Genomic DNA, 144,179 nt, shown 5'->3' with positions numbered 1-144,179 from the left:
GGGTTTGGAGATTATATGTGGGATGGATCCCCAGGTGGGGCAGTCTCTGGATGGTCACGCCTTACATCTCTGCTCTGGCCTTTGTCTGTAACTCCTTCCATGGGTATTTTAGTTTTGGTTTAACTTTCTAATGTAGACATGATCAGAAGAGTAAGTAGAGTTGAACAAGATCAGGAAGTTGAAGATGAAAAAAAAATCTCTTTAGAATAAGCAAAAAGGGGTGCCCCGCAGGCCACTGGGAACCTCTAGTGGGCGTAGCTTGGGACCTATCCAGGGTGTGCGGGCTGGGCCGCAGATGTCGTGTGGCCTGTGCTTTGGACCATGGTGTGAACCTATGCCCCCTATGTCACCTTCCCTGTGGCCTTTGTGGTTGGGGCTGTGAGTTACCACCTGGAATGTTTCATCAGGGGAAAGGCTCCTCAGCCTGTGGAGGAGGAGAGCATCCTGTAGCGCGCCGAGAGGACCGAAAGCTGGATGAGATGCTAGGCAAGGACCACATTCAGGTGGTGAGCCTTAAGGACAAGCTAGAACTTGCCCCTAAAACAGTCCTGAACAGAAACCGTCCAGAGAAGAACTAATGGAGGGCCCAGGTCCCTGTGGTGCACAGGGATATGCCATATTCTGCTGCCATGTCGACCCAGCTTCAGAACACACATCTGATTTCCTTTGCTGCTCACTCTGGCCCCCTGAGCACCCACAGCCACTCGCGTACTAGCTGGTTCTTTATGGCTGCAGAGCGGCAGCAGTAGGGGCCAGCAATTAGGAAGACTGCGTCTGCTCAGTGGGCTCTCTCCGTGCCTGGACAGGCTTCTCATCTTACCTGGGAGCCTCGCTAGGAGGAGCCCTGGGGAATGAACCCTGGTCTCAGGCTCCCCGGGGAGGGGCTTCATCTCAACTGGAAATGGTTGGGGTTTATAATTGCCATTAGGAGGGGCACCTCCAGCTCTCGTTCTCATTTTTGCACTGGAAAAAATTCAGAACTGTCTCTGGCTCCCTTGATGAGGTTTTTTTTTGTTTTTTGTTTTATTTTCCTGTGCGCATTCTTCCCTTTATTGGCTCAGGCGTGGGATTCTCAGAGGTAGGAAAGCATGTTTCTCTTGTGGGGAGCTCAGGCCGTTTACCTTGGGGCCAGCGGGGCATAAGCCTGGAAATAATCACTGTCTTCCACCCTTTCTCACTGCAGTGAGGATTCAGTTAAAGTGGCACCTGGCACATTTAAAAAAAAAAAAAAGAATAAGCAGAAAGGGGCTGGAGATAGGGCTCAGTGGTTAAGAGCACTGACTGTTCTTCCAGAAGTCCTGAGTTCAAATCCCAGCAACCACATGGTGGCTCACAACCATCTGTAATGAGATCTAATGCCCTCTTATGGTGTGTCTGAAGACAGCTACACTGTACTTACATAAAATAAATAAATCTTAAAAAAAAAAAAAAGATTAAGCAGAAAGAATTCAGAAAGGAAGGCCAGTATAAAGATGGCAGTCGAGTTTCACTGGCCAAGCAATCATGGGCATTTGTGATAAAGAGGTCTATAGTCAGATCCAGTGTGGTTCAAGGAGGCCCCGTTTGTCTTCAAGAGGTTTACACATCACCATGTCATTTAGGAGAAGCTATTCAAGGTTGGAGAGAAAGCTCATCAGTTAAAAACATTTGCTGCCCTCCCAGAGTGCCTGGGCTCAGCACTGACCACAACTATCGGTAACTCCAGGTACACAGTAATCTGATACCTTTTTCCTGCCATCTGCAAGCACATGCGTGGTACATAGACATACATGCAGGCAATACACTCATACACCTAAAATAAAATAACCCTAAAAAGACGCTTTCAAAAGAAATGAACATATAAATCTACTTGCCTAATTAAACTAGTAAATACTATAAAATTGGGTCATGGCAAAGCACCATTCTTTTCTCTCCTGTATGTCATTGCTGCTGTTGTTCTTGTTTGGGTTTTGGTTTGTTTTGGTTTGCAAGACAGGGTTTCTCTGTGGAGCCCTAACTGTCTTGGAATTCACTCTGTAGACCAGGCTAGCCTTGAACTCACAGAGATTCTCCTGTCTCTTCCTCCCAGGCAAAGCACAGTTTTTTTTTTTTGGGGGGGGGGTGAGACAGGGTTTCTCTGTGCAATCCTGGCTGCCCTGGAACTCACTCTGTAGACCAGGCTGGCCTCGAACTCAGAAATTCACCTGCCTCTGCCTCCCAAGTGCTGGGATTAAAGGTGTGTGCCACCACTGTCCCACTCAAAGCACATTTCATATGAGCTCCCAAGTCTTTAAAAAGTTCATTCTGGCAAGTATTATTTTGGATCTCATTTGTTCTACCAATAAATAGTAAAGGTCTTGACTTTCAACATTTAACTGAAAAAAGACACTGACAATCACCTTTGAAACACATGATAGCGCTCTCTCGCTCTCTCTCTCTCTCTCTCTCTCTCTCTCTCTCTCTCTCTCTCTCCCTCCCTCCCTCCCTCCCTCCCTCCCTCCCTCCCTCCCTCCCTCCCTGTCAAATGCCTAGAATGAAACCCAGTCCTGCTGCGTGCTTGGCAAGTCTCTATAACTAGCTAAATCCAGAATGCCCTGGGACTTATTTCTCACCATTTACCAAGGTCACCTTTTCTTACCCAGGTCACTTCTCTCTAGTCCTTTTTTGTTTGTTTATTTTTTTTGTTTTGTTTTGTTTTGTTTTCCCTGACCTCTCCCAACCCCATCCCTCTCTATCAAGCACCCAGGACTTTTGTTGTGGGCATTTTGCATAGAGTTCTAGCTTTTGAAATGTAAAAACCGTCCCTTTTCTAGAAAAAAAAAGTTTTCATTCCTGAAAGATCTGACTTGATTAATTGGACTCAGGAAAGTGGCATCTGGAACACGTGGTCTTGAACACATGTCCCTTCTATTATACTCAACACCATTGAGGGAGGAACAAACCCACTGTATACATTTAATATTTTATTATTTATTTATTTACTTGTTGGTACAAAGGAGAGAACTCAGCCCTGATGTGCACTCAGAAAGCTCTGTACCACGTCCCCAGCTCATAAGCAACTTCATAGAGGCTGGAGAGATGGCTTGGAGATTAAGAGCACTGGCTGCTCCTCCAGAGAACACAGGTTCCATTCCCAGCAACCACATGTTGGCTCACAACCATCTCTAACTCTAAGCCCCAAGGATCTAACACTCTTTTCTGGCATCAACAGGTACCAGAAGTGCGTGTGGTGCACAAACATACTGGCAAGCAAAGCATCCATACATGTAAAATTAATTAAATTAATTAATTAGTTCATTAATTAAAAATTTAAAAAACTTTCCCAATTAACGCCCCCTGTACTCTGTATGTTTGTGGAGGGCAGAGTGTACTGTGTACATGACATATGGGCACATATGTGTGTACATTCATATGTGTGACTGCAAGTCACATGCATGCCACAGAGCTTATGACGAAGTCAGAGGACGACTTTCAGAAATCAGTTCTCTCCTCCCACAAAGTCCAGAATTGAACTGGTACTCAGGCTTGCACAGCAAGCTGAGCCATCTCACTAGTGAAATGCTAAAGAAAGTTAAAGTTCTATTTATCTCTGTCAAGATTTAGTTTATTTATAACTCTCACTTTTTTCAGAAAATAGAAATGAATGTTCTAGTGGGCTAAGTAAGGCAACTGGTTATCATGGACACAAATGGCTGAACAAGGAGAAACAAATGAACAAAAAATAAGTTGGCAAGATGGCACAGTAGGCCTGGGTGCTGGCTGCCAACCCTGACAGCCTAAGCCCAGAATCTAAACAGTGAAAGGAGAAAGCCAGATGCTGCTAGGTGTCCTGTGATTTTGGAAGGCAGATGCCATTATGTGTACACATGCACATACACACATAAATGCCGAGTAGATAGATTATAGATTGATAGGCAGATACATAGATACATAGGTAGATGATAGATATATACATAGAGTGATCAATAGGTAGATACATACATAGATACATAGATGGATACATACATACATACATATGCCAGGCAGTGGTGGCACATGCCTTTAATCCCAGTACTCGGGAGGCGGAGGCAGGTGAATTTCTGAGTTCGAGGCCAGCCTGGTCCACAGAGTGAGTTCCAGGACAGCCAGGGCTACACAGAGAAACCCTGTCTCGAAAAACCAAAACAAAACAAAACAAACCAAAACAAAACAAAATACATACATACATACATACATACATATATACATACATACATACAAATATAGATGACAGATACATGCATACATAGATACATATGTACATATACAGATAGATAAATTGATAGATAGATAGATAGATAGATAGATAGATAGATAGATAGATAGATGATAGGAAGATCAATACAGAGATACAGAAATAAATATATAAATGACAGATAATATAAAAAATTTATAAGTTGACTTTTCATTTCAAAGTTACTTTCCTTCCAAAAAGCCCAACAAGTATACTAATAAAAAATAATAGCTTCATTTTAATGGACTATTATATTACTAGATTATTAATAGTAATAATAGACTAATAGCATCAGTCTGTTCTACATTTGATAGTTGTTCTTCAGTTTGTCTGCTTGTCTGTTTTAGTTTTCTGTTTGTTTTTAAGTAAGAGTCGCTTTACTGCATACCAGCCGAAGCTGATTTCCTTGGGAAAAGTGGCTGCTGTCTCTCTAAATCCTGATCCCTCCGGTCAGATGAACACTGTGGCTTCAGCCTGATGGCAGGGCACTTTAGCATGAATGACACCAGTTTGGTTTCCAGGATCTTAGTCTTCTGTCATTTTTATTTAGCAAATCCCTTTTGTAGATTTATTGTGATGTAAGCTGACCTTTCCCAAGGTGAACAGCGACTGACATGAGATTCTGATGCAGAAGACACTGAAAGAAACCTCCCTTTCGCCAGAACCTGCTCTCTTGGGATCTTCTGTCAGCATATTTCAAAAATACAGAGCTAGAAGGCCACATGGGATGAGTAGTGACATTAAGGTGTCTTCCTAATTATGCCACACCTCACCAAGAGATAAAGTCTGTTCTTACTTCCCTTAAATCTAGACTGACTGTGGCAGAGACTTTGTAGAATGGGACAAAAAGTGACTCATAACTAAGGTCGGACCTTCAGCAGTCTCTGAATACTTCCCGCCACCCCTTTGTCCAAATGCTCTTCCTGAGAAATGCACTGCCGGGTAAGAAGTACACTCAGAAGCTTCAGAGGAAGCCATGTCTGCCGGGTGTGGCAGAGAATTTCTGGGAGAATTTCTTGCCCTCTATATTTAGGAACACAGAGGTGTCACATGTGAGGGAAGAGTTCTTGAAACTTCTGTCCTACGAATGTCAATGAGTGAATGGCACCAGCCAGGGCCAAGGCAAGCAGAAGCAGTCAGCTGAATTGTGCCTGACTATGGTGCACAGAGCCATGAGCAAGCTGAGTGGTTGTTCGAAAGCACCGGGTTTTGAGGTGATTTGTCATGCAGCAGTAGCTAACCAGAAAGCCCTCGCTTTCTCCTCTATTGCCCATGTGGTCTCTCTGCTATGGGATCTGATTTCTTGACTAGCTGTTCCTTCTCATCTTGCGTTTACAAGGAAATTCTCCCAGAAACTCTCTGCCAAAATTCTGGAAGGAAAAGACTAACTGGACTAATTCGTGTTGTCTGATCTGAACATTTTGTGACTGAACCCTCTTCACTGAACTAAACAAATGTCCAGTTATAATTGTCTGTTAAAAGACGCTTTCTGTACATACAAAACTTCATATCAGGTGCTGTACTTTAGCATGTCCAACAGAAGACTCCAGGGAGATCTAGCTGGATCTGTGTCTTAATGTTAAAAGGCACAAGAAGGCCCATGGTCTGAAGATACATGTTAGAGTCCAGGTCCTAGAAACGAGAACTAGGTCGAAAGATCAAAAGACAGTGGAAGGGAATGTTTCTCAATCTTGTCTAGAGCAAATCTGACTCTTGTCCGAGTGCTCGTTTTTTAGGGATGGAGAGCAGCTAGGTGCATAGGACAGGCCATGATCCAGCTGCTTTGGAGGCTGATGAGACAACCGCAAGTTTGGGGCCAGCATGCCCCCTTGATCTTAACTTAGTCAGATCCTGTTTCAAAAAGAGTCGTTTTCCATTGCTTTATTCAATCCAAGGATGTATGTAGTTCACTGGTAGAGTGTTTTCCTAGCACAGATGAAAGAAACCCTTGGTTCAATTCCTTGTATTAAAAACGGAATAAAAAATTTAAATGAAGATAGCAATTTAGGGCTAGGTTGTGGCTTTTTGGTAAAGTTATACCTAGCATACAGAAGATCCAAGGTTTGAGTCTCAGCACCACAGAGAATAGAAAGGAAAAAAGGAAGAAAGGGAGGGAGAGAGGGAGGGAGGGAAGAGGGGAAGAAGGAAGGGAGGGAGGGAAGAAAAGGAAAGGAAAAAGGGGATGTCAGACATAGTGCTTCATGCCTGTAATTCATACTGCAAGATATTGGAGGCAGGATAATCATAAGTTCAAGATCAACCTCAGCTACATCCTCAGTGACTTGGATGTCAGTGGGGCTGCAGGAGATGCAGTGTTTGTTTGGCAGGTTGGTTTGGTTGGTTGGTTGGTTGGTTGGTTGGTTGGTTGGTTAATTAGTTGGTTGGTTAGTTGGTTGGTTGGTTGGTTGGTTCAGGCAGAGTATCATATGTAACCCTGGCTGGCTAGAAATCTTCTATGTAGGCCAGGCTGGCCTCTAACTCAGTGATCCACCTGCCTCTGCCTCCTGAATACTAGGATTAAAGGAGTGCACCACCAAGACCAACAAGACCCTGTCTTTAAAAAGGAAGAAGGAGATGGAAAAGGTGTAGGTGAGGACAGGAAGCAGGAGGAGGCAAGCGGACAAGTAAGAAAGATAGAGATGCAGACGGAATGAAGAAGCTGGGCACACTGGCTCATGCCTGTCTGCAATTCCCACTCTAGGGGCCAGGGCAGGAAGCAAGGAGTGTGAAGCTGGCCTAGGGTCCACAGCACAGCTCGAGCATCTCAAGCAGCCAATCTCTCCTCTCTCCTCTCTCCTCTCTCCTGTTATCTCTCTCTCCTGTTATCTCTCTCTCTCTCTCTCTCTCTCTCTCTCTCTCTCTCTCTCTCTCCCATATATATAAAGAACCTGTCTCAAACTCAAAAGTAATAAAAAATGCACATAAATGTTACAAATATATAATAATAGGATCTCACAGACCAGGTGACACTGTGGTTAACAGCAAGGTTGATGGGCAAAGCCCCATGCTTGGTACAGCACTGTGAGAATCCAAGCATGGCTACTATTGAATTCTAATTCATGGAAAACTGAGTTTCCCTTCCTGGGATGTGTGTGTGTGTGCGTGTGTGTGCGCGCGCGCACTTGCTTTTTGTTTTGTTTTGTTTCATATTGGTATTTTTTTCTTCCTGATTTTATTTTTCCATTTACTTTGTTTTGACCTTCACGTTTTTGTTGTTTTCCTTTTCGAGGGAAGAGAGAAGATGACTTTGAGGGTGTGGGAAGGTGTAGTGGATTGTTGAGGTGATAGGGCTATAGAAGAGAAAAGGATATAATTCAAATATATTGTATGGACATTTTTAATAAAAATTTTAAAAACAGAAAAAGTCTCTCTAATGTCAATGGTCTTCAAAATCTAAATAATGTCTGGCAAGAGAAAACACCCATCAATTCACTCAGGACTTTGTTTGATATAGGGCCTCAGAATCTAGTCCAGGCTGACCTTGAATTTAAGAAACTTCTGCCTCAGCTTTTTGGTAGTGGTATTACAGGTGTGCTCCACCCATCCTGCCTATTCCCTCACATTTTCCAAGGACAACCTTTCTACTATTAATTGTAAAGAAAGGCTTACTTAACCTGATTATATAATCAGGCAGCTGAATGCTGTTTGAATGTCCTGAATGTCCTGTCCTCTCTAGTAACTGGCATTTGTATGTACTTCTCTGAACTATAATCAGCAGTCTATCATGGCCCTCATAACAATCCAAACAGGGCTGGGCGTGACGGTGCACACCCGAGGTTCCAACACTCTGGAGCCAGAGGCTAGAAAGTAGAGGAAGAGAGAAGGGACAGGGCGGGACCTCCATCCAAGCTGTTTTGTAGCCCTCCTGCTGACCTCTGACCTCGTTCCTTTACCTTCTACATGGCCTCCTGCTGGTTCTTGGCTTTTCTTGTGCACACATATATCTAACATCCTACAGGCACACTTATTCTTTAGCTTGCTTTAATTCCTTCAAACTGCTTGACACTAGGAAGTGATACTTACACCTTGGCCTCACTGCGGACTGGATCTCAGCTATATGTGAGTAGAACTGAAGTGCAGGAAGAGGAAGAGAACAGAGACAGTGTTGGTCAATTTTTGTTGAATAAATGGATAAATGCCTAAAATTATAGAGATTTTTTTCATTAACACTAGATTTTTTTTTTAAAGAGAAGTGGAGGGGGTGGGGAATACCACAGAGTGGTAGTTCTAGCCTTGTGCTTGCTATATACAGCAGGCTAGCCTTAAATCTGAGAAAATCCATGAACATCTGAGTCTCCTGCCTCTCTACCCACACCCCAAGTGCTGATATTACTGACAAACAACATAACCTTGGGTACAGGTGGCAATCAAGTCTCAGAAATAGGAATAAAAAATACTCTGAGGCAATATTTAAGAATCAGAGATGCTTCTATCATGTAAATATATATTTATGTTTTGGCTGGGTTAGGTGGTTTTGGCTTTTTTTTTTTAAGATTTATTTATTTTATTTATATGACTATATTGTAGCTGTCAGGCACACCAGAAGAGGGCATCAGATCCCATTACTGATGGTTGTGAGCCACCATGTGGTTGCTGGGAATTGAACTCAGGACCTCTGGAAGAGCAGTCAGTGCTCTTAACCACTGAACCATCTCTGCAGACCAGGTGGTTTTGGTTTTAATTTAATATTTCTTTCTCTATTTTCTCACTTTACTTGTTCTTTTTGGCTATAGTGGGTTAAATAAGGCCATTTGCATGCATGCATAATGTACTGTGAATGTGTTCCCTGCAGACCCCACTGTCCTCCTTCTCCTTCTTGCCTCTCCCATTAGTCTAACTTGCTCCCCAGGTTTGCCTCTACTTTCTTTTTTTGGTTTGGTTTGGTTTGGTTTGGTTTGGTTTGGTTTGGTTTGGTTTGGTTTGGTTTTGAGACAGGATTTCTCTGTGTAGCCCTGGCTGTCCTAGAGCTCACTCTGTAGACCAGGCTGGCCTTGAACTCAGAAATTCGCCTGCCTCGGCCCTCCGCCCTCCGCCCTCCGCCCTCCGCCCTCCACCCTCTGCCTCTGCCTGCCAAGGGCTGGGATTAAAGGCCTGTGCCACCACTGCCCGGCTTGCTTTTACTTTCATATCCTGAGTCCATATGTGACATTAAGCATCTACAAGATCTAGGATCCATACATGAGACAGAATACGTGGCATGTCTTTGTGAGACTGACTTGATTCACTTGCAATGATCATCTCCCATGTTCCTGGAAATAACATGACTTTCTTCTACTTTATGGCTAAAATACCCATGGTGCATATAAACCACATCGATGGGACCAGAGAGATGGCTCACTGGGTAAAGGCATCTACCGCCAAGACTGACCACCTGAGTTCCATCCCCAGATGAGAGATCCCACAGAGAGAGCTTTCAGAAGATTCTCCCCAGACTCAGCTGGCTTTCTCTGTCTTATGGCTGTAGATCAAGATGTGAGCTCTCAGATGTTCCTGGATTCTAACCTGAAAATATGAATGATAAAATGTTCTGTAGATATCTGTTAAGTCCATTTGTTTCATCACTTCTGTTAGTTTCACTGTGTCCCTGTTTAGTTTCTGTTTCCATGATCTGTCCATTGGTGAAAGTGGTGTGTTGAAGTCTCCTACTATTATTGTGTGAGGTGCAATGTGTGCTTTGAGATTTACTAAAGTTTCTTTAATTAATGTGGCTGCCCTTGTATTTGGAGCATAGATATTCAGAATTGATAGTTCCTCTTGGAGGATTTTACCTTTGATGAGAATGAAGTGCCCCTCCTTGTCTTTTTTGATGACTTTGGGTTGGAAGTCAATCTTATCAGATATTAGGATGGCTACTCCAGCTTGTTTCTTCATACCATTTGCTTGGAAAATTGTTTTCCAGCCTTTCATTCTGAGGTAGTGTCTATCTTTTTCTCTGAGATGAGTTTCCTGTAAGCAGCAAAATGTTGGGTCTTGTTTGTGTAGCCAGTTTGTTAGTCTATGTCTTTTTATTGGGGAGTTGAGACCATTGATATTAAGAGATATTAAGGAAAAGTAATTGTTGGTTCCTGTTATTTTTGTTGTTAAAGTTGGCATTCTGTTGTTGTGGCTGTCTTCTTTTAGGTTTGTTGAGGGATTACCTTCTTGTTTTTTCTAGGGCGAGGTTCCCGTCCTTGTATTGGTTTTTTTTTTCTGTTATTATCCTTTGAAGGGCTGGATTCGTGGAAAGGTAGTGTGTGAATTTGGTTTTGTTGTGGAATACTTTGGTTTCTCCATCTATGGTAATCGAGAGTTTGGCTGGGTATAGTAGCCTTGGCTGGAATTTGTGTTCTCTTAGTGTCTGTATAACATCTGTCCAGGCTCTTTTGGCTTTCATAGTCTCTGGTGAAAAATCTGGAGTAATTCTGATAGGCTTGCATTTATAAGTTACTTTACCTTTTTCCCTTACTGCTTTTAGTATTCTATCTTTATTTAGTGCATTTGTTGTTCTGATTATTATGTGTCGGGAGGAATTTCTTTTCTGGTCCAGTCTATTTGGAGTTCTGTATGCTTCTTGTATGTTCATGGGCATCTCTTTCTTTATGTTTGGGAAGTTTTCTTCTATAATTTTGTTGAAGATATTTGCTGGTCCTTTGAGTTGAAAATCTTCATTCTCATCAACCCCTATTATCCATAGGTTTGGTCTTCTCATTGTGTCCTGGATTTCCTGGATATTTTGAGTTAGGATCTTTTTGCATTTTCCATTTTCTTTGATTGTTGTGCCGATGTTCTCTATGGAATCTTCTGCACTTGATATTCTCTCTTCCATCTCTTGTATTCTGTTGCTGATGCTCAAATCTATGGTTCCAGATTTCTTTCCTAGGGTTTCTATCTCCAGTGTTGCCTCACTTTGAGTTTTCCTTATTGTGTCTACTTCCCTTTTTAGGTCTAGTATGGTTTTGTTCATTTCCATCACCTGTTTGGATGTATTTTCCTCTTTTTCTGTAAGGACTTCTACCTGTTTGATTGTGTTTTCCTGTTTTTCTTTAAGGACTTATAACTCTTTAGCAGTGTTCTCCTGTATTTCTTTAAGTGAGTTATTAAAGTCCTTCTTGATGTCCTCTACCATCATCATGAGATATGCTTTTAAATCTGGGTCTAGGTTTTCGGGTGTGTTAGGGTGCACTGGACTGGGCGAAGTGGGAGTGCTGGGTTCTGATGATGGTGAGTGGTCTTGGTTCCTGTTAGTAAGATTCCTACGTTTACCTTTTGCCATCTGGTAATCTCTGGAGTTAGTTGTTATAGTTGACTCTGTTTAGAGATTGTTCTTCTGGTGATTCTGTTACCGTCTATCAGCAGACCTGGGAGACAGACTCTCTCCTCTGAGTATCAGTGCTCAGAGCACTCTCTGCTGGCAAGCTCTCCTCTTACAGGGAAGGTGCACAGATATCTTGTGTTAGGACCATCAACGTAATCCAGTATATAAACAAACTCAAAGACAAAAACTACATGATCATCTCGTTAGATGCTGAGAAAGCATTTGACAAAATCCAACACCCATTCATGATAAAAGTCTTGGAAAGATCAGGAATTCAAGGCCCATACCTAAACATGATAAAAGCAATCTGCAGCAAACCAGTAGCCAGCATCAAAGTAAATGGTGAGAAGCTTGAAGCAATCCCACTAAAATCAGTGACTAGACAAGGCTGTCCACTCTCTCCCTACCTATTCAACATTGTACTTGAAGTCCTAGCCAGAGCAATTAGACAACAAAAGGAGATCAAGGGGATACAAATTGGAAAGGAAGAAGTCAAAATATCACTTTTTGCAGATGATATGATAGTATATATACGTGACCCTAAAAATTCCACCAGAGAACTCCTAAGCCTGATAAAGAGCTTCAATGAAGTAGCTGGATATAAAATTAACTCAAACAAGTCAATGGCCTTTCTCTACACAAAGGATAAACAGGCTGAGAAAGAAATTAGGGAAACAAAACCCTTCTCAATAGCCACAAATAATATAAAATACCTAGGCGCAACCCTAACTAAGGAAGTGAAAGATCTGTATGACAAGAACTTCATGTCTCTGAAGAAAGAAATTAAAGAAGATATCAGAAGATGGAAAGATTTCCCATGCTCATGGATCGGCAGGATCAATATAGTAAAAATGGCTATCTTGCCAAAAGCAATCTACTGATTCAATGCAATCCCCATCAAAATTCCAACTCAATTCTTCAACTAATTAGAAAGGGCAATTGGCAGATTCATCTGGAATAACAAAAAACCTAGGATAGCAAAAACTCTTCTCAAGGATAAAAGAACCTCTGGTGGAATCACCATGCTGGACCTAAAGCTGTACTACAGAGCAATTGTGATAAAAACTGCATGGTACTGGTATAGCAACAGACAAGTAGACCAATGGAATAGAATTGAAGACCCAGAGATGAACCCACACACCTATGGTCACTTGATCTTTGACAAGGGAGCTAAAACCATCCAGTGGAAAAAAGACAGAATTTTCAACAATTGGTGCTGGCACAACTGGCTGTTATCATGTAGAAGATTGCGAATTGATCCATTACTATCTCCTTGTACTAAGGTCAAATCTAAGTGGATTAAGGAACTCCACATAAAACCAGAGACACTGAAACTTATAGAGGAGAAAGTAGGGAAAAGCCTCGAAGATATGGTGGGTACAGGGGAAAAATTCCTGAATAGAACAGCAATGGCTTGTGCTGTAAGATCGAGAATCGATAAATGGGACCTCATAAAATTGCAAAGCTTCTGCAAGGCAAAAGACACCGTCAATAAGACAAAAAGACCACCAACAGATTGGGAAAGGATCTTTACCTATCCCAAATCGGACAGGGGACTAATATCCAATATATATAAAGAACTCAAGAAGGTAGACTCCATAAAATCAAATAATCCCATTAAAAAATGGGGCTCAGAACTAAACAAATATTTCTCACCCGAGGAATACCGAATGGCAGAGAAGCACTTGAAAAAATGTTCAACATCCTTAATCATCAGGGAAATGCAAATCAAAACAACCCTTAGATTCTACCTCACACCAGTCAGAATGGCTAAGATGAAAAATTCAGGCGACAGCAGATGCTGGCGAGGATGTGGAGAAAGAGGAACGCTCCTCCATTGTTGGTGGGATTGCAAGCTTATACAACCACTCTGGAAATCAATCTGGCAGTTCCTCAGAAAATTGGACATAGTACTACCGGAAGATCCAGCAATACCTCTTCTGGGCATATATCTAGAAGATGCCCCAACCGGTAAGAAGGACACATGCTCCACTATGTTCATAGCAGCCTTATTTATAATAGCCAGAAGCAGGAAAGAACCCAGATGCCCCTCAACAGAGGAATAGATACAGAAAATGTGGTACATTTACACAATGGAGTACTACTCAGCTATTAAAAAGAATGAATTTATGAAATTCCTAGGCAAATGGATGGACCTGGAGGGCATCATCCTGAGTGAGGTAACCCAATCACAAAGGAACTCTCACAATATGTACTCACTGATAAGTAGATATTAGCCCAGAAACTTAAGATACCCAAGATATAAGATACAATTTGCTAAACACATTAAACTCAAAAGAATGAAGACCAAAGTGTGGACACTTTGCCCCTTCTTAGAATAGGAAACAAAACACCCTGGAAGGAGTTACAGAGACAAAATTTGGAAGTGTGACGAAAGGATGGACCCTCTAGTGATTGCCATATCCAGAGATCCATCCCATGAACAGCTTCCAAACGCTGACACCATTGCATACACTAGCAAGATTTTGCTGAAAGGACCCAGATATAGCTGTCTCTTGTGAGACTATGCCAGGGCCTAGCAAACACAGAAGTGGATGCTCACAGTCAGCTATTGAATGGACCACAGGACCCCCCATGGAGGAACTAGAGAAAGCACCCAAGGAACTAAAGGGAACTGCAACCCTATAGGTGGAACAACAATATGAACTAACCAGTACCCCGCAGCTCTTGTCTCTAGCTGCATATGTATCAAAAGATGGCCTAGTCGGCCATCACTGCAAAGAGATGCCCATTGGACTTGCAAACTTTATATGCCCCAGTACAGGGGAACACCAGGGCCAAAAAGGGGGAGTGGGTGGGTAGGGGAGTGGGTGGGTGGGTATGGGGGGCTTTTGGTATAGCATTGGAAATGTAAATGAGCTAAATACCTAATAAAAAATGGGAAAAAAGGCAGTATCCAAGAAGAGAAAGAATCAGCCAGGCGATGGTGGCACAAGCCTTTAATCCCAGCACTTGGGAGACAGAGGCAGGCAGATTTTTGAGTTCGAGGCTAGCGTGGTCTACAAAGTGAGTTCCAGGACAGCCAGGGCTATACAGAGAAACCCTGTCTCGAAAAACCAACTAAACAAACAAACAACCAAACAAACAAAAAACAAAGAAGAAGAAGAAGAGAAAGAATCATTTTAACCAAAAAGGAATTCATGGCTCAGAAGCATTGAAGACTGGAAGGTAAGGAAAATAGATATATTACTTTCTTTTTTTTTTCTTTTTCTTGTTGTAAAGATTTATTTATGTGAGTATGTGAGTACACTGTTGCTGTCTTCAGACACACCAGAAGAGGGCGTCAGATCTCATTACAGATGGTTGTGAGCCACCAGGTGGATGCTGGGAATTGAACTCAGGACCTCTGGAAGAGCAGACAGTGGTGCTCTTAACCGCTGAGCCATTTTTCCAGCCCCTGATACATTTTTTTCTATTGGCAGCTATGGGGTACAAATCATTGTATGCACCCCGAACAAGGATAAGCAAGTCAGGAGAAATGTATTCCATGATTTCTAAGTTATAAATTGAAGTGGGATTTTTTAAAGTAATTCTATAAAGTGTCAAATTTATGTGCTATATGTGTGACTAAACTTAGGAAATTTAGTAATTTTTCCAAACATTGAAAGATATCTAGAAGGTTAACAGAGTACAGATAACATTAAGTTTAAAGCAAAAATGGTTTGAAAACAGTTTCTTGGTTAGAACTGTTCCTGACTTCAGCACATATAGTTGGAGTCCAGGTCCTATGGCCACCATCACTGGGAAGGATGATGAAAGCTTTAGGGAAGAAAGGAATGGTAGTACCATTAAAGTCGCCTACTTCTGCATCAGTCATACCAGAGTGTTTGCCTTCATTACTAGATCTACAGGAATAGAGGAGAGTGTAACAGGGGTACTCATGTGCCTGTCAACACACATTTGGGAAAGCATGAAAGCCAGCCCCCAGGTCTTCTATTTTAGACAACCAATGTTTTTATTACGCATTTTACTCCCTTGCCAATGCTCTGATGAGGACAAATATGTGTGCATTGTTGGAAACTATGGAATGGCTGGTGGTTGTTCTTGGTCTACAGAAGTCATGGTTAATTGGTCAAGCCCTTTTGGTATCTTCTGTCCAAGTATTTCTGTGGACTTCTGCAAATTTGCATCTTCCTCAGCTAAGCAAAGCAGACTCTAAAATTGTCTATTCCTTCAAGTTCCATTTGAGATCTCTAAGTATCAGGTCACAGCTGCCAGCTATGCTCAGGAACTTCCCACCAGGGAATCTGCCCAACAGTTATCATTAGTCAGAAGGTCTTTGATGGCAGATAACAGCTCTTATCTGCATTTCATGCTAAAAGATTGTCTAAATACACCTGAGCTCAGCACTGCTACAATATATACACTCATTGCATGGACACAATGTCCCCTTAAGGGAACACAGGGAGATGGATGCTTTTCTACACCAGTCACCTTCAAAATCTGAAGTCCCAATGGCATCAGCATGTCCTACTTTAAAGCACCCTTCAAATTTCCATAAAGTCAAGTCCCAGGAAGACAGTCCTTTAATGGGCCAGGATCACAATATTATCTGCCCAACCCTGTGCCTAGGTCTGGTCTCTTCCCTTAGTCACTGAATGCCTTGACAACAGAGCTTTTGCAACACAGATTCTTCAGTAAGCCAACCAGCTGATTTGTCACTGTTATCAGTGTTTTCTTTTTAAATGTCCACCTGCCTGGAATGATTCATGACATCCCCCACCCCCAAATTTCCTCATTCTCCTGCTAATTAACCAAATCTTTTTCCTTTGCATCTTTAAAACTCTTGAAGGGAAACTATTTAACTAATTTGCCATGGCTTCTCTGATTGAAGCTCATTTTGCACCAATGAGATGAGAGGAGTGTGAGAGAGGCCCTGTAACCACAATGTTACCATGACGTAGCCACATCATAGAGGCATGCCCCTTTAACTATAATGTTACCATGACTCAGCCACATCATAGAGCCATGCCCCTTTAACTACAATGTTACCATGACGTAGCCACATCATAGAGCCCATGCCATATGCCCTACACACACAAACACACACACACACACACACACACACACACACATACACACACACATCAGTGACTTTCTCCAAGGCAGTGCTCCACCAGGAAGTTACAGGAGTGGAGAGGTGGTCTCCCTTACAGTGGCTTTTATTCATTCTTCTGAGATGGCTGTTCCCTGGGGATTGACATAGTGTGTCTCCATCACTTGTAGTGACCTGTGACAGCTTCATAGAAGACTGTAACAGTATCTATCTATGCCTATCCTTGATCTGAATAAAGACACAGAGACTTATTATATTTACTGTAAGATCTGAGCACTATAGCTGGGCAGATTCTCAGTTACTCTAACTGGATAATACTGGCCTGGCCTACATCCTACCATGTGGCCTGTTACCTTTCCATCTTAGTCTCATGCTGGCACCTGCTTCTACATGTCTGACTGGTGCTCTTTTGGTCCCCACCTGAGACCCTCTCCCTCTCCTCATCCCTACCAGTTCCTTCTCCTCTCTCTGGGCATGGAAGTCATGCCTTCTCCTCTCCTGCCCAGTTATAAGCTATTCAGCTCTTTATTTGACCAGTCAGAAGATGATGGAGGATAATGTTTTACAAAATACTTAGTCTGGAGATACTTCATAATGATGGCAATACCAAAATCTGAGTGACCAGATCTCTGGGTATATACATCAGCATTTGAATACACAGTGTACAAAAACATCTTCCAACAGTGGACAACTCAGACACACTCTCCTCAGTATCCCTCCCCTCACACTGATCACCTTCTTGGTAGATTTTTTAAAATATTTATTTATTTTATGTATATGTGTACACTGTTGCTGCCTTCAGACACACCAGAAGAGGGCACTGGATCCCTCTACAGATGGTTGTGAGCCACCATGTGGCTGCTGGGAATTGAACTCAGAACTTCTGGAAGAGCAGTCAGTGCTTGTAACCTCTGAGCCATCTCTCTAGCCCTTCTTGGTACATTTTAAGTTGCTCTAAATAATGTAATTTCCCCTTTGAAGCTAGTGGACATACCTCCATAATAACTAGGACCAATTCTAAGACCCAAGCGAACATTCTTTTATCTAATTATATTTGTTACAGGCAGCAGTAGGGGCCGTCGGAATGGTTCAGTGGGTAAAGGCATTTGCTGTCAAGACTGATGACCTGTGTTCAAGGCATGGAACCCATATGATAGAAGGAGAGAACCACTCCCAGAAAGCTGCCCTGTGACTTCCACACCCAATGACACAAACACGAGTGTGCAGATGATAGTGCACACATGTGGACACACACAAAGAAACATATGGTTTTGAAATTATTCTGTTTTGGTTTGGTTTGGTTTGGTTTTTCGAGACAGGGTTTCTCTGTAGAGACCTGGCTGTCCTGGAACTCACTTTGTAGACCAGGCTGGCCTCGAACTCAGAAATCCGCCTGCCTCTGACTCTGCCTCTGCCTCTTGCTGGGATTAAAGGCATGTGCCACCACACCCGGCTTTGAAATGATTCTTTTATTTTTAATTTCTTTTATTAGGTATTTTCCTCATTTACATTTCCAATGCTATCCCAAAAGTCCCCCATACTCTCGCCCCAACTCCCCTACCCACCCACTCCCACTTTTTGGCCCTGGCGTTCCCCTGTACTGGGGTATATAAAGTTTGCAAGTCCAATGGGCCTCTCTTTCCAGTCATGGCCGACTAGGCCATCTTTTGATACATATGCAGCTAGAGTCAAGAGCTCCGGGGTACTGGTTAGTTTATAATGTTGTTCCACCTATAGGGTTGCAGATCCCTTTAGTTCCTTGGGTAATTTCTCTAGCTCCTCCATTGGGGGTCCTGTGATCCATCCAATAGCTGACTGTGAGCATCCACTTCTGTGTTTGCTAGGCCCTGGCATAGTCTCACAAGAGACAGCTATATCTGGGTCCTTTCAGCAAAATCTTGCGAGTGTATGCAATGGTGTCAGTGTTTGGAGGCTGATTATGGGATGGATCCCTGGATATGGCAGTCTCTAGATGGTCCATCCTTTTGTCTCAGCTCCAAACTTTGTCACTGTAACTCCTTCCATGGGTGTTCTGTTCCTAATTCTAAGAAGGGGCAAAGTGTCCACACTTTGGTCTTCATTCTTCTTGAGTTTCATGTGTTTTGCAAATTGTATCTTATATCTTGGGTATTCTAAGTTTCTGGGCTAATATCTACTTATCAGTGAGTACATATCATTTGAGTTCTTTTGTGATTGGGTTACCTCACTCAGGATAATGCCCTCCAGGTCCAACCATTTGCCTAGGAATTTCATAAATTCATTCTTTTTAATAGCTGAGTTGTACTCCATTGTGTAAATGTACCACATGATTCTTAACAAAGCTTACAGGAGGCCCACCTGGTAAAGGTGCTTGCTGCCTAGCGACTTGAGTTCTATCCCTGATAGAAGTGTCATGGTAGGAGGTGAGAACTGACTCCATATTTATCCTCTGACCTCTGTGGGTATGCCGTCACATGGGTAGCACATATGTACACACACACACAAATTTAAAAATTGTTTTAAAAGACAGTAGTAACCAAAGGTTTTATATTTAACTTCTTATTCGTTTAGAATTCCTTAAGCATCCAGTAAAACCCACTTCCCCTGTAATTAGAGCTGTCTCTAAATGCCTTGGCCCTTTGGCTTTTTGTAACTGATTACAGTTTCAGTGACTACTCTGTAAAACACGGTGGCTATGTGATCACCCAATCCTCCCACAACCGCTTCGTTCTCTCACTTCCCAGACCACACGTCCATCAGTGAGCCAGGGCTCTTAAAGGAAATTCCACTTAATGGCTGCCAACTCCATTAGGAAAAAGTAACCACTTCCTTCACCTACTCTCATAACCACAACCAGCAGATGCTTTGGAGAGCCTGAAAAGATGTAAAGAACACACACACACACACACACACACACACCTTCTTCCTAGCAAGGATGCTATATCAACGGATGCTAGTCTAATGTCCTCTAATTCAATCCAGGAAGACACCATCAGAACCCACAGGTTGAAAGCTCGGTCTTACAGCTTCTCCCTTCTTTAGAGTTAGTTATAATCTCCAGAGTTGTTTTACCTGTGCTTCTGACCTACTGACCATAAACAAGTGTTTCTACAACCTCGTCCTCAGGTCCGATTACCTTGTGAGAGTGTCACACAGAACTCAGGGAAGCACTGACTCAGATGGGCCCATGTGTTACATAGCAAAGGATGGAGAGAGCCACTGCCTGCATGGTGGCATGAGGGGGGGGGGGGGGCTTGGTGGGCCCTGCCAAGATGTCTCCCTGAACAGTTAAGACATGCAACAGGCCTAATAGAAAAGGGAATTTGTTTGAGACCTGGAGAAGAGGAAGAAAGAAAGAGGCAGGCCTGGCCAGGACAGGTGGGGAGGAGACAGGGAAGGAAGAGAGAAGAGGGAGAGGCAGAGAGGGAGGGAGGGAGGGAGGGAGGGAGGGAGGGAGGGAGGGAGGGAGGGAGAGAGGGAGAGAGGGACTGAGGGAGAGAGAGAGAACTGTCCTTTTATAGTGAGCAGAGGGAAAGAGGGAGGGAGGGAGAGAGAGAGAGAGAGAGAGAGAGAGAGAGAGAGAGAGAGAGAGAGAGAGAGAAAGAAAGCTGAACTGTCCTTTTTATAGTGAGCCAGGCTCAGACCTGGCTGTTGCTAGGTAACTGTTGGGTGGAGCCTAGAGGAAATGCTAACAGAGGCTCCATGACTCCCCTTGGCACATAGCACTTTAGGCACCTGCAGCTCTTCAGCAATCCAGATGCTCACACATGCTATAACAACATCAGGGCCATGGTGTAAAACTACTCCCTTCCTCTGAGACGAAAATGTCTAAAGACAGGAGAGCATATTTGACTGCTGAATGAAGGCAAAGAGAGGCTGGATATTTACGCACTGACTAGTTTGGCCAGCACTGGATTAGTATCTGCCATCTCCATGCTTCAGGCAGAACAGGTCCACCTGTGCCCTGTGGTTCAACGCCCTTCTCTCCACATGTAAGCCGCAATGCCATCCCCTAGCCCAGGGGACCTAGTACTTACTTGGCCCTGTGTGGTGTCTCTGTTCGGCCTCATTTGGTTGTGCTTACTGTTGGCCGTCAGCCATACTGGTCTCATGGCATACCCCTTTTTGCTTTTGGACTTCCCATGTGGCCCTTTCTCCTCTGAGTACAGGGCTCCTTCCCTATATGTTCTGTTGACTGGCCCACTTCTATTTATTTCTCTAAGGATAGGTAATCCTAGTTTTCTCAAGGAACTCTTAGGTTGGCTCGTAACCTAAGTTACACCTTTCTCTTCCATACCCGAACAGCCACTAACGCTCTCCTTTATAGCTTTCCTCATAAACATAGTTAAGTTTGAATGTGAGGATTTACTTTTAGTCCTATGGGAACAAAATGACTGGACAAATTAAGATTTTTTTTTTTTTTTTTTTTTTGTCAAACAAATGGATGTAAATCTTCACCAACCGGGCAAACTGAAGGACTTCATGCTGAAGACAGCTTAGCCCCTCTTACTGCTTTCTGCACACCTGGGTCTAGTTTCCTTTCAACTCTCTCCCTTGCACATCAATACCAATTTCTCCCTTCGTTGGTTGTTCAATAATGTCAACAAAGAGGACATTTTAGTTTTGTGGTAAACCATTCCCATAAGGAAATTTTTAGAGAATACAATTTCTCAATTAATTATTTTTTCTTTGGGTGTTTGAGACAAGACCTCATGATACTCATGATACCTACACTGACCTCACACCATTGGGACTGTAAGACAGAGCTACCACACTTGGCTCCAACTTGGTGATTCTGAAGGATCGATCAAGGGACTCAGTGCAAAGTGCTTATACCCTGCCATACATAAACCTGGATGTCAGGCTGGTTCAGCCAGCTGCAGGCTCTTTGATTGCAAGAGTTTATTTATTCTCTCTGAGTCTTCACTTGTCTTCCCCCTGAAGAAAATAACACAAATCTGATGGGGTCTTGTGACAGTATAAAAATAATGAATGCTTTGTCCCTGGCACAAATCAGGCAAGCAATATTTTTATGATTATTCTTATATCACAAAATTGTTGCTGCTATAGAGAGCTTGGCAGGAATCACAGCCACCCTGCACATCACCTGGACAGCATCTTTGTGAGACTATAAAAAGGAGTGGCTGGGAAGGAGGGTCCGCACGGTGAATGACCTCAGCCTGTTCTGGAAACCATGTGGTCTACACTAACCGGGACCAGGGATTTTCAACTGTTCCCTCCGTGCTTAGAATTAACTTCACAAAATTACCTGAACCTTAAAATCGTCAAGAAAACTTCACATTGAACAGAGAGGTCTGGGGTTTGTTTGCCCTGCTCTCAGAGTTGCCAGCAGAGTGAGTTTTCCATTCCTGTATTGAGGAACAACTGAGGGCCTTGGGGCGGAGAGATGGTACAGGCAGGCATTAAGAGCACTGGCTGTTTTACAGAAACTTGGGTTCAACCCCCACCACCTACGTTGCAGCTCATAACTGTCTACAGCTCTAGTGCAGAGGACCTACACCCTCACACAGACAAACATCCAAGCAAAACACTAATGCATAGTAAAGTATAAAAGTAAATAAATAAATCATTGTAAAAACCCCTGAAAGCCTGGGCTATGCTACACAGGTCCCCTGCACCTTCACCCACAGGCTGCACCTGTAAACTCTACCTTTCTAAGGTTGATAACTTCAATCAATTATCTTTTCTTTCCTTTCAACTCACCCACGTTAATTTGCTCTCTCTCCCACGGGCATTAAACTATGTTCAAGCGTTTCTTATCTTAAAAGTGAAAACCCACTTTCCACCCCCACATCCCTCTTAGCTGCTCTGCCTCCCTCACCCCCTCCGCTGTAAGCCTCTTTAAACAGTTGTCTCCATAGCCTCACTTCCTGCTTGATTTCTGGGATCAAGGCTCTCCTGAAATTCACTTGGCTGGAGATCACAGGACTGTCCACCTGTGTATCTGAGGACAGTTCTTGTCACCAGTAGCCGGTCGCTTGCTGGCCAGGTCTTTTTTTTTTTTTTTTTTTTTTTTTTTGGTTTTTCAAGACAGGGTTTCTCTGTGTAGCCCTGGCTGTCCTGGAACTCACTTTGTAGACCAGGCTGGGCTCGAACTCAGAAATCCGCCTGCGTCTCTGCCTCTCTCTTTGCCTCTCTGCCTCCCTCTCTGCCCCTCTGCCCCTCTGCCCCTCTGCCTCTTGCTGGGATTAAAGGCGCGTGCCACCCACCAGCAGGCCAGGTTTTTTCTCCCTCCAGAAGCTGTTAATCTAGTCCTTAGCCCCGCCCCCTTGGAACCAAGGACCTCCTGCTCCATCCCCAGAGCTCTTTCTCTGCCACCATGTTGGAGCTTCATTTTTCCCTCTCCTTCCTGAAAAGGCTGGTTTCATCAAGCCTTACCCTTGTCCAAGGGAGTCACAGATTCAAACCCTCTGCTCCAAGTCTTCCTTCTGAGGCTCTGGCGATAGACAACCACCCCAAAAATGTGCACACGGCAGCTTCTTGCGTTATTCAGGTGCCTCAGAATAACTTGTTCACTGCTCAGATTTTCTCCCACAAACAGCCAAGTGCCCGTTCCCAAGAGCACCACCCACCCCGTTATCTTTAGCTCTAGGAACAATCACCAAACATACCGTAGGCCAGGTGGAAGCTGTGAGTGGCATCCTTGACCGTGCCCAGTCCCACACTGCTGAAAACCCTTCACCATGGTTTACCTCAACGCTCATAACAAAGTGCTACATCCTGCCCTCTTCACGCCCCCTCCCTCCACTCCGACTACCTGCTTCACATCTCCTATTTCTAGAATACCTCTGGCTTGTCCCTCTTTTCTCCTCCCTCGGGGTCTAATCTCTAACCCCAACCGAATACTTGGTTTTACCTAAGTGATAAGTCACTTTCTCACTGTTGTGACAAAATAACCTGACAATGGCAGTTAAAGAAAGGAAGGTATAGAGCCGGGCAGTGGTGGTACACACCTTTAATCCCAGCAAGAGACAGGCAGAGGCAGAGGCAGGGCAGAGAGGCAGAGAGGCAGGCAGATCTCTGTGATTTTGATGTCAACCTGGTCTACAGAGTGAGTTACAAGAAAGCCAGGGATCCATGGTGAGACTCAAAGAAAAGAATGGAAGAAGTAAGGGAGGGAGGGAGGGGGGGAGATCATTTTGTCTCACAGTCCAAGAGTACTGTCCGGCACAGTGGAGAAGGCCTGACAGTCAGAGAAAGAAGAAAGAGAGAGATGCTACTGTTCATCTTTCTTCTTTGTTTTTATTCAGCCCAGGACCCTAACATGGAATATGACTACCACCCCTATTAACCCAATTTAAAGCTCCTTCCTAGACATATCCAGAGGTTCATCTCCTAGGTGACTCCAGATGTGCCCAGTTGAGAATCAATATTAAGTATCTCAATGGTTTCCACTTCCCACCTTGCTGACACAGCCTCTTTTTTCTTTTGCTACATTCGTTACTCCAGACTAGCTGACCATGAACTTCCAGGCAATTCTCCTGTCTCCAAGAAGAAGTAGAGTTACAGATACGTGCCACTGCCTTGGCTATTCATATGGCTGCTGGTAACAGAACTTAGATGGTCAGGGATGCACAGCCAGACCTTCCATCCACTGAACCTTCTTCCCAGCCCCACTTTTCTGTCTCCTCAGTCTCCACACTGTCTCACTGGAGCTACAGAGGTGTTTCCACATCTGCCAATCTGACTGCTTTCTTGTCCTCTAAAATCCATTGCTATTGTTTTGCCTCCCTTCTTTATTTGCCGGTGTATACACATTTATATGGGGAGGGCACACATATGTGTGCAAATAAGCATGCGTGGGGAGGCCAGAATTCGATGTTGTGAATCTTCCTCAAGCACTCTTCTGCCTTCCTCTTTGAGACAAGGTATTAAACTGAACCCGGAGCTCCCCTCTATGGCTCACCAGCTTGTTAAAGCAATTGCCTACATGTGAGCAAAGGTCAGATCCCCAGAACAATCTAGGCCTCTTCTGGGGATCTGACCTCTGGTCCCCTTGCTCACACGGCAGGCAATTGCTTTAATCACTGAGCTATCAAATCTTGACATATGTCAAATCTCTGACTCAAGGTTTCACTGTATAGCCTTGACTGGTCCAGAGATCACTGTAGAGATTAGGCTAGCTTTAAACTCACAGAGAGCCGGGCGTGGTGGCGCATGCCTTTAATCCCAGCACTCGGGAGGCAGAGGCAGGTGGATTTATGAGTTCGAGGCCAGCCTGGTCTACAAAGTGAGTTCCAGGACAGCCAGGGCTACACAGAAAAACCATGTCTCCATAAACCAAAAAACAAAAACAAAAACAAAAACAAAAACAACAACAACAAAAAACCAAAAAAACTCACAGAGAATTGCATGCTTCTGCCTCTTCAGTATTGGGGTTGAAAGTATGCATTGGCGTAGCTGGCCTCCTTTGTGGGGACAGACAAGGTTTACTCTGTAGCACAGGATGGCCTACACGTCACTATGTAGAACAGACACACCTCAGATTCCGAGATCTGCCTGCATCTGCCTCCTGAGTCCTATGCACCACCACACTAGGTCTATTTTTTTTCTCATATAGTCCAGTCTCATCCCCACCCTACCCTACCTTCACACTTGACCCCTCTATAATTCCTTTGGAATTTGTTTCTTCAAATATCTCCTGCTCTCTTATTAGGGAGTCAGCCCTAGTCTTTCTCTTCATGAAGTGTTGCCCCTCATGTGAGCACTGGCCTCTACAGTTCTGTCCTTAGTCCTGACATCTCAGCCATGGGGCGCTTTCTCCAAGGCTGAAACAGGAGCTGAGCACAGCAGCCCATCTTCCCTCACACCACTTACGCTGTTTTGCATTCACCCCTCTGCACACCCGTTTTCCCACTTTTGCATAAAATCTATGCAGGCAAATGAACCCAGCTTCTTCACCATCGTGCACCGGAGTGAAAGAATCAACGTGTAGAAGAATACCATTGGCTGAATCTGATACTGTGTTATCTGCTGTTTAACCCTAAATGAGCTAGTTAATCTTTCTGACACATCCCTGCTTGCATTAAATACATGTCTCCTTGTGCTAAGTAACACCATTCAGTAAGATAGGGATCAAAACAGTCTTACTTTAAAGCCGACGGCAGAGGTAAGGAGCACAGCTCAATAGTAGAGCTCTTGCCCAGCACACTGAAAAAGAAAAGAAAGTCTTGACGGTACTTGGTTAATAGCAAAGTCACTGTAGAGATTAGGATTAGATTAGCAAAGTCTAGAGCACAGTCCTGAATTGTCACTGACCTACAGAAGACTGAATCTGACTCCTCAAAAAAGTGCGCTTTTATCAGTTCTCTCTTAAAAAACATTGTTCGTGTGTGTGTGTGTGTGTGTGTGTGTACACCCTAGGGCATGCTATGGCACACCTGTGGAAACCAAAGGATTACTTGTGGGAGTTGCTTCTTATCTTTCCCCATTTGGGTCTCATGGATCAAAGTTCTGCTGTCAGGTTTGGCCGCAGGCACCTTTGCCCACAGGGCCATCTTACCAGTCCTCAAGACATAAAATGCAGGTGACCAAGATGGCTGAGCGGACAAAGGAGCTTTCCATCCAAGCCTGTCTAAGCAGAGTGGTCCTACAGATAGGTGGAAGGGCAGGTCCAATGCTACAAAGTTGTCTTTCAACCTCTGCACCCACACTCTCATACATGCATCGTCTGAACACACAATATTTTAATAAACCATGGAGCACTTTATAATGTTGCGTTTAATCCCTGCACATGAGTCATGTTTACCATCTCTGCGATGTTCTAATATTAGTAAATGTGTGGTCAAAGAGAACTCTGTTGTTGGCTTGGGGTTTTATTATTGATTACACTGTATTTATAGTGGGGGTGGTATACATGCTATGGTGTGTGTGTAGACAGACAACATGTAGGTGTCCATTCCCCCCTTCTACTGTATGGTCCTGGGGGCCTGAACTCAAGTGTTCAGTCTAGCAACAGCCAAGCACCTTTATCCAAAGCCATCTTGCTGGCTAGTTTTTAGAGGCAGGGCCTCACTATGTAGGCAAGTTGTCCTCGAACATATCACATTATTCAGGCCAACCTTAAACTTGCAGCAATTCTTCTTGCTCTGTCTCCTACAAACTGGGATTACAGTGTGATACCATTTTCTGAATTTTTCTGAGGCAAGGTATCACAGCCTAGGCTGGCCTGAAACTTCAACTGGAGCTCAGGCTGGTCTCAAACTCACGATGCTCTGGCTTAACCTCCAGGATTCTGGCATTACAGGTATGCATTACCTCATGTGATTTTTAAATACCTTTTTTTTAAAAAAAAAAAGTTGCCTGTACCTTTAAGAATCAACTTCACCACCCACCCGCCAGAAAGAAAACTTCACATTTTTCAAGACTTTCATTCTAGATAGACTTTTCTAGTGCTTACTTTCTGGTAGACAGTGGCTTTCGGGCGTTCCCTGGATGTGAGTGGTTCGGGAGAGTTTACTTTATTCAAACCTACCCTCTGTTACAGCACAGCATCAGAGCCTAGCAGTCGCCTCAGCTGGTGAAGCTCTTACCAAGCAAACCTCATCACCTGAGCTCAGTCACCAGCACACAGATCGAAAGAACTGACTCCCAAACGTTGCTAAGGTCTGACCTCCACACAAATCCTGGCAACCACATTCGAACATATACACATGTGAATATCTATGACACAGAGACAAGAATGAGAACAATGAGTGTTTGTGGAATATAGAGAGAGAATGAATATGAGAGGGGGGACAAATTGTAGTACCAGCCTTGGAGGAAACTACTGACTTCTCATGCACCCATAGGCTCTGAGCTGGCAGTGAGTCAGATCTCATTAGATTTTCTACACACTTGTCTAGAAAATTTGCAAACACTGTAGAGGATATGAAGAAAATCGGATATCAAATAATGCTACTCTGCTTCATTTCGATTTTTATGTCCCCCCAGTTAGGAGTATCTGTAGAAAATGAAATAATTTAACTAAGAGGGGCCTAAACTAGTCTTGCCCAGTTGTTGTTTTGTTTTGGAGACTGGGCCTCCCTGGTACAGTCGGGTTGACCTGAAACTCATTATGTAGCTCAAGATGGCCTCATATTGAAAATCCTCTTACTTTAGCTTCCCAAGTTCCGGGACTAGAGAAAGAAGCCGTCGTACCTGGCTGCTAAATGCCTTTACTTATTACATATGCACTGATAAGCCGTCCCAGTGGTTTTTGAAGTGCTTATATATCTGACTCCCGCAAATCTCCTGAAAGGCCTTGTTAACCTTCACCCCAGAGTTAATCCATGAAACTCAGGACCTCCAAAATTGGAGTCGGGAACCTGCCAACATACAGTTCGTCACAAAGCTCCCTAGGTGGTTCTGATGGTTTTTCCAGTTGGCATCATTTTGAGTGTATCTCCAAGGATCCATGCCTCGCTAACAAGTTCAGCAGAGGGCGCTCTTTCCATCTTCCAATTTCCGTGCTAGGCGGAGTGACTATTAGGTCACTCCGGAAAGTCAGGAGCACGTCAGAAAGGTAATTTTTTTCCTTTTTGGTCATCAATGAAGCTAAATTAAGACCTTACTTTTTATGTGTGTGTATATACTACCCAAGAAGGTTGAGAGTGGGGTGTGGAAGATATGCCTGGGAATTGTAAGCCTCTAAACCCTTGAGTCACCTCTCCATACCATAAAAGGTATTTCAATCACTTTCCCTCTTATGCGAGATGAGTATGTCTTACCCTCTTCCCAAAGACCTAAGACCAAAGTACAGCACTCAAAGATCTATGCTCATTAGAAGAGATGAGAATCCAGACATGATGGCATATGTGAGTTACTCTAGCATGTTCCAGACTGAAGCAAGATCACAAGTTCAAGGCCAGCTTAGGGCACTCCTATCTAAGACTGTCATCAAGCTAAGTAAAATCAAGCAGAAAGAAGACAAGATAAATCAAAAGAAAGGACAACAAGGTTTATGGAGGGAGGGGCTGTGAAGAGCAGCAAGTTAGGAAAGTGGTCCAGGTTTCTACTGCAGAGAAGCTGCAGGGAGAAGCTGGTGGCTCGTGTGCCCGCATGGGCAGTCCTCACCTCAAGGTGTTTTTTACTAGGATGAAAATGGACAAAGACTCTATGAAGATATTTGAACAAAAAGCCAAATTCTGCCAAGTAAGGCAAGAAATATAAGGAAGAAACAACGAAGAAAACAAAGGGGTAATACTCTTGCACACAATGTTGCATTGAGACCTGCTAAAATGGAGGAGGGTAAGATTGACTCACTATTACCAGCAGTACTGAAACCATGATTTACCTGTTTCTAGATGTGGTGGTACATCGCTGTTACCCCAGTACTCAAGAGAAAGAAGCAGAAGGTTAGCAGCAAGTTCACAATTTTAAGACCAGCCTGGTCTATGTGGTGAGTTCAAAGTCCACTCGGGCTTTGTGGTAGCACCCTGTTCAAGAAGGGTGTAGTGGCACACATCTTTGATCCCAAGCATTGGGAGACAGATTCAGGTGGATCTGGATGAATCTGAGATCTACATAGAGAATTCCTGGACAGCCAGACCTACATAGCTACATTTAAAGAGAAAAGAGAAAGAGAGAGAGAGAGAGAGAGAGAGAGAGAGAGAGAGAGAGAGAGAGAGAGAAAGAAAAAGACAGGCATTGTGACCCATGCTTATAATCCCAGCACTTGGAAGGAGGGGCTCAGAAGCTCAAAGCCCGCTAGGACTACATAAAAATTCCAATGCCATTTCCTTACATGAAATCATAAAAATAAAAAAGTTCTGAAAGTTACAGGAGATTGATATTAGCAACACATTTACAATATTTCTGGAGAGTTTTCATGATATTTGTCCCAATAATTATCTTAATGTCTTCATAATACCTCCAGTGATGTTTTAATATGATTGGAATAGGGAAATATCTCACTAGTTTATACAAAAACCAGGACAAACAAGGTCAGATCATAGTAACAAAAGAGACTATCTGGACTCTCATATCATTGTGATCTCTGGTTTTAGAAAACAATACTTTTTTATCATTATTGATAATTCATTCATATTACCAGGCTAAGGGGCTATGTGCAAACATTTTTATCTATTGGTAATATCTTCTCATTAGCATTCTATCAATCTATCTACTTCCCTTTGATAGGAAGAACAGCACCGCAGCTTCCTAGCAAAAGTGCTGTGCCCCCTGACCGTCAAGTGTCTTTTAAGATTGCTGAACCCCTCTATCATGTCGTATATACTTCAGAAAAAAAATGTTCTCAGAGCTATGAAATGACAGGGTAGGATTTAATGTTTCTGTGAAATCTCTGTAATTCTTTCAAAGCTGTAGGTAACATAATTCTTAAAGAAAAAAATTCAGGTCGTTAAAAACAATGTTCTACACTGCAGGCAGGAAGAACAGCGAGAGTGTGCATAGTTTTTGTTGGTCTGTTGTCTTTGTTATTAGCACAATACAAAACAAAGACAAAACAAAACAAAAATCAAGTCAAAACCAAACCAAACCTGCAGTACACTGCAGTGGACAGCAGCAGACAGGAGACAGCCTGTTCTCCATGAAGCTTGGTGGGGGAACAACTGACTGAGACAGCAGATGCTCAGGCCAATCAAGTCAAGTCTTTGACACAAAGTAGCATGGCATTGGGCTCCTGCTACTCACGTTTCCCTCCTCTGTGGGGAAGCGAAGGCTCTGTAGTAGGGTAGCCGCAACTCTTCGTTCTCATTTTAGAGACATAGCCCAGGATCTGATAACAATCGGCTGTTTTTTTCGGATAGTAAATTATCTTTTAAAAGCTAGATTAGCCACACCTGGGGAGGGGCAGATCTCAAAAAATGCACAGTACTCACAAAAGCTGGCTCTGAATTCCTCCTACAGATGGACCCTAATGTCAGTAAACAAGTGATTATGCACACCAGAGCCATCCTTTCCCAGAAGTAGCTAAGAAAGGAGGCTTTCTTTAAATCAACAAAGCAAAAAAAAAAAAAAAAGGAAAAACAAAAATTCATACATTCATAGTTTCACTTCATTTTTCCGATGAAAAGTCACAGTAGCCAATAAGAATAATATTTTTTTTCTTTTAAAGTAACAAATGTCATGGTGGTTAAGGGTGGGTGGGGATACAAAGAAAAGAATTTGGCAAGAAAAAGTTCAGAAAAAGCAACTGCAACCCAAGCATACTTCCAGATAGACAAGAACCACCTGCTACAACAGAGAGGTTTAAAAAGATGAACCAAGGAGATGGTTTTAAAGGCTTTTCTTTTTTAACAATTTTAATATAAAGAAACTTTTCTAGAAAGCAGATCTCTAAGTCTGTAGCCAGCCTAGTCTGTATAGTGAGTCCTAGCCTAGCCAAGATTATATAGTGATGCTGGAGAGACAGGATGGCGGTGGAGGGATTTGAGTATTTGGGGGGCTGAAGAGATGGCCAGGCAGTTATGAAATCTTGCTCAGTTCTTGCAGAGGATCTGAGTTCTTCTCTTAGTGAGCACCCACATTGGGCAGCCCACAACAGCCTGCAGTTCTACTGTTAGGGGATCTGATGCCTCTTCTGGACTCTTCAGGCACCACACATGATGCGTACACATACACTCTGGACCACACACATACCCATTCAAAAAATACATACCACCATTAAATTTCCCATCTATTATTAAGCATAGAAAGATATATAATTATGTATATATTCCTACAGTTAGTCAAGAAACACTCCTGGAAGTAGATGGCTTACTACTGATAAGAGTAATAAGTACCCACACACATACTTGGAGTCTTAGTTAATCCTTGCAACAACACTGTGTTTAACAGTGCTTAAGGGCTGAGAAAAAAAAAAAACTAATTCAGGAAGTTATGTAACATGTCTGAGTTCACACAGAAAGAGATCCAGGCAGATTTTCTGAAGTCTATTCAACTCCAAACCCCACACTTTAAGCAACTCTTATACTATGCACGACATAAATGCATTCAATGGTCCGTGTAGAATTTCACATCCAAGTCAAGAAAAAAATATATAAGAATTCTGTGTTTTAAAATTCAGCAGTAAATTTAACTCCACAGGAAATGCTTATGGGAAGACAATTTTGCTCAGTTAATACAAAATCAGAAATCTGATTTATTTCTTTTCTCCTTCTGCTCTTCTGTTTACAAATAAGTAATTACCATGGGCACAGTTCAGACATAACTCCTTGCCCTTTAAGACATAAGTCCAGTGTGCAACTAGTGCTGTTAGGAGCCAGGTTCTCACTGGGAAATGGAATTGGTGGCAGTCTGTGAAAGGGTGCAGGCAGGGATACTGGGTCCTTTAAGACTAACTGCATGCCATCCCCAGCAGTCAGGCCTAATGACTAAACTAAGGTGAGGTACAGGAACCTGAATAGGAAGGGAGAGTATGGAAGTCCTGTGTTCTCCTCCTGCATTCTGATACATGGGTGTGTGCACTCAACAATCATGCCCCCACACACCTTATTTATTATTTAAGATTTATTTATTTATTTTACCTATAGGAATACACTGTAGCTGTACAGGTAGTTGTGAGCCTTCATGTGGTTGTTGGGAATTGAATTTAGGACCTCTGCTCACTCCGGTTAACCTCGCTCCGGTCGGTGCCCCACTCACTCCAGCCAAATGATTTATTTAGTATTATAAGTACACTGTTGCTGTCTTCAAACACACCAGAAGAGGGCGTCAGATCTCATTATGGGTAGTTGTGAGCCACCATGTGGTTGCTGGGATTTGAACTCAGGACCTTCGGAAGAGCAGTCAGTGCTCTTCTTACCCGATGTGCCATCTCCCCATCCCTACACACCTTATTTATAAAATAATATTTCTTATTTGTGTATGTGTGTGCATGTGTGTATCACAGCAAAATTGTAGTGGCCATATGACAACTTAGTAAATCAGTTCTCTCATTCCATCTCCACGAGGGCTCTGGAAATCAAAGCCCGGTTGCTCTACTCAGTGGCAAGCACCTTTTACATGCCTTCTAACACCTGCTGGCCAGCTTTCCAAAAGCTTCCAGAGTTTAGCCTTGAAGAGAAGTCAAGATGAAGGTCAGCACATGTGGGTCATAGTATCTGCTGCCCTTCGTTCTGGGCCAGGCTGTGGTAGGATGGGAATCCTATTACTTCCTACCCCTGGGTTAGTCCTGAGTGTGCTCTGACTCTCAATGCATCAGACATTAAATGCCGAATAGCCAGGGCAAGACTCCTGAACTATGATGAGAATTTCAGTTTCTAAATGGGGATTTTGTTTAAGACAGGGTCTCGTGTATCCCAGACTGGCCTAGAATCCAGTGTAGCCACGTGAGTATGACCATGGGCAGGTCATCCTTCCGTCCCAAGCTCCTGGATCACAGGCCTGTCACCATGGCTTGAGCTTCTCTGAGCAGAAAAGGCAGACAGAACACAGGACCAAACAACAGGCTTGCCTAGATAATCCTCGGAGGATTCCAAAGCTGGCTTCTAGGGGCACTGTAGACACTGGTGAGGCTTCAGAGGCTGCCCCTGCTAAACTTTAACTCTGACAATGACTCTGGTTTTGAGGAAGTCCTCAACAGGAATAGTATGGCTATTTTAGCTCTGGTCACTAGCTGGCAGTTTTGGATTTCCACAGGAACTCAACAGACTCTTGGCAGTGCTTGGTAAACAAATAGAAACGAGCCTGGAGAGATGGCTCCGAGGTTAAGAAAGAGCACTTGTTCTTGCAGAGGACCTAGTCTTAGTTCCCAGCACCCACACAGCAGCTCAAAATCATCTGTAACTGACTCCCACTCCTTGACCTCCTGGGCACCAGGCCAACACACAGTACACAGATATACACACCAGCAAAACACTCATACAAATAAACTAATTAATTAATAATCATAATTTTTTTAAAAGGCCAGACAAAGCAGGTGAACAAGGCAAGCTGATTTCTATTGAGTCTGTATTGGCTAGTTTTGTGTCAACTTAACACAGGCTGGAGTTATCACAGAGAAAGGAGTTTCAGTTGAGGAAATGCCTCCATGAGATCCAGCTGTAAGGCATTTTCTCAATTAGTGATCAAACAGGGAGGTCCCCTTGTGGGTGGTGCCATCTCTGGGCTGGTAGTCTTGGTTCTATAAGAGAGCAGGTTGAGCAAGCCAGGGGAAGCAAGCCAGTAAAGAACATCCCTCCATGGCCTCTGCATCAGCTCCTGCTTCCTGGCCTGCTTGAGTTTCAGTCCTGACTTCCTTTAGTGATGAACAGCAATGTGGAAGTGTGAGTTGAATAAACCCTTTCCTCCCCAACTTGCTTCTTGGTCATGATGTTTGTGCAGGAATAGAAACCCTGACTAAGACAGAGTCTAAGCCAACTGGTCTACATAGTTTCAGATGAACCAGTGCCACACAGTGAGACCCAGCCTCAAAAAGAAAAAAAAAATAATTTAAAAATAAGGTGCTGTAGAGCCCAGGTAAATATTTTGATTACTGATTTGTGAGATCACACCTTGGTAACTGTTTCTAAATGGAAGAAACATTGTTTCCTTAGAACTTACTTTAGGCAATCTTCTCTGCAACAATGTAACACAGAGTAACAATGTGCCACATAGAGGTCCTGGCCTTTCCTGTGTGAGTACATACATCTATGAGATTTTACAAAGAGGAAGTGTTTACATTTCATGAAATTAAGGGAAAATGTTATGGCTATTTGCTTCTTCTTCTTCCTTCCTTCCTTCCTTCCTTCCTTCCTTCCTTCCTTCCTTCTTCTTCCTCCTCCTCCTCCTTCTTTTCTCTCTCTCTCCTTTCTTTTCCTTCCTTTCTTCTTGAAACAATCTAACTACAATACCCAGCTAAATTCAAACTGTCAGACATCCTACTGCCTCAGACTTCTAAATGCTGTGATTGCAGGTCTGCTCTTTCTTTTCAAAATTTATGTGGTGTGTGTGTGTGTGTGTGTGTGTGTGTGTGTGAGAGAGAGAGAGAGAGAGAGAGAGAGAGAGAGAGAGTTAGAGAGAGAGTTAGTTGGTTCCAGGCCTCATTTCTAAAGAACACCCACCCACACACACACACAAAGAAAGGGTGCATTACAGACAATATAATAGTGTTAAAGTAGACTTAAGGTTGCTGTGAACGCAACCGATCCCACAGAAGAGGTTCCCAGATTACCTATTAAAACGTAACATTCAGTGACTGAAAACTTGAAGACAGGAGGAGGGTGGGTGGATGTGTGAGCACAAATTTCCTAAACTACTGTCTCATGATTCCTATGAATTTGCCTCGATCTCATCTTCAAAAGTTAATAATTACCAAAAGGAACATTTAAAATGTAAGTTTAAAAAACGGAAGTGCCAGCAGAAGAGCTGGTGCGCACAAGCCTTGAACTTCAGGGAAAACTGAGCGCTCTCTGCTTGTTCGGAATTCAGCTTCCCACAAGGCGGTTTCTTCATTACTTTACCGTACGGAGTGGAAATTTGTGCAAAATAGAGGAACTTACGGGGGCGCCTTGAACATTAGAAACTGCTGGCTTAATTCTTTCGAGTGACAAGCAGGGGCTCGGTGACACCGCTCCTCTGGGCTCTGCGAGACAGCACCCCCTGCGCGGCCCACGTGGCCAAAGTAAACAGAAGGTGGGCCTGGGCGGGGAGAGCCCCGGCGCCGCCGGATTGCTGCAGAGTGGAGACTTTAGCGCCCAGGCCCCTCTAGCTCTCCCGGCACGGCCTTTGGGGAAATGGGGAGCGGCTTGGCTGGGCGACAGGGAAGGGGGTGGCAGGGTGTGGGGGCGAGTGGGGAGACGACTGGTGAGGTGCTGGCAGCGGGAGCGCGGGGAGCCAGGGGCCCCTGGAGCGCGCAGGAGGGCGCAGAGTTTCCAAGTGCCTACGCGGCCCCCGCGGGAGACAGAGGCGCGGAGGCCGCCCACGCGTGGGTGTGCGGCCGGCGGCACCCGGGGCTCAGGAAAGGCCGGGGAGGAGCCGAGCAGAGGAGGTCCCCTAGCCCCCCGCGAGGGAGTGAGCGCGCAGCCGGGACTCGCCGCGCCCCCGCGAGGGAGCGAGCGCACGGCCCCGGGTCCCGCCGCGTCCCCGCGAGGGAGCGAACGCACGGCCCCGGGTCCCGCCGCGCCTCCGCGAGGGAGCGAGCACACGGCCCCGGGTCCCGCCGCGTCCCCGCGAGGGAGCGAGCGCACGGCCCCGGGTCCCGCCGCGCCTCCGCGAGGGAGCGAGCGCACGGCCCGCTCCCGCGCTCGCGCCCGCTCCGCTCGCATGCCAGTCACGTCCGCCCCCTCGGCGGCCGCCTGAGAGCCGGCCCCGCCGAGCCTAGAGAACAGACGTCAAACTGCCTTATGAATATTGATGCGGAGGCGAGGCTGCTTTCGTAGAGGAGCAGAAGGAAGCAAGATGGCTGCCCTGTAGGATTTGTTAGAAAGGAGACCCGGCTGCGACGGCGGTGGACTGCGAGGCTGAGGGACCAGAACCAGGTCAGAGCGCTGAGGTCCGCGCCTGTCTCTCTCTCTCTCTCTTTCTTTCCTCGCTCTTGACGGCTGCGGAATGGTCCCTTTCCAATCTCCCTCTCTTTCTCTCGGCCTTGCGGGGACTGTCATGTCACCCACAAATACTAAGAGGGAAGAGGGAAGCCTCACAAATTACAGGAGCTTCTTCAACATGGCTGACAAATATAGTTTTAATTCAGCACCCCCTTCTCCTGCGACCTGCACTTCTGTGGTCCCTTCTTCCTGCTAATGCGTGTCTCCCCTCTGTACCCAGAAAACTTACCTTTGTACCTCCCACCAGCCGCTCTTCTGGCCTTTTAGTCTCAGGAAAGTGAGTGTTTTCTTGGGGCTGCCTTCCTGAAAGAGTTCATCTTTGGGGACCACCACTTTCTCTTTTGATCCTCCTCTCCCCTGTTCTTAGTATAAGTCCAGGGAGCCCCTAGTTCATCCTCAGACACCCCGGAAAGAACACTGACCCGGTGTGTTTGACTCTTTTATCTCCAGTAGTGCTTGTTTGGGTCCTGTTCTGGGTTTGTGTCTCTGGCTTCCAACACGTTTGTCCCCTCGTGGACTACACTAGACAGATGTCACAGTGTGTAGATTCAGGATCCACTACGTGGAGGGCTTTTTTTTTTTTTTCCATTCTTTCTTTTTTTCTCTTGAGTCCTCGCGTTTTGTTATTGGCGCTAAGTGAGAGGGGAAAGAATAGTTTCTCTGCTCCCTGAAACAAGACCAGAACCCACTTTTCTCAAGGTTCACAAGCTCAGAGTGGGCTGTGCCTTCCAGTTTGGGAAATGTGTGTAAGAGAATCTGTGCAAATCTGTGTGTTGGCTTTGTGCTGCCCCCGAATCAGCTCGTTCTGTTCCCCTTAAGTGACAGGCACACACAAAGGCAGGCGCAGGCCGGGGGAGGGGGCGGGCGAAGCGTTTGGAGTTGGAGAAGGCAAGGTCAGGGGCGCCCGAAGAAATGAAACCCAATCCCAGAGAAGATCTCTAACAAGTCCCATCCCAAATTTCCTTCACTCTGGCACTCACTCTTTTATTTGGTCGTTCACAAACACCCCTCCTCACTCTTCACTCAGAGCTTGACTCTCTTCCCTAGACCTGCTTGCTAACTGTTAGAAAGCTTATAGGGTTTCTTCTATGGAGAGTTTTCTACGTTTGGCGAAACCAAGTGAGGCCTGGCCAGACTCTTGAGAAGGTCCTGTTAAAAGACATGATACTTGCTTGTTAATGGCTTAATTGATAGATTTTGTTTGCTTTGAGCAATTTTTGGAATAGAATTAGGTTTGTTTGTTTGTTTGTTTTGTTGTTTTTCCCAAGTTGTTTGCTTAAAATTTAGCAAAATGTTGTGGTGTTTGTCTATCTGGGGAGCAGAATAAATCTGTAGATTTAAAAATCACAAGTCACATACTGTACTTTGCTCTAATTAGGATTATAATGCTAAAATTCATACTCAGAATTCATCAGCAAAGAACCATCATAAGGATAAGATTACATGTACGGGAAGTTGGGATTCACAGAGAAAATATATTGGTTTGGTTTAAGACTGTGGGTATTGTAGCCTAGCTAATGAAATCATTACATTTGCATTTTAATGGAAAGTTGAAATACTGAAGAGGAGTTGCATTCTTCTCCATGTCTGTATGTGTGTTTTATAATGTGTTTTGAGTACAATATAAATTACAACATAATAAATATTATTTTTAAAAATTTTATTAAGCAGAACAGTGTTTGTGAAAGATTGGGGCTTAAACTTAAGATCAGTATGGGTTGATCTGATTACAGGGTAGAGGGAAAGGCATGTCACTGCATAAATCAAGTTTCCAAACCCTTAGGAGTTCACTTTACAAGTCTTTCTGATTTGGTTCTCAGAAATGAGAACTGTGGCTAAGTTTGCTTAAGGCTGGGTACTAGGGACTCATTCACATGACCAGAGGGTAAAACATTACTCATCCCTGAACAGAGCAGTTCATTGGCTCTGACTTGCCCTGAAGTGGTAGAGGAAACAGAGCTTTTTTTCCCCCCTCCCATAAATGTCTATTGTTGGTTGAGAAAACTGTGGTCAACTATTCCAGCAATCTAGAATTAAAAATAAGTAATTTGTTTCACTAGTAGACCAGTGTGTCATGACTTCTTTGTGGGGAACTTTTCAGATTCATGATATGCCCTCAAACTACACAAAAGTGTTTTCCATTCCAATCAATAAGAATGCTTAAGTTGGCTTATTTTTTATGTTATCATAGAGGCCTACTCTTTCTTGCAGTGAAGTTTGATTCTTATTGCTTGGTGCATTTTAGTTTTGTGCTGAAAACAGCTGTAATATTACTTTAAGGGTCTCAGGGAAATTTTGTACATCATTGAACACTCTGAATAAAAAGAAACACTTTCTCATTTCTTAGAGAAATTATTTAAACAAACATGGGATGGGGAGTCTACAGTAGCCTTTCATTTACTATGTGTGTTAAAGTTCCACCTAAGTATTCCAAAAGTTCTTAAGAGTTGTTTTAGTTGATTTTACTTCAGAAAAAAACTATTAAAACAGTAACAAGATTGGTACCTTTAAAAGATACATTGTTTCCTCAGCACTTGGGGAAACAGAGTCAGGCGAATTTCTGAGTCCCAGGCCAGCCTGGTTTAAAAAGTGAGTTCCAGGACAGCCAGGGCTATACAGAGAAACCCTGTCTCGAAAAACCAAAAAAAAAAAAAAAAAAAAAGATACATTGTTTCATCTCATCACATCTTGAACAAATGCAGAAATAAGTTGGACCCAGGCTTTGATTTATTTACACTCTCTTACTTGTCAAGTATTCTTTAAGGCTTTCACTAGATTTACTGTTTAAGTCTGTTCTGGGAACCAGGGTGATGGTGTAGTTTTCATGTGGTGACATATGCCCTGCATACTGGCATCACCAACACTTCTCCTGCAATGTGCACACCTGCTTTGGACTCTTTAGGGTGACTTCCACAGTCCTCATTGGCTGCTGGGTTTGTGTTTCTTTTTGGTTTCATTTGTTGAAGCTAGAAATTCCATATCAATTTCTCTAGCTCCACCCAGACCCTGTTGCAAACCAAGTGCCAATATTTCCTTGTTTGCTGGCCTCATTTGGAAACCTTTCTTAAGAATCACTGATATATCTGAAAGAAACTCTATTTTCCATCATTACCCAAGCAAATTAGTCAATTTAGAAATAAAATTGTCATCACATAAAATGTTCTAGAAATGTCTGAGCTCAAGTCTGTCATCTTAGAACTTGGCAAGCTGAGACAGGAAGATTGCTTTAAAAAAATTAGAGCTAACTTGGGCAATGAGACACCTCAAACAAACAAACAAACAAACAAACAAACAAGGAGATGATGTGAAATGCCAGTATTTTAGGCTACCTGGTATTTTATACTAGATCTGATTTTATGCTGCCATCACTCCTAATTTTTCAATTATTTTAAAAAAGATTTGTTTTCTGCGTATGAGTGTTTGCTTGCATACGTATGTGTACTGCACACACACCTGGTACCTCTGGAATCCAGAAGAGGATGTTGATTCCCCTGGATCTGGGGTCAGGTAGTTGTTAGTGGCACATGGGTACTGCTTGAAGCCCAGATCCTCTGCCAAGAGCAGTGAGAGTGCCTAACTGCTGAGCCATCTCTCCATCCTCAAACTTCATAATCTTACATGGCTTAGTACTTGAAGACTTAATATAATTGTTTCTTGAATGGGATACTATTGATTCATTAAAATTATGCTTTCTCAAAGAAGACGCTGCCATTGAATAGCAATTCCTAGGAGCAGCAACAGACCAAAGCCAGCAGCAGGAAAATGTCTTGTAAGCCAGCTTTACAGTTGGAGCCTTAACTGTGGGAGAGTCCAGTTGCCAAGCAGAGCTGGTGGTTATCTTGGAAACTGTGCTGGAGAACACAGCCACAGTGATTTTTGCCAAACACGCAGTATTTACTTGGGTCTAGTGCTCTGGTTTTTATTACAGTTTACTGCCAAAACTAAGTGACTACTGTGACATTATTGAATGAGGTTGTACAGTGCATCTGTTGGTGTGTGTAGGGTCTGGCAGGGGAGGAGGCGCAGCCAGAGCACGTGTATCACTGTGACCATCAGCAGAGCACGTGTATCACTGTGACCATCAGCAGGAAGACTTGTGTGCACTTGGTTCTTGCTTGTTTCCAAGTGTATTCTGACTATAATAGGGACATTGCAGAAAATTCCGGGCTTAAGATAGATGTATCATCCTTCTCAACAGAATTCATCTTGAGTTGCCATTTCCGATGTAGCAAATTCTCAGTTTTGACTTTCTCCACTTGTTATAAAGAGTATTTAAGGGGTTGGAAAGAAGGCTCAGCAGTTAAGAATACTTTGCTCAATCATAAGGATGGGAGTTTGAATCCTACTACCTATACCGAGTGGCTTACAAACACTTATTAACTACAAGTCCAAGGATTCCAACACCCTACTTCAACCTCTGCAGACAGCTGAATCATAGGCTGGATGTTGGGAGTGTATGGCTTTGATCCCAGCATTCAGAAGGCAGAGGCTGGCAGATCTTTGCAAGTTTGAGACCAGTTAGATGTACATAGTGAATTCCAGGATATCCAGGGTTATGTAGAGAAACCCTGTCTCAAAATAAATAAATAAATAAATAAATAAATAAATATTTAAAAATGGAAAATCTCAGATTAGAAATTTATAGGCAAGGGGCTGAAGAGATGGCTCAGTGGTTAAGAGCACTGACTGCTCTTAACCTGAGTTCAAATCCCAGCAACCACATGGTGGCTCACAACCATCTGTATAGCTACACTGTACTCATAGACATAAAATAAATAAACAAATCTTAAAAAAAGAAATTTATAGGCAAAAAAGTATTTAAACGTTCTATGTTTTAGCAAGCAGAATGGGAGGTTTTAAATATTTTTGAAAAATGCATTCAATAATCTTAGCCTGTAGTTTTAAAGATATGTTTTGTGTGTTTATTTTATTTTTATGTGTATTTGTCTGTTTATATTGCACTATTTTCCTACAGTGCCAGCAGAGGCCAGAAAATGGTATCATCAGATTCCTGGACACTGACTGCCATGTGGGTGCTGGGAACCGAACCCAGGGCTGGTTCGGGAAGAACAGTCAGTGTCTTCACTGCCTGACCGACCATCTCTTCAGCTATGGTTTGAGAAAAGGTCTGGCTGTGGATGCCCTGGTGCTTTCTCTACAACCCAGACTGGCCTCAGACCTGCGGCAGTCCTCCAGACTCCATCTTCTGAGCACTTACCATGCCCATCTAAAGAACTGATGTGAAACCGTATTCTAAATAGTCTGAGAATTAAAACCAAAGGTGACTAAACTGGGCTGAAGTATTTTTGAAGGATCATTTAGAGCATAAAATAAATTTGTTGTTGTTCTAAATAAACTGCAAGCATTTCTTTTAAATTAGATTTCTTTCTGTCTGTTAAGTAGTTACTGATTTCTATATCTTTTTATTCACTAGCAAGATCTAGTAGAAACTTGTTTTTTCTTTTTGTTTTGTTTTTTTTTTGTTTGTTTTTTTTTTTTTTTTTTTTTTTTTTTTTTTTTTTTTTGGTTTTCCGAGGCAGGGTTTCTCTGTATAGCTCTGGCTGTCCTGGAACTCACTTTGTAGACCAGGCTGGCCTCGAACTCAGAAATCTGCCTGCCTCTGCCTCCCGAGTGCTGGGATTAAAGGCGTGCGCCACCACGCCCGGTGCGAAACTTGTTTTTTCTTACTGGAGCATGTGTCATCTGTACTGAAAGCACAATAGGAAAATAATGTGAGCGACCTTGGTGATAGGCACGGTCAGGGCGGTGGGCAGTGATGCTGATTTTCCTTAATGTAAGCTCTACAGGAAAAGCTGATGAATGGCTCCCATTAAAGTCTCCCATCTTCAACGTAGGATTTAGTGGCTTTTAATACATTTATTTACTTATTTTATATAAGTACACTGTAGCTATCTTCATACACACCAGGAGAGGGCATCAGATCATATTATGGATGGCTGTGATCTACCATGCAGATGCTGAGAATTGAACTCAGGACCTCTGGAAGAACAGTCAATATACTCTTAACTGCTGAGCCATCTCTCCAGCCCGGAATTACATATTTTTATTTGAAGCTTTTATTGCCATAGTTGTAGAATCTGTACAGTTATGTGAAGCAATATACACAGGTCCTATGTATATGACCTGTTCTCCTCTAGTGGTGACATTTTGCACAACTTTAGTGTCATACCCAGGAAGCTGGCATTGATTCAACTGATCCAACTACACTTGTGTGTGTGTGTGTGTGTGTGTGTGTGTGTGTGTGTAACTCAGGGTCTCAGACATGCTAAGCAATCATTTTTTCCATTGAGAAGTAGTGATTTGTTTGTGTTTTATTGTTGTTTGTATGGTAGAGCCATGCTCTGTAGCCCAAGCGGGTAGCAAACTCACGCCCACCCTGTCCTAGCTTCTGTAGTGCTGTGACTACAGGCACAAACTGTCACATCCAATGCTGTCTTTTTTGAGACAGCATCTCGCTATGTAGTCCATGAAGCTTCCTACTACCTTAACCTCTCCTGTGCCTTGGTCATGGATGTGTGCTGCAATGCTTGTCTTCATGTCTGTCTCTCTGCCTGTCTGTCTTGACTTTCTCCACTCATCCATTCCTGTGTATACCTAGTTCTGTACCCTTTTACCTCATGATCTTGAGCACAAAGAAGTTGAGCACAATTCTCCATCATGCATGTGATTGTACCATTATATTTTAGCAAAATATATCCAGTTATGTAGCCTTTTTGCAGTTCATTCAGGAGGCGGAACCTAAGAAAGAGTAAAGAGCTGTCATCGCTTTAATGATGCTTAGTGAATAGTAAGGTCTCGAAATGACATCTGTAGATTGAATATTTTAGCAACAAATGACTAGACAATTTCTGGGTCTTATCCAGCTGGAAACAGAAAGGCAGTAGAGGGCCTCGTCAGTTCCTAAAGTTTGAACTGTTTTCTTTGCAAGATAGGATCTCACCATGTACTCATGTAGACCAGGCTGGCCTCAGTCTCATAGAGATCTCAGGTGCCAGGTTAGCAGGCATTTGCTGCTGAGTCCAGCTCCGCAGTTTCTCTTAGTACTTGAGAATCACTTTACTGACAGTAAATTTTAGTCACTACTTTTTAGTCCTCCAGTTTTACTTTTCTGAACTTCCAAAATTTGACACCTCCCCAAAATGTAAAATTGGAACATTGTGATTTGTTGGTTTTGCCTTACTATGTATCCCAGACTGACCTAAAACATGACCCCCCTCTCTCTCCCACTCTCTTTCCTCCTTCTCTTTGAGACAGTGTCTGTCTTTCTTTCTTTCTTTCTTTCTTTCTTTCTTTCTTTCTTAATTTTTATTTATTTTATGTATGTGAGTGCATTGTTGCTGTCTTCAGACACACCAGAAGAGGGCACCAGATTCCACTACAGATGGTTGTGAGTCACCATGTGGTTGCTGGGAATTGAACTCAGGACCTTTGGAAGATCAGTCAGTGCTCTTCTCCACTGAGCTATCTCTCTAGCCCTTGATTTTATTTTTGTTTTTCAAGACAGAGTTTCTCTATGTACTTAGTCTTGGTTGTCCTGGAACTCACTCTATAGACCAGGCTGGCCTTAAACTCAAGAGATCCTCCTGCCTCTGCCTTCTGAGTGGTGGGACTAAAGGCGTGCCTTACCATGCCTGGTTTGTTGTTGATATTTTAAACTTTACTTTTACAAATAATTTCTGTTAAAAATAAAACATATTCAGAAGAAGTGATGGGTTGTTTTTGCTGATGGACTATTCTCTTCAAAGAACCCTGCCTCTGGCCAGGCACAGGTGGAGGCTGTCTTTCATTAAGCTGTGCTGTGCTGCACACAGGATTTTGCTGCAGTGACTGCTCTGAGTTACCAAAGATTGTTCTGTGGGTATTGCAGCCATAGTAATGGTCATTTCCATGGCTTCGTGGACGTTGCTAGAATGCACCTTATCAAAGTACTGACTTTCTTCACAGAGTATTACACTTTAATGGGAGCTATCCACAGAACTCTCCGTTTGATTTTATTTTTGTATTTTGTCTTAGAAAAAAACAAAACAAAACAAAACAAAACAAAACACCGGTGGCCTATGTGAGGATAATGGAAGCCAAGTGATGTGAAATGGTATCTGTGTTACTCTTCTCTTTTTCTTCCCTGTCTGCAATTAGAAGGTCACCCATTAGAACAAGACCTTAATCCTCTAAGGTAGACAGCGGTGCCCAGCCACAGCTGGGTCTGTCCGCACACTGGCCTTCTCCTTCCCATTCCAGCCACAGCTGGGTCTGTCCTCACACTGGCCTGCTCCTGCCCATTCCAGCCACAGCTGCATCCCATCCTCAGCACTTCGGCTCACTCCTGCCCATTTGCTTCTTGTCTGTCTGTCCTTTCTGCACGTTGCCACTTTGCAAATCATTCGTCATCTGAAGTTTCAGAATCTTCATATTGGCTGTTGGCTGTAGAATGATCGCATAGCTTTTGCATTAAAAGGCACACTTTTCATTTCACCAGTCTATGATTAGAATGCCTCTGTCTCCCAAGTGCTGGCATTAAAGGAGTGCGCTACCACTTCTGGCTGATCTCTTTCTTTTTAAAACATTACTTTTTTCAAGTGGAAAATTTTATAGATTTCTTTCAAATAGATTCGAAATCATTTCTACAAAGTGCATATTTCAAGTGTTAAGAGGTATAGAACATGTCATTTAAAAAATTTAAAATTTGTTATTTTTTAATAAATAACTTGTTTTTATACTATGTCCACTGGTGTTTTGTCAGCATGTATGTCTGTGTGAGAGGATCCAAAGTCCTAACATTGGAGTTACAGCTATGAGCTGCCACAATGGTGCTGGGAGTTGAACCCAGGTCTTCTGGAAGAGCAACTACTTATCTTAACCATGAAACCATCTCTCCAGCCCTTAAGACCTCTTTTAATTTTATTTATTAAGAGTTTTGCCTGTTGGGCTGGAGAGATGACTCAGGGGTTAAGAGCACCGATTGCTTTTCCAAAGGTCCTGAGTTCAAATCCCAGCAACCACATAGTGGCTCACAGTCATCCATAATGAGATCTGACACCCTCTTCTGGTATGTTAGAAGACAGCTACAATGTACTTAGATATAATAATAAACAAATATAATGTAATATATAATTTAATATTCAATATATAATTTAACATATTTTATAACAATATAGTATAATGATATAATTTAATATACAATAAATATATAATAATAAATCTTTAGGCCGACTGACCAGACTAAGCAAGGCCGCCCCAGAATGGGGTCGACCAGAGCGAGCAGAGGTCCTGAATTCAATTCCCAGCAACCACATGATGGCTCAACCATCAGTACAGCTACTGTATACTCATATACATAAAATAAAATAAATAAATCTTTTTCAAAAAGGGTTTTGCCTGCATGTATGTATGTGCACCATGTGCATGCCCGGTGCTTGAAGCAACCAAAAGAGGATGTCATATCTCTCAGAATGTAAGTTATGGATTATTGTGATATTACATGTGGTAGATTGAACCCCAAACCTCTGGTAAGACCTGCCAGTGCTTTTAAGCACTGAGCCCTTCAGCACCAGTATATTTAATTTTAAAGTGATTTAAATAAACAAGAAAGAATAAATTAAATCCTTCTTAGAGCAATTTTGTCATGCACATGTACATTTTTATGGCCAAGGAAATAGGTTTCTGTGTGCAAAAGAAGCAGAGGAGACTATTACACAGTTAGACACGTGGACCTGGGCTCTCAGCAGAGCTATTTACACTTTGCCAACCTCCAAGAGAGATGGCTTTTGTGTCTGGGGCCAGATCTCCACCCCCTTAATTAATAGTCAAAAATCTCCTGTCCTGGCTCTGACCGGGTCATGACCCCAAGATCAAGGTGTTTAGGTGAGACCTGCCCAATTCAAAGTTTATTTGCGGAAGCCTGGCCTGCTGAGCCTGCCTTGGCTTAGGTTAATCTTTTGTGTCTCCCGAGGCTTGCGGAGCCGGTCTTGCTGGCCTTTTTGTTTGTTTTTGTAGGTGATGTCTTGTTTCTCTTAATTACAGTGTCCAGTGCATTAAGTATGATCCCTTCTCACAAATGCTTTTCAAATAACAATCAGCAGTGACAAAGGGGGATCTTGGAGGAGCTGAGGGAGGGGGAATCATAATCAGAACATAGTGTATGAAAAAAATCCATTTCAACTTAAAAGAAGAAGGAGAAGGAAATCCTTTTTCATTTTGGGGTCTCGGTGATCCTACTTCCCAAAGCAGGAACTATGGCCACAGGAAAGTTGTTGCTTACCAAGCCGCTCTCCCCACCTCCACACTGGCATCTGAAATCCTCCTGTTGGATGTCTGGCCCGCCCTACCCGGGACCCTCCTCACCCTTGGGGGTTAACACAATAGAAAGCTTTCACTTGGGACTTCCTGCTTTCCGGAGTTGATTTCTGGGGATTTTCATTTGTATTTATCCATAAAGGGTCTTGATGGTTTTTTGGTTTTGTTTTTAAAGCATCCTGACTTTATCTTTTGTATGCTTGGTCTGCTGTAGCTGTAAGCAGGCAGGTTCTGATATGTAAGGTATGTGCAGGTTTAGAGTTGGGTTTGTGTTGTATATCCAGGCTTCCCGGACATTACATCATCTGCAAATGGAAGGTGTGTTAACAGCTGAGTTGCAAGCCGGGCGTGGTGGCCCACGCCTTTAATCCCAGCCTTTGGAAGGCAGAGGCAGGCAAATTTCTGAGTTTGAGGCCAGCCTGGTCTACAGAGTGAGTTCCAGGACAGCCAGGGCTACACAGAGAAACCCTGTCTCGAAAAACCAAGGAAAAAAAAAAAACAACAACAAACACATACACACACATACACACACACACAGCTGAGATGCGGCAGGTAACTGTTTCCTAAGACATAGGGTGTCATTGTGCACCTCAGGCTGTCCAGGAACACCCTATGTGGGCTAGACACATGGGCACTCACACTAGCAAAGGCCTGTGATTTGAGATTAGTGCCTGGCTCTAGAGCAGCTCCTGGTTAATCTCATTGCATCCCACATGCTGAAACACAACTCGGGTTTAATGTTTATAGACCCTTCCAGAATTCTGAAGACTAGCGGTTAACAATGGCAGTGGGGTTGAATCTCACAAACAATTTAGCTAGCTAGCTCTTGGAATATTGGTACAGAATAAGAAAACCCTGAAGGTATAGTAAACTTGTCTGAAAGAGAGATGGAGATGCCCAAAGCAGCCTCGCCCTATTTTAGAATCTATTAGCACCTGAATTACATTTTGAGTGAAAAGTAGTAGTAGTAGTAGCTTTTGACTCTGACCAGTACTTTTGTATGCAAACCACTGAGGGGAAGTAGCCTCTAAGCCAGTTAACTCTTTAATTGTTAGGCCGATGCAAACTCACTCTGTTACAAATTAACTTAGTTAACTAATAGTTATAGTGACTGGAAGCTGCCTTTTCCCATTTTAAAATGCAGTATTTTTATTTCTGCATACTACTGAATGTATTTGTACCGAGAAACATTGCTTAGCAATGGGTTGAATACAATGAGAAAAACTTGTTTGGTTGTTTTTTTTTTTTTAATCTGATACATTTGCTTATTTGTTTAGTTGTAGTTTAAGACTGAGTCTCCTTGAGCAGCCTAGATTGTCCTTGAGCTGCATAGCTTAGGCTGCCCTCTAACTTGTGGTAGCTCTGCCTTGGCTTCTATAATGCTAGAATCCATTACCTAGCTAAATCATTTGCTACAATCATGATGGGGGAAAGTAAAGTGAGAGAGAATTTTATAATCAGTTTAACAATGAAGTGCTTGTACGAGTATTCAACTGAGAGTCATCGAGTGTTGAACACAAACACGTGCTAGCCACGTAAGAGGAAAACGTGCAGACATGGCAACACTAATAGTTCCCAGTGAATAATAAACACTGTCACTAGTTATGAAAACTCAAGATTGACTGTCAACTGATTCCTGCTTATGACAAATTGTCAAATATTTGATTTTTTTCTCGTTCTTTGCACTTTTAATAATTCTTATAAAACTATAGGTTTAGTTCTGTGTGTTCGTTTGAATTTGGTTTTTGTTATGATTGTTTTATGGGCTTTGGGCCACTTTACCTCCAAGCCATATCCTCTGTTTCATATTTTATGTGCACATGTGCACATTAAATCCCTTTTCAAACACTCATGTGATTACCCTTTGACATTAACCATCTTCAGTCCACTTTTAAATTATTTATTAGATTTGGGAAAAAAACCGATAGTTCATACACAGCATTGTGTAGTGTGACCGGATATAGACTAAGGATTGAGGTGAGCCAAGAGAAGACTGTAAGGGAACGCCAGTTTGCTGCTGTTGCTTAAGAGGCGGTATTTGATTCTGATAGAGGCAATATTAACCTCTCTTCCGACTTCTGTTTCCTCAGATCCCATATGTAAGCTAGATCCTGCCACAGGAAACTTCTCAAACTGTGGCTCTATTTTTTTCATTAGGTATGTGTGTCTTTATCATGTTGTCTTGCCCTCTCTATACCTGCTTGACCGCCTGCAAAGAACAGCTAAAAATGTTGATAATGTTGCTAAGAGGAGCCCGTGAGAGGTCAAGTTCCAGTGATTGAGTGGGCAGCATTTGCTCTTCAGTGCTGAGCATTTGTCTAGATCAGGAGGAAAATGACCATCACCTTTGCTTCTATGGAATGGACAAGAATCAGAGTTTTGATCCCCTTGTCTGTTATAACAGCATCGTGGAAGCTGAGGCAGGAGAACTGCCATAAGTTTGAGGTCAGCATAAGCTACATAGCTATTTATAGACTATCTATGTATCTGAGGACTTTCCTGGGATAGTTTCCAATCATTACTTGAAGGACTGATTTCTCTATTGCCTGGATGATCCTTGGACTGAACTTGGCAAAACTTTCCCAGTATTGGGCCTGAGAAAGAATGCACAGGGTAGTGGTGTAATCTCTGAAGAGATGGGGAATCATTTCATCCGTGGATTGTGTTGGTCCTAGCAACACACACACACACACACACACACACACACACACACAAATATATATCCTAGTACTCATTTATAACTAGTGTTTTGGGCATGTGTGTTCTGTTCCTTACTGCTAACTGAAACAGGCACATTGCTTACAGTCGTGATTATGATGTCTAGAACTCAGCTGGAGGTGTGGTGAATATGTCAAACAAGAGGAGTAATCCTGACACGGAATGTGGCTTGCTTCAGATGTTCATATTTTAAGCATCAACTTAAGTGAACTTTGTCTTCCTCTTTAAATGATTGCTTCTAATCAGGAGTGTGCATCTGTGTGTGGGTCTATGCCACTGAGTGCTGGGGAGGTCACAGGTTTAAATAGGAAGTGTATTTTTCTTTAGGTCTCATTTTGTGCTACAAAACACAGAGTTTCTGTCATCTTTTTAAACTTTAAGTGGGCTTAATCGTGGTTCACTCTCTCCTATCTATCTCTTCTCCTTTCTTTCACACCAGTCTATACCTCGAAGCACTCTGGGGGTCCAGGAGATAATAGCACTCTTAACCTGTCCAAAATGCTTTTCTGCATGGTTAATAGAAACACACTTGTGTTTAAAATCATTTGGAGTAATTAACATTTATTTTCTAGCCACCAAGTATTACTATGTAATACAGGCTATTCTCAAATTCTAGATCCTCCTGCCTCAGACTACCAAGTAGAGATTACAGTATGCACCACCATACCTGGTAATTTGGAATCATTTAACTAAGAGTTTAGGAGATATTAGTAGATTACTAGCTATCTCGGATTGCTTGTGTAATATCCCATGTCAACATGTTAAACATCCAACTGCTTCTTATGAAAGCAGTTGACTCTTAACTCCAAAATCTCGGTACAAAGTCTTTAGGGTATAATTTAAAATGTCATTCTTTTTTTGTTTGTTTGTTTTGTTTTGTGTTTTTTGAGACAGGGTTTCTCTGTATAGCCCTGGCTGTCCTGGAACTCACTTTGTAGACCAGGCTGGTCTCGAATTTAGAAATTCACCAGCCTCTGCCTCCCAAGTGCTGGGATTAAAGGCGTGCACCACCTGGCTTCTTCTTCTTCTTTTTTTTTTTAAATCTGGTTTCTTATCTTTGTAGAATTTCTAATTGTGCCTTAACCCACTCCCTACCCCACCCCACCCCCACCCCCAGCTGAATCTTTTGGTTTGTTAAAGTCCTCTCATTTCACACTTGATTTCAATAGTATCCAAATAGTAACCAGCCAGTGCATGCAGGTGAGGCTGGCTTTGCGGATGGATGCCTCTCAACGAAATTTCCCAGGAGCTTCTGGAGCAAAGGAAACATTGTACCTAAAGAGCTCTTCACAATGGCAACTGTATCTTTTTTTCCCATGGTCTTAGAATGTTATGGTATTCCAAGTACCTTGAGAGCTTAAAAACATGATTTTCAGCACTACTTTGGAGTTTTTTTTTCCATTTTTATTAGGTATTTAGCTCTTTTACATTTCCAATGCTATACCAAAAGTCCCCCATAGCCACCCACCCCCACTCCCCTACCCACCCACTCCCCCTTTTTGGCCCAGGCGTTCCCCTGTACTGGGGCGTATAAAGTTTGCATGTCCAATGGGCCTCTCTTTCCAGTGATGGCCGACTAGGCCATCTTTTGATACATATGCAGCTAGAGTCAAGAGCTCCAGGGTACTGGTTAGTTCATATTGTTGTTCCACCTATAGGGTTGCAGATCCCTTTAGCTCCTTGGGTACTTTCTCTAGCTCCTCCATTGGGAGCCCTGTGATCCATCCATTAGCTGACTGTGAGCATCCACTTCTGTGTTTGCTAGGCCCTGGCATAGTCTCACAAGAGACAGCTACATCTGGGTCCTTTCGATAAAATCTTGCTAGTGTATGCAATGGTGTCAGCGTTTGGATGCTGATTATGGGGTGGATCCCTGGATATGGCAGTCTCTACATGGTCCATCCTTTTATCTCAGCTCCAAACTTTGTCTCTGTAACTCCTTCCAAGGGTGTTTTGTTCCCAATTCTAAGGAGGGGCATAGTGTCCACACTTCAGTCTTCATTTTTCTTGAGTTTCATGTGTTTAGGAAATTGTATCTTATATCTTGGGTATCCTAGGTTTTGGGCTAATATCCACTTATCAGTGAGTACATATTGTGTGAGTTCCTTTGTGAATGTGTTACCTCACTCAGGATGATGCCCTCCAGGTCCATCCATTTGGCTAGGAATTTCATAAATTCATTCTTTTTAATAGCTGAGTAGTACTCCATTGTGTAGATGTACCACATTTTCTGTATCCATTCCTCTGTTGAGGGGCATCTGGGTTCTTTCCAGCTTCTGGCTATTATAAATAAGGCTGCTATGAACATAGTGGAGCATGTTTCTTTCTTACTAGTTGGAACATCTTCTGGATATATGCCCAGGAGAGGTATTGCTGGATCCTCCGGTAGTACTATGTCCAGTTTTCTGAGGAACCGCCAGACTGATTTCCAGAGTGGTTGTACAAGCCTGCAATCCCACCAACAATGAAGGAGTGTTCCTCTTTCTCCACATCCTCGCCAGCATCTGCTGTCACCTGAATTTTTTATCTTAGCCATTCTGACTGGTGTGAGATGGAATCTCAGGGTTGTTTTGATTTGCATTTTTCTGATGATTAAGGATGCTGAACACTTTTTCAGGTGCTTCTCAGCCATTCGGTATTCCTCAGGTGAGAATTCTTTGTTTAGCTTGAGCCCCATTTTTTAATGGGGTTATTTGATTTTCTGGAGTCCACCTTCTTGAGTTCTTTATATATATTGGATATTAGTCCTCTATCTGATTTAGGATAGGTAAAGATCCTTTCCCAATCTGTTGGTGGCCTAAGGAGCTCCACATAAAACCAGAGACACTGAAACTTATAGAGGAGAAAGTGGGGAAAAGCCTCGAAGATATGGGCACAGGGGGAAAAAATTCCTGAATAGAACAGCAATGGCTTGTGCTGTAAGATCGAGAATTGACAAATGGGACCTCATGAAACTGCAAAGCTGCAAGGCAAAAGACACTGTCAATACTTTGAAGTTTTAAACAACCCAATTACAAGCAGAGGGGAGCTCCCTTGATTCCTGCCTTCCAAGGTGTGCCTGATAACCTTGGGGCTAGGTGAGATTGTGGTTTCTGGTATCTCGGCATCTACTCTCATAAAGAGATACAAATCTCTCTGCTAACTTCTTTAGACTTCAGATGTCTTTGGTACTGGCAAGCAGACTACCTTGATTTGGTGGTGCACACTTTTAATTCCAGTACTTGTGAGAAAGCAGAGGAGGTGGATCTCTAAGTTTTAGGCCAGCCATAGTGAGTTCAGGACAGTCAGAGCTACAGAGTGAGGCCTTGTTTCCAAAGCAAAGAAAAAGAAAAGAAAGAACAAAAAGCAGTCATAGGGGCTTAAAGCTTTGAACACTTGTTGCTTTTCCATAGGACCTGGGTTTGGTTCCCAGAATTCACATACCAGATGGTGGCTCACAACTATCTATAATTACAGTTCTAAGGGATCAGACACATGACTCATAGGCATAGATGCAGATAAAATACTCATGTACATTAAATAAAATAAATAAACCCAAACCCCGAAACTTTGAATTTTGTTTTATACATTTCTGTTTTCTTTCTTTTTTTCTTTTCTTTTCTGTTCTTTTTTCTTTCTTTTTTCTTTTTGAGACAGGGTTTCTCTGTATAGTCCTGGCTGTCCTGGAACTCACTCTGTAGACCAGGCTGGCCTCAAACTCCGAAATCTGCCTGCCTCTGCCTCCCAAGTGCTGGGATTAAAGGTGTGTGCCACCACTTCCCAGTGTTTTACACATTTCTTATTTATTATTAATATTTTATCCCATGTGTATGAGTGTTTCCCTACATGTATATCTTTGCACCACATGGTATCTGGTGCTATAAGAGGCTAGAAGAAGGTTTGGATCTCCTGGAAATGGAATTACAGACAATTGTAAGCAGCCATATAAGTGCTGGGAATTAAACCCAGGTCCTCTGGAACAGCAGCCGGTGGTCTTAACTGCTGAGCCAGCTCTTGAACCCCCACAAAATATTTTTTGTTTATTTTCTTGAGACAGGGTTTCTCTACATAACCCTGGCTCACTCACTCGGAACTCACGATGTAGACTAGGTTGGCGTTGAACTCACAAAGATATACCTCCTTCTGCCTCTTAAGTGGCCCAAAAGAGTTTTTTTTTTTTTTTAATTCAGTCACAGGTGCGTGATTTGTCATGTACAGTTTTCAACAGCTTTCAAAATACAATTTTTGCCAGGTGTGGTAGGGTATGCCTTTAATACCAGTACTCCAAGGGCAGAGCTGGGCAGATCTATGTGAGTTCCAGGCAAGACTAGTCTATATAAGAGAATTCTACTCATTCGGGGCTGTACAGTGAGACACCTAGTCTTGGGGCAGGAGGAAAAGAGAAAAATAAGGAAAAAGAGAAGAATAAACTAAAAGCTGGACTTTGTATAAAGTTATAGAGTTGGAGTGGGAGTTGGTGGTTTTGTTTTATAGTTTTTAAAAATGGCAAACTTCCTGTTTGCAGTCTGTCGTGTAGGGAACAGAGAAGGCACCACTCCATCCAAGTGACACGTAAATGAGTGAGATGGAAACCAACAGGGCTCAGTTCTTTCAAGAGAAGATCAGAGGAAACCATCATCTCCCGATGCTGAGAAGATGTAGGCTGATAGTGAAAGCCATAGCTTGTCAGCAGTCCACAGGAAGAACTATCAGGACCTATTGTCAGGGTGGGAAAACCTGGGCAGTTAGTGACTCGCTGGGGCCTTGGTGTGGCTGAGGAGTGCAGACTCCAGGATCACACAGTCAGTGTAGCACCCACTTGGTGCCTCCTCTGCCACCAGCTCTCCCAGTTCCTCAAAGTTGGTAGTGTAGCCCATCACCACACACTTCCTGGCAAGGCAGGAAAAGAAATGCTTTTGAAATATGCCAGAGAATTCCATTAGGAATTTAAGGCCTGGCTTTAAGGAACTGTGGAATAAAACCTACATTCTGGCTTTTTCCCTTTCTTATACCAGGCTTCCCTACGTGGATCTGGCTATACTCAAACTCACTGAGCTCCCACGCCCTGTCCTGCCCACTGCTGGGATTTTAGCAATTTCTGGAATTGTAGCAGATTCTAGTCTAACCCTAACCTGAAGGAAGAGAACTACCCAGCTGCAGACCACTCAAGAAATCCAGTTTTACCCAACTGGCTGAAGTAACTTTGAACCACAGTGGTGCAGTTCATAATGCAAGACCCAGCCCCACAAAAGACAGACTAGTCACAGCAGGGCAGGATGTTCCTCCACTGCATTATCAAAGTCTTCTTGAGGGCAGTTACCAAGGATATCGTGTGTGCCATTGAACAAACAATTGCAAGACATACCAAAAAAAAAAAAATGGAGAAGTACTCAAAATAGAAGCAAATTAGCACCAATATGGGGATTATAGTGTTTAGGTTATTTGCTTAGTTTGTTTTTTTTTTTTTTTTTTTTTTTTGGTTTCTCTGTGTGGCTCTGGCTGTCCTGGAACTCTGTAGACCTGGCTGGCTTTAAACTCAGAGATTTGCTTGCTTCTGCCTTCTGAGTGCTAGAATTACAGGCATGGGCTACCACTGCCTGACTTTTGTATTGTGTGAGCATGTCACACACACACACACACACACACACACACACACACACACACCCCTCCAGTGGAGGTCAGATGACTTCTATGAGACAGTTCTCCTTTCAAGATGTGACTCTCAGTGGTAAACCCCAGATGTCAGCTTTAGCAAGGTCCATCTCGTTGCACCCAGAAGTGGTTTTAATGATTAAGATGCTAATGAATAAAAGGTGGACAGATGCAAGAACAGGTGGGTAATGTTGACTGAGGTAGACGTTTTCAGAAAGAACTAAAGACCTGTTGGGTCACAAGCATGCTGTAGCAGGAGTGTCAAGAACGCCTTCGATGGCTTCGCTAATACGCTGCATGCGACCAAAGAAAGAATCTGTGCTCAAGGATGTGGCCATAGACGATTCAAACACTAAAGCAAATGCAAAAGGAAAAAGGCTCCAGGCAAGTAGAGCATCCCACTGGAGAGCTGCAGGACACACCCAAAGCTCATAGTGTAACTTTGAACGAGAAAGAAAAATGCAGAAGAACCTGAGTGGTCTCAAATTGATGCCAAATACATGGTTATAAATCCAGGATGCTCATCTACTTCACTTGGAGCACCCCACCCTTAGTGGCTTAAGTAGCCTACTGTCCTTCTTAACTGCCCATAGCATTATTCATGACAAACAGTTAGCCCTGATCTTTTATTAAGAGCAGGATCTACAAAGGAGGGTCTACAGGAGACATTGGACTTTCTTCAGTTACCTTCTTAACCATGCTCTTGGTACAAAGGCTACAAAGCAAATTAGCATCTCTACTGCTTGCAGTTAGTATTCAAGATGAAAACACCCTGCTTTGTGTTTAATTCCCTCCTAGCCTCACGGCATCATTTGAAAGTGAGTTCCTGTAATAGAAAGTTATTTGTTGACAGCTGTGACTCCTACGTGATTTATGCTACCTCTGACCTGCATTCTGTGTAACATGACTTCATCCATGGCAGTGAAAGGAGGTGACTTGTACACCCTGACCTGGCACACACCTAGTGCTTTACTTAAGGGACTTACTTCATCCATGCTTGCTGCTGTGAGACTGACTTCCCTCTGGAAGGCCGTCTGCAATGAGGCTTGCCTATGGGTTCTCATCTATGAGTAGTGGGAGTGTTTTTTTTTTTTCCTATTTGCTTATTTATTTTATTGTTTAGATTTGTTTCTTTGGCTGGCCTTGAGCTTATAAAAATCCTCCTACCTCAACTTCTTGAGTGTTGGTATGAGAGACCATCTCACAAACAGCTTCTCAGCATTACTTTCTAAAGTGGTCTCAATACTTGACCTTAGCCAAAGGTCAGAAGCCACCGGAATCTTTAGCCGGTGCCTGTATCTTTATTATTTGCATTAAGGGGAAGGTATGTGTATGCCTATCAGTCTTTATATGGCTCATAAGTGCTCCATTTGGTCATAGTTCATATTCTTTGAGAGGACTTTTGATGGTTTCCACCTTGACCCATGATGGTTGGAGGTAGTGAATGTCCTTTCTGCTTCTCTGTCCCGCCCCACTCTTCACTGTAGCATAGTTATAGACAACTCTTTCTTTTTTTTTAAGATGTATTTATTTATTATATATAAGTACACTGTAGCTGTCTTCAGGCACACCAGAAGAGGGCATCAGATCTCATTACAGATGGTTGTGAGCCACCATGTGGTTGCTGGGATTTGAACTCTGGACCTCTGAAAGAGCAGTCAGTGCTCTTAACCTCTGAGCCATCTCTCCAGCCCCCTATAGACAACTCTTATATTGGTTTCAGCAACACAGAAGCTACAGGTGGCTAGAACTCCTTCACCAAAGGACAATCAATGAGGCACAGGGTCTTTTTTCAGGTATCTTGGAAGATTTATCAAATAAAAGTAGATTTTGAACATTCAAAAAGTTATTATTGGGGGCAGGTGGAGGTGGGGACATCCTCTCGGAGACAAGGGTGAGGGGGAATGAGATGAGGAACTGTCCGAGGGCAGACCAGCGGGAGAATAATGACTAGACTGTAAAAAAATAAAAGTTATTATTAGGGGAGTATACATATACAGTGGCATGTGTATAGAGGCTAGAGGACAACTTGTGTAATCTCTTCTCTCCTTCCTCTTTACACGGGTTCCAGGGATGGAACTCAGATTATCAGTTTGTACAGTAAGCACGTTATCTCCTGAGCCTTCATCTTCCTGTCTGATTTTGAACATTTAAGGAGAATTTTTTACATGCTGAAGAGTTGACCTCATTTGATGCCCAGCACCCATATAACAGCTCAGAACTACGTGTAGCTTCACAATGCACCTCTGTGTGGCCATGTCCTATTTATGATCTGCATCAGGATCCAAAGTTTGGTTTTTTTCAATTTGTGCTATTTTTAAAATGTTTACAACAAAACAGTTTCTAAGTAGTAATAGTTATACTTCCTTTGTATAACACAATAATAATTACTTTGATCAAAATAGCCATACGCTTGTTATATAAACATTTGAATTTCTTATCCATTTATGTGATTATCAAACATTAAGTATGACATGTGCTTGTATTTTTGGCATTTTTGTTTGTTTGTTTGTTTGTTTTATTTTGCCTGTTTTTTCAGAGTCTCACTGTCTTACCTTTCCAAGTACAGGTCGCACTATTATGCCTGGCTGGGTTTATACCACCTTATGCTAGCTAGCATCGTTACTTAGGGGAAAATAGTTTTAAATTCAGTTAACTTGGCCAGAATTTGAAAAGTTGGCCTCCTGCTTCCATTTTCATTGAGGCCTGAGAACATACTTTTTTGTATAATTTTGAAAGTATTTTACAAGTTTGTTATATTTAAATGTTTGGGGTCTCCCCCACAAAAAATATTTTTTTCTCCCTCTCATCTTGGTCTCTTGCTGTCACTAGGGTGATAAGTGACATTTCTCCCCAGCAAATGTTAGATTCAAAGAGACTTGACAACAGCCGGGCTTTTTTTATCCCTTAGGATCTGTGGGAAGAAGCAGTGTCCGCCGTGTGCAGCAGGTGCGAGAGGGTGGCTGAGCCGCTGCTCACTCGAGTGCTTCCAAGGGAGAGAGAGGGCAGTTCTGCTGCCTCAGTCCCTGGACCTCCCTCCCTGCCACTTCTGGACCTCTCCACTGCCCTGCAACCAAAATAACATACGACTTATGGGTGGGCTCTAGATGACTACTGGGACCCTGCTCTGTCCTGTGCCTCAGGCTTTGCACATTAGATGCTAAATATTCCATTTACTATTGGTCATGGCAAGAGAGACCTCATTTACTTGTTTGTTTTAAGTTGATGAACGCTTTTCCCCTCCGCTTCTTTTTACCCCTTTGAGATAAAATTTTGCCATGTAGCCCAACTATGCTGGCCTGAGACCCTGACAATTCAGTGCTTTTTTTTATACAATCTGTGTTGGGTGTGATACCATACACCTGTAATCCCAGCACTTGGATATAGAAGCAGGTATATTTCTGTGAGTTGGAAGCCAGCCTGGTGTGTATATAAGTTTCAGGCCAGCCAGAGCTACATACCGAGACTCTGATGAAATAATAATAATGATGATATAACAATAGTAATAATTCTGATCAAACTTTTATCTTTGCTTTCTGTTTGGGAACTGTAGTATCCTTTGGTGCACACACAGGCATGCACACGTGGGGTACATCTTGAATTTCTACTTACTGCGCCTCCTACCTTGACCTCCTAAGTTGTGGGATGACAAATGTGAGCCACCATGGCATGATTGTGATTGAATTATTTTTATTTCATCTTAAATAAAATTTCTAGTTTGCAAAATGCACAATTTGTTTTAACAACACAGATAAATATAGCTGTAGAGCTTTGTTTTATGTCTTTTGGGGGGGTTCAAGACAGGGTTTCTCTGTGTAGCCCTGGCTGTCCTGGAACTCACTCTGTAGACCAGGCTGGCCTTGAACTCAGAAATCCGCCTGCCTCTGCCTCCCAAGTGCTGGGATTACAGGTGTGCGCCACCACTGCCCAGCTACTTTTTTATTAGAAGTGAGGTTTGATAAAAATCCACCCGGAGGTGGTGTTGCATGCCTCTCATCTGAGTGCTAGAGAAGCCGAAGAAGGGAGAATCAAGAGACTGAAATCTCTGAGGACAACCTGAGAGCCAGACCCTGTCCCAGAACAAACAAAAAGGAATTGATAAAACCTGCTTGCTTAAAATTCAACACTAGTGTTTCTAAAGTGATACTATTTATAACATTTTTTAAGATCATTTTTTTGTTTGTTTTTAATTATGTATAGCACAAGGCTGTGTGACATGGGAGTACAGGTTCCCAAGAGCTGGAGCTGCCCAACCTATGTGCCAGGAACTTGCAATTCTCTGCAAGGAACAGTATGTGGTCTTAGTGGCCAAGTCAAGTCATCTCTCCAGCCAAGTAATGCTGTTTCAAAGAAAATAATAATAGACCAAAGATTACCAGCCTTATAATGTGGTGTTGGAGAGGGAAGTTTCACATTACATGTAGTTCTGCATAGCACCAGTCTGTAGAGTCCAGCTAATTGAGGCTTGATGTTGGGACCGATGCCACTCCCTCAATGGTCTTAAATCGTCCCTCATGTGAACAAGCCTTCACTTGAAGGCAGGGCTATGAGTTATTTATGACCCAATTAATGGTCAACATTCATTCTTGTTTAATGTTTTGAAGACATTGGAAGGTAGGGTTAATACAAGCCTCATACTTTCCTCAGAATATTGGAAGCTAAACTATTTTTAATATCTAGGGTCATGTTACCGATTTGAAGCAGCTCTCTAAAGCTTGTATTTCTGATCCTTAATGTGTGTCCATTATGAATGGTGCAGTCAATAATTCAGTCTGGTTGAAACTTGGTCATACATGCTTTTCTCCAGGAGTCCACCATGACATTTTATGACATGAAATTCACAAGTTTAAAGGAATAGAGCTTATGTTATAAAATGTCTTTGAACCCACTGATACACACTGTGACTGAACTGTGGTTACACATTTCTGCTTAGGGAATATTCTTTGTAAAAACGGTGTTATTAGGGGCTGGAGGTGTGGCTCAGCTAGTAGAGGAAGCTTGCTTAACACACACACACACACACACACACACACACACACACACAAAAGTCCTGGGTTTCACTCTTCTGTGCTGCATAAACTAGACAGGGTGGGAAGTACCTGCAGTCCCAGCACTCAAGAAGTGGGGACAGAGGACTGGGAATTTAAGATCAGCCTTGGCCATGTAGCAAGTTCAAGGCCAGCTTAGGATACATGAGATTCTGTTTTTAAAAAACCAGTTACCTTTAGAATCATGTAACTGGGAATAAGGTGAGATAGTTCTATCTATATGAAGTACCTTGTATTTCTACATATTGTCTGCTCCTGCTTCAACTTCATTTTCATCATTATATGTAACACTGCCTATAGCCTGTAACTTGCCAAGTAACTCAGCCTAGATTTGAACTTGTGGTTATCCTCCTGCCTCTCTCTCTTAGAGTGCTGGGGTTTCAGGTGTATATCGCCACACCTGGCTATTTATATGACATGCATTTGTCCCACCAGAATCAAAGCCAGCGTCTAAGCCAGTGGGTTGCAAGCACTGAGGGTCACAGGCCCTTTGGGTGCCAAAGGGCTCTTTCACAGGTGTTACCTAAGACCATCAGAAAATACAGACATTTACATTATGCTTCATAACAGTAGCAAAATTAGTTATGAAGTAGCAAAGAATGTTGGGGGTTGCCACACCTGAAGTGTAGTATTAAAGGGTTGAGAACCTCAGAGCTGCTGCGGCAAGGTTCAAGGCCAGCCTGGTCTACAGTGTGAGTTAAAGACTAGCCAGGGCTACACAATTGCTTTCCAGTAGAATTATCATCATCATCATCTTTTTTTTTTTTTTTTTTTTTTTGGTTTTTCAAGACAGGGTTTCTCTGTATAGCCCTGGCTGTCCTGGAACTCACTCTGTAGACCAGACTGGCCTCGAACTCAGAAATCCGCCTGCCTCTACCTCCCAAGTGCTGGGATTACAGGCGTGCGCCACCACTGCCCGGCCATCATCATCATCATTTTTAACAGTGAAGATGGCAGTCTCTCTGAGGGACTGGGGACTGTGTGCCAAGGCACAGGGTGGCTTGAAACTTTTTTTTTTAAGATTTATTTATTATTTATTATATGTAAGTACACTGTAGCTGTCTTCAGACACTCCAGAAGAGGGCATCAGATCTCATTAGAGATGGTTGTGAGTCACCATATGGTTGCTGGGATTTGAAAGCAGGACCTTCAGAAGAGCAGTCAGTGCTCTTAACTGCTGAGCCATCTCTCCAGCCCTCCAGGAGAATTATTGTCCTGTATGTAACTATATCGATAAATCCTCTGCATTAGTTGGTTTCTGTTGCCATGGTAAGATGCAGTGACCAAAAGCAACTTAGGCTAAGAGACCTTCGTGCTGGGAGGGAAGGCTGCATGCAGCAGGCCTAGGGGCAGGAACAGAAAACTGATAGCTCACATCCTTAACTGCAGAAGAAAGTGCAGAGTGATCTGGCAGTTGGCTTTCAGTTCTCAAAGCCCACCCACAGGGCCACACTTCCTCTAGCAAGGCCACACCTTCTAAATGTTCCCCCAAATAGTGCCACAATCTGAAGATTCAAAGCGTAAGCCTAAAGGGGGATTTTCATTTAAACAACCACAATCACCATGCCTAGAGTTCTTTGTCTGAAGAAAAAGGAAATGTCAGATGAACCTTTAAAACCAGTGCAAAGCTCTATCCTCTTCTTTCTCCTCTCTGCCCTTTCCGGTACCTCCACAGCCCCCTTCTGTTTTTCAAGACAGGGTTTCTCTGTGTAGCCCTGGCTGTTCTGGAACTTGTTCTGTAGACCAGGCTGGCCTTGAATTCATAGAGATCCGCCTGCCATTTTCTCCTTAGTGCTGGGTTAAAGGTGTCCTTCATTCCTAGCTTCTTCCCTTTGTCTTTATATGGGATTGTCAGAGAGAATCCTCAAGATGTCTGGATATCACAATGGCACCTCCATTGTACAAAGTTTTCTTTTTTATTTTGTGGATGTAAAGTACACCATATCTTTTGCTGGCTTTCAATGTTTAGACACACCTGCCATTGGCCCAGATTTTGACCAAGGAGGTCAGTTGCTGGCCAGTGTCAGAGTGTCAAATGCTTTTAGGTCAGACTCAGAAACTTCCGCATGCTTTCCTTTTGTATGGTTGATGAGTTTTGGAACTGGGCAGGCGACCTTCCTGCTTCAGCTTCCTGCCTGCTGAGATAACAGAAGCTCGAGGAACTGCACCTGGCCTTCGGCTGCATTTTTCTTCATCTTCTTCCGGTGGGTGCATGGGATTCGGGTATGCTATCTTTATTTTTAAACATACCCACTATAACTTTTTCTTCACAACCTGTTTTTGTTTGTTTCTGGCAAGTATGTAAATTGACTTATGTCTCCTCTTTTCATAGAGAAGATGCTATAGGTCTTTCTGACATTCTGCCTGGCTCCTGTTTATCTCTCAGTGCAGTGCAGTGATGGTCACACTATCTTCAATGCTGGCTAATATTTCAGATTTGTTTGGGATTTCAGGTCTTCAAAGACTTGACAAGAAAGGATGTAGGTGGGGCACACTTGTTTTTATTTTGCTGAAATTTGTTATGCAAATTCCTGCTGAATTCTTCCTTCAGAGGCACACTTTGTATAAGTTAGGAGGAATGAGAGCAGAAATAATACGAGATCTTCCTCAGTTTTCTTCTCATGGCTTTGCTTTAAAGCAGTTGTTCTCGGTGTAATCATTTTCAAAGCATTAATAAGGAAAGAGCCATTGCTGCCAAGTTGCTGCGATTCTGAAATAGCGTTTTCTTCTGAGAACTGGGCAGCTGAGGTCATTTGCTAGCTCTGGGTGTGTGTGGAAGGGGAGAGCCATTTTGTGGACACACCCTGCTGAGGTCAGTAACCTGCTGGGCAGTGTACTCTACTCTGACCCTATTTAGACCTGGAGGATCCCAGCAGGCAGAGACAGCATCTGCAGAGGAAGGAAACAGGCCATGCTGGGCCGCTCAGAAGGGCCAGACCCAACGGGCGGAATGTGGAGCCTTCATGACTTTGGCTAGCCATGGATCCAAGTACTGGCCAAGGATGACTTTGTCCCTGGACATGGTGGCTTATGTTGGGAATCCCAGTACTCAGGAGGCTGAAGAAGGGCGATCAAGGCAAGCCTGACCCGCATAGTAAGTTCCAGGCCAGCCTGGGATATAGAATGAGGCAGTGCCTTAAAATAAAATAATAAAGAATTTCAATAGAAAGATGTTATTCACAGTGTACATTACTTGTATGTATGTATAGTTTGAGTGACTGGCTTTTAGAGATTTCTTTTTCTTTGTTAAAGGCCTGCTTTGGCTGGAGACATGGCTTGGTGGATGAAATGCTTACTGCACAAGTGGGAGGACTCCCCAAATCCATATAAAAGCTAGAAGCTTCCTGGAATTCCAGCACCGGAGACGCAGGGATCCTCAGGGCAAGCTGGCTAGCTAGATTTGCAGAGCTGCTGGTTCAGTGGGAGATCCTGCTTCACTGCATGGAGAGCAATGAAGGTTGATGTGTATATACACACACACACACATACACACACACACACACACACACACACACACACGCACGTGCACACACACCTCCCATACATAAGAAAAAGGAAGAAAGGAAAGAAAATGCACTTGTAAGGTTTGAAATAGGCTCTGACACAATAACATGGTTGATCCTAGTAGAGGCTCTGGGACTCTGCCACCTACCTACAGGAGACACTGTGTTGAACCTAAATGAGTCCAAAGGCCTTCAGTAGATCATAGCTTTTTAATTTACTATTTTAATTTTACCTTTTAGAAAATATAGCAGAAAATCTGTTTTAAAACGCTGGTTTGATCATAGCTTTTTAACTTATTTAAAATTTTATCTCCTAGAAAATCTGTTTTTAAAACAGCGAATAACTAATAAGAATAAAATTAGAGTAGATTTCAATTCAAGGAGAAAAATCTGTCTAGGAACTACATTAGTTTCAGAACAATTGCACGTTATAGAATACAGTTGCTAGTAGTTCCGTTGTTAGCCGTGTAAGTTGTGTGCTGAGACATTGTTTGGGGCATGGAAAACTGGAACCTCATAGCTCTCTTTGACAGTTTGCCAGCTGGAATCCCAGCCAACCAGATAACAAGCTGTAGCAACACTCGGCCCTCTAGGACTCCTGAACCTGTGCCAGGCCTTAGAGGGAAGACTCTTTGAACACGCTCTTCCGTCCATCTGAGAGTAGAGGGCACCAGAGCCCCATGGTGTACAAAGAAGTATTCCACCTCAAGAAGTTTACAATTGGAGGCCTGGTAATATTTAGTATAGTTTTACTATTTTAAATTTTAAACAAAAAAACAAGAAGGCAGAATCCCCCTTGCCTTCTTTCGTGTTCTGTCTGTAAGTGGCTGAACTCAGCTGGAGAGATCTCAAGTAAGTGTGTCAGGAAATGACAATGACCCTCTTTTAATCTGTCTTAGTTAGGGTTTTACTGCTGTGAACAGACACCATGACCATGGCAACTCTTATAAGGACAACATTTAATTGGGACTGCTTACAGGTTCAGGGTTCAACCCATTATCACCAAGGTGGGAGCATGGCAGGATCCAGGCAAGCATGGTGCAGGAAGAGCTGAGAGTTCTACATTTTTATCTGAAGGCTGCTAGCAGAATAATCACTTCCAGGAAACTAGGATTCGGGTCTTAAAGTCCTCACCCACAGCGACACGCCTATTCTAACAAGGCCGCACCTACTCCAATAGGGCCTTACCTTCTAATAGTGCCACTCCCTGTGCTGAGCATATACAAACCATCACATGATCCTACCCAAATTTCTTTGAAAATAGGGGGTGGGGGGTGGAGAATGGGGTTAAGGTAGCGAGGGAAAGAGAAGAGAGAAAGATCCTAAATTCCATCTTTATTTATTGGAAATTCCTAGATATCCCCAAGTGTGTTAAGATGAAGTCTGTGTCTTCTCTCAGCTCTCCTTTCCGGAACCATGATGCATTTATTTGGTGATGTCACCACCGATCCTGTCACTCAAACCCAAAGCTTTGTTACTGTCACTGAGTCATTCTTTTTTCTCTACACACCTAGGATGTCACTGAACTTGGTGTTTATGTATTATTAGAAGTTCCCCAGCTAGTCATTTCCTTTCGATTCAGACTCAATTTCAGACTACTTGTTTTCACACTCAATCACCCCATGCATAGCTATATAGTACTGAATGTCTTACCCTTCATTATTCAGAGCACTTTTCACCATTCACCACTCATGAGGGTGAATATAATTAAAAGAATGTACCACAACACGTGTTGGAAAGGTTGTAGAAGACTGGGAGCCCCATTTCTCTCTCAAGTAACTCCACCCTACCGTAGAACTCTAAATTTTCTAACACTCAAGACTTTCACTGTGTCTTTGGTGGAGTAGGTTCTGTTGTTTTCAGTGTATTTTTCTTTTCAGGTAATCTTTTAAGAATGCATATTAGATGGGCTGGAGAGATGGCTCAGCAGTTAAGAGCACTGACTGCTCTTCCGAAGGTCCTGAGTTCAAATCCCAGCAACCACATGGTGGCTCACAACCATCCATAATGAGGTCTGACGCCCTCTTCTGGTGTGTCAGAAGACAGCTACAGTGTACTTAGATATATAATAATCAATAAATCACAGGGCCGGAGCAAGCAGAGGTCCCGAGTTCAATTCCCAGCAATCACATGGTGGCTCAGAACCATCTGTACAGCTGCAGTGTACTTATATACATAAGATAAATAAATCCAAATCTTTATTTGAAAATGAGTATTAGAGAAAATGAACGCTTCAGAGCAGAGGGACCACCAGGCCTTCTTTCCTTAGCAGCCGCACACTGCCGTCTCATGGTGTATACAGAGTTAACCTCGCGCTCCATTCAGTAATTACTAAGGCTTAAATGACTGGTCTTCAACTCTGCCTTCCATAGAATCATTGGGGACAAAGTCCTACCAGAGACTTCAGATCAGAGTCCGGGTGAAGGGCTCATCCTAGCACCGAGATGCTGCTCTGACAGCCCAGTCTTCGGGCACTGAGCCCAACAGATAAAATAAGGACGCCAGTGGAACTGTATGGAACCTACTTGACCATCGCCAGGATTGACTTGTTGGTTCTTGCGTGTCGCAAAGTGCTCCACACAGACGGGATTTTTATTGGGACATTTGAAGGTGTTACTGCTTTGACAAAAATGTTTTAACCTTAATTTTTTTTTAAACACTCAGCCATGTAATTAGAACAGCAGAGTGTACCTTTAGGAATAAGTATAGATGCCCTGATCTTATTTGCAAACTCTGTCTTCTCTAGGCTGGTATACATTCAGCAGCTTGCCCTCCCAAGACTCTTCATGTTCCTTGTTCCTGTTCCGCTACGGTGCTTGGAAGCAGGAGATGGGCTCCCTCACGGTCAACAGGACATGATCCAGGAGGAGCAGTGAGGGACGGTGCTGCTGGTAAGTGAGGCAGGGCTCATGATGGGTGCTTGGCTTGCATGTTCAAAGTTGTCTGCAGTTACATACATACTATCGTCTCTGTCTTCAATTACAGGTCACACTGGGAATTACAACAGTAACAAGGGTTAGATTTTTAAGATAAATCTCTAATTTGCATGATTTTATACATATCTCTATTTTTCTGGATTGTTATTTTTATAGAGGGTTCTTATCAGATTCTCAATGTCTGAATCTTTCTGGAAAAGAAGTAAAAGTCTTCTTGGCGTACTAGCCAGCATGGAGAAGAGGAATGTTATTGCCACCGCGTCTCTCCCTCCCTTTCTGACTCAAGGACAGCCACTTCCTGAGCGAGCATTTGCATTTGTTGCTAGGTCTGCACTGAGTACTCGGAGTGGAAGCTGCTGTGGTAGTAGGCAGCAGGGTACTAGCAGAGAACTAAGGTGTGACGTGTGCTGTAGAGGTGACAGGCATTCATACCAGCTCCTGAGAGGACAACACAGGCAGTGGGTGCAAGAAAATCCGAAGAACCCCTTGTGCCTTTAAAGTTGATCTTAATAAAGACCTGTTTGCTTTCAAAGCTCTGAACTACTAGTAAGTTTCCTAAAGCAGGGTTCTTAAAATTAAAAAAAAATATATTACATTTATTTATTTACTTGCGGGAGGGGGGAGAAGACATTCGACATTCTACATCACTTGCGTGTGTGTATGTGTGTGTGTGTGTGTGTGTGTGTGTGATGTGTATATGTGTGTGTTTGTGTGTATGATGTGTCTGATGTGTGTGTGAGTTTGTGTGTGATGTGTGTGTGGTGTATGTGTGTGTTTGTGAGTTTGTGTGTGTGATTGTGGTGTGTATTGTGTGTGATGTGTATGTATGTGGTGTATGTGTAGTGGTGTATGTGTGTCTTTGTGTGTGTGTATGATGTCTGTGATGTGTTGTATATGTGTGTGTGGTGTATGTGTGTGATGTGTGTGAGTTTGTGTGCGAGTTTGTGTGTGTGGTGTATGTGTGTGTGTGTGTGTGGTGTATGTGTGTGTTTGTGTGTGAGTTTGTGTGTATGGTGTGTGGTGGTGTGTGGTATGTATTGTATGTGTGATGTGTATGTGTGTGGTGTATGTGTGTGGTGTATGTGTGTGTTTGTGTGTGTGTGTTTGTATGTATGTGTGATGGTTTGTATATTCTCAGATCAGGGAGGGGCACCATCTGGAGGTGTGGCCTGGTTGGAATAGGTGTGTCACTGTGGGTATGGGTATAAGATCCTCACCCTAGTTGCCTGGAAGTCAGTCTTCCACTAGCAGCCTTTGGATGAAGACTTAGAACTCTCAGCTCTGCCTGCGCCATGATAGCCTGGATGCTGCCATGCTTTCACCTTGATGATAATGAACTAAACCTCTGAACCTGTAAGCCAGCCCCAATTAAATGTTGTTTTTTATAAGACTTGCCTTGGTCAAGGTGTCTGTTCACAGCAGTAAAACCCTAACTAAGACAGTATGTATGATGTGTGTGATGTGTGTGTGTGTGTGTGTGGTCTGTGTGTGTATTATGTGTGTGTGAGAGTGTACTTGTAGGTCACAGAACAACTTGTAGAAATGGTTCTGTCCTTTTACCATGTGAGTTCTGTAGATAGAACTTAGGTTTTCACCCTTGGCAGCAAGCACCCTTGCCCATCTTGTCATCTGTAGACGAAGTTTAGGGTTTCTCCCTCTTCCTCTCGCTCTCACTCTCCCCTGCCATGTCTTTGTATGTGCACATGCACATGTGTGCCTATATGTGTACTTGTACTTTGTGAAGGTAAAGTGACAACCCTCGGGAGTCTGTTCTCTCCTTCTACCACGTAGGTCATGGGGATCAAACGCAGGTTGTCAGGAGAAACCTTTACCTACTGAGCCACAAAGTAAGGACTCCTTATAAAACCATTTTCATGTATTTATATGCATAAAAAAGTAAAGAACAAACGGATGCCCCCCCTCATTGGAAAATGAAATGCATTCTATATCTACCCTTTCCTGTGCTAGAAGCCAGGTGAAGTGGCAGGGGTGGGTCATGTGGGAGAGCGCTGGTGGTCAGAGAGAGCAAAGGAAGATTTTTGACAGTATTCCATCTATAACTCTGAGCAGGTAGTTCAGCTGCAGTGTATCTTTATGCTGCTAGCTAGAACCTCTGCCCTCATTCTTGGAGCTTGAGGATGTAAGTGAACACTCTGCCCCTTGACACTTCTGAGTCACTGACTTGGTACCGTCTTTGCACTGGCCTTGGATACCCCCCCACTGCCACCCTGCCCCAGGCTTCTGAGGCTGCCTAGATTACCTTTTTACCATGGGGCTTTGATGTCATCGTAAGGGAACCCTCAGAATAAAGATTGTCCCCCAATTGTTGATATTCTTAGATTTCTTTCCCTGTTCATGTTGGGAATCTTGGGTAATTATAAACCTAGCAGGCGTTACTTCCTCTCCTGCTCACCCAATCGCTGCTCACCTCCCCCTGTGGGCGCCAACTGTGACCACTCCATCACTCCTGTTCTCTACTTGAGGTCCCAGAACATGTATGCTAAGATGGAGTTTTCATCTCTTTAGTGAGATTATAGCATGACTCAGAGGTTCTCTTCTTGGAGCTGGAGGGTGGGTGAGGAAGGGAGTGTACAAGTTTATGGAAGCATGTAAGAGAAATAACTAAAAAGGCATAGAAGTTAAATTTTTCGCTGTTGGTGACTTGGCTTGCTGAGGAGTTCTTTCCTTTAACCCCTCCTTAATCTTAGTTCACACTTAACTTTTACAGATGGGACAGCTCAGCGTCAGACTTAGTTTTCTGTAGTAAATAAGTGTAGGACATACTTGAGTACATCGCTGCAGGTATGACTAAGGCCTTCTTTAAGTTTTGTTTTACTTGGCAATCAAGAAATAGACAACAGTAATAGCATTCTTTTATGGATTCTATCTATCTATCTATCTATCTATCTATCTATCTATTTATCTATCTATCGAGTCAAGTACAATGTGACTTCCCGGTTTTCTACTAGAATATATTTTGTTATCACCATTACTGTCATTATTTATCACTAATCTTAATGATTTCTTCAGTTTTTATTTTGTTTCATTCTGGTATTTCTTTAGTTAGTCCTTTATGTGTGTGAGTGTTTGCATGTCTGTCTGTACCCTTGACCCTCTGGAAAGAGACAACTCTCTGTTCTTGCCAAGGTGCCTGTTGCTCCTCAGGTTTAAGTCACCTGGGTTTCAAATGAGCAAGATCTCAGTGTTTCTTCCTTACAAACCATTCAGGTGAACTGAAGTCTGTAGTCATTTGCCTAACTTGCCCTTTGAATCTTGGGATAGTTTGTTGTTTGTTTGTTACTGACTTGAGGTCCAACTCTATTGCTGTCTAACTAAAGTTATCCTCCTGCCTCAAGTTCCCAGGTAGCTTGACTCTAGGTCGCCCTATTGCCTGACTGACACAGGATGTGGGGGGAAGGGGGAGGGAGTCTGACACAAAATTTTAAAACCAACACAGATACAGCAGATTATCTCATGCCGAGTTCTTCAGTCTCCAAATGACTTTTCACCTCTTGCCATTTGTTACTGCTTTTACTTTTTAAAAGTGTTGTTAAGTGTATTGTAGTGTATGGACACATGCACACATGCGGTCTTGGGAGTTGGTCCTTTCCGTCTGTGGGGGTGGAGCTCACTGGACTCAATAGCCTTTCTTTACCTGTTGGATTGTCTTGCTGGCCCTGTTTTTAGTTAAATTTTAAAAATAAGATATAACAATTTAGCAAATGAACTGCAGAAGTGTATTTGAAAGGTTTTGATTGTCCGTATTCATTTCTTTCCTCTCTCCACCCTGGCACAGCCTGGTTTGAGCTGTGGGAGAACTGTGTTAGAGCCCTGTGAGATATAGACTAGCATGTGTAGCCTGCGTTTCTCAGGGGTTAGAGAATATGAGCACTGTCATAGAATTCAGCTGAGAAATTTGGCAATCTCAGAATTCACCAGCAGCTGGGCAGGAGTCTTGCGTTACTACAGATCCACATGCAACAAGAACATTTAGAACAAGTGGAGCAGACTGAAATAGAGTCCCACTGAGAAAGTCATTTTCACTGTCCTTGGATTTCAGCTTCCTCTCCCAGCAGAGTATCATTTGCCTCTATTGATCTCATGGGATATTTTAAGCAGAGATGAGAGTCTTGGTGAAAACACTTTGTATTCTAAAATAAAGCCAGAGTGCCAAGGCAGGCTGTAGAAGTGTTTGCTCGTCGTTTCAGATATTAGCCTACCAGATTGTTTTTATCAATAGGAAGATGTTGTGTATCATCTTAGATTTTAATGTTGAGATCAGGCCAATCATAGTTTTCTTGTAGAATTTCTGATCCCGTGTGAATGTCCTATTTGTATTTAAGGCTTTTGTAATTTTTGACCAATGAATATACTCTCCTTAAATCTTAGTGAGGGTTTAGATTTAAACACAGCAACTTGATATTTATTTTGAATATTTACCCAAGCGAACTGAAGATTTTTTTATCTACATAAAAACCTGCAGAAATATGTTCATGGCAGTTTTTTATGTATAAGCGTTTGATCTGCATGTACATATGTGTACCTGGAGCATGCCCAGTGTCCACAGAGGGCAGAGAGGGTGTTAGGTTCTCTATAACTTGAGCTGCAGGCTGCTGTGAGCCATATTGTAGGTGCTGGGAGTCACAGATCCTCTGCAAGAGCAACAAGCACTCCTAACCATTGAGTCATTTCTTTAGTCCCAGCTTCCCTGTCCCTCTCTTTCTCCTCCCTAATTAAAGCGCCTCTTTCTCATTTCTCTGGTTAGACCACATGGACCCTGTTATCCCCCACTCCCCTCCATACCAGCAACGGTCCCTTCTTACTTCCCTGGTTTCTGTACTTGCTCCATGATCTGTACTCACATCTGCAGGTTTGGAGATGGGGCCTAGGCAGAGAGAACACATGACAGTTGTCTCTCTGGTTATCTCAATCAACTTGACCTTCTCCAGCTCTACCCATTGCAGATTTAGGGTTTTTATGGGGCTGTTTGCTTTTGTTGTGGTCTTTTGAGGTAGTATCTCTTTTGATCTAGGCTGGGGCTGCGTATCTGAAGATGCATTTCAATTGCTGATCTTCTGGCCCTTAACTGTCTAGTGATAACATCAGGGTGAGTACAGTGCCCTTAGCTCTCTTTTGTGCTTTTGTGACTTGGAATGCCTAAATTTTATTTTGGTTCTCCTTTCTCTGAGAATAAAACTAAGTAGAATATTCCATGCACTTTAAGATGTGCCGTGCTCATCACTATTTTCAGGTACTTATTTCAAAGGCTTTTTTTTTTTTAAAATAAAGTTTCTTAGAAAAGGAAACAGAAATCTCTATATCTTTGTTAACCTAGAATAAGGCCAATTTAGTCTAAAACAAAAATTAAAGTTGATTGAGACAAAACAGGATTACAACCAGGGAAAGCAGATCCAGGCCTTCTAAATTGTGTCCAAATGCAGCCATGTTTGTAGCTCTGAACCTCAAGTGGGGACAGGAGTGTACTTACACCAATTTGGTTAGTGCTGACATACAAAATGAGCTAGCCTACTCATTTTGCCCTTCCTAAATGTTCCCCCTCCCCACATACACATATACACAGGGTCTTACTATGAAACCCTGGCTGGCCTGGAACTTACTATGAACTAACAGAGTTGCCTACCTCTGCCTCCCAGAGTAAATTCATGCACCCCCCCCCCATGCCCACTGGACACTATAATGTTCTTTTAAAAGGGAACTGGGTAAACCAGGCAGTGGTGGCACACGCCTTTAATCCCAGCACTTGGGAGGCAGAGGCAGGCTGATTTCTGAGTTTGAGGCCAGCATGGTCTACAGAGTGAGTTCCAGGACAGCCAGGGCTACACAGAGAAACCCTGTCTGGAAAACAACAACAACAACAACAATGACAACGACAAAAAGGGAACTGGGTAGCTAGCTGTGTGGTGGCACATACCTGTAATCCCAGCACAGGGGCAAATGAGTCATTTATTCATTAATATTCCCATCTGTCTGTCTGTTGTCTGTCAGTCATCATCCCCATCCTTCCCTGCTTTTGAGCCCAAGGCTCAAATTCAAAATCCTCCTTCTTCATTTTTTTAAAATTCTTTTATCTTTTTTTTTTTTACAGTCCAGACTTTATCCCCCTCCCAGTCCACCCTCTGACTATTCCTCATCCCCTACCCGCCCCATCTCCAAGAGGATGTCCTCACACCAAGTCCCACCCCACCAAGTGAGGGTTATGTGCCTCTTCTCTCACTGAGGTCAGACCAGGAAGTCCTCTGCTGTGCATGTGTTGGGAACCTCAGACCAGCTGCTTGGTTGGTGGCTGAGTGAGAGATCTCAGGGGTTCAAGTTAGTTGAAACTGCTGGTCTTCTTATGGGGTTGCCCTCCTCCTTAGCTTCTTCCAGCTTTTCCCTAACTCAACCACAGGGGTCCCCAACTTCAGACCATTGGTTGAGTGTAAATATCTGTATCTGACTCATTCAGCTCCTTCTTGGGCTTCTCAGAGGGCAGCCATGCTAGGATCCTGTTTGTAAGCACACCATAGCATCAGCAATAGTGTCAGGCCTTGGAGTCTCCCCTTGAGATGGGTCCCAATTTGGGCCTGTCACTGGACATCCTCTCCCTCAGTCTCTTCTCCATTTTTGTTCCTGCAGTTCTTTTAGACAGGAACAATTCTGCGTCAGAGTTTTTGACTGTGGGATGGCAACCCCATCCCTGTGATTTTTCTTTTTGACATTCACTTCTTTCAAAGTATATATATAAAAATTTTTTTCTTGTGTGCCTTCCTATGCAGGTGTGTCTATATGTCTGTCTCTCTGTGTCACTGTGTCTGAATCTGTGTGTCTATGTGTGTCGTGGGTGGATGTCTCTTCGTATCTTTGCATGCATGTGCTTGCACTTGAGGGCATATTTTCTACCTACAGCCATGCTGCATGCTAATTCCTTTGGCAGGGTGACACGCAAGTATATAATTCATTTATATAATGCCAAGCAAATTATTTCCAAACATGCTGTTCTACTGTTGAGTAATATATTTGTGTTCTCGTTTTGGTTGAAATTTCCTTTTCCCTTACATTCAGTGACATTATGAGATATGTCAGTTTTTAAATTTGCGTCTAGCTTGTAACTCCCCATAGCAGGCTGAGTTTATTGTCCCTAGGGTAGGTCGGAGAAACTGGACTTTCTTGAGTGTGACGACGACGGCCACCCAGCCCGAGGGAGGTGGGAGAGGCCCAGAATGTTAAGGCACCTCCCTGATCTCCACCCAGCTCATTAGCATTGATTACACTTGCAAGTTTTATAGGAGCCCGTAAAGGACAGTGTCCTCCAGCATGCCCCAGCGGAGTGTGTGTGGAAGACACTGAAGTGTGTGTGATCTCCCAAAGCAGGTAAGGGAGCTTCAAGCTCTCTCTCTCTCTCTCTTCTTTCTACACCTCTTTTCTTCCATACCTCTCTTTCCTTCTTACAGTTTCTTAATGGAAAATTGGTTTATAGAATGCCTTGTGGTTTATACAGTGCTCTTGAGTTTTGTGAGCTCTCTGAGAAATGAGTCAAACCCAAGGAAATTGTGGCCTATTGGTCAGAAGCATAGTAAGGCTTTCAACTGGCATCTAATAGGGGACTGTCTTAGGCCTGGGCTCTTCCCCTGGCACCAGATGTTCTACCCGGGTATAGAAGCTATGGGAATTAAATGGTGTGGTGTTTTCCTGTAATCAAGGCACTTGGAAGACTAAAGCAGGTTAGTTTTGACCATAGAAGTTCTAGGCCAGTCAGGTCTACACTGCTCTCTATACCACTGCTGCCAGTCTGCATCCTAGTTGCAGTCATGCTAGGTCCCTTTTTGTGAGTGCTCCATAGCCTCAGTAACAGTCAGGCCTTGGGACCACCCCTTGAGTTGGACCCTACTTTGGGCCTGTCGCTGGACCTTCTTTTCCTCTGGCTCCTCTCCATTTCCATCCCTGCAGTTCTTTCAGACAGGAACAATTATGGGTCAGAGTTTTGACTGGGATGGCAACCCCATCCCTCACTCAATGACCTGTCTTTCTGCTGGAGGTGGGCTCCATAAGTTCCCTCTCCCTACTGTTGGACATTTGATCTAAGGTCCTTCCCTTTGAGTCCTGAGAGTCTCTCACTTCCCAGGTCTCTGGTATATTCTGGAAGGTCTATCCCCCCCCAACCTCTGTTGCCTGTTTCCATTCTTTCTGCTGGCCCTCAGGTCTTTGGTCCTTTCCCCCCTCCCAATACCAAATCATACCCCCCACTCCCGTTTCCTGTCTACTTTCCCTCCCAAGTCACTCTCTCTCTCCTTCCTTTCCTCCCCCATTGTGATTTCTTTCTTCTCCCTCCCAGGTGGACTGAGGTGTCCTCACTTGGGCATTTCAGCTTGTTGACCTTTTTGAGTTCTGTGGACTGTATCTTGGGTATTCTGTACTTTTTGGTTTTGGCTAATATCTACTTATTAGCGAGTACATACCATGCATGTCCTTTTGGGTCTGAGTTACCTCACTCAGGATGATGTTTTCTAGTTCCATCCATTTGCCTCAGGATGTCCTCATTCTTAATAGCTGAGTAGTATTCCATTGTGTAAATGAACTGCATTTTCTGTACCCATTCTTCCATTGTGGGACATCTGGGTTGTTTCAAGCTTCTGGCTATCACAAACAAGGCCACTATGAACATAGTGGAGCATGTGCCCCTGTAGCATGGTGGGACATCTTTTGGGTATACTCCCAAGAGTGGTATTGCTGGGTCTTCAGGTAGATCTATTTCCAATTTTTTTGAGGAAACTCCAGATGGATTTCCAGAGTGGTTGAGCCAGTTTGCAATCCCACCAGCAATGGAGGAATGTTCCTTTTTCTCCACATCCTCTCCCAACATGTGTTGTCACCTGAGGTTTTGATCTTAGCCATTCTGATTGGTGTAAGGTGGATTCTCAGGGTCATTTTCATCTGAGTTTCTCTGATCACTAAGGACTTTGAACATTTCTTTAGGTGTTTCTCAAACATCCAAGATTCCTGGGTTGTGAAATTTTGTTTAGTTCTATACCCATTTTTTTTTTTTTTTGGATTGGGTTGTTTGGTATTTTGGAGGTTAGCTTCTTGAGATCTTTATATATTTTGGATATTACCCTTCTATAGGTTGTGGGGTTAGTGAAGATTTTTTTCCCCCTATCTGTAACTTGCCAATTTGAATTCTTTAATAATAGCACTTGCCAATAAACTTGACAATTACTGTAAATGTTCATGGCTTCATTTTTGTTTGGGTCCTGCATTACTTATTGACCATGATTGACAGCTGTACTTAGGAGAAAGCTCTGATATGTGTGCTGTCCAGGCTACACTGTTTTACAGTACTTACATACAACTCAATAAAAGTCAGTTGAACCAGTGAGGCTATGTGTCAAGTATATCATAAGCATGCTTTGGATAGTGCTGGATTGGAAGGATGCTGTCCATAAAGTATGTCATGAGGCCTTATGGTCTCTAATTTTCTTCAAATGGGTATCACTGAACTAGAAATGCAATTTCAGTGTATTTCTACAGACTTCTGACTACTTGCAGCCCATAAAATAAATACTCATATGAAAAATAATGAAAGAACTTTTAAAACAATGATGCTTGACCCATGTTTATTACTGAAATTCAGCCCAAGTTCTAAATTCAGTGCCTTGTGATTTTATTTTTTTTACTACTTCAAAATTAATTATCTAGGTGGTACTTTTAAATATTTATAAGACAAGCAGTTGTTGTGTGGCAGTTACCTTAAGTTAGAAAACCATGTTTTGTTTTGTTTTGTTTTTTATCACTCTGATAGAAACAAGGTAGATTTATCCAGGGAGAGAGAACTCAAAGATTGGCCTGTAGGCATGTTTGGGACATTTTTTCTGACTTGTTAATTGATATGAAGGACTAGCCCACTCTGGGCAGTACCATTCCTAGGCAGGTGGACCCGAGCTATACAAAGTTAGTGATAAATTCTCATTTATCTTTAAAGTTAAAACACAGGCATTTAACAAAATACCTGCTATGCTAATGTCAAAACAAAACAACAACAACAACAAAAACCAAAACAAAACAAACTGAAGCTGAGTATGGTGGCACATGAAAAGGCAGGAGGACCTGAGTTCTAGGACAGCCTAGTCTACAAAGCATCATCTAGGACAGCAAGGGCTACACAAAGAAACAGTCTCAACAGAAACAACAAAAGCCAAAATTATGTTAAAAGTTAATTTCCAGTGTGGCAGACTTCCCTAAGCCTGCTCTTTGTACATAATCTCAACACAATTACTATTTCAAAAGTTACTTATGGGTAAAAAAATTTTTGTTTGTTTGTTTGTTTGAGGTTGCTTACATAGGTACATCCCCAGCTAAGTTTAATGTGATAATTTACATAGGTACATCCCCAGCTAAGTTTAATGTGATAATTTATATTCATTCCCCTCATCCATAGCTTCTCAGCACCTCAGGAATAATGTATTTAAAACATGCGTGGTGGCCTCCGTATATTCACGGTACTGGAGAAGCTAAGCCAGAATTCTTACCAGTTCAAGGCTATAGTGAATTCCAGACCATCCTAAGCTACAGTGAAGTCAACTTTTAATCCCAGCAGGCCCAAGGCAAACTAGTATAGACAGTATCTAGTCTAGATAGTAAATTCCAGGGCAAGCATAGCTACATAGTGAAACTGTTTTAATACCCCTCCCCACCTCCCACCCCCTGCTTAATTAAAACTACATAACGCATTCATCTAAGTTTGGGTTTTGATATATGCTATTCTGTGGAATGTTAGATTTGTTGCATGTTCTATAGATGATGCTCCACCTGTACCTGTGAGGTACATCAGAGCATTCACTGTCTACTTCCTAGTATGCGTGATGGCTATGGCCCTCTGTAAGTCCTGATCCAGAGGCTCAAGTGCCCTCTTCTGGCCTGGATTGAGGGAAATGAATTGTTCTTAAGGGAATCTGCTGCCAGACAGTCTTAGTGAACAATTCATTGTCTGACTGTCAGTGGTACTGTTTGCTGACACATCTTTGTTTCATTCATGTCTGTTTGCCCAGGGATTGCACTCACTGGCCAATCCCACTTTTTCCTGGAGAGTACAGCTATGTACTCATCCATAGACTGACCCATGATCCATTTCATCTGCATGTACTCACTTCATATATCCCTTTTTCGTAGCTATTCCAATGCTCACCCATTAAAAACAAGGTGGGGTTCTCCTTTCAGATCCCCAGGTGGGGCAGTCTCTGGCTGATCATTCCTTCAGTCTCTGCTCCACACTTTGTCTCCCTATTTATTCCCATGAGTATTTTGTTTCCCCTTTTAAGAAGGACTAAAGCATCCACACTTTGATCTTCCTTCTTGAGTTTCATGTGGTCTGCGAATTGTATCTTGGGTATTCCAAGCTTTGGGGCTAATATCCACTTATCTGTATTTTAGTGAATCCCCAGAAAATAATTACACCACCAATTAACTATTGCATTTAAAATCCAAAATATTGCCCGTATATCTATTTTATTATGTGTATGAATGTTTTTCCTGAATGTATATCTCTGCACCAAATGTGTGTGGTGCTCTTAGAACCTAGAAGTAGGGACAGAAATTAGACAGTTGTGAGCTACCATGTGGGTTCTGGGAATCAAATCTGGGTCCTTGGGAAGAACAACCGGTGTTCTTAACCACTGAACCATTGCTCCAGGCCCCAAATTGCTAATTTAAAAATATCAAGATGGAGTGGTGTTTTTTTTACTCTTGAGTAGTCATACTTGTGCATGTCTTATGTATCCCTATAACTAAAAATTCTTTTTTTTCTTTTTTTTTTTTTTCTTTTTGAGACAGAATTTCTCTGTGTAGCCCTGGCTGTCCTGGAATTCACTCTGTAGTCCAGGCTGGCCTCGAACTCAGAGATCTGCCTGCCTCTACCTCCCAAGTGCTGGGATTAAATGCGTTGTGCCACCACCACCCGGCTGAGATCTTTATATCTCGAGACTCCACAGATAGAAAGTTTTATGTGTGTGTGTGCCTGAGTATATGTATATATACATTAGCATGAAGGAGAACTTGGAAGGAAAAGAGATTAGGTTCTCTGGAGCTGGAATTATACATGGTTGTAAGCAATCTGGTATGAGAGCTAGGAACCTAACCTGGGTCCTGGAAGAGCAGCAAGTGCTAACCACTGAGCCATCTCCTGCTTCTAGACCAAAGTTTTATTAATAACAAAGTATTAGTCTTTCTGTCTGTATTTTGATACTATCTAAAGGTACCACATAGTAATACTAAAATGTTAGAGTTTTCAAGTTAAAGAGTTGTCTTAAAGTGTAAAGGGAACTTGTTACTGGTTATGTGATTATCCATGGTACCTTTAAAACATGTCTTAGTATTGTTTTTTCCTATGCTTCTTAGAGGGTTTCTTTTACTCGGTTCTCTGAATAGATTAACAGTCTCACTTTGTCTAGTCTGACCTTGAAGACCTCATTCTTCTCCCTGTGCCTCTGTGGAATGTTTTCCTGGCTGCCTTAGGACTGGCACATAGTAAACTGTCTTAAACAGATAGCCCATGATAGGCAATGAATTTATTGACATCTCTTACTGATCTTCCATCAATTTGCCTAAGACTTTCATGAAGTCATTGTTTTTAATAGCTGAGTAGTGCTCCATTATGTACTCCAATGTACCACATTTTCTGTATCCAGTGTGTATCCATTCCTCTGTTGAAGGACATCTGGGTTCTTTCTAGCTTCTGGCTATTATAAATAAGGCTGCTATGAACATAGTGAAGCATGTGTCCTTGTTATGTGTTGGAGCATCTTCTGGGTATATGCCCAGGAGTAGTTTAGCTGGGTCCTCAGGTAGTACTATGTCCAATTTTCTGAGGAACCGCCAGTCTGATTTCCAGAGTTGTACCAGCTTGCAATCTCACCAGCATTGGAGGAGTGTTCCTCTTTCTCCACATCCTCGACAGTATCTGCTGTCACATGAGTTTTTGATCTTAGCCATTCTGACTAGTGTGAGGTGGAATCTCGGGGTTGTTTTGATTTGTGTTTCCCTGATGAATAAGGATGCTGAACATTTCTTTAGGTGTTTCTCAGCCATTCAATATTCCTCAGTTGAGAATTTTGTTTAGCTCTGTAACCAATTTTTAATAGGGTTATTTGGTTCTTTGGAGTCTAACTTCTTTGTATATATTGGGTATGAGCCCTCTATCAGATGTAGGGTTGGTAAAGATCTTTCCCAGTATCCTGGTTGCGGTTTTCTTACTACAGTGTCCTGTGCCTTACAGAAGCTTTTGCAATCAGGCCGCATTTTCAATTCTTGATCTTAGAGCATAAATAAGCCATTGGTGTTCTTTCTGTTCAGGAAAGTTTCTCCTGTGCACATGTGTTTGAGGCTCTTCCTTCCTTTCTTTTCTATTAGTTTCAGGGTATCTGGTTTTATGTGGAGGTCCTTGATTTACTTGGACTTCAGCTTTATATAAAGAGATAGGAATGGATTGATTTACATTCTTCTACATGCCAGTTGAGCCAGCACCATTTGTTGAAAATGTTGTCTTTTTTCCACTGGATTTTAGCTCCTCTGTCAAAGATCATGACCATAGGTGTGGGGGTCTTCAATTCTATTCCATTAATCTTGACTGTGTCTGTACCAGTACCATACAGGTTATTTATTTATTTATTTTTAATCATAATTGCTCTGTAGTACAGCTTGAGGCCCCTAGATGGTGATTTCCCCAGAAATTCTTTTATTGTTGAGAATAGTTTTGCTATCCTGGATTTTTGTTATTCCAAATGAATTTGAGAATTGTACTTTCTAACTCTGTGAAGAATTGAGTTGGAATTTTGATGGGGAGTCCATTGAATCTGTAAATTGCTTTCAGGAGGATGGCCATTTTTCCTATGTTAATCCTGCCAATCCATGAGCATGGGGGGTTTTAAGAGTGAGTGCAGAGCCAGCACCCCAGGTCTGCTCCAGGTGCAGATTCAGACCAGAAGGAACCTATGCCTCTGGCTGTGGGAGGGAGTTCCTGCTTTCCTGGATCCTGGGGGGCCAGTTACATCCCCAGCAGATGTTGTGGCCACCTCACCTGGGATCCTGGGCATAATAGAGCATCTGGGAGTCATGCTTCCTCTGGTGTTGTGGGACTGCCAGCACCCAAGGTCTGCTCAAGGCACTGGCTCACACTGGAAAGATTTATCTTTTTTTTTTTTAATTAAATTGAATTGAATTGAATTGAATTGAATTGAAAATTTTGGGCAATGCTTGAAGATACCAAAGACAACCAAGTGGTGGTAGATTCTAGAGGAGTGGAGTGAAAAATAAACAGGTTTAGCTTTAAGTTTATGGTTTACCAATGTACTTGTGACAAATTCCAGCTAGCAGAAAGTCAAACAAACCCATTGTAAGAAACAGTCCTAGAATTAACTGGTGCATGGGTAAGTGAGGATTGACACAAGGCATGCTCCTACTTGGGAGACTGAGTTAGTTACAAACTGCAAACACATTTACTTAACTGTCAGTGGCAGTCTTACTTAGGAATTAGAGGTTCCCATCCCCCAACCCCCACCCCCATCTCTATTTGCCTCTTTAAGATAATCCCAACTCTTAAGATAAAATTTTTAATTTTCAAAGACAGTAATTAAATGGTCCTAATGAGGATTTCTAAAAAGCCTGACAGACAGAGCCTTCCCTCCAAGCATGGAGGGAAGGCTACCCTAGAAAGGATAGATGTGTGTGTGTGTGTGTGTGTGTGTGTGTGTGTGTGTGTGTGTGTGTGTTTGTGTGTGTATGAGTACTATCTTATCAGTATTTCTATGGAAAGGCTAGGGACTTCTAAGGATGTTGATATACAGGTCTTTTCCCCTTTTTTCTTTTTGTTTTGTTTTGGGTTGGGGGGTGGGTGTTTGTTTGAGACAGTGGTTTTCTGTGTAGCCCTGGCAGTTCTAGAACTTTAGACAGAAGTGCTGGCCTCAAACTCACAGATCTGCCTACTTCTGTTTTTTCCCCAGTGCTAAGATTGAATATATGCCCCTACCATCTGTCTTCTTTTTTTAATTTAAATTTTTTTTTATTTTGTGGTTGTCTGTCTGCCTTTATATGTATATATGTCCTTACCACTTGCATGCCTGGTGCCTGTAGTAGACAGAAGAGGGCATCTGATCCCCTGGGACTAGAGTTAGAGAAGATTGTGAGCCATGTGGGTGCTGGGAAGTGAACTTGGAAGAGCAACAATTGCTCTTAACTATTAAGCCATTTCTCTATTCCCACAGGTCCTTTTTCAAGAGATGAAAGTACATTCCCAATGCTCCACTATAGAAAGTTCTTACAAGGAAGGAGATAGTAAAGTCAGCTTCCTGTAATCTTGGAGGTCAAGGCCGGAGGTCATCCTCTGCTGAACAGAGTTTAAGACCAGTCTGGGAATATAGGTAGCTGTTGATTCCCATATATTTTTCTTACTAAAAAAGTAGGACCATACAGACAAATCAACTAAGAAACTGAACTAGGGCTGGTGAGATGGCTCAGGCTAGACATGCTCAACAGAATTTGGTTCCCAACATTCATCATATCCAATAGCTTACAACACTGATACCCTCTGCTAGCCTCTGGGCACCTATGTTTACATAGATGCCTATTATCCCAGTGCTGAGGGAGTGGAGACAGGAAGATTCCTGGAGCTTGCTGGCCACTAACTCAAATACAATATAAGTGAGACCCTGCTTCAAGGGAAGGAGGTAGGAAGTAGTCAAATAGGAGCCCTGACATCCTAGATGGATGGATGGATGAATGGATAGAGGGATGGAGGGATGGATGATGGACAAATAAATACGTATCTTCTAAAAAGAGAGCAAGAAAACTAAATGGAGGGATTTGGTAGATTTAGAACATAAGAACACAAAAGTGGCATTTTGGTCACAAGAAGCTTGTTTTCAAGGGCACTCCAGTGCATAATCATGTCCACTGTCCTGTACACTTTGAGATGGGGACTTACTGGGTAATACAGTGTGTCCTTGAGCTTTGGATCTGAGGTAATGGAAATTTACCATTACAATGGGTCACTGCACATAATCTTGAAATAAATGTATGGTAGATATAAATAATGTTCCAGTTTGGTAATAAGAATAAAACATTGTTCTGGAGATTATTGATTGCTATGTATGGTTTCTAAGCTTTTCTCCATGCCAAGAGATCATTCCTAGCCAGCCAGGCAGTGGTCCTGCATGGTTTTAATCCCAGCACTGGCAAGGATGGATTTCTGAGTTCAAGGCCAGCCTGGTCTGCAAAGTAAGTTCCAAGGCAGCCAGGACTACACAGAGAAAGTCTGTCTCAAAATCAAAAATAAATGAGTTTACCAAAAAGAATAAAGCTTGTCACTGGAAATAACAGGGTGACAAACAATGACCCCCCCAAAAAAATTTGATTCTGGGACATGGACTTTAAAGTAGATACATTTCCTGCCCATAAGTAACTATAATTATTTGCCTCCATTATTCTGGATAAATTCACACACAAACATGATTCACTGACTCTCTCTCTCTCTCTCTCTGTGTGTGTGTGTGTGTGTGTGTGTGTGTGTGTGTGTGTGTGTGTGTATTATTAGTATATAGAGAAAGTATTTATAGTAAAAATTACTGCCTTATTGTACTTCTTGTGTAAGTGTATTTTTACATTTAGAGCTGGAAAATACATACCATTGTACAAGACCAGTAATCCAAAAAACAAAAACAAAAAGCCCTCCAAATTTTGAGCACCATCTGCAGTTTTCTATGGTGACTGATATGGGTATCATCTGAGTGATTCAGAGAAAGTCAAACGGTGCTGGGCTGCATTACAGCACTAAACGCACATTGGTGAAATGAGATGCTGATCCATTTGCACGCTAACGCGCTATTTTTAAGTCATGCATCATAGCGTCTTGAAAGAGGACTGTCATAATTATGATGGATTAGACTGCAGACTCAGCCCTCCGTGCAGTAATTGTTTCACAGATGCTGTTGATGTGACTTGAATTCATAATTATTGTCACAGGCAAGAGAAAGTACAAAATTAAACTCATAGGAGAACTGTGACTGCAGAAACCCTTCCTTGTTAAATGCCCACTATCAATCAAGAGATGTATTTTCAACGAAGATACTTTTTTTTCTTTGATTTTATTTTTTAACATATAAGAAATAAATTAATGAACCAAATACATTGACAAAAAAATACAAGAATCATATGATCATCTCAATGTAAGCAAAAAAGAAAAGAAAAGTAAAAACCTTTGCTAAGATTCAACATGCCTTCTTAATAAAAGCCGTAGAACCAAGTAGGTCTGTAGAAAACATATTCCAATATAATAAAGGTTATTATGACAAACCCATAGCCAATATCATCCTAAATGAATAAAACCATTAATAAGCCCCATTAAAATCAGCAGTGGGAGAGGACTGCCCACTCTCCATACTCCCATCATAATGTGATTGAAACATTAGTTGGAGCAATAAGGCAAGAGAAGGGATACAAATGGGAAAATATTAAGTCAAATTATTTTCTTTTTTTTTTTTTTTTTAAGATTTATCTTTTTTTTTTTTAAAGATTTATTTATTTATTATATGTAAGTACACTGTAGCTGTCTTCAGACACTCCAGAAGAGGGAGTCAGATCTCGTTACGGATGGTTGCGAGCCACCATGTGGTTGCTGGGATTTGAACTCCTGACCTTCGGAAGAGCAGTCTGGTGCTCTTACCCACTGAGCCATCTCACCAGCCCCTCAAATTATTTTCAATTGAAGATTATATTCTTATGTTCTTTTATTTCTAATTTGACTAGAAAAATTAGAAATTATCAATAATTTCAGCAAAGTGTTATGATACATAATTGGCTTACAAAATTTACCAGTCTTAATACATGAGTAAGAAGCATGCTGAGAAAGAGATCATGGACCTAAAATATTCTAAATATTTTATTTTCTCAAATAAAATAAAATATTTAGAATATACATAACAAAAGAGGTAAACTTCTACAATGAAAACTTTAAATGTGTGAAGAAAGGGATTAAGAAACATACAAGAATTTGAAGACCTCCCAAGTGTATACCTTGGTAGAATTAACATTGTGAAAAAAGACCTTCCTACCAAAACAATTTACTGATTCAATAAAATCACAATCAGCATCCTCATCTCATTCTTCACGTAAATAGAAAGAAAATCCTCAATTAGATATGAAACAACAAAAGACCCAGAGTAGCCAATTAGTCCTAGATAAGTGTTTGTTTCTATGCATTCTGCTCATTTTAAGTGCCAAGTGCATCTGTCTATGACCCCAACTCTTTTATACATCTGTTTCTATTGAGTCGACTTTGTTCCATATTAGAATGGCTACTCCAGCTTGTTTCTTGGGACGATTTGCTTGGAAAATTGTTTTCCAACCTTTTACTGAGGAAGTGTCTGTCTTTGCCACTGAGGTGTATTTCTTGTATGCAGCAATATGCTGGGTCCTGATTACATATCCAGTCTTTTAGTCTACGTCTTTTTATTGGGGAGTTAAGTCCATTGATGTTAAGAGATATTAAGGAAAAGTGATTGTCCATTGATATTAAGAGATAGTAAGGAAAAGTGATTGTTACTTCCTGTTATTTTTCTTAGAGGTGGAATTATGTTTGTGTGGCTATCTTTTGGGTTTTTTGAAAAATTACTTTCTTTTTCTAGGGTGTAGTTTCCCTCCTTGTGTTGTTGTTTTCCATCTATTATCCGTTGTGGAAAAATATTGTCTACATTTGGTTTTGACATGGAATATCTTGTTTTCTCCATCTATGGTAATTGAGAGTAGCCTGGGCTGGCATTTGTGTTCTCTTAGGGGGTCTGTATGACATCTGCCCAGGATCTTCTAGCTTTCTTAGTCTCTGGTGTGTAATTCTGGTGGGTCTGCCTTTATATTACTTGACCTTTTTCCCTTATTGCTTTTAATATTCTTTGTTTAGTGAATTTGTTGTTATGTGTCAGGAGGAATTTCTTTTTGGTCCAGTCTATTTGGAATTCTGTAGGCTTCTTGTATGTTGATGGGCATCTCTTTCTTTCTTTCTTTTTTTTTTTCCTTTTTTATTTTTTCTTTTTTGGTATTTGGTTTTCAAGATAAGATTTCTCTGTGTAGCCCTGGCTGTCCTGTAACTTACTCTGTAGACCAGGCTGGCCTCGAACTCAGAAATCCGCCTGCCTCTGCCTCCCGAGTGCTGGGATTAAAGGCGTGCACCACCACTGCCCGGCTGGGCATCTCTTTCTTTAGGGAAGTTTTCTTCTTCTTCTATAATGAATGCATTTACTGGCCCTTTAAAGTGGGAATCTTTGATCTTTTCTATACCTATTATCCTTAGGTTTTTGTTTTTTTTAATGCCTCATTTTTAATCTCTGATTGAAGACAAGAAGTACACAATATGAGTGATGCTTCTACTTTCTACTCCAGAAACAGACAACTTCTTAAAATGCTGCTGGGGTAGACCCATGTTTCTGAAAGAAATGAATCAACATTCTCCTTCCAAATCTACCCATCTACACTAATTAGAAAAAAGAAGAGGTGATTACAGGCCGTTGAAATTCCGATGAAGCCTGAATGACATTACAAATAAATTCTTTTTTTTTAAAAATTAATTAATTAATTAATTAATTTTTTAATTAGGTATTTTCCTCATTTACATTTCCAAAGCTATCCCAAAAGTCCCCCATACCCACCCACCCCCAATCCCTTACCCACCCACTCCCCCTTTTTGGCCCTGGCGTTCCCCTGTACTGGGGCATATAAAGTTTGCAAGTCCAAAGGGCCTCTCTTTCCAGTGATGGCTGACTAGGCCATCTTTTGATACATATGTAGCTAGAGACAAGAGCTCCGGGGTACTGGTTAGTTCATATTGTTGTTCCACATATAGGGTTGTAGTTCCCTTTAGCTCCTTGGGTAATTTCTCTAGCTCCTCCATTGGGGGCTGTGTGATCCATCCATTAGCTGACTGTGAGCATCCACTTCTGTGTTTGCTAGGCCCCGGCATAGTCTCACAAGAGACAGCTATATCTGGGTCCTTACAGCAAAATCTTGCTAGTGTATGCAATGGTGTCAGCGTTTGGAAGCTGATTATGGGATGGATCCCTGGATATGGCAATCACTAGATGTTCCATCCTTTTGTCACAGCTCCAAATTTTGTCTCTGTAACTCCTTCCATGGGTGTTTTGTTCCCATTTCTAGGAAGGGGCAAAGTGTCCACACTTTGGTCTTTCTTCTTCAGTTTCATGCGTTTAGCAAATTGTATCTTATATCTTGTGTATCCTAAGTTTCTGGGCTAATATCCACTTATCAGTGAGTACATATTGTGTGAGTTCCTTTGTGATTGGGTTACCTCACTCAGGATGATGCCCTCTAGGTCCGTCCATTTGCCTAGGAATTTCATAAATTCATTTTTTTAATAGCTGAGTAGTACTCCATTGTGTAAATGTACCACATTTTCTGTATCCATTCCTCTGTTGAGGGGCATCTGGGTTCTTTCCAGCTTCTGGCTATTATAAATAAGGCTGCTATGAACATAGTGGAGCATGTGTCCTTCTTACCAGTTGGGACATCTTCTGGGATATATGCCCAGGAGAGGTATTGCGGGATCCTCCGGTAGTACTATGCCCAATTTTCTGAGGAACCACCAGACAGCCAGTCATTGTGAGGAATATTAGGCTACTTGAATAAACAGGTAAATATTAAAATATGGACAGTGGGTTCTAAATTATGTCTGTGAGAGTGAATGTATATATTTTTTTAAATGTGCATTGGTGTTTGACCTACACATCTGTCTGGAACTTGACTTAGAAACAGTTCTGCAAAGAATTCTCACCTGAGGAATACCGAATGGCAGAGAAGCACTTGAAAAAATGTTCAACATCCTTAATCATCAGGGAAATGCAAATCAAAACAACCCTGAGATTCCACCTCACACCAGTCAGAATGGCTAAGATCAAAAATTCAGGTGACAGCAGATGCTGGCGTGGATGTGGAGAAAGAGGAACACTCCTCCATTGTTGGTGGGAGTGCAGGCTTGTACAACCACTCTGGAAATCAGTCTGGCGGTTCCTCAGAAAACTGGACATAGTACTACCGGAGGATCCAGCAATACCTCTCCTGGGCATATATCCAGAAGATGCCCCAACAGGTAAGAAGGACACATGCTCCACTATGTTCATAGCAGCCTTATTTATAATAGCCAGAAGCTGGAAAGAACCTAGATGCCCCTCAACAGAGGAATGGATACAGAAAATGTGGTACATCTACACAATGGAGTACTACTCAGCTATTAAAAAGAATGAATTTATGAAGTTCCTAGCCAAATGGATGGACCTGGAGGGCATCATCCTGAGTGAGGTAACACATTCACAAAGAAACTCACACAATATGTATTCACTGATAAGTGGATATTAGCCCCAAACCTAGGATACCCAAGATATAAGATATAATTTGTTAAACACATGAAACTCAAGAAGAATGAAGACTGAAGTGTGGACACTATGCCCCTCCTTAGATTTGGGAACAAAACACCCATGGAAGGAGTTACAGAGCCAAAGTTTGGAGCTGAGATGAAAGGATGGACCATGTAGAGACTGCCATATCCAGGGATCCACCCCATAATCAGCATCCAAACGCTGACACCATTGCATACACTAGCAAGATTTTATTGAAAGGACCCAGATGTAGCTGTCTCTTGTGAGACTATGCCGGGGCCTAGCAAACACAGAAGTGGATGCTCACAGTCAGCTATTGGATGGATCACAGGACCCCCAATGGAGGAGCTAGAGAAATTACCCAAGGAACTAAAGGGATCTGCAACCCTATAGGTGGAACAACATTATAAACTAACCAGTACCCCGGAGCTCTTGACTCTAGCTGCATATGTATCAAAAGATGGCCTAGTCGGCCATGACTGGAAAGAGAGGCCCATTGGACTTGCAAACTTTATATACCCCAGTACAGGGGAACGCCAGGGCCAAAAAGTGGGAGTGGGTGGGTAGGGGAGTTGGGGCGAGAGTATGGGGGACTTTTGGGATAGCATTGGAAATGTAAATGAGTTAAATACCTAACAGTTCTGACCTCCCTTTTGGTTGCTAGGAATTAAACCCCAGTCCTGGAAGAACAGCCAGTGCTCTTAACTGCTAAGCCACCTCTCCAGCCCGTGAATAATAATTTATTCAAACTTTTGAACCCAACCCTGTATTTGTTTATATTTTAGGGGAGTGAGCAGCAGCCGCTACAGTGGGTCACACCTGTGATGCTAGCAATCACAATGTGGCCATAGGGATCTTCAGTTCAATAAATGGTCACAGGAACTTCACATTTCATATTCTAAGTGCTGTATATTTCATTTATTTCAGGCCACATGAGGAAGTTAGGCCCTGTTTAAAGATAAGCAAATGTTCTTAATCCTGTTAATAACTAAGGTTCATAGATATGTAGCAAACTGCCTTTCAGAGCATTGATAAGACTGCAGATAGACTCAAATAAGAACAAAATATGCACTTAAAGTAAAAATCTCCCTAAACTGTGATTTCCTTTGTATTCTGTGAGGGGAAGGGCTTCAGAGAGCTGCATTGTCCCCAGTAGGATCCAGTTTCTCAGTATTCACGTATGTACAGTGGGAGAACAATGTGGTCCTTCCTGCTTCTCTGAAATGTTCCATACATCTTTAGGACAGTTATGATCACATACCATCTCATTTGAATGCCATTTTAAAGCCTTTGCAGTCTTTAAAAGGTAAAATGTCATTCTGTGATTCTGAGCTCTTTTTCAGCACAATTCTGACAGCCAGAATGGCTACCATCAAATATATGTGGGGCTCAGGGAGTTTGGGCTTGATTTAAGTAACCCTAGGTATTAATTCCTAACAAAAATTCATGATGAACTTCAGCAGCTTACAGTTAGCCATGAGTCTTAAGTGAAATATGTTTAAAATGAGTTGTTTTAAGTGTAGCTGTTACTATGTGAGATCTGAAGCATCCATGGGAAGCTTAACTAGTCATACTTTCCAGGTTTCTCAAGGGACCTTTGGCTTATACTTCCCTCTGTGTGTGTGTGTGTGTGTGTGTGTGTGTGTGTGTGTGTAACCAATTTTGAAAAGTGGTATCCTAATTTTCATTGGCCAATATCCTCATAAGTGACATTGGCTAACCCCTCTTATAAACAATGCTTTCCAAGTTAGGTGTGACTGCCATCATGGGTTCCAGAGAGACCCTACCTCAAAATAGTAGTGATTCTAATGATAACAATCCTTAGTAATCATGACAACTTTCTTCATGTAGTAAACAAACATAGGTATAATAAATAAATGATGGTACCAAAGTGTCTAATCTCATCAATTCACTTCTAAGTAGATAGTAAATGAAGCCTGTGTCTGATATTTCAACTGGATTCCTTTCAGCAGTTTAGGAACCATGTAAGTTCATCAATAAATAAGACATGTAAATTGTTGCGATAGCCATAGAGCTCCATTTAGCCATCCTGAATGTTAGCAGACAGGATCCAGGTGAGCACTAGAGGGACACCTGGGGACCCCACAGGCCACTGCTCTCCTTCTCAGAATATCACCTAAGCCCTCCACCCCTCTTGCCTACAGCATTTTACTGCACATAGAACTTTGGAGTTTATCCTGTTATAACTGCAATATAATTGTCAACTTTGGAGTTTATCCTGTTATAACTGCAATATAATTGTCAAAACGTCTGACTGATTTTAGATTTTGAAGCTATACTTACTTTTGTGGGTTTTTTTTTTTATACTTTACTCAATCTTTAAACCATGACAGCATTTCACTTGGTTCTCTTCATTGACACATGTACACAGTCTTACTATTGAGGCAGGGTCTCACTGTAAAGCTCTAGATGGCCTGGAACTCAGTATAGACCAAGCTGTCATAGAACTCAGATCCTCCTGCCTATGTTGGAATTCAAAGTGTAAAAATCCATGTCCTGGTAAATGTAATAACCTCAGTGTTGCTATTCAGCATTTCTCTATTACTCCTCTGCTTCATTTGTCTGGTCTAAAGTAGGTAAATATTAATCTAACATAACACCATTTTAGTCCAGACCAATAGTGCCCTTCCCTACTGTGAATACCTTTAAAGAAATGGTGGGACAAAAACATAACTAGATGAGTAGAGAAGTATTACGATCTAAACATTTGTTTTTATTCTGTAGGTGTGTACGTGCGTGTGTGTGTGTGTATGTGTGTGTGTGTGTGTGTGTGTGTGTGTGTGTGTGTGTGAGAGAGTGTACATTTGGGCAAGTGAACTGGATTAGCCCCTCAACATGGATGTCATTGCTAGACTATAAACTGAAAAATAGGGTAGATGCATATTTGCATCTGAGACCAATTGATAGGTTTTGCATGGTTTAAAATTACATTTACTTGTCCTCTGTGTGTGTGTGTGTATACATACATATATACATACATACATACATACATACATACATACATACATACATGGGTGCCATGACAGGCATGTAGGGCTCAGGGGACAATTTGTAGGAGTTCACCCTTCTCATGTGGATACTGGGGGGAATCAAACTCAACTCATCAGCATTTGTGACACGTGTCCTTACGTGTTGAATCATTTCACCTGCATCTGTGGAGAAATCACCTAGAAGTGGCACCCTTGAAGATGGTCGGAGGTGTGTGTATTTGTTTCAAACTGAATGCTGAACCTGAGGAGAGTTTCCTGCACGCTGCAGGATTCACCTCACACTGTCACATCCCTAGTTCAGGGGTTTCTGGGTTTTCTTAAGCCGTACCTTTCACCCCATCACCACACAGTATCCACTGGCAGCACTGACATGAACCGAGAGTCCCTGTTAAAGAATTTGTTAAAGAATTGCTACAGGCCTGCCAGAGCCAATCAAGTATGGTAAAGAGGAAAAGATACCAGAATTAGACTCTAGAACATTGTTTCTGATCTTCTGATAGATAACAAATTGGAGGTAGCCTTGAAGAACTTGAGGGTCCAGTTTCAGAAGCTGTTCTGGGGATTATGAGATAAGAGAGCCGATCCAGCAATAATGGAGATGATTCCAGGATCACACAGGAAGCAGCATGATAGCTCAGCAAGGGCTAAAGAAAAGGATTTTTCTCTGATATGAGTTACTGGGGAGGTATAAACATCTGGGATTCATCCCATTGTTCCTTTGCTCCATGCAGGGAAGACAAGAGTAGCTAAAGATGAAAATCAGCATCTGCTTGCTAGATCTAGGTATTGGTGTAACTGTAATGCTGTGTCTTTACTTTTTTCTGTGTCTTTAGGATTCATTCAAAGGGCAGCCTTGTGGATGGCCCCGAAGCAAGCCTGATGGAACAGGACAGAACCACCCATGCTGAGGGCACCAGACTGAGTCCATTCCTGATAGCACCACCTTCTCCCATCAGCCATACAGAACCTCTGGCTGTCAAACTCCAGAATGGAAGCCCGTTAGCAGAGAGACCTCATCCAGAAGTAAATGGAGACACCAAGTGGCAATCTTCCCAAAGCTGTTATGGAATATCCCACATGAAAGGCAGCCAGAGCAGTCATGAGAGTCCACATGAAGACAGAGGGTATTCCAGGTGCTTACAGAATGGAGGGATAAAACGCACAGTCAGTGAACCATCTCTCTCTGGGCTCCATCCAAACAAGATATTGAAACTAGACCAAAAAGCTAAGGGAGAAAGCAATATCTTCGAGGAAAGCCAAGAAAGAAACCACGGTAAAAGCAGCCGTCAGCCAAATGTCTCCGGACTAAGTGATAATGGAGAGCCCGTGACCTCGACCACCCAGGAAAGTTCAGGTGCAGATGCTTTCCCAACACGGAACTACAATGGAGTTGAAATTCAGGTTCTCAACGAGCAGGAAGGGGAAAAAGGCAGGAGCGTTACATTACTTAAAAACAAGATTGTGCTAATGCCTAATGGTGCTACAGTTTCTGCCCATTCTGAGGAGAACACACGTGGTGAACTCCTGGAAAAAACACAGTGTTATCCAGATTGTGTCTCCATTGCCGTGCAGAGTACCGCATCTCATGTAAACACCCCTAGCAGTCAGGCTGCTATCGAGTTGTCCCACGAGATCCCTCAACCATCGCTTACCTCAGCGCAGATCAATTTCTCCCAGACCTCAAGCTTGCAGCTGCCTCCAGAGCCAGCTGCAATGGTGACTAAGGCCTGTGATGCTGATAATGCCAGTAAACCAGCTATAGTACCAGGTACCTGTCCTTTTCAGAAAGCAGAACACCAACAAAAGTCAGCTTTGGACATAGGCCCATCTCGTGCAGAAAACAAAACCATCCAAGGAAGCATGGAGCTATTTGCTGAAGAATACTATCCTAGTTCCGACCGGAATTTGCAAGCTTCGCATGGCAGCTCTGAACAGTATTCAAAGCAAAAGGAAACCAATGGTGCTTACTTCAGGCAAAGCTCGAAGTTCCCTAAAGATTCCATCTCTCCCACTACTGTGACCCCACCGTCACAATCACTTCTTGCTCCCCGTCTTGTTCTTCAGCCTCCTTTAGAAGGAAAAGGCGCTCTAAATGATGTAGCTTTGGAAGAACACCATGACTACCCCAACCGAAGCAACCGAACTCTTTTAAGGGAAGGGAAAATAGACCATCAACCCAAGACATCATCTAGCCAGAGTCTGAATCCATCTGTACATACACCCAACCCCCCCTTGATGCTTCCAGAACAGCATCAGAATGATTGTGGCTCACCGAGCCCTGAAAAGTCAAGAAAAATGTCAGAATATCTCATGTATTACCTGCCAAATCATGGCCACAGTGGAGGTTTACAAGAACATAGCCAATACCTGATGGGGCACAGGGAGCAAGAGATTCCGAAGGATGCAAACGGGAAACAAACGCAAGGCTCTGTACAGGCAGCACCTGGCTGGATAGAACTGAAAGCCCCGAATTTGCATGAAGCACTCCATCAGACAAAACGCAAGGATATATCCTTGCACTCAGTCCTCCACTCTCAGACCGGCCCTGTCAATCAGATGAGCTCCAAACAGTCCACTGGCAATGTCAACATGCCAGGAGGATTCCAAAGGCTACCTTACCTCCAGAAAACAGCCCAGCCAGAGCAGAAGGCACAAATGTACCAAGTGCAAGTGAACCAAGGACCGTCTCCAGGTATGGGGGACCAACATCTTCAGTTCCAGAAAGCTTTATACCAGGAGTGCATCCCCAGGACAGATCCGTCATCTGAGGCTCACCCGCAAGCACCGAGCGTTCCTCAGTATCATTTCCAGCAAAGAGTAAATCCCTCCAGTGATAAGCATTTGAGTCAACAGGCCACAGAGACTCAACGGTTATCAGGCTTTTTACAACATACTCCTCAGACGCAGGCATCACAAACACCAGCATCCCAGAACTCAAATTTCCCTCAAATCTGCCAGCAGCAGCAGCAGCAGCAGTTACAGAGGAAGAATAAAGAGCAAATGCCTCAGACTTTCTCTCATCTCCAAGGTAGCAATGATAAGCAAAGAGAAGGCTCGTGCTTTGGCCAGATTAAAGTGGAAGAAAGCTTTTGTGTCGGAAATCAGTACTCCAAATCAAGTAATTTCCAAACTCACAATAATACCCAAGGGGGGTTGGAGCAAGTACAAAATATAAATAAAAATTTTCCTTATTCGAAGATCTTAACACCAAATTCGAGCAACTTACAGATTCTCCCTTCAAATGACACACACCCGGCTTGTGAGCGGGAACAAGCTCTACATCCCGTAGGAAGTAAGACCTCAAACCTGCAGAACATGCAGTATTTCCCGAATAATGTGACCCCAAATCAGGACGTTCACCGGTGCTTTCAGGAACAAGCGCAGAAGCCTCAGCAAGCTTCGTCTCTACAGGGGCTTAAGGACAGAAGCCAGGGTGAGTCTCCAGCCCCACCAGCTGAGGCAGCTCAACAGAGGTATTTGGTGCATAATGAAGCAAAGGCACTCCCTGTGCCTGAGCAAGGAGGAAGTCAGACACAGACCCCTCCTCAGAAGGACACTCAGAAGCACGCTGCCTTAAGGTGGCTTCTCTTACAGAAGCAAGAACAGCAGCAAACACAGCAATCCCAGCCTGGTCATAACCAGATGCTTAGGCCAATCAAGACTGAGCCTGTATCCAAACCTTCTTCCTATAGATACCCCTTGTCACCGCCACAAGAAAATATGTCCAGCAGGATAAAGCAAGAGATCTCCTCTCCAAGCCGTGACAATGGGCAGCCAAAGAGCATCATTGAGACCATGGAACAGCACCTGAAGCAGTTTCAGCTCAAGTCACTCTGTGACTATAAGGCTCTGACTCTCAAGTCACAGAAACACGTGAAAGTGCCAACAGATATCCAGGCTGCAGAATCGGAGAACCACGCCCGAGCTGCAGAGCCTCAAGCAACCAAAAGCACAGATTGTTCTGTTCTCGACGATGTTTCAGAATCAGATACTCCTGGTGAACAAAGTCAGAATGGCAAATGTGAAGGATGCAATCCAGGTACATGCCAGTAACATACATGGTGTTTGCCAGAGTTAGCTAGTCATCTTCATGTGTGTTGCTTCTTTCTTAAGCTGGAGTCTGGGATCCATTTTTCTTTTTTTTTTTTTAATCTTTTAATCTTTTTACAGTCCAGTCATCACCCTACAAAAGTACACTCCCATCTAACTCCACACACCACCAGGCCTCCCCACCCCCCTGAGGAATCAAGTCATTCAAGGCCTCAGAAGGCAGCCAGGCAAGGTTCCTGTCTGTAAGCACTCCATAGCATCAGGGAGGTCTTGGAGCCTCCCATTGATATGGATCACAATTTGGGCCTGTCATTGGATCTCCTTTACCTCAGGTTCTTCTCCATTCCTGTCTCTGCAGTCCTTTGAGACAGGAACAATTCTGTGTCAGAGTTTTTTGACAGGGATGGCAACCCCATCCCTCCACTTGCTGCTCTGACTTTCTACTGAAGGTAGATTCTTCAAGTTTCCTCTCCCACTGTTGGGCATTTCATCTAAGGTCTTTGAGTCTTGAGATTCCCCTACCTCCCACATCTGCTGGAACTTGGAGCTTCACTTATGCCCCCTCCCTCTAATACCTGATCATCTTCCCCTTTACTCTGCCCCTCCCCCTATCCTCTTACCCAGTTCCCTCCCCACAGCTCTCTACTTTTCTTCTATCTCCCAAGTGAGATTGATTGAGGCAGCCTCACTTGGTCCCTTTGGTTTGTGAACCTTTTGGGTCTGAGATACCTCAAGAATGATATTTTCTTGTTCCATCTGTTTGCCTGCAAAACTCATGATGTCCTCATTGATAGCTGAATATAGCATTCTATTGTGTAAAATTAATCACATTTTCTGTATCCATTCTTCTATTGTGGGGCATCTCAGTTGTTTCCAGCTTCTGGCTATCACAAATAAGGCAGCTATGAGTATAGTTGAGTATGTGGTCTTGTGGCAAGGTGGGGCATCTTTTGGGTATATGCCTAGGAGTGGTATAGCTGGGTGTTCAGGTAGATCTACTTCCAGTTTTTCTGAGGAACTGCCAGATTGATTTCCAGCGTGGTTGTACCAGTTCACAATCCCACTGGCAATGGAGGGATGTTCCTCTTTCTCCACATCCTCACCACCATATGCAGTCACCTAAGGTGATTGGTGTTCGGTGGAATGGATCATTTTGATTTAGAGTTCCTGATGACCAAGGACTTTGACCACTTCTTTAAGTGTTTCTCTGTCGTAAATTCTCAGTTTAGTTCTATACCCCATATTTTTTATTAGGTTGTTTGGGTTTTGTTTTTTTTTGAAGGTTAGCTTCTTTTATATATTTAGGATATTAGCCCTCTAACAGATGTGGGGTTAGTGAAAAATTTTTCCCCATCTATAGGTTGCTGATTTGTCCTATTGACTGATTATGTCCTTTGTCTTACAGAAGATTTTCAGTTTGATGAGTTCCCATTTATCAATTTTTGATCTTAGAGCCTGAGCCATTGGAGTTCTGTATAGGAAATCACCCCCACCCCCAACCCCATGCCCACGAGTTCAAGGTTCTTTCCCATTTTCTCTTCTATTAGATACAGTGTATCTGGTTTTATGTTGAAGACCTTGATCCACTTGGACTTGAGCTTTTTACAAGGTGACAAATATGAATCTTTTCATTTTTTACATATTGACCACCATCAATTGAAAATGTTGTCTTTTTTCCACTGGATGGTTTTGGCTTCTTTGTCCAAGATCAAGTGTCCATAAGTGTGTAGTTTTATTTCTGGATCTTCAATTCTATTCTATTGAACAACCTGTCTATGCAACAAAACTGGAAGATATAGATGAAATGGATGATATTCTAGACAGATTCCACAAAGTTAAATCAAGATCTGGCAAAATATCTATACAGCCCCATATCCCCTAAGGAAACAGAACTCATTAAAAACCCAACCAAAAAAAGCTTTTTTTTCCTGCTTACATATAATATATTTTAATTTCTTTATTGTTTGGTCCTATATCTTGAAATATAGTATGTATTTCCAATAGTATGTATTACTTGGCTTTGCACATTTTCTAATAGAACAAACCATCAATGTACTTTAATTTAAAGAAAAAATTAAAGTTACTTAGGGCCATTAATATACAGCTGGAGAATAATCTGTGTGGATGTAGCCTTAATATTTGGTATAATTGAAGTCTAAAATAATCTTCTATTATCTCAACAGACAAAGATGAAGCTCCTTATTATACCCATCTAGGAGCTGGTCCTGATGTGGCAGCTATTAGAACACTCATGGAAGAAAGGTAATTAACTCAAAGGCACAGGGCAGCTTAATGTTTACCCTCTGTATACAGCAGTTTTTCCAGTCTCCCACACAGCACAGTAAACAAGTGTAAATCAAGTAATTATCAGTAGGATTAGCTATTCCAGGGTTGCCAACCCAATACACTGCAGTATTCACTACAGTCACAATATTTGACAGGACAAATAGTCACTCCGCTGGCACATGGATGCTAGAAAACCCAGGCACAAACAAATCAACCTGCATGAGAGTGCTGGCACAGGTTACAAAGTGTGACCTCACTTGGCTCTCTCCTACTTACTTGATGGTGTGTCCAAGAAGAAATGACTGGAACACCACTGAGTTAGCTTTGCGAATGAGTTGTTTCTCTTACTGACTGAGAGACTTCACTTTCTTCTGAAAGCCTTGAAAACTGTCAGTCCGGGGTATTTATGTTTCATTTCTGTATGTTGAATCAGCTTTTCTTATGGACTGAGGTCTGAACGAAGGGATCTGGGCCATTAGCAGAGTTGCTTTTAAAATATATTTGCATTGTAGGGGCAGTATACAATATTCTTGGCTTTATTTTCAAATCATGTGCTTTACAAAGTTATTATGTAGAAATTCACCACATAGCTCACCCCCAGCCATGGTACCCTGCCAGAGCTACCCAGTTTTCTTTTGTGAACACTATACAGCACTTTGGCACACCAAGAATACAATCTGTTTCTGCAGTTCTAACTTTTCCAAGATAGCTGGATACTAGCTTTTGGCCAGATGTCTTTAGAAACACAAGCTTTTGCGAGGCAGAGGCAGGCGGATTTCTGAGATGGAGGCCAGCCTGGTCTACAGAGTGAGTTGCAGGACAGCCAGAGCTACACAGAGAAAGCAAAAACAACAACAACAAACAAAAAACAAATTCCCACACACAAGCTTTCTAAAAACTTACAATTATCCAGGCTGTAAGATAAATTTAGTAAAGGATGAAAATCAAATTGTTTCAAGAATTGAATTTAGCAAACTCATTTTATACTTTGTATATGGAAATATCTTTCCCAATACTTTTCATCCACCATATAATTACAGAAAAATCCATGGTCATTTCTGATGTACTTGGATGCTGAAGAAAAGACTTAAGACTATTGTGTATTACTCTTGGCTTAGACCATTTTTTTTTTTAAATTGGCCCATTAAATATGAGCTGTGAGTGAAATACAGCTTTATTAAACAGATGAGATGGCATCAGGAATGATGAATCATGAGGTTTCTTTTCGGTATTACAATGGCATGCGACCTTTTAAACTTTAATCGTTCGCCTCAGAGTCTGAACTGTCGTCAGGTGTACAGGCTTCTTGCTGATTGAATTAACATGAGGCAGCTGGGGAGCTGTTGGTGACAATTCTCCACAGGCTGTAGCTAGCTAGTATGGCTCAGTGACACAAAGACAGCCCTGTCCGGAATGGGAATGTAGCTGCTTCCGTCAGGGTCTGGACATGCCCAGGGAAAAACAATATTTTTTTTTTTAAGATTTTATTTTTTTAATGTATATGACTACACTGTAGCTGTCTTCAGACACACTAGAAGAGGGCATCAGATCCCATTACAGATGGTTGTGAGCCACCATGTGGTTGCTGGGAATTGAACTCAGGACCTCAGGAAGAGCAGTCAGTGCTCTTAACCACTGAGCCATCTCTCCAGCTCCCAACAATTTTTTTTTAAGTAAATTAAACCCTTTATTTATATGTGGTTGAAGGGGAAAAAAAAACCACTTAAATGTCCAAATGGCTTGATTGCTTCTTGAAGTCATCTAATAATAGTATGTGTTTCTTTAAGGTATGGAGAGAAGGGTAAAGCTATTAGGATTGAAAAAGTCATATATACTGGTAAAGAAGGCAAGAGCTCTCAGGGATGTCCTATTGCTAAATGGGTAAGTTTGCCTTGTGTGTGATCTTGGTCTTCGGGCTCAATCATTTCTCCTCATTTCTCTAACCTTAGTAACTGGTTTGCCCAATTCTTGCCAAAGAGCATTGACAGTTTGAAGAAGCATATATATACTATGTGTACCCTTGTGTTCTAAAGGCAGAAGGGTTCTGAAATCATGAAGAAACCATTAAACTGAAATAATTTTGAGGTCAAAAGCAGTGGTTCTCAACTGTGGGTTGTGACCCCTTGTGTAAAAGTAATGACTTTTTCGCAGGGGTCACCCGAGATGATTGAAAGACATGGATATTTGCATTATTATTCATAACAGTAGCAGGATTACAGCTATGAAGGAGCAATGAACTGTATTAAAGAGGCACAGCTAGAGGAAGGTCAAACCACTGTCTAAAGAATAGTCCTTAGACTGCGAAGAAACAGTTTTTAATCTTAAACAACAGGTTAGTATTTGTAGTGCCACTTAAGCCGCTTAAAGAAAGCCTTCAGCTAAGACCTTGCATGTCTTTCCTGTAGTTCTTACTATAGGAGGTTACATTTAACTGTCCACTGTACCAGGTATGGTCTGCTAAACCATTGATGAGTAATTTTGTACCCTTCCTTCTTTCCTTCCTTCCTCTCTCTCTCTCTCTCTCTCTCTCTCTCTCTCTCTCTCTCTCTCTCTCTTCTTTCTTCTTTTTCCTTTCTTTCTTTTCCTTCCTTCCTTCCTTCCTTCCTTCTTTCCTTCCTTTCTTCCTTTCTTTCTTTCTTTCTTTCTTTCTTTCTTTCTTTATTTCTCTCTCTCTTTTTCTTTTTTCTTCTTTCTTTCTTCTTTTTTTCACAGTTGGTTAGGTTCCCACTCTATAGCTGGGCAATAAAAGAGGAATTGCAGTTGGTAATTTTGATCCAGATATGAAAGCTATGCATATGCCCGTATTGGCTCCGATTGACCCTTGTTCTGTTTGGGTGGGTGGGGCTGTTTGGGTGGATTGTTGATCCACACAGGTATATCGGAGATCGAGTGAGGAGGAGAAACTACTGTGTTTGGTACGAGTGCGACCTAATCACACATGTGAGACGGCGGTGATGGTAATTGCCATCATGTTGTGGGACGGAATCCCAAAGCTACTCGCATCAGAACTCTACTCAGAACTTACAGATATCTTGGGCAAGTGTGGCATATGCACCAACCGTCGCTGTTCTCAGAATGAAACGTAAGTGGGTTTAGACCTTTCCCGTTCTCCAGAGGGGCTTGAATTTGTATATTGATAAAGCAGGGGTCACGTGTTTATTTCATAGTCAGGACTGTGAATGCTTATTAAGGTCCACTTCAACCATAGGGAGTCATGTTCCGGAGCCATTTCTGGTAAGATCTAGGTGGATTTGGTTTTACCATTTCTATTCTAGTTCTTATGCCAACTTGGAAACTCCATACTAATGTGGCTACCATTTTAGTAAGATACCATTTTGGGATTCGAGTCATTGACTTTTTTTAAGATTTATTCATTTATCTTATGTATATGAGTACACTGTAGCTGTACAAATGGTTGTGAGCCATCATGTGGTTGCTGGGAATTGAATTCAGGACTTCAGCTCACTCTGGCCCTGCTTGCTCGGCCCAAAGATTTATTATTATATCTAAGTACACTGTTGCTGTCTTCAGACACATCAGAAGAGATCTCATTATGGATGGTTGTAAGCCACCACGTGGTTGCTGGGATTTGAACTCAGGTCCTTTGGAAGAGCAGTCAGTGCTCTTAAGCAGTGAGCCATCTCACCAGCCCTGATCATTAACTTTTAATCTGTAATTTCGAGATTCATAAAAGTTCTGTAGAAATTGAAATTATTGTTCCATTTATTCTAATTCATTATTCCTGTAGGTCACACTTTCTTCCCTTTTCACTGCTGCTCCGTACGTTATTGCTGGGTAGTTAGTACATATCGTTTACTGTTTGTTGGGTTAACTTTCTCCCCTTTGCAGGAAGAAAAAGCAATCACCACCCAGGTTCGTTTTATTCCTCTACTGTGAATTCATGCATGATGTTAGCACACGAAGGTTCTCCTGACACATTTTCTCACAGTTGGTCTAAAAATAATTTACAGTTTGTACTTTTAAAATCTACCTAACCACTAACCACACAGATTCATTTCCTGGGGTCACAAAGAATCCTGGCCACATTCACCAATCTCACTGCTAATCATATCTGTTCCTTAGTTCCTCAGTCTTGGTTGTATTATACAGGTATCCATAACTCCTATTTGAAACTGATTTGCTTTTGACAAGTTTGATCAAAAAAAAAAAAAAAACTCCAAAAACAAAAACTCACGATCTGCTCTTCAGTTCACTTACTGATTAATTCAAATGGCTCATTCACTTCCTCACCTATGACTTGTACACTTCTGATGACCGGTTTTAACTGTAAAGACTCTTCAGATTATCCGTTTATCTTGTTCATTCTGCTAAAGGTGTGTGTATGTACATTTAAAAGTGAAGGCACATTGGCACACTTTGCTGAAGAACTCACTCTTCTTACCGTAGAGTCTCAGGGCAGGCTTCAGGCTCTAAAGTGCTAGTGAGCTAGAAAAATAACTTAGGGAAGCACAAACATGCTTATGCCTATAAGCTAGAAAATGAAACAGATGTCCACTACTAACAGATAGATAGATAAAGAAAAACAGGATGCATCCACATTTTGAACCTGAGTAAAGTGAAATTATTTTCAGGAAAATGAATGGAACTAAAGATGACCGCGTTTAAAGTAAGCCACAATCTAAATGATACTAAGTGTGGGATAGCTATAGAGTGACAGTTCTTTTTAGATTCTATTTGAGGAGCATCCACACTGACTTCTCCAGCAGTGGCATAAGTTCACATTCTGGCCTGTAATGTATATATACATATATGCTCCTCTTTGCCCACATCATCAACAGCATTGCTTTCATTTGTTTCCCTTAAGTCATTTTGACTCCAGTGATATGTAATCTTAAAGCAGTACTAATGTCTATTTCCCTGGTGCTTAACACATTCAAATAATTGTTGGTCATTTATTTCCTGTCCCTTCAGTTCACTAGCCTATTTATTGACTGGATAATTTGAGCTTTTTTTTTTTTCCGTATTGAGTTTCTGTAGTTCTTTAAATATCTTACATTTGGTCCTTATAAGTGTATTTGCTAAAGACTTTCCCCCACATAAGATTTCTGGGGCCATGAAATCTCCGTTATTACTACCTCATGACTGTCAACTTGACAAGATCTAGACTCAGGTTGGACACATTCCTGGGCATGCCTCTGAGGAGATTTCTATAGCTAGGGTTAGTTGAGGTGGGTTGACCGACTGTAATGTGGGTAGCACCTCTGGAGATGAGAGCTGCAGGGGGACTTGTCCCTTGTCTCTCCACTTGTGTCCATAGTGTGCGGTGATAGGGATCTACTTCTACTGCATGTGGATTATTCAGGCATTATGTCTCAAATTTGTAACTTGATATCTTTATCAAAAGTCAGCTGGCTGTAACTCTGGTTTATTCCTAGATCCTCTTATTCTAAAGTACCATGATGGTTTGTTACTATGGCTCTGTAGTATAATTTGAAATTAGTTATGATACAGCTGTGCTCTCTTCTATTTAGGATTATTAGCTATTTGGGATTTTTCTAGGGGTGTAAAGAATGTAACTAGAAATTTGATTGCTTTGAATCTATAGATTCATTTTATCAATGCAGCCATTATATAATACTGCCTAAGTCAATGCCCAAATACTTCTCATTGTGGAGGTCGTTTACCTCTTCGGTTAGTTTTATGCATTTCTATTTGGTAATAGTGTGGGAATGTTCTTGTTAAGTTTAGGAAATTTCATTGTCATGAAATTTTTATTTTTTTGTGAATATCTGAGTGGGTTCATGCTAGTGCCCACAGGACTCCCCTGGAACTGGACCTATAGGCAATTATGAGCTAACTGATGTGGGTGCTAGGGAGTAAACTTGAACATGCTATCTGCAAAATCTTCTTTTGCATGTTGATTTTGTATTCTGGAGTTTGCTGAAAAGACTGAGCATTGAAGGGCAGTGGTAAAAAATAATCTTGCCCCACTTTTGATGTGCAAGGAATTGGTCACCATTTAGTATATGTTTACTGGCTTCATCACGGACCCTTATGTCAACAGGTTCTTTCCATTCCTAGTTTCTTTAGCACTTCTTGTGGAGGAATGTTCATGTCTGTTTGAGAATTATTTCATTTGTGTGTTGAGCCAAGTTGGAAACCAACTCTAACAGAATGTATGATCTTAATGTGTTCTTAAATATGATTTGCAAGATTTTGTTCATCTGTGTTCATCAAGGGAACTAGATCAATAGTTTAGTTATCTTTATTGGCTAGGTGTCAGGGTAATTTGTAGAACATTTGGTAGTTTTTCTTCCCCTTATCAGAATGTGTATATAATATTACACTTATAAATAATTCACCAAGTATATATTAACTGATCATCACAAAAATAATAAGACAGTTTAGAACACAATGAAGATGAATGAGAAAATTGGGCTGGCCAAACAATGCATGAAGTTTTCTTTGACACACATTACACAATGACATGAACTCTAGGTACACTCAGTCAACATTTGAAAGGTAGAAATTAGTCTTACCTCTGTAAGACATGCAAATGGCTCAGTAGCACACAATGGCTATTGTCAGAGACTATTTCTAATGCCTGTGTTCTCTCAGTAGAAACTGTTGTTGTCAGGGTGAGAATCCAGAGACCTGTGGTGCCTCCTTTTCTTTTGGTTGTTCTTGGAGCATGTACTATAATGGATGTAAGTTTGCCAGAAGCAAGAAACCAAGGAAATTTAGGCTACATGGAGCTGAGCCAAAAGAGGTTGGTTTGTTTCCTAATCTATAACCTGTTTTTCATACAGAATCAATGAGCCTAATGACCTGTCATACTCAAGAAGGAATTTCATCTCAGATGAACCTACATATTCTGGCTAACCCCCTAAACATAAAATATTTTATAAATTTATCATGAATATATATATATATAGCAGCACAAATTATTCTGACCTGTGAGCAGTAAGCTAAGGTTTCTATACACCATGACCAAAATCAACTTGGGAAGAAAAGGGCTTATTTTGCCTTAAAGCTTGTAGTTCATACAGGGAGGTCAGTGTAGGCACAGAACTATTTCAGAGGGGCTGTGTACTGTCTTGGTTTGTTCCCTGTTGCTTGATAGAGCCATTTATAGTACCCTGGATTACCAGCCCAGGGGTGGCACTGTCCACAGTGAGCTGGGCCCTCCTATATCAATCAACAATCAGGAATATGAGCCACAGGCTTCCCTACATGGTGGCATTTTGAAATGGTTGGCTGTATCAAGTTGCCACAACTAGCCAGCACATAGGCCTTTATAGAGTACCCATGCCAAGAGTAAATTAAGTTGATTAGGCTAGCCTGGACTAAAGAGTGAGGCTCTGTGTAAAGAAAAGTCTGTAATATGGGCAATAGACCATGTTTATGTCATTCTGATTTCTCAATGTAATTTCACACTGATGTATAACATTGAGGCTCCCTTTAACATTCTATTTCATAGAGTATTTGGACAAAAATTTGCCAGTACCAAATAAGAAATATTTGCATATTAAAACTTATCCTGCTTGAAAGATCTATGATACTACTGGGAATTACTATGGCAGTGAATCATGTTGCAAACAAGGGCAAAGACAGTGTGGATTTAGGGCCTGCAGAGATGGCTCAGTGGTTAAGAGCTCTGTGATTGCTCTTCCAGAGGACCTGAGATCAATTCCCAGCACCCATATGGCAGCTCACAACTGTCCTGTAACTTCAGTTCCAGGGGATCTGACACTCAGACACATGCAAGTAAACTACCAATACATATCAATAAATATTGGGTTTTTTTTTTAAAGGAAGGAATACTTTATTGGAGACATGGCTTCTGCTCAAAGTGGCATAATTCATTGCCCCAGGTATCAGAAAGGGACATCAGAAAACTAAAATTAGGATTTGTGATATTCACTTTCAAGTTTAAATTATGGAACTCATGCTTAAACTATTTCTAATATCTCAATTTAAGTTACTGCAGTATATATGAATTCAAGCAACTAAAACAGGTTGATATTTTAGTATACATATTCAGTTCAAATAAACGAACACTGATTTCTCACTTAAAACCATCAAACTTTTTATCTTTTAAAATAAAGATTCTCTGGCAGACAATACTTTTAAGATTGTAGGATTTAATTAAGAGCTGAATGACCAAAAACCAATGACCAAAAATTAAATTGAATCTAAAGTGCTAAAATCCACACATTGTTATTAACTTTGATATATTCATCTTAAAGGGAAATGTTATCTTTAATATTAAAGTTATAATATTAAATATAAATTATGCAAGTAAGCAAGATTTTTCCTTTTCTTTTCTCTTTCTTTCTTTCTTTCTTTCTTTCTTTCTTTCTTTCTTTCTTTCTTTTTTTTTCTTTTTTTTTTTTTTTTCTGAGACAGGGTTTCTCTGTGTAGCCCTGGACCAGGCTGGCCTCAAACTTGGAAATCCTCCTGCTTCTGCCTCCCAAGTGCTGGGATTAAAGGCGTTTGCCACCACTTCCCTGCAAGATTTTTCTTAAGCAGGCCTGCTGCACAGCCAACTCTACCTACCTACTAAAGTTTGCATCTCTGGATTCGTGTGTCATGCATTTCTGTGTGCATTCACACATGCGTATGCGCATCTTCCTTTATCCCTTTTTGAGAAGAAGCCTCTCATTGAACTCAAGGCTGTTTTGACTAGAATGGGTATCAGAGAAAGAAGCCCCAGCTTTCCTTTTGCTCTGACCACCCCAGCACTGTTATGGGTCCCCATCTTTTACGTGAGTACTCAGGTTCCACCTTAGCTCCCTGTGCTTGCACATGCAGGGGCTCTGGAGCCCAGAAGTCACCTGGAACTGAGTTACTGTGCTGGCGAGCCACTCAGCATAAATGAGAAGAAACAAGTCTTGGTCCACTAGAAGAGCAGCAATTGCTAACTGAGCTTTATCTCCCAGCCTCCCAAGATTGTTCAACAGTAGCAATTTGAAATTAGATGGTGTCAGAGGGAATTTAGGTCATGCCACTTTAGAAGCCTATTGGAAACATTTCTTTGTGAGCATGGGATAGTGGGGATGTAACAGTATTTCCATTTTTTAAACAAACTGCTCAGCATTGAATGTAGTTAGTCCAGAGAATTTTATCCACACTTAAAATGTCCAGTAAGTTCTATAGAGACTTCATTTAAACTTAGGAAGTGCTTAGAAGTAGTCAGATGTAGTAGTTCATCTTCCTTAACGAACATTTGAATAGTGAGAGGGAAAAGTGTTTGTTTCCATGAGCCAGCTGGCTTGTTCAGCACTCCACCCCCAGTGGAGGCTTGTGTTTACAAATTGTCAGTTGTCTGCATGCAAAGTAGAGACCATCATACCCAAATCCAAATAGATAGCACATGGTAGATAGCACATACAAATTCATATTAGAACTGTTCTTTTTTTTTTTAAACAAAGATTTAGATATTTCCTACAATAAGAAACACATTATACTTGGGAATAATTTAGACTGTGTCATGTCTAAATGCATGTACACATTTATATAACCATGTTTAATTTAGAATTTAATTTGTTGAATCATTTTTGTACAGGAAGAGAGACTAGGTTCTCATTTGCAAAACCTGGCTACTGTCATTGCTCCAATATACAAGAAGCTTGCACCCGATGCATACAATAATCAGGTAAGTGAGTTTTTTATTGTCAAATGCCATTACTGGTGACCTGGCCAGTCCAAAACTTTCTTTTGTTTTTTCAAGAAAGGGTTTCTCTGAGTAGTATTAGCCTTGACTGTCCTGGATGGGCTGGCCTCCACTCCTAAATTCTGGGGTCAAAGGTGTGCACTGCCAGCTCCAGCCCCAAAACTATTTTTTGAAGGAGTGACTTTATTTATTTATTTATTTATTTATTTTATTAGGTATTTATTTCATTTACATTTCCAATGCTATCCCAAAAGTCCCCCACCCACCCACTCCCACTTCTTGGCCCTGGCATTCCCCTGTACTGAGGCAGATAAAGTTTGCATGACCAATGGGCCTCTCTTTCCATTGATGGCCGACTAGGCCATCTTCTGCTACATATGCAGCTAAAGACATGAGCTCTGGGGGGTACTGGGTAGTTCATATTGTTGTTCCACCTATAGGGTTGCAGATACCTTTAGCTCCTTGGTTACTTTCTCTAGCTCCTCCATTGGGGGCCCTGTGATCCATCCAATAGCTGACTGTGAGCATCCACTTCTGTGTTTGCTAGGCCCTGACATAGTCTCACAAGAGACAGCTATATCAGGGTCCTTTCAGCAAAATCTTGCTAGTGTATGCAATGGTGTCAGCGTTTGGAAGCTGATTATGGGATGGATCCCCGGATATGGCAGTCTCTAGATGGTCCATCCTTTCATCTCAGCTCCAAGAGTGACTTCTTTTTTAGCCTTTATAAAGCCACTTCTCCTTTTCATGTATGGGGCAGCCTCCCTGCATTTGTATGAATGCACTGCACGGTAAGGGCCTTGAGTCCCCTGGACCTGGAATTATAGACAGCTGTAAACCAATATTTGGGTTACTGTCTCTGCAAGATTCAAATGCTCTTTACTTAGGTGTCTCTCCAGCCGCACTCTTATTGTTTTCTTAATCCTTAGAACTACTTGAATTGTTTCTATTGTATGAATTTCACTGCTAAAAGTGCACACGTTTGGTTTTCAGCCTTAAAAAAATTAAATCTCCATGATGGTTTATCTAATTTATATCCATGTGAAGATTTTATTCAATATGTTTAAATCATGTTACCCTGATTTTTACAGGACTATCTATACAGTTGTTTTATTACACATGGGTCCAGGTGTCAAGTTATTGTTAGACTTTGTCCATGAAGAAAGAAAAAAAGTAAACAAAAAGAAAAACAAAACCCGTATTTGCTGATTTTGCAAGGTGAAGGCTCACTAGTTAGCTATATGAGATCAGTCTCAAAGATTAACACCCTACCCCCACCCCCACAACAATCACCCTTTGTGCTTGAGCAAAAGCCTGTTATAACTACAGGTATCAAGAGATCAATATGTCTTCTATGTGTTTAAAAACAAAAGAAAGTGTTAAAAAACAAGCAACTGTCACATAATAACAGCTAGGATGGGGCACACAGAGAAAAGGGTACGTGAAAGGCGAGGAGGGATGAAGTGATTGAATTTTTATTTAAAAAGTAGATTCTGGATAATAACTAATCAGAAAAACCATCTACGCAGATTTTCTTCCATCCCATGTATTTTCATTTTACTTGGGTTATTTCCTGGAGCATGTAGAAGACTTTAAATGTGTTGTAATCCTCATTTGTCTGTGTGGTAGGTCTGACCAAAGCAGGAGGGAAAACACCAGAGACTGGCAGAAACTTTAGGGGAGGAATGGGTATATAGACCTGATTTGTTTATAGCAGTGGTTACGTGGGTGTTCACATAGATCAAAGTAAGGCTGCCTTCCATCAATGCTACTTAACATGTGTTCATGGGCAAGTCATATTTAGGAGTATGTGCTACCATAACAATTGTGCATGTGCACACACACACACTCACATATTTCACTAATGAGTAGTTTGGGCATAAATTTGAAAGAGAGCAGGGAGGGTTATAAGTGAGGGTTTGGAGGGAGGAAACGGATGGGGAAATGTGGGACCTGGCAGTGCTAGATTGCTTACCTTACTACACCGAGAAGCCTTTTCCTCAGTAATAGTGTGCTCTATTTTTGGTCATTCCATTATGCTCTAGATATAAAGTGCAAAAGTCTAAAGAACTTTCCCATTGACACACATCTGTCTGTCAGGTTGAATTTGAACACCAAGCCCCAGACTGCTGTTTGGGTCTGAAGGAAGGCCGGCCATTCTCAGGAGTCACTGCATGTTTGGACTTCTCTGCTCATTCCCACAGAGACCAGCAGAACATGCCAAATGGCAGTACAGTGGTAAGTGGCACCCCACGATCCTAGCAGCGTCTGCCACTGACAAGCACAAGCTGTACAGTGCTTGGCACAGAGCACTGTGCTTTCAGCAGGGGTCACCAGGCCATGTGTTTTCATGGATAGATTATGTTCCCGTGGCCTTCCTAGGTGACAGGTGACCTTACTAGCCCTCTCACAACTAAGTGGCACATTAGCAGAAATGCTGACAACCACACAAGAATTTGGGTGGTCTTAGTACTAATCTAAATTGTGTCTATACATTGTTATTTCAAAGTGCTTGTCAAGAAAATAATGTGGGTCTGGAGAAGATCTGAGTTCCATCCCTAGTACCCAGAGCTCACCACCACCTGTAACTCCAGCTCTAGGGACATTCCTGATTTCTGCAGTCATGCTAGTTCCCGTACAATAAACATCCATACACTTAATTTAAAAATCTTTAAAAAGAAAAATCGAAATTCAGCTGGGAAAGTGGCTCAGCCAGGAAGACACTTACCTTCAAGCTGAAGAACTGAATCCCCTATACCTATACCCAGTGCTGTTAATCACTCAACATTGGGAAAGTGGACACAGGAATCTCTGAGGCTTGCTATCCAGCCAACCAGCAAGATCGGTGTCCTTCAGGCTCCCTGAGATACCCTGTCCCCAAAAGGAAGGTAGAAAGTAATTGTCACTTCCTGTCATTCACTTGTGACTTATGTACAATCAGACCACAAGAGCTCATGCCTACATAGCACGGTAGCACAATGGATTAATACAGCCTCCATTCTAAACACAGACTCTGAGGTATATTAGCTACCTGCCATAGTTTGAAGTTAGATCCAGGAAAATAAGCTACTCATGACCCTAGTCAGCCCTGTCTGAGGCTGTAGTATAATCACAATAGTGCAGCCATGTAGACTGCTCTTCGTTCTATAAAGAAATGGCAATGAGCAATGAGCCTGCCTTTGGATGATCCCAGGGGCTACAAGGCAGGATGGAAAGGCACTTGGGTGGGAATTGAATGCTGGTGTATTTGTAAAAGAAACATTCAGAGACATGAGTTTGGGAACCAGTTCTTCACATTAGTCATTTAGAAACCACTCTTTCCCTTCAGGGATATCTCCCACTCCTTGTTATGTATGTCCTTTAAGTTTTATTTTCTCCACTTACCAATTATCAATTAATATGATTATAGTTAAGATCAGAGCAAGCAAAAGAGGATGCATGAAGATATGCATGACATACATTCAACTGGCATCTTGGTTTTTTTTTTTTTTTTCTTTTTCTTGAGTATAGCAAGTTTTTTACACATGGAGAGTTAGGAGTCAGGTCTGGGGGACATAGAGCTGTGTGTCCTGTTGTCATCCTTCCCCATCCCATTGCATGTGCTGGAAGAAGAGGGCTGTAGCTTCTTTTGAAAGACATGCATCTGCCATGTGTTACAGAAAGCAGGCCAGTGCTTCATTTCATTTGGAAGAAGCATGGCTCTAGAAGTCCATGAAAATAGCCAATTCTATTCTTGAAAAGTATAAAAAGGGAGATGGTCTTTTTCTCTACCTATTTCCTCCATTTGTACATTGTCTTCCGTTAAAACAGGCAGATCTGGTTTTAATAATATGCATGTCCCTCATCCAACACGCATGTGGATACTGCTAGGGAGGCCCATGCACACACTTTCTTTCTGGACCTACAACTGAGCTTGGAACATCTCACATCCGCTTCAGGTGGTCACCCTCAATAGAGAAGACAATCGAGAAGTCGGAGCTAAGCCTGAGGATGAGCAGTTCCACGTGCTGCCTATGTACATCATCGCCCCTGAGGATGAGTTTGGGAGTACGGAAGGCCAGGAGAAGAAGATACGGATGGGGTCCATTGAGGTTCTGCAGTCATTTCGGAGGAGAAGGGTCATAAGGATAGGAGAGCTGCCCAAGAGTTGCAAGAAGAAAGCGGAGCCCAAGAAAGCCAAGACCAAGAAAGCAGCTCGAAAGCGTTCCTCTCTGGAGAACTGCTCCAGTAGGACTGAGAAGGGAAAGTCTTCCTCACATACAAAGCTGATGGAAAATGCAAGCCATATGAAACAAATGACAGGTAAGCTGTGTGACACTTAAGGCTGTGTGAGCTTGCTGGGAAGTGTTAGCAATCACGGTCTGACTAGTCTATCATAATGCTCCCTCAAATGTTCAGGGTACAAATAACAAGCCAAAATTAATGTGAATCATGGCGTAATATCTCACCAAGCTTAAGGAGGGGAGCACTGGACACAGATGCAGTAGACCAGTAGGGGGATTGCGAGCAACTATGAAAGTGAACCCTCTCAGAATGCAAAGAACAGGACTGAATAGAAATTAAAACAGTGCTATACTGAACTAAGTCCAAACTCGTTTGCGGGATAAAGGGTGAACTGAGTATTCTTTCATAGACAGGTTGGTTCTCGCTTAGGTAATGTTCCACACTCATCAAACTCTGCCTTAGTCCCAACGGAGGAGCACTGGGCACCATAAATAATAACCCTTGCTGTATGTCTATAATTAGAGCTACTAAAAAGAAATCCAGTGTTTCCTTAAGCAGTCCTCTTTGCTCTGAGAGGTAAAAGTCCCCTCCTTGCTGGTTTCCATGATAACACTGTTCATTTCCCAAAAGTGCCACTGCAGGTCCATTTTCCCAGTGCATGGTTCTCAAGGGGAACATTCCCACAAGGTGCTCTCTACATGCAGCCATGTAAATGTCCTTGCCGGGAAATGTTCTCTTTAGGTATAGATAAATGCCATTCCATTTTTGACAAGTCCTGCCATGTGCCAGGTCATTAAGAAGTAAAGTAAAATAAACTGTTCCCTTCCTTCAGGAATAGTAGGGTTTGAGGGGGCACCATTATAGTAGAGTCTTTGTTATCAAGCTAGGTTGGCATTGAACTAAGCAGAGGTAGATAGGTAGAGTGGGCAGAGGCATGTTGAATGACTCTGGAGTGAGGGTGGGGTAACGCACATTACCAACATGCACCATTAAAAGTTTGGCGTGTTTCTTCTATGGCTTCAGACACAAAATTATGGGTGACAATGCTCAAAGCCCTCGCTTTCCTTTGTCCTTGCTTGCAGGGCTTGTCTATGCTCTTGCATATATTAAGTATCTCCATTCTTAGATGTGTTTGTACCTGCTCTCTCCTACCCTCTCCATAGCACAACCGCAGCTTTCGGGCCCGGTCATCCGGCAGCCACCAACACTCCAGAGGCACCTTCAGCAAGGGCAGAGGCCACAGCAGCCGCAGCCACCTCAGCCGCAGCCGCAGACGACACCTCAGCCACAGCCACAGCCACAGCATATCATGCCCGGTAACTCTCAGTCTGTTGGTTCTCATTGTTCTGGATCCACCAGTGTCTACACGAGACAGCCTACTCCTCACAGTCCTTATCCCAGCTCAGCACACACCTCAGATATTTATGGAGATACCAACCATGTGAACTTTTACCCCACTTCATCTCATGCCTCGGGTTCATATTTGAATCCTTCTAATTACATGAACCCCTACCTTGGGCTTTTGAATCAGAATAACCAATATGCACCTTTTCCATACAATGGGAGTGTGCCAGTGGACAATGGTTCCCCTTTCTTAGGTTCTTATTCCCCCCAGGCTCAGTCCAGGGATCTACATAGATATCCAAACCAGGACCATCTCACCAATCAGAACTTACCACCCATCCACACCCTTCACCAACAGACGTTTGGGGACAGTCCCTCTAAGTACTTAAGTTATGGAAACCAAAATATGCAGAGAGATGCCTTCACTACTAACTCCACCCTAAAACCAAATGTACACCACCTAGCAACGTTTTCTCCTTACCCCACCCCCAAGATGGATAGTCATTTCATGGGAGCTGCCTCCAGATCACCATACAGCCACCCACACACTGACTACAAAACCAGTGAGCATCATCTACCCTCTCACACGATCTACAGCTACACGGCAGCAGCTTCGGGGAGCAGTTCCAGCCACGCCTTCCACAACAAGGAGAATGACAACATAGCCAATGGGCTCTCAAGAGTGCTTCCAGGGTTTAATCATGATAGAACTGCTTCTGCCCAAGAACTATTATACAGTCTGACTGGCAGCAGTCAGGAGAAGCAGCCTGAGGTGTCAGGCCAGGATGCAGCTGCTGTGCAGGAAATTGAGTATTGGTCAGATAGTGAGCACAACTTTCAGGATCCTTGCATTGGAGGGGTGGCTATAGCTCCAACTCATGGGTCAATTCTTATTGAGTGTGCAAAGTGTGAGGTTCATGCCACAACCAAAGTAAACGATCCCGACCGGAATCACCCCACCAGGATCTCACTTGTACTGTATAGGCATAAGAATTTGTTTCTACCAAAACATTGTTTGGCTCTCTGGGAAGCCAAAATGGCTGAAAAGGCCCGGAAAGAGGAAGAGTGCGGAAAGAATGGATCAGACCACGTGTCTCAGAAAAATCATGGCAAACAGGAAAAGCGTGAGCCCACAGGGCCACAGGAACCCAGTTACCTGCGTTTCATCCAGTCTCTTGCTGAGAACACAGGGTCTGTGACTACGGATTCTACCGTGACTACATCACCATATGCTTTCACTCAGGTCACAGGGCCTTACAACACATTTGTATGACGCTGGCCATTAGGCCAGACCACCAAGGACGACCTGTGAGCAGTATGTCTTTCATGGCATGGGCCGTAGGGACAGGTCACAGCATCTGTGACAAATGCAGTGTGTGTTTGTGTGTATGTTTATTGGGGGGGGGCTGTCAGCTCACCAGCAAAATAGTTTATTTTATCATTATATTTAATCTCTCCCGTGGTCCATGGTGGCATTCAGGAAGAGCATCCTATGCAAGGGCACAGTGGGAAGGAAGCGCTGGACATTTGTCTTGAAAACCACTGGTTCTCTTATTGGCTGAGGTCATGCGTGTGCCATGCCCCTCAGCACTCTACACGTAACTGCTTCTAGTACTCAGCGTGTGTAACCGTGGGACACAGCGCTGTAGTAGAGCAGTTGCAGGATCATCTGGTGCTGACGTATGATGTACTGAAGAAATACTGGAACTAAGACTTTTTAACATGCAGGTTTTTTACTGTAATCTTAATAACTTATTTATCAAAGTAGCTACAGAAAGCTTAAGTGAATAATGGCAAAACACTGAATCTGTTTGGGTGTTAACATTAAATGGTGCTACAAATGGTGTTTTTAATAGCTGAAAAATCAATGCCTTCTATCATCTAGCCAGTGTGGTCGAGGGCCCTGGAGGCACTGGGGTACCTCTGATTTTACATTTCTATCTTAATTATTCAGCTTAGTTTTTAAAATGTGGACATTTCAAAGGCCTCTGGATTGTAGTTATCCACCGATGTCCTTGTAGGACTATAATGTATAGATATGCACACTTACACATGTGTACTGAAATATTTTAAGTTGTGTCTTAGAAAAGCACTTTGCCTACCTAAGCTTTGGCAACTTGGGCAATGCTAAGGTACTAAAACATAAAAACAAAACAAAAAAAAGTTTACTTTCATTTAGGATTAAAAGTGGTTTTGTTTTGTTTCCTTTTAAGGAAACATTTGCTTTGCTCTTAGCCACTATCGGCTGATGAGCAGTATCAGGCCTGTTACAATCCAAACCGAAGCTGAATGGATATGCTAGTCCACAGAAAACAAATAACAGTTTTTGGTGCTCACCTTACTTGCTATCCTGTAAAACGGTGGTAGGGCAAGCTCATCCCTCCTGCGTATACAGCTTAAGAACGTCTGTTAATTGCAGGTGATAATTAGCCTTGGTGCTGCAGACAGAGCAAAGCTTGCCCACTTAAGTCCATGTTGTCCCACACACAGACCTGTATGTTCTTCAGAACAGCAGGCTGCCTTTGTGTTCATTACATGCTTTGTGGTGTCTTTTCTTAGCTAAGTGTTATATATACCAGGAAGGTTGAGTGGACTGAAACCCGCAGAAGTTGAGAAGACATGGTTAAGTCCATAGGACTCTACTGGTTACAGAGCAACCAACAAAAACCGAAAGAGAATAGGCAGCTGGTTTATGGTGATTTTAAACATTAATTTGTATTAAAAGGTAAAAAAGAGTTGTATAGTAAATTAAATTGTAAAACAACCTTTTTTAATGCAATGCTTTAGTATTTTAGTACTGTAAAAAATTAAATATATACATATGTGTATATATATATTATATATATATATATAATATATGAGATTGAAGAAAAATTCACATCACGATGGTGCTACCCAGATTGCTCCACATAGATCTTAATGTGAGCTAAGAATCCATTCAAAGTTGGAGTGGTGTTCCTACTTGTCGTCATACCTCAACACTAGCTAGGCAATGGGATACTGAGCTAACAGTGGAGGCTTAGAGCATTGTAGACCACCATTTTTCTTTTTTTTTTTTTTTTTAAATCTTTGTATTAAGACATACCATTTTTAAATACTTGATTTCTTAGCAAGTATAACTTGAATCTCAAACTTTTTGTTCTAAAAATTCAGGGATATTTCAGCTCATTCTCCTTATGCTAACATGTCATCTGTTTATGCAAAGTTGTCGGTTAATATATTCGCTTTCAGAGGATTGCAATCCCTCGTAGTTTGCTTGTATATGTACTGATAACTGAAAACTAATTTTATAAATTTTGTCACCTTTCAATTGTAAATTTTGGAGAGTTGGCATTCAGCAGAGTAAAAAGTGTAAAATAGGAAGCCCTGAGCTGGCAGAGGGAGATGGGGGGTACAAGACATCGCCGGTAATGGCTTCTGATCTAGTGACGAGGACAGCTTTGGACTGCAGCTGGACAGTCCTAGAAGCTGGTGGTGTGCTGTGCAATAGGACTGTTGTTACATTGTGGCCTAAATACAGTGTTGCTTACTAGCTTTGCAAATAGCTTTGCGTCAGTGGAGACCTTTGTAATTTACCATCAGTCACATTTGTCACTAAAAACTTTCAGAATGTCTGCCTTGCACACACACACACACACACACACACACACAAAAACAAAAACCACAAGGTTTCCAAACCATGATGTTGAGTCCACATCAGGTTCCTGCAAGGTGTGCTTGGCAATTTTTTTTTTTTTTTTTTGAGCCAGCCATCCCTAAGGAATATTTGCTTTACATGTCACCCACTGTCATTTGTCAAACTGCTGGCCAACAGGAGTAGTAAGTGTGGTTTGAGAGGATGGGTGGTGTAGGGAGGAAGGCAGTGACATCCCACCTCTGTCCATTAGATCAAGTGGGAGGCAGATCTGTGATTTGCTTCTATAGGAACAGCTTGACTACATAGCCATACTCGATACAAGTGCTTCTGCTTGGTGTCAACATTACTTGAATGAATTTTTCATCTTGATTGACGCACAGTGATGTATAGTTCACTTTACAAGGTAGTTTGGTTAACTTGTTAGGGTTTTTTTTTTTTTTTTGGTTTTGTTTTTTGTTTTTTTGCAGTTTGACACTAAGATAATGAACTTCTGTGTGCATTTTTCTATGCTTTATTTTTTAATGTAGCTTACTTCCTGAGATTTTGGCTTTGTTTATACAATCTGAGGGTGGTTATAAATACTGTAAGTATTGTAATGTTATGAATGCAGTTTATTTTAAAGCTGTTTATTATATCATTCCTGATAACGCCATGTGAGTGTTTTTAATAAAATTTATATTTATTTAATGCACTCAAGTATTCTGTTGCAGAGGTTTTTGTTCCATAATTGAGGTAAAATGGAATGGAGCGATTTTGTTGTTGTTTTACAAGATACTTTTTGCATAGTTCTTAAACATGGTAACCTAAATCTAAAGTTCTCAGTCAGATCTACTCACCATGCCATCTCCTCACTTTCAGCCTACTTCTTTTGTACATAACCATGAAAGGCCATCTGACCCTGTTTTGTAATCTTAGCCTGTTCATGTTCCTCTTTCTGCCTATCAGAGGTTTCCATAAGTGTTTGTGGGAAAGATTGCCCTAGCAGTACCAGACATACTTGTCCCATGTAATTTTGGGGAGCTTGAAACAGAACTGCCCCAACTCCATACAAGTTCTCTGCATTCACGCCATGCCAGTCTGCAACCTCGCTGCACTCTGCTGAAACTATATCCATAGGGCATAGTTAAACAACCTAACATTACCCAAAATGGAGGGCATTTGGTTGGTTTGTTTTGTTTGAGACAGGCTATCATTGTGTAGCCTTGGCTGTCGTGCCACTCCAGACCTGGCAGTCCTCATCTCTGACTCCCAAGTGCATCGCGCGGATAATAAAGGAGTTTGCTCTTCCATATTTTTCTATTGGTCTAGGGCCAAATTTGATTCTAGTGGCAGAAGCATGGGCCAGGCACCTAGTAACTTTGAACTCAAGTGACAGATGTGTCTAGAACTGTCCCAGGCCAGCCTTGCCATGAACGGCGGCAGCCTGTCACTGTTTTAGAAGCTGTGGCTTGATAACTTTTTAAACTTGAGTCCTCAGGACACATAATTTTCATGACCCATCATCTGCCTGAATGTCTACAAATCCACTGCCCACTCTCTCGAGATCATCGAGCAGTCAAAGATGAGGACCCTCCAAAGCTTCTCCTGCTAGCTCCCTCTCCACCATCATCCCACCAAACTTCAGAGGCAGGGTGTGTTGGCACACTACAAAAGGAGCTAGTGGCACCTGCTGTTGAGCCTTGATTGAATAGACAGCTGGAAATGACAGAGACCAGCACTCACCGAGTTTTATTGGTCCCTTACCGTTTCCTTAGAACTGCCAAGAGCAAACCTGCACACAGCTGCCCTTCTACTCTAGAACTTACTGCTTCCCTGGGCCATGAGTGGCTTTAAAATCCAACAGTGCTCACATGGGATAATTCTACGTTAGCTTTAACTCCTGCCTACGAACCACAATGCACGAGGAATGACTTGATTGAATAAGCTGCCTACCCCTCACGTCCCCAGAACTTAAGTTGGTGTTGGTGGTGGTTTAAAAGCCATCTGTTGGTGAGTATTCTATCCAAGACAGCTCTGGGAGCACCTCTTTCTCCCCAGAATTAAGATGAGGACAAAGCCTGTTCCTGAAACATTTGCTTCCTGACTTCTATCGCACATCTGGAGGTGGGGGGAAGGGGCGGGTTCATGTGCTCCCTGCTTACACCCCTCCCTTCCTCCTGGAGAAAAGGAACACAAAGGATACTTAGAAAGGAATTAACTGCAACTTATATTACTCCAGTTTTAGCAGTGTGCTTCAGAACCAAGGTTCTTTGTGAATACACTTTAGGCCACCTGTCTAAATACTGCTCTCAGCAGGTAATTTCTCACAGGTTTCTCTGGTTGTCTGCACCAGGCTTTTCATCCAAAGGAGCTGCTCTTCCTAACATATTCACGCCATGACTGCTCTCTACAGTTTCTCTTTCTGCTACTTCAATGATGCTTAGTCTACTCAACCTGACATTTTACTCTCTAATTAGTTCTTAATTGGAGCTGAAGTGAGAATTCTGTTTAGGTATTGGGGAAAATAATGGTGACAGAAAAGTACCTTGCTTTCCCCCTCTGGATGAAGGTAAAAAAAAAAAAAAATCACAGGATTGAGGATTCATAGGCAAGGTGACAGATCCCTTGCTTGGATCTTTTGCATGGGAGAAATTTGAGCTAACGTGCCGCTCTCACCCTTCTCATGGTAGCCATTTGTTTGAGACCGGATTTTTTTTCTATGTAATCCTGGCTGTCTTGAAGCTCAATATGTTGGCTAGATGAGCCTCAAACTTGGAGGTCTTCCTGCCTCTTCTTCCCGAGTGTTGGGATTAAAGGCATGTGCCACCATCCCCAGCCACAGTGGCTTTAAACCTTTTATATGTGTATAGACATTTTGCCTGAGTGTGTATGTGTGATGGGGGTGGAGGTGGGGGGTGGTGTGGGGGGGATGCATGCACCAGGGTTGTGTCTGGTGCCTACAGAGGACATCATGCCCTGGTCCTGAAGATTATAGATGTCTGTGAGCCGTCATGTGATATTGAGAACAGAATCACACTCTGCAAGAACAGTAAATGCCTTAGACCACTGAGACAGATTTCCAGTCCCACAGAGGTCTCATGATTGGAGCTTTATGAAGTCTAATGCTAATGACAACACCCGGCTTTGGACTTAGCCTGACAGTATCTGAACGTTGGAAGATCAACACACTGCGTGCTGCCCATCATAGCTATGGTGAGACTCAGGTAGGAATTGTGAACATTTAAGTAAAACATTTGTAAGCCTTGTGAAGACATTGAATCTGTTGCTCTGTCCTTTGCCTCATGCTAGAAGATTCCTCTAGTGACTGGCTTCAGAGCTCAGCTCAGTGGACGGGACCCTAACTCCCTGCTTAGGCATTATCCTTGGAGTGACAGGTGGCCTCCATGGGTTCTTGTGTTTGACCGATTGCTTTCCAATGAATGAAACGATTTCAGAAGCACATGAATCTTCCATGTCCAAAGAAGGTCAAGAGGACATCTTTGTATGGTTCTGACTGTGGTCCCACTTCTAGGAGGCCATTGTCAATAAAGTACAGAAAGAAATATTATGGTTCCAGTTACCACCTGTCTGTGTAGTTTCTGCTACCACCACCACCACCACCACCACCACCACCACCACCACCTCCACCACCACCACCACCCCGCCCCCAGTCCTGTTTTAAATACACTTGTTGCAGATCTAGGAATGAGTGCCACAGAGGGGTGCAGACTCCTGCTATCGGAACACAAGTGACTGGCAGAACAAGCACTTCAGGCTGGCCATGCTGTGCTACACACATTGTTGTCCATAACATGCCTGCTGCACTACAAGTGTTCCCAGAGGCAGTGGTCCTCTTCTGTGCTCCCGCAGAGCTAGTAACACTGTGAAACCACCATCCATACACAGCCAAAGAGCATACAATGTCTACTGAGAGTGAAAGCCAATGTTGCCCAAGAAGGTGACGTGCTATGGTGCATCTTCAGTGGAAAGTCCTAAAACTAAGAAGGCTTCTAATATGCCAGCAGTGGTGGCGCACGCCTTTAATCCCAGCACTTGGGAGGCAAGGGCAGGCAGATTTCTGAGTTCGAGGCCAGGCTGGTCTACAGAGTGAGTTCCAGGACAGCCAGGGCTACAAAGAGAAACCTGTCTCGAAAAAAAAAAAAAAAAAAAAAAAAGAAAGAAAGAAAGGGGGGAGGGGCAACCAATAGAATCTGGTCTCCCAAATATAAAAGTTTACATATAGGCAAAAATAAGTATGTAAAATAACCTAACATGAAGTCTTCAGGATATAACTGTCAGCCTGGCAAGTAGTGGTACCTGCCTTTAATCCCAATACTTGGGAGGCAGAGACCAGAAAACAAGTCTTAAATTCAAGTAGAGGTGAAACTGGGGCCAGGCTATGTGGTCCAAGTGATTGTGGAAAGGACAATAGGAAAAGGAGAAATTAAAAGGCAAAGAAGAGCTTCCCACGTTCATAAAGATTCAGAGCAGTAAAGATCAGGCAGCTAAAAAGTACTGAGTTAAGAAAATAGAAAAGGGGGGGCTGGAGAGATGGCTCAGTGGTTAAGAGCACTGACTGCTCTTCTGAAGGTCCTGAGTTCAAATCCCAGCAACCACATGGTGGCTCACAACCACCTGTAATGAGATCTGACTCCCTCTTCTGGTGCATCTGAAGACAGCTACTGTGTACTAACATATAATAATAAATAAATCTTTTAAGAAAAAAAAAAAAAAAAAAAAAAAGAAAATAGAAAAGGGTGACATGCTAAAATGAAGCAACCTTAACACAGCTTCCAACACGTGGCTTTCCATTGGGGACAGGAAAGAGAAGTCCCCTAGGGAAAAGAAATGGTCACTCTGCTCTCAGAACAAACCCTCAGCCCACACTATACTCACATCTGATTATAAGATTTCATGAGACAAGGACTCCTTGAGTGATAGACTCATTCTATGGGACTCGAGACAGGGGTCTTGCTGAGAGAGCATCTACTGTATAAAACTGAGCTATGAGAACAGGGGTCATCCACTGGGGAGCCAACTTACTGTAGCCTGAGGGTGTGACACAGCCAGAGAGGCTACTATGGAGATGTAGAGGGTGGGGGCAGGTGGGGAAGGGGCTGGCTGGTCTCAGACAAGCTGGGCAATGCAGGGGATAGGAGACTCCCCTCAGACAGTGAAGTGCACAGAGAGATGCAGTCTGGCAATATTATCAACTGAGAATAACTAGGGTCTGATGGCCTGGGGTCAGCAGGTGGGTCGGTTTCTGCAGCCATGTAACGGCCATCTATCTGCACAGAATTCCTGTTTCTGCAGGATTTGAAGCGATGGAAGCAGACCTTCCACATGTGCAGGTCTTCCTGCTGTCCCTTCCCTGACTTCCAGCACACCCAGGAGACGCCCCCTCTCAGAAGTCCTTAGATTGCCCAATGAAATACTTAAGGCCAGAAAACAACTCTAATAAATACAAACAGTTGAGATAACATCTCACATCTTATTGGATCACCATCGACTCAAGCATCAATAGCAAGAGAACCTACAGAAACGACACAAACACTTGGAAACTGAACAATAACTCTTGGACGAGAACAAGTACCTCACTGAATGAGTCAGGGAGGAAAAACTGTAAACTTCCAGGACTAGATTAAATGGAATGAAATGAGTGCTAGTTACTAAAACCTGGGGCATGTATGTTAGGCACTTCTAAAAGGAAAGTTTATATCTCTGCTTATTTTTAAAAAGGGGGGGGGCAAAGAGATGGCTCCATTGGAAAGAGTGCCTACTGTCCTTGTAATTTTGTTCCAACATGCAACAAAAGAAGTAAAAAAGACAGAAATAATTTTTTTTAAAAATCAGAGCTGGGGCTGGAGAGATGCCTTAGAGGTTCAGGGTGCGTGCTGCTCTTGCAGAGGACCCCAGTTTAGTACTCAACACTCACGTGTCAGCTTACAACTGTTTATAACTCTAGTTCCAGGGGATCCAGCATCCTCTTTTGCCTTCCATGGATGTCATACATGTACAGAATTACACATACATGCATGCAAGCCAAACACACATACGGGGAGAGAGAGAGAGAGAGAGAGAGAGAGAGAGAGAGAGAGAGAGAGAGAGAGAGAGAGAAAGAGAGAGAGAGAACTCACTCTGTAGACCAGGCTGTCATGGAACTCAGAAGTCCTCCTGCCTCCCAATTAAGGATTAAGGGATTAAAGGCATGAGCCATCACTGCTGGGCTAAAACAGAATTTAAAAAAAAAAAAAGAAAAAAATCAGATCTCTCAAACTGAGAAGCACAATGATGCACCTGAAGATCTTAGAAAAACATCAAGCCAACCCCAAAGCAATAGCTAGGAGGAAATGGTAAAGACTGGAACAGAGGGCTGAGAGTGCTCAGCTGTTAAGAGCACTGGCTGCTCTTCCAGAGGTCCTGAGTTCAATTCCCAGTGCCCACCTGGAGGTTCATGACCATCTAATAAAGGGATCTGATGTATGCATGCATCAGACCACTCATAAAATAGATAAATAAACAAAAATAAATTTTAAAAAAGATTGAGGCAAAAATAAAAAAGTAGAAACAAAGAATCACAAACTTGGTCAGAGTTGGTTGTTACTTCTTTATTTTCTTTTATGAGATTATAATATAATGACATCATTTTTTGCTTCCTTTTCCTCTCTCCAAACCTTAAAAATTATATTCCTCTCTATGGCTCTTTGAAAACTGGAAAAACAAATGCCAAATCTTTAGCCAAGATAACCAAACACAAGTGATAACAAAAACAACAAACAAACAAACAAACAAAAAGAATAAAAACAAAGCAATATAATCAGGGATTAAAAGGCTCAAATTACAGAGGATATAAAGGAAATTCAGAGCAATGCAGAATATTTTGAAGATTTATATTCCAATAAACTGGAAAATAGAGGAGGGGAGAGTGAACAAATTTCTAGACATAGAAGATTTAACCAAAATTAAACAAAAGGAATCACCTGGGCAACGAGCAAGGGGACTGGAGAAACATCGAAGAGTTCCCCTCAAAGAACAGCCCTGGCCTGGAGAGATTCACTGGGGAACTCGACAGCCCTGCAAAGAAAAGCTCACAAGAAGGCTTCTCAAACTATTGCCTCAAACAGAAAGGGAAGGGACATCGCCATCGTCATTCTGACAACAAAATCAGATAAAGCCACAACAAAATAAACTATAGACCTTGATAAATGTAGGTGCAAATTATTTCAACAACATCCTTACAATCTAAATTAAACAACACATTAAAAAACCAGTGCAGCATGCCCACGCAAGTTTCATTGTAGGGATGCTAACGTGGTATGGTACACAGCAGCCAGTGTGTGTAAGAAAGCAGGAGAGCAAACTCAATGGCAGAAATCACACGACCATCCTAGGAGATGTAGAAAGAGCCATTCACAAAGCTTAACGTTTTCATGACTAAATACCAAAGGAACCTGGACCAGAACAAACAAAAGAAAGGCTGTATGCAATCAAATTATTGGCTATATGTAATAAAAAGTATAGCCAATATCCTACTAAGCGATGAAAACCTAAAAGCATCTAAACTACAGTTAACTTTAACATCGGGAATAAGGCAAGGGTGAACCCTCTCCCCATTCTTACTGAGCATACAACTCCAAGTCTTAAAACAAAAAGGCAAGAGAACAAATGTAAAAGAACAGAAAGAAGAAAATTCTCCTCATTTACAGGAAATATGACCCTAGGCTTATGTGACCCTCAACTCTCCATCAGAAAACATTTTCTGCAAAGCATAAAAAAAATTATTGCCAAGAGAAGTAAATAATTTTTCTGTGTATTAACACAAATAGATTGAACTCCTTATCAGGGGAGCACTGCCATTTAGAGCCGCCCTCATAAAGAGGTGGCTTAGAAATAAACGGAATGAAGGAACTGAGAGGTGGCAAGCTTCAAAAACTGTAGAAGGCACTAGAACATGGGGAAACATTCCCTACTCATGATTAGGCAGAATCCATAGTGTTACGATTTTTTATTTCCTCCTTGAACGTGCCACCCCCCATCAAAATTCCAATGCTATTCTTCAGAGAAATAGAAAAAAAAACAATCTTTTTCTTTTCTTTTTTAGTTTTGGTTTTGGTTTTTCAATACAGGGTTTCTCTGCATAACATCTGTGGGTGTCTTTGGACTTGCTTACAGACTAGGATAGCCCCAAACTCACAGAAAACCACTTGTCTCTGCCTCATGAGTGCTAGGATTAAAGGCATGTGCCATGAACTCTGGTTAGAAAAACCAATCTTAAACTTCATATAGAAGCATTTTTTTTAAAAGGAGCCAGTTCTATTTTTGTATGTGATTTCAGATCATATTAGTTTTGCTTTCCTTCTTTATTAAAGCAAAGAGAGGCATGCAGACCAATGGAATGGAATAGAGGGACAAGAAATTTAAAAGGCGGTTCCCACATGTGCAGTCATCTTATGTTCAAGAATACTGCCAAGAGCCTGTTACAGAAGATGATCTCTTTAAGAAGTGATACTCAGAAATCCAAACGTGCAAGATGGAACCAGATTCCCCTCCCCTCCTCCCTCCCTCTCCCTCAATCCCTCTAAAAGTCAATTCAAATGTATTGAGGATCTTGATATAAAATGTAAGATTGAGGGCTGGAGAGATGGCTCACTGGCTGTTCTTCTAGGGAACTGGGGGTTTGAGTCTCAGCATCCATAGATGGCCAACAACTATCTATCTATCACTCCAGTCTCAGGATATCTGACCCTCTCTTCTGGCCTCTGTAGCACTGTATGCACATTGTATACAGACATATGGAGGCAAAACACCCACACACATAAAATGAATGATTGGATGAAAAAATAAATCATTTAAGAAATTTATTTTAAAATATGTAGAATAGAAATTTGCTAGATGAAAACTGATAAATCATTTATAGACATGTCTATAAATAGAAGCATAGGCAAGGACCTGATTAGGATGCCAAATACTCAAGAAGTAATTGCAAAAGATCCAGTGAGATGACCCAGATGGAAGGAAAGGACCCACTTGAAGCTATCCCCTGGCTTCCACACGCATGATCTCCCTGTCCCCTATCCCTGCTTTCTCCACCCTCTATCTCTTTCACACACACACACACACACACACACACACACACACACACACACACACACACACAGAGGGAGAGAGAGAAAGAGAGAGAGAGAGGGAGAGAGAGAGAGAGATGAATATTATTCAGTCACAAAAATATATAGCATTTGTAGGAAAGGATATAGAATCAGAGATCAGCTAGGTGAAATGAACTAACTTGGAAAGTTGAGCCACTCAGAAGAAAGGCAGGAAGGCCTTTTGTGTAGTGTTTAGGGGAGGAACTCAAGTATAAATCCTTGCACTGGAAGTGGTGGTGGTATAAACATAGGACCCAAGCAATGGCGAATAGCCAGAGTCTACAACACCTCCCAGAGATAGGTTTTCTTGGTTCATCAAGCACAGTTCTTCATGAAGTCTATGCTCAGGGCAGGTAAATTTTCACCTCATACACACACACACACACACACACACACACACACACACGCGCGCGCGCGCGCGCGCGCTCTGTGTGTGTGTAGGTTCTTGCTAAGTTGCTAAGAAGTTACTCAGGTTAACATTGATCTCACTCTGCAACCCAAGTTAAACTCACAACCCTTCTGTCTCAGCCTCCTGAATGGCTGGGACTACAGGCCTGCCACACCCCACCTAGCTATGTGCACTCTATGACATGGCTTCTTCAACTCCTGCTAGCAGTGTGTAACCCTTAAGGATGGATACAGATGGGCTTAGCAAGAAGTGCAGAGCAAAAGGAGCATGCCTCTTCCACATAACCAGAGGCTGAGTTTGTAGGAAAACAAGGAAAATTGTTCTCAGAGAACAGGGGCAGAAGATGAGAAAAGAGGTAGACCGAAGGGGAAGTTTTAAAGAGAAAACTACAGAGCACCGCGGAGCATTGGAGAGAACCGTGTTTCCCGGTGCTGACCAAGCCTCTGTCTCCATCCTTGTGAAACTGGAGGAGAAACTAACTCAACACAAGCCTTGAATATTTAAGGCTCACAAAAGTTAAGGAGCCCAAACGCTGGTCCAAGAAAGTTGCATAAATAAAACCCCCTCTTCATTCTAAATGGTATTCGGAGAGCAGCCAGGAGCAGTAAACCCCAGGCTGGGAGTTTCTCCTCTGGAGAAAAGTTTCACAGACTGAACTCCCAGCCTGACCGAGGAATTCACTTTGCACTTGGGGCGATTCAAAGCAAGGCCATCAACCTCCAGGGAAGAAATTGATAACAGCTGTGGCGAAGCTGACCCCGAGCTGGGTGGGTGCCCTGTGATGGTCAGGGCTCACAGAAAACCAGGACATGGCTGGAACCAGTCCTTCCTGAATGTATCCTGACACCCTCCTCTGTGATGCGGAGGCCAGGCCAAGTCCTCTCCTTCCGGGCTCTAAAGCCCTGAATCATCCTTGAACAATGGGTCCAGAGACGTCTTCATACACAGTTCAAATTGCAGAGAGGCCCCGGGAAACTTTCATAGTGCTACAGGTAGCCACAGGACAGCCATCTTTAAACCAGCCCATCTCCCACTACATCACTTCTGTGCACAGCCTCTCAAAATAGTTTAGTGGAGTCCTCCTGCCCAGGTCTGGCAAATTACAATGGTGGTAAATAAACCTAGGCACAGTTCACTAAGGGATGTGGGTTCAAGAGATCATTGTATTAATTCAAATTTGTTATTTACTAGCCTGACACTCCTTGTTTATAAATAAAATGGAGACTATGACTAGACTATAAATGGAGACTAGACTAGACTACCCTCAAGAAACTGGTGAGGCTGCTGGTCTCAGGCTCATGGCTGCCACATATGCTCAAGGAACGACACATGCGCATCAGAAGCTGGCTTGCTTTAAATACGGGGTTTTTGCCTGGTATTGATAAATGTCAGGAGAAAAAAATAATTTTAAAAGTACATTCATGAATGTAACTCATACAATATTAATCATGGAAGAAAAACAAGAGTACAGATTGTATTATTTTAACTCATGAGATGTTTAAAATAAATGAAGCCTGAGATTCGGGAAGTCACGGCAGTTATCCTTCAGAGGGAAGGATAAGGTTTGTTGGCAAATCATGACCAAGAGAGAACATGGACTGGGGAGAATTCTGCTTCTGGAGTCCTGATCATCTTGCTTCTGCCTCTAGAAGCTGGTTACACAGGTACATTTACTTGATAAAGACTCACAGAGCCCCAATTATGACTGACCTTTTTCACTCCTGTGTGTTGTGTTTCACGATGAAGTTTATAGAGCTTTAAAAAGATAAGTCCTTATTTCCCACCTCATGTTATAGGCAACAACCTCCTCCAATTCACCCATTCTACTGAACATCCAGCACGCTCAAGGAAGCACTCTAGTACCACGGGGCAGGCTAGTGAACAAGAGGGAAGCCAGGCCTGTTCTGAGTTACAAAATCATCATCCAGTGAGGACAGGAGCTGTGGCATGCATGGTCTAGAGGGAGAAGAGTGCTGGCCAAAATACCTGTTTGTTTGTTTGTTTGTTTGTTTTTCTTGAGACAAGGCTTCACTGTGTAGACATCGCCATCGTGGAACTCTGTAGACCCGGCTGGCCTTGAACTCACAGAGATCCGACTGCTTCTGCTTCTAGAGTGCTGGGATTAAAGGCATGTACCACCACTGCCCAGCTGAAATTTATATTTATTAAGATTTATTTTCTCATGAGACAACGGACTCATTACATGTCCTGCCTGATTTTAAGAGTGTATTTATGGATTATCAAATTCTTTGGAAGAAGAGAACAAACTCTTCTGTGACCCCATAGCTCTCACATCCATCCTTTGACTAAGGACCTTGTCGAAGACAAAAAATAGATTTTTTTTTCCAAATTCCAAATTCCTAATTCTCCAAGTCCTCTTTGCTTCCTAGAGAGAGAGTTTCCTGTTACCTTCATGGTTTCAAGCTTCAGAGATTCCAAAATACCACCTTGAAAAATCAGTAAAGCCTTCCAGTCAGCACCAGCACCAGGTCACCTGGGTGTGGAGTCGGTGGACATGCCCAAGGTCCCTAGAGGACCCTCCACACAATCTTAGGACCACCGGTGAGTGGAACACAACTTGCGTTCCATTCCAATCTCTCGGGACCTGAGTCAGCATTAGGGAAGCAGAAAACCCGGCCTGACCAGGGTCACAAGTCCCTTCCGGTCGATCGGCGCCAGCACCGGGTCACCTGGACTCAGAGTTGGCAGACACCCCAATGGTCCCTAGAGGACAGCTTCTGAGGCAGACCCCATTTTGGGCTCCAGACATCTGGGCACCTTCCCTGCCAGAGGAGAGGTGTCCTCCCCGCCCTGGAGGGCTTTGCCAGAGCACCTGGGGGAGCCATCTTGGTTCCTGGATCCCTCTGAGACTAGTCTGCACAGGTGAGAGTGTGGACTACAGAAGCTAACAGCTTCTGGGACAGGCCCTATTTCGGGCCTTCGTCTTTTGCCAGGAGGGAAGTCCTAACGCCATATATCTGTGCACCTTTCCAGTGCTCTGACCACTGAAACTCAGAGGAGAGATCTAGTCTCCCAGGTCTGCTGATAGAGGCTAACAGAATCACAAGAGGAACAAGCTCTAACCAGAGTCAACTATAACAACTAACTCCAGAGATTATCAGATGGCAAAAGGCAAATGTAAAGAAAAGAAGACCACTCACCATCATCAGAATGCAGCACTCCAACCTCACCCAGTCCTGGGCACCCCAACACACCTGAAAAGCTAGACCCAGATTTAAAAGCATATCTCATGATGATGGTAGAGGACATCAAGAAGGACTTTAATAACTCACTTAAAGAAATACAGGAGAACACTGCTAAAGAGTTACAAGTCCTTAAAGAAAAACAGGAAAACACACAAAAAAAAAAAAAAAAACAGGTAGAAGTCCTTAAAGAAAAACAGGGAAACATATCCAAACAGATGATGGAAATAAAAAAAAAAAAAACATACTAGACCTAAAAAGGGAAGTAGTCACAATAAAGAAAACCCCAAGTGAGGCAACGCTGGAGATAGAAACCCTAGGAAAGAAATCTGGAACCATAGATGTGAGCATCAGCAACAGACTACAAGAGATGCAAGAGAGAATGTCAGGTGCAGAAGATTCCATAGAGAACATTGGCACAACAATCAAAGAAAATGCAAAAATATCCTAACTTAAAACATCCAGGAAATCCAGGACACAATGAGAAGACTAAACCTACGGATGATAGGAGTAGATGAGAATGAAGATTTTCAACATAAAGGGCCAGCAAATATCTTCAACAAAATTATAGAAGAAAACTTCCCAAACCTAAAGAAGAGATGCCCATGAACATAAAAGAAGCCTACAGAACTCCAAATAGCCTAGAGCAAAAAAAGAAATTCCTCCCGATACATAATAATCAGAACAACAAATACAGTAAATAAAGATAGAATATTAAAAGCAGTAAGGGAAAAAGGTCAAGTAATATAAAAGGCAGGCCTATCAGTATTACACCAGACTTTTCATCAGAGACTATGAAAGCCAGAAGATCCTGGACAGATGTTATACAGACACTAAGAGAGCACAAATGCCAGCCCAGGCTACCATACCCAGCCAAACTCTCAATTACCATAGATGGAGAAAACAGAGTATTCCATGACAAAACCAGATTCACACATTTTCTTTCCACGAATCCAGCCTTTCAAAGGATAATAACAGAAAAAAAAAAAAATCAAGGATGGAAACCACGCCCTAGAAAAAGCAAGAAAGTAATTCTTCAACAAACCTAAGAGAAGACAGCCACAAGAACAGAATGCCAACTCAAACAACAAAAATAATAGGAAGCAACAATTACTTTTCGTAAATATCTCTTAATATCAATGGACTGAATTCCCCAATAAAAACACATAAACTAAAAGACTGAACACAAACAGGACCCAACATTTTGCTGCTTACAGGAAACCCATCTCAGGGAAAAAGACAGACACTACCTCAGAATGATAGGTGGGAAAACAATTTTCCAAGCAAATGGTCTGAAGAAACAAGCCTGAGTAGCCATTCTAATATCTAATAAAATCGACTTCCAACCCAAAGTTATCAAAAAAGACAAGAAGGGATACTTCATACTCATCAAAGGTAAAATCCTCCAAGAGGAACTCTCAATTCTGAATATCTATGCTCCAAATGCCAGGGCAGCCACATTCATTAAAGAAACTTTAGTAAAGCTCAAAGCACACATTGCACTTCACACAATAATAGTGGGAGACTTCAACACACCACTTTCATCAATGGACAGATAGTGGAAACAGAAACTAAACAGGGACACAGTGAAACTAACAGAAGTTATGCAATAAATGGATTTAACAGATATCTACAGAACATTTTATCCTAAAACAAAAGGATATACCTTCTTCTCAGGACCTCATGGTACCTTCTCCAAAATTGACCATATAATTGTTCACAAAACAGGACTCAACAGATACAAAAATATTGAAATTGTCCCATGCATCCTATCAGATCACCATGGACTAAGGCTGATCTTCAATAACAACATAAATAATAGAAAGCCAACATTCACATGGAAACTGAACAACACTCTTCTCAATGATACCTTGGTCAAGGAAGGAATAAAGAAAGAAATTAAAGACTTTTTAGAGTTTAATGAAAATGAAGCCACAACATACCCAAACCTATGAGGCACAATGAAAGCATTTCTAAGAAGGAAACTCATAGCTCTGAGTGCCTCCAAAAAGAAACTAGAGAGAGCACACACTAACAGCTTGACAACACACCTAAAAGCTCTAGAACAAATCAAACTCAGGGGCATAATCAACCAAGTGTAAACAAGAAGAACTATTCAAAGAATCAAGCAAACAAGTAGCTAATTCTTTGAGAAAATCAACAAGATACATAAACCCTTAGCCAGACTCACTAGAGGGTACAGGGATAGCATCCTAATTAACAAAATCAGAAATGAAAAGGGAGACATAACAACAGACCCTAAAGAAATCCGAAACACCATCAGATCCTTCTACAAAAGGCTATACTCAACAAAACTGGAAAGCCTGGACGAAATGGACAAATTTCTAGACAGATACCAGGTACCAAAGTTAAATCAGGATCAAGTTAACGATCTAAACAGTCCCATATCCCCTAGAGAAATAGAAGCAGTCATTAATAGTCTCCCAACCAAAAAAAAAAAAAAAAAGCCCAGGACCAGATGGGTTTAGTGCAGAGTTCTATCAGACCTTCAAAGAAGATCTAATTTCAGTTCTGCACAAACTATTCCACAAAATAGAAGCAAAAGGTATTCTACCCAATTCATTCTATGAAGCCTCAATTACTCTGATACCTAAACCACAAAAAGACCCAACAAAGATAGAGAACTTCAGACCAATTTCCCTTATAAATATCAATGCAAAAATACTCAATAAAATTCTTACTAACTGAATCCAAGAACACATCAAAACAATCATCCATCCTGACCAAGTAGGTTTCATTCCAGGGATGGAGGGATTGTTTAATATACGGAAATCCATCAACGTAATCCACTATATAAACAAACTCAAAGACAAAACCCACATGATAATCCCATTAGATGTGGAGAAAGCATTGGACAAAATCCAACACCCATTCATGATAAAAGTCTTGGAAAGATCAGGAATTCAAGACCCATACCTAAACATGACAAAAGCAATCTACAGCAAACCAGTAGCCAACATCAAAGTAAATGGTGAGAAGCTGGAAGCAATCCCACTAAAATCAGGGACTAGACAAGGCTGCCCACTTTCTCCCTATCTATTCAACGCAGTCCTTGAAGTCCTAGCCAGAGCAATTCAACAAGAAAAGGAGATCAAGGGGATATAAACTGGAAAAAAGGAAGTCAAAATATCACTTTTTGCTGATGATATGATAGTTTATATACGTGACCCTAAAAATTCCACCAGAGAACACCTAAACCTGATAAAGAGCTTCAGTGAAGTAGCTGGATATAAAATTAACTCAAACAAGTCAATGGCCTTTCTGTACACAAAGGATAAACAGGCTGAGAAAGAAATTAGGGAAACAACACCCTTCACATTAGTCACAAATAATATAAAATACCTTGGTATGACGCTAACTAACTAAGGAAGTGAAAGATCTGTATGATAAGAACTTCAAGTCTCTGAAGAAAGAAATTGAAGAAGATCTCAGAAGATGGAAAGATCTCCCATGCTCATGGATTGGCAGGATCAATACAGTAAAAATGGCTATCTTGCCAAAAGCAATGTACAGATTCAATGTAATCCCCATCAAAATTCCAACTCAATTCTTCAACAAATTAGAAAGGGCAATCTCCAAATTCATCTGGAATAACAAAACCTAGGATCGCAAAAACTCTTCTCAAGGATAAAAGAACCTCTGGTGGAATCTCCATGACTGATCTAAAGCTGTACTACAGAGCAATTGTGATAAAAACTGCATGGTATTGGCATAGCGACAGACAGTTAGACCAATGGAATAGAATTAAAGACTCAGAAATGAACCCACACACCTATGATCACTTGATCTTTGACAAGGGAGCTAAAACCATCCAGTTTAAAAAAGACAGCATTTTCAACAAATGGTGCTAGCACAACTGGTGATTATGATGTAGAAGAATGCCCATTGATCCATTCCTATCTCCTTGTACTAAGGTCAAATCTAAGTGGATCAAGGAACTCCACATAAAACCAGAGACAGTGGAACTTATAGAGGAGAAAGTGGGGAAAAACCTGGAAGATATAGGCACAGGGGAAAAATTCCTGAATAGAACACCAATGGCTTGTGCTGTAAGATCAAGAATCGACAAATGGGACCTCATAAAATTGCAAAGCTTCTGCAAAGCAAAAGACACTGTCAATAAGACAAAAAGACCACCAACAGATTGGGAAAGGATCTTTACCTTTCCTAAGTCAGATAGGGGACTAATATCCAATATATATAAAGAACTCAAGAAGGTGGACTCCAGAAAATTAAATAACCCCATTAAAAAACGTAGCTCAGAGCTAAACAAAGGATTCTCACCTGAGGAATACTGAATGGCTGAGAAGCACCTGAAAAAGTGTTCAGCATCCTTAATCATCAGGGAAATGCAAATCAAAACAACCCTGAGATTCCACCTCACACCAGTCAGAATGGCTAAGATCAAAAATTCAGGTCACAGCAGATGCTGGCGAGGATGTGGAGAAAGAGGAACACTCCTCCATTGCTGATGGGATTGCAAGCTTGTACAACCACTCTGGAAATCAGTCTGGTAGTTCCTCAGAAAATTGGACATAGTACTACCAGAGGATCCTGCAATACATCTCCTGGGCTTATACCCAGAAGATGTTCCAACTGGTAAGAAGGACACATGCTCCACTATGTTCATAGCAGCCTTATTTCTAATAGCCAGGAGCTGGAAAGAACCCAAATGCCCCTCAACAGAGGAATGGATACAAAAAATGTGGTACATTTACACAATGGAGTACTACTCAGCTATTAAAAAGAATGAATTTATGAAATTCCTAGGCAAATGGTTGGACCTGGAGGGCATCATCCTGAGTGAGGTAACCCAATCACAAAAGAACTCAAATGATATGTACTCACTGATAAGTGGATATTAGCCCAGAAACTTAGACTACCCAAGATATAGGATACAATTTGTGAAGCACATGAGACTCAGGAGGAACAAAGACCAGGGTGCGGATGCTTTGCCCCTTTTAAGAATTGAGAGTAGAACACCCATGGAGGGAGTTGCAGAGATGAAGTTTGGAACTGAGACTGCCATATCCGGGGATCCATCCCATAATCAGCCTCCAAACGCTGACATCATTGCATACACTAGCGGGATTTTGCTGAAAGGACCCTGATATAGCTGTGTCTTGTGCGACTATGCTGGGGCCTGGCAAACACAGAAGTAGATGCTCACAGTCAGCTATTGGATGGATCACAGGGCCCCCAATGGAGGAGCTAGAGAGAGTACCCAAGGAGATGAGGAGAACTGCAACCCTATGGGTGGAACAACAATATGAACTAACCAGTGCCCCCCGGAGCTCGTGTCTCTTGCTGCATACATATCAGAGGATGGTCTCGTTGGCTATCAGTGGATAGAGAGGCCCATTGTTCTTGCAAACTTTATATGCCTCAGTACAGGGAACGCCAGGGCCAAGAAGTAGGAGTGGGTGGGTAGGGTGGGTGGGTAGGGGATGGGGGGGGAGGGTATGGGGAACTTTCGGGATAGCATTTGAAATTTGAAATGTATATAAAGAAAGTATCTAATAAAAATAATAAAATTAAATTAAAAATTTAAAAAAATAAAAATCAGCAAAGAAAGCATTAAAAAAAGTTTTCATTAAAAATCCTATTTGATGAGTGGCATCAACAAACCAAAGATTAAATTTTTTCAGCCCTTGCTTCCCCCATGGAAACACATGAAACAATAGCAACATCAAACTGCCTAAAATAAGTTTATGCGCATTCTAGAAAACCCATCAAGGACAACAGCAATTAGTCAAACACACTGTCAAGAAAAATCCACCTCCAGAATGGTAGGAAATTTCCATGTTTGATACATTTCCCACCCACGCAGAGAGGAGACCTACAGATGGCACTGGTCTAGCCCATAATGACGGAGTAAGCATTCGTCTCTTACTCAGGAGTGTTGGAGAAAATAAGAGCAACACGTACTTGGAGTGAGAAATTGTGGATATACAATTCTCTTGTTAAGGCTCCTGGAAGCTGAGGTTAGAGTCTTTGGAGCAAGTAAAAGTTCAACTCTCTCTTTCTCTCTCTCTCTCTCTCTCTCTCTCTCTCTCTCTCTCTCTCTCTCTCTCATGTGTGGTGTGTTTGTGGTGTGCTTTTGTGTATATTTGTGTGTGAGATCTTAAATGTCACACACAGAGGAAGGTTGAAGGGAGGGATATTTGAAAAAGCCATATGGAAATATATCTTATAATGTATGTAAGTGTGTGTGTGTACATATTCATATAAAAGAATTTAATTGTAATTACCCTACACAGAGTATTAACCTCCCCTCCAGAAACCAAATAAAAAGCTCAGTGCCTGGTGTGGAATACCTCCTCCCAAGTTGTTGGTCAGAATTGTCCCCTAAGCCCCCAAACAAGGCAAACTATTGCTGTTGCTCTTGGTTGACCATTAGAACTTGATGGTAAGTCTCTATTGCTGAAGACAATACACACTTTGGTCCCAGGACGTGGAGATATGAACTTGGGGGGAGGGGGGGCTCTCCCTTGCTGTCTAGGTTTTATAGTATGGGAAGATTTCTGTGAGAGAAAAGTCAGCACCAGCATTACCTAGCTGCAAACCCCTTCAACTCTAGTAATGACTAATTTGGCAAGATATGTCCACGATATACACATGGCGCACAGACATACATGCAGGAATAACACCATTCATATAAAATGAATTAAATTAAAAATGAAAGTAAAAACATAAATCAGGATGGAAGAATCCTATTTGGGGCCTGGAGAGATGGCTCAGCCATTAAAAGCACTCTGTCCATGCGGAGGGCTGAGGTTCAGATTCCAATACCCAAATGGTAGCTTACAATTGTAACATCAAGTTCAGGGGAATCTGGCTCCCCATTTCTGGTCTCTGCAGGCACCAGGCACTCAGCCAGCGTACTTCCATATATGCAGGCAAAATACTCATACACATAAAAAAAAATATTTCTTTTAAAAAAAGATAGCGATTCATCCTTGAGTCTATTCATGGTATGAATGATGTACGGGCAATCAACTCCATTCTTACTGCTCCAAACTCTGAATGTTTGAGACTGTAAATCTGACTAAGAACCCAGGGCTGTGAAGACAGAACCCAGGGGTGACCTACAACTATTATTTTGCTAAATGGATAATATCATGCTGTTCCTTCAATTTCTATCTATATTACTTCATCAGAGAAGTTGCTTTCAGCAGTGAACAGTGCTTAAAACAGCAACTGTGTTGAAGTACAGAGAGAATTTCTGTAGAGGGCTCAGTCCTAAATGCTGAGTCCACATCATATTCCTTCCCGTCAAGACTCAGGGAACATGACAGAAAGGGGGCCTGAATGCTATAGGAGCCAGAGGTTGGGGAGGACTGGGGTAAAACAAGGACTTAGCACACAGCGAGCCTGCTGCATGCAGTAACTCCCTGAAGCTATGGTACCTACACTAGACCTGCAATAGAGCAAGCTGGTTGAAACTCTAGCACGGAGGTAGAGGGATCACAAGCCCCTAGCAACAGCTGAGGAGCTACTGACAGGAAGGGCTGCTTGGAGAGACAGAGTCAATTTTATTTAAGGGTGTGGCCTCTGGTAGGTTGGCCGTGATCCTATGGATGGCCCAATATCCATAGATATATGGGCAGCACAAATTAGACTCTGTAGGTTATAAAAATAATAATGGCCTGAAATTAGGGAGGGGATAAAAGCAGTCTGAAAAAAGTTGGGGGAAATATGGGGTGTATATAATGAAAAAAACTTTGTACGCATGAATGAAATTCTCTAATAATTATTAAAAATGTCATAATTTTAAAAGTCACAAACAGGCCCAGAAAAGACCTAAACTCCTGACTCAGACCCAATCTGTCAAATTGAAGAGAATTGATTATTTTTTCATACACCTACATTTCATTAGAAATTCATAATTCATGCTAATGAACAAGACAGTGTCCACATTGACTTCAAAATGGAAGCTTAATTGACGCAAGAATCCTAAAAACACACAGGGAATAGGTGCCAGTCTTACTAGACAGAGTTTAAAACAAGTCTCTTGTTCAACAATCAGTCTAATTAAAAATGAGCAGAGGATTCCGAGGAAAATATACAAACATGTCTAATAAGTACGTGAGTAGACACTCAATATCACTAGTCATTAGGGAAATGCGAAACCACAATTAGATGTGGTTTGGTATTCATTAGGATGATCATAAGCAAACAACAAACAAAACTGAGACGATTGCTGAGGCTATGGAGAAAATGGAGTCTTTTTTCCATTGATGGTAGAAAGGCAAGTTGTCATAGCTACTGTGAGAAGAAGCCCAGCAGCTCCTCAAACAATAATAACAACATAGTTACCATGTGACCCACTGTGGAGCATAGACTCCAAGATAGTTTTTAAAGACTCAAAAGAAAATGCACAAGCACGTGTAGCAGACTCACAACAAACAGGTGGACACAACCTGTTGTGCACATGAATAGGCCAACCACTGTGTATGCATATAATAGATACTCTTTGGGTCCCAAAGAAGGGAATTATTAACTACAGCATGGATAAACCTTGAATATATTATCCTAAGTGAATTAAGACAAACACTGGGAATACAGCTCATTGATAGAGGGCTTGCCTTGCATACACTAGGCCTTTGCTTCAATATGCAGAACAGACAGAGGGGAAGTGGAAAAGAAAGAGAACATGGCAAACCAGAAATATGTTCAAACCATTTCTGTGAGGTCTCAATTTGGGCCAATCATTTGTTGGCCATTCACTCCATGCAAATCGAAACAACTCTGAGGTCCCACCTCACCCCCATTAGAATGACTAAGATCAAAAAACTCAAGGGACAGTACATGCTGGTGAGGATGTCGAGCAAGGGGTTCACTCTTACATTGCTGGTGGGAATGCAAACTTGTACAACCACTCGAGAAATCAATTGGCTGTTTCTCATAAAATTGGGAATAGTTCTACCTCAAGACCCAGCTCTACCATTCCTGGGCATATACCCAAAAGATGTTCCACCATCCCACAAGGACACTTGCTCAACTATGTTCACAGTAGCTTTATTGATAATAGCCAGAAACTTGAAATAATCTGTCCTTTAACTCAAGAATGGAAAAGAAAATGTGGTTCATTTACACAAAAGAATACTACTCAGCTACTAAAAACAAGGACATTGCAGTTCTTAACATTTATGCACAAACACAAGGCATCCAAGTTCATAAAAGAAGAAACACTACTACAGCTTAAATGTCATATTGACCTTCACACACTGGCAGTGCTCAACCATGTTCATTGCTAGTCTATTTATAATAGCCAGAAACTGGAAACAACCTAGATATTCCTCAACAGATGGATAAATAAAGAGATTGTGGTACCCTTAAACAGTGGAGTATTACTCAACTGTTCAAAAATGAAATTAGCAGGTAAATAGATTAAATTAGAAAAAAAAAAGATCTACAATAAGATAACCCAGAACCAGAAGGACAAATACTGAATGTATTCACTTATATGTGGCTACTAGCTTTTAAGTCAATAATAACCAAGCTAAAATCTGTAGAGGAACAGTGGTTAGGTATAGAATAAATGGCTGGGCAATAGTGGCATTCAAAGCTTGTGAAAGTAACCGACAGGTATCTGATTTAACTCAAGGCCCTCTCCACGAGATGAAACCCCACTGCTTGGTTGCCCAGAAACTTGAGACTAGATAGCTCAGGGACCTAAGGTAAAAACAAATACTACTAATCTCAAAAAAGGAGGAGGAGAAGGAAAAGAAAAAAGAAAGATAAAACACTAGTAAAAAAATGACATTCTGCTATGTCCATAGAGACCCAAAGCCAGACATTATGCAGAAAATGAGAGACTTCAGCCCTAAGCAGAATACTCCCATCAAATCTCTACCCTCAGGGCTCAGAGTACCCCAAGAAAGAGGAAATAGAGATTATAAGATCCAGAGGGGGTGGAGAACACTAAGAAAATAAGTCCCTGTAAATCTAAATGAACTTCACCATATAAATTATGCTCATATAAATTCAGAGAGAATGAGGTAACAAGTGCAGGGCCTGTGTAGGGTCCTAGAGCTCAAAGGAGAAGAAGAAACATGCCCCCATCCCTAAACCAGAAGCAGTCTCCAATTGATTACCACTTGACACATGAAATTTTAGTTTCTCTCAAGGGTATCTCATGTCAACTTCTTTTAAGGGTAGGCAACATGCCCAGCAGTAGATGGCCAACAGAAAACAAACCCAGTGGAATCTTTGGGGGTTCTTTGTCTCATAATGCCATGTAAGGGCATCTTAAATTTTAATTTATTGTTTTTATTTTATTAGATATTTATCTCTCTTTTTTACCTCAGGTCCTTGTATATATATTATGGTTTCTAGTGTAGTGTTTCATGTGATTCCTGAGTGTGCAAAGGAGTGTGTGTCCTCATCTATATCTGTGTTCTGTGCTGGTTTTGTTTTTGTTTTTGTTTCTGGTCTCTTTTCCTTCTGTTTGTTTTATACTATTCTGATGTGTCCATTTTGTTTTATCATTTTATTTTATTTTATTTTATTTTATTTTCCCTTAAATGTCTGTTTGTTTTCCAAGGAGAGACAGGAAGGGGTGGATCCAGATGGGGTAAGATGGGGGAAGAACTAGAAGGAGTAGCGGGAAGAAACACCATAATCATAGTATATTATGTGATTTTAAAAAATTCTATTTCAATAAAAGGAAAAAAATAAAAACGTTGTGATTAACTGTGTGTGTGGGGGGGGGGCGGGAGTGATCAGAGCTGAAGTGCTTACAGAATATAATCATGATGATCAACTTTGGAAACCTTAGAAGAGGGTGCATACACCCATACATGTACACAAACACAGAGATAAAGAAATAAATGTAAAAAGTAATTAAAGCTAAAGAAATGCACAAGGAAATGAGAAGAGAATCAAAATTCTCTTTTGGGAAAAGGGGCAAACCCTTTAAGATTATAGTAATAAAAAAACAAAAGAGGCAAAAGGCCTTCCCAATGAGAGATCACATCTATGTCTGGGTGCATAACTGAAGGCTGTAATCTAGCACAAACAGTATGGGTGCATCCTTCCAAAGAGTAGACCACAACAGCAGAGGGCTATTAGTAATAATAGTAATAGTAATAATAATAATAATAATAATAATAATAGTGTACATGGCTGAGGAGAGACAGAGCATAGGAAATCCCAGTCGCATTTCCTGAAATTTTCTGTGACTCTAAATCTTCTCCAAAAAGTCTATTCAAAAGAATAAGGAACTGTTATTAAACAAATGCATGTCAAAAAGTTAGATGAAACATAATTTTCCAGACACATATGAATTATCTAAATTGGATCGGGGAGGTTGAGTCACAGTCAAAACCTCCCCCAAGTTAAAACATCTTAGATCAGATGGCTTCGCAGAAGAATTCTACAAGACATTTGAGGAATTACTATCTATACATCTCACACTCTTCAAAAGAAACTGGAGCGTGTGAGAGCAATTTGTTACTCTCTTTGTGGCCAGCATTGCCTTGACACCAAAGCAGACATTATCTAGTTGTAAAACTCCTCAGTAAGAGCAAGCCAAACCGAGCATCATATAAAAACAGTGATGCCCCTTCCCTAAGTGAGGTTTAACCATGGAGCAGATGAATACTTCAACCTTTAAAAAAGTCAACCAAGATAATACATTAACAGACTAATCACTAAGAACCATCTGACTTTTCAGGTATGGTGGCATGACGTCCACCCCTGCACATGGGAGGCAGAGACTGGCAGGTCCTTGGCATGGTGAAATCAATGTTCTAGTCTGTCATTGGTGCCCTGTCTTGAGGGAGTACATGCATATTTGTGTACCTCAGGGAATAATCCCACAGGATCAGTAAATAGGAATAGTTTTAAACAATATAACTTTCATGTGTACTAAGAACACTTGGATCATGGTAAACACTGAGATACTAGAAATCTGGTGTCTGAAATCAATTTGTGTCATGCTACAAAAAAAAAAAAAAAAACAAAAAACAATAAAAACCAACTCTACATGGCCAAGCAAATGTAGCCCTTTCAGAACCAGATGAACCAGATGGGATGGCACACACCTGTTACCCCAGCACTCTAGGGGCAGAGGCAGGAAGACCATAAATTTGAAGCTACCTCAGGCTAGAAAGCAAGGCCCTCTTAAAAACTGATGCTGCATTTTCTTGGTAATGATCCAAACGTTTTGACCTTCAGTGTCAACTCTACCAAGCATCTACAGCATGCCTGGCTTTGCAACAGAAGACAAATAGGCGGGAAGTAAGGTTGGTGGAGTCTCAGCTCTACAGACTTCCTTCTGGAGCAGCCGCAGTTATAAATCTTCATAGTGGAGTGGCGTTCATGTGATTTGAGATGGTTCATGACAGCCACTGCTGACCTTTCCAGGTCAAGGCATAGGTCTTTTCAAAGGCTGCACTTTCGTCTCCCGGGTAGGTTGTAATATTACTGCATTCCAGCAACTTCTCAACCTAGAGCAAAAACTTCACTCAGCATTACATTATTATTTATAGAGGATTTGCTGTGGGTCAAACACTGATATAGGTGGGAGCTTTTCATATTTAAATTTCTGGATCTTCTCTAACTACAAGTAAGAATTATTATTATTATTATTTATTATTATCTCCAATATATAGTTGAGAAAACTAGGGTATGGAATTTAAATAACTTTAAGATTAAGATCTGAAGATCAAAGCACTGAAAACAAATGATTTCAAAGCCTGGCAGGAATCAAGGGAGTTAGGAGTTTCTTTTTCTTTTTTTTTTGAGAGAAGACTCTGACTGACCCATCGGAGCCCAGAAAGTCAGTTTCTGTTCAGCTGCTATGCTCTCCGGTCAGTCAGCTGGACAAGCCGAAAGGCTTAAAAGTCACTCATGAGGCAAAAGAGTTTCAAGGAAGCTCTCCTCCTGGAGTCTAGCATTCTCTACCCATACATTAATTTTTCATTCCCGCGTTCCATTACCATGTTAGTCTAGTGTATGGATCCACGTGCTCTCTTTCAGTATTTTCCTATTATAAGTGCTTTTTAAAATTGAATTCTGACATGGCTAAAGCCTTCCGCCAGTGTTCCAACAGTCCTAGAATGTCCTTGACCAAGATCAAGGGCTTGGAATTCAGTAAGATTGTAAAAGCTAAGTCACTCCCTTACACAGGAATTTACCCTCACTAAGGAAGAAGGAAGTTTCAGACCAAAGGAGAAATCAGAATAGATACTTAGAACTATAGCAGAGTTACACCCATACACATGTATTTACAATGGCCTAAGGGGAAGGTGGACTATACAAGAGACTAAAATAGGAACTATGGCAAGGGCGCGAAGCCCTTGACCCTGGCTTCTAAGATTAGTGAATCTTAGGTGGAGCCCTTGTTGATCCCAGCTGTTATCAATGTATTCTATCCCAGGTGGTTCCCATTAGACCTTTTGTGTTTGCATTCCTCTGTTTTATGTAACATTCCCGTTACCTCAATTGTACCTTGCAAATATGAATATGTCACCCAACTTCCTTATTGTCCTCTGCATAAAAAGTCTGAAGCTCAATTCGAAAATTACACTCAGATTCCACACAACCTCTCCTGTGTGTGTCTGTTTGTCATTCATCCACACTTTGCCCACCTGCGTCGAGAGACCCATTCCACGCAGACACAGGGACCCAGAGGGTCTACAGCATTCAGCTGGTTTTTATTTCTTTCTTGGTCTCAAGACTGAACCTCAGCATCTCTCACATACTGAGCTGAAGCTCCACCACTGAGCTACGTCCCCAGCCGTCAGCTGTCCAATACCTACAGTGTGTTCTGGGTGGACCTGGGCAAATTCACCTCACCTAGAACCATCATCATGGTCCTGTGGGTCGTGTCCCGGCTACATACATGAACCAGATAATATTTACCACCCACTATTCATTTCTCTGTCCCCTGGCAAAAGGGATTTGGGTCAGTGAGAAAAATCTTAGTAAGAAAAAAGGCCCCAAACAGAATTCGCAAGGGGGTGGTTCTGTCTTTAGTGGTGTAGTCACTAATAAATCGACCTTGTTTACTAAAATAACCCCTCACTCATGCTCAAGAAGGTAACTTTTATTAAAATCAGTGTTGCACACACAAAAGGAAGACATGACAGTAGGAAAGGACTTGGTAAGAAGGAGGGTGTTAATGGGAGAGAGTAGGGGATGAGAGAGAGAAATGTTGCTTATATAAATAAAAACTGTCCAATTTTTAAAAAGTGTTTTTAAAGGAACGAGCATGCATTTTGAGCATGTATCACATGTGCCTCTAAGACCCTGTGTTTCTCTGACTCTGAAAAGCATCAGTGGAGAACACTGCACCATGATGCTACAGATGACAGAGTGCTGGCCGCAAGCACTGAGCAGCAGCTGATGTCACAGGGCTTCTTACCCATAGTTCGGTTCATGACAGCATCGAATCACCTGCTTTCTCGGCAACCATTCATTACTAGAATTCAAGAAAAGGGGAAACCCCAGGGCTACCCAGAATGAAGGGGCAGAGAGAAACTGCTTGCAGGATGAGCTTCAGATTGTTCAGAGAAAAGGGGGTTGTTCAACTGTTCTGAGTCACTGTTAGCCAAATGGAACAGAAAAAAAAATGACGCAATAGAACATGGTTGATCCTAGAAATGGGTCCATTGCTAGGAGGGCAAGGGGGAAGCCCTGGGCCAGGAAACAGAAGAGTAGAAGCACTTTTGTCTACGATGATCTTCTGGCTACTCAAATATCACCAGCATTCTCATGGGGCTGGAGGCAGGATGGCAGGTTTCCTTCTGCCTTTAAGTTTCAAGAGGTTCAATCTAGACTTAGAGTCATCCCTCTGGTCCAGTGTGCCCGGACCTACATTGGAAAAGCAGGCAGAGAGAGGACACACAGGACAAGTTCCTTCCCAATGAAGAAATGTTTAACTTCCTGGCTTCCCCAGGGCAAAGGCAGCATTTCTAGTTCCCTCTCTCCTCTGTTCGCCTTTGTGCTTGCTTCACTGTTCAAAGATGTTTCTACATCTGGTTGTGGCCAAATTGTTGGGTAAATCATCTCTTTAGGTCAGAAGTTTTTTAGGTCAACCTGTGGGTCTCAACCCTTTTTGGGGGTTACATAACAGATATCCTGTATAACAGATATTTACATTATGATTCATAACAGTAGCAATATTATGGCTATGAAGTAGCAGTGGAAAAATTTTATGATTGGGAGTCAGTATAGCATGAGGAACTGTGTTAAATGGTTGTAGCATTGGGAAGGTTAAAAACACCTGAAGTTTAGGCGTTGTTTAGTGTTTGAGTCCAGCGGAGAATACTTTTGAACCCTGCTACAGGAAACAAGAGCCTTTCTCTGAGGATGCTGACAGCTTGGCAGACAGGCAGACCTGCTTGAAACTGGCTCTTCCAGGCCCTCACTTGAACAACTCTTAACCCTAATGTTCTGCCTGAGGTGGAAAATACAATAATAAAGACATGCTTACAGATTTTAATTAGCAAGATTGAATGACATGACAAATGAGAATGAAGTTCTTATTTTAGATAGATATTTCATTTCCAATGACAAGCAAAACCCCCTATGTCTTCTTGACCCTGCCCCCACCACCAAAGAAGAACCAAAAGCAAACCAA

The 144,179-nt window shown here is 42.2% G+C and overlaps 1 protein-coding gene and 1 pseudogene across 6 annotated transcripts; both read left to right on the top strand.

Moving 5' to 3' along the window:
• On the top strand, positions 218 to 1,215 carry Gm49316 (predicted gene 49316; annotated as a pseudogene).
• Tet2 (tet methylcytosine dioxygenase 2) lies at positions 35,066 to 116,525 on the top strand. 6 transcript variants are annotated; one of them, XM_006501283.4, is made up of 12 exons: positions 35,066 to 35,157; positions 66,029 to 66,173; positions 91,485 to 94,690; positions 96,885 to 96,963; positions 98,775 to 98,868; positions 99,861 to 100,069; positions 100,837 to 100,860; positions 103,567 to 103,717; positions 106,517 to 106,606; positions 108,725 to 108,862; positions 110,563 to 110,926; positions 112,012 to 116,525. In XM_006501283.4, the coding sequence occupies exons 3-12, from the start codon at positions 91,531 to 91,533 to the stop codon at positions 113,463 to 113,465; spliced, it is 5,763 nt and encodes a 1,920-aa protein (XP_006501346.1). In that variant the 5' UTR covers positions 35,066 to 35,157; positions 66,029 to 66,173; positions 91,485 to 91,530; the 3' UTR covers positions 113,466 to 116,525. The 6 variants fall into 6 exon arrangements, with proteins under 6 accessions (XP_006501346.1, XP_006501349.1, XP_011238370.1 ...); XM_006501286.4 differs by lacking the exon at positions 35,066 to 35,157 and adding an exon at positions 35,503 to 36,002 and having other exon boundaries at positions 103,570 to 103,717; XM_011240068.3 differs by lacking the exon at positions 35,066 to 35,157 and adding an exon at positions 35,503 to 36,016.
• Positions 116,526 to 144,179: the final 27,654 nt, after the last annotated feature.

The sequence above is a fragment of the Mus musculus genome, chromosome 3, assembly GCF_000001635.26.
Source record: "Mus musculus strain C57BL/6J chromosome 3, GRCm38.p6 C57BL/6J".
Classification (NCBI taxonomy): Eukaryota; Metazoa; Chordata; class Mammalia; order Rodentia; family Muridae; genus Mus; species Mus musculus.
Note: the sequence above shows the minus strand (reverse complement) of the source record. Positions and strands in the feature narration are given on the sequence as shown.

Coding starts and splice junctions, on each gene's coding strand:
- Tet2 (XM_006501283.4), top strand. CDS start 91,531: ATGGAACAGGACAGAACCACCCATGCTGAGGGCACCAGACTGAGTCCA. Junction 96,964..98,774: donor AGAACACTCATGGAAGAAAG/GTAATTAACTCA, acceptor TGTTTCTTTAAG/GTATGGAGAGAAGGGTAAAG. Junction 108,863..110,562: donor TGCCAAATGGCAGTACAGTG/GTAAGTGGCACC, acceptor CATCCGCTTCAG/GTGGTCACCCTCAATAGAGA.